The sequence below is a fragment of the Condylostylus longicornis genome, unplaced genomic scaffold (assembly GCF_029603195.1).
Source record: "Condylostylus longicornis isolate FDR11 unplaced genomic scaffold, ASM2960319v2 ptg000044l, whole genome shotgun sequence".
Lineage (NCBI taxonomy): Eukaryota > Metazoa > Arthropoda > Insecta > Diptera > Dolichopodidae > Condylostylus > Condylostylus longicornis.
In genome coordinates, this window is record NW_026578013.1 from 2,524,760 (window position 1) to 2,668,938 (window position 144,179).

Sequence of the window (144,179 nt, forward strand, 5' to 3'; positions counted from 1 at the left end):
TTCTCTTTTTTTCTTTTACTATTTATTTAAAATATTTTTTATTATTTTATTCAATATTAATTAACTTTCTTAAAATTTCTATTCTATCTTTGTGGCAAATTTAAAAGAATTTAAATATTTTACGTTTAATAAGATATTTTTTTTTTTTTAAATTAAATTATACTATAATCATATAATTTTTTTTGATAATAAAATGCGTGATTTTGAAATATAATAAAATAATGTTGTTAAAAAATTGTAATAATTCAAAAAAAAAAAAAATACAGAATTCAATTATTTATTGTTATATTATATAGTATAACATTTAAAGTGTAGTTTTCAAATTAAATAACAATATTAAAATAATGCGATTTTTATTTAGTTATTTTTTTTTTAATTTAAAGCGATATTCTTATAGTAAAATAATAAATTTATAATTTTTTTTTTATTGTATATAAAATTGTATAAAGATGGCATTATCTTGTTAACATTTAAAATTGTTTTATATCTCATTATAAAATTAATTATTATGTAATTATTTATTCATACAAGCAATTTGAAAAATAAAAAATATGTAAAATATTTAAAATATCTTTAGTAATCTGATGAAAATTTTATTAATTAAATAAAAATATGATTCCTTTAATTTAAGGGCGTTTTGTCAAAATGCATTAACTTTTGAAAAAACAAAATGTAGAAAATTATTTTGCAATTTTGCAATTTTGCATTATTTTTATTGAAAAACTAATGTTTAAGCAATTTTGTATTTATTTATTTATTCAGCCCGAAACGTTAGTAAATTTAAAAATGAAACATTTTACTTTTTTTATATCAATATTTAATTTACAGCTTAATTCCAACTAATAATCATTTTATTAACAGATAACTCTAGTATAATAATTATTAAACTTTTTCCAAAATGACGATATTTCTAATAATTTAATATTAATTTCATTAAATTGCAGTATGAATAAATAATTTTAAAATTTCTTATATAATTTTTAAATCTTTTTTTTTTTGTATACAAAAAAATAATATTAAAATAGGCAGTTAAAAGTTATTTGGCAATTTATTTTCTTTTTTTGTTCTTTTTCGCAATTACTTATCAAAAAATAAACTTTTTATGGCAAATATTAAAAAAAAAATAATAATTTTTTTTAAATTATTGTTTTGTACCTTATGAATTTTAAACAAACATTTTGAAATTCCTAAAATAACATTCTAAAATGAAATTCTTAAAAATTTTTTTTATGCATTTTCTTCTCTTATTACTTTTTTAACGAAAATTATTTAAATATAAAAAAAAAACCCGTATTTTTTAATTACGAATGATTAAATTTAACAGCAAATCTCATTTTCTTTTCTTTAATTTTTTTTCATTAAACTACATAATTATATAATTATAAACGAAAAAATAAGCAACTACATTTATATATATCATTTGCATCTACATATATATATATATAATATTGTATAAAATAAATTTAAAAATAATAAAAAAAAAAAAAATATTCGAAAATATATTCGTAAAATTTTCGAAATTCAAATGCTTAAGTAATTTTGGTTTTTAATTTAAAATTTTTTTCTCTTGTTTGGATTTCAAAGTTTTATAATTAATAAATTTTTCTTAATATTTTAATTTAATTCTTTATTTTATCATCTATGGTTCTAATTTATTATTTTTAAAACAATCATCTGGTAATGCTGCGGATATCGCCTCAATATTATTGACTTCAGCACGTAACTGATTTACTTCTCTTTCATATTTTGCAATCCATTTATTTTGTGAATTGCGGTTTTCTGTCAATTTATTAATACGTTCAGTTAAATTTGCTTTGTTAAGTTCACGTTCAGCGACATTTAAACGTTTTTCTAAAAATATAAATTTATTAAATAAAATATTTAAAAAATTAAGTATAATTGTTTATTTTATATTTAGAAACGCTTGCCTACCTAATGAGTCTAATTCATCAACATTAATATCCTTTAAATTATTTAAAATTTCCATTATAGAATTAATTTCTGTTACAGCTTTCAGTGCTTGATCTCTAGCTTCTAAAGTTCCTGTGTTAGCTTCTCCAACCTAAAAGTTAATTGTGTCAGTAAAGTAACATCATATATTTTATAATACAATTATACAGGGTATTATATACCTTTCGAGATGCATCAGCTAATAAATTGCTATCTTTTTTTGTACTTTCTTCAGATTGTCTGGCTTCTTGTTCAGTTATTAAAACACGATGATTTAATTGATCAGCTTCTTCACGTAATTGTTTAGCTTTTTGTTTAGTTTCAGTAGCTTTTTTACGAATATTTTCAGCATCCTATCAAAATACAAAATTTGGATTTTTTTTTGTTTTTAAAGGAAATCTCTTATCGTATATAAAAATACCTTGGAAGCTTGTTCAGCAAACTTTTCTTGTGCTTCTTGAGCATTCTTTCTGGCTTCATTTGCATTTCCTAAAGCACCAGAAAGAGCCTTTAAAAATAATAATTTTTAGTAATTAAAATATTTTCAGCTTCGATTCGTAATTTTCTTACCATTTCAGCATCACGAATCATACCTTCAGCGATTTTAATTTCATTTTCAATTCCGGGGACCGTTTTTAAAGCTAATTGTGCATTTTCAGACGATTTTTGAACATCAGCTTGGAAATCTATATTAATTATTTTCAATATTTTTAAGATTTTAGTTCATGGTTAGGTTAAAAAATAAAATTACCTGCAAGAGTATAATAAGTGGCATTTGCTTCTTTTAAAGTGCTATCGCCTTGTGCTACAGCTTTAACTGCATGATCATATGCACTCTTAGCTTCATTATATAAATCAATATCATCCTGTTTTTGTATTCGGCCTCTTCAAAATTAAATTTCAATCACATTGAGTTTATAATCTACTCTAATATTACCTTTCAATGAGCGTTCTAGCTAATGCATTTTCTTCATCAGCCTCAATTAGAATCAAATCATTTTCATTAGAAGCACCTTCAACTTTATTTTGTAACAAAATTGCCTTTATGTATAAAAATAATATTTAGATTGAAATATTATAATGCAAAAATATTTATTTTACTTGCTGATGTGCATCCGCAGCTAGATCTTTTAAATGTTGCGTATTTATTTCAGGAATTTCCATTCTGTTCACATTGGTAAACAATTCTAATGCAGCATCAAACGATTCACTTGCTTTTCGTAATGCTTCCTTCGTCAATTGTGAAGTTGAACCTAATGACGCTTTTAATGAATCGAGCTCTAAGCGCATGTCTGTTCTTAGTTCATCGCTAAAATAAGATTATTTCATGTTAAAGATGCACCTTGATTTTATTTTTCATTCTACCTAATATTTTTTTGCAAATTGATTGCATTTTTAGCCAAGTCGTAAGCTTTTTGTGCCGCTGCATGAGCATCTGTTGCATTCTTTAAATCTAATTCTGCCTGTGATTCCAACTCGTCAGCGATTGCTCTTGCTTCTCTTGATATTTCACTGATTTGTTCCGATTGTTCACCAAATTTATTCGCTTTGTCTCTAGCTTTTTGCAATGCCGTTTCACCTTCGTTGTTTAAAAGTTCAAGAGCAATCTGTAAATGTTATCAAAACAATACATCAAAAAAATAAAACGTCATAAAAATTTTTAAAATTACTTACAGCCAGCTCATTCTTAGCGTTTTGATAAATGTTATCGGCTAAAGTAATATTTTTCGCAACTTTTTCAATTTCTAAATTTGCTGACACTTGCAAAGGTTTGGAATTATCAAGCATTATTTGTATGTTATCCAATAGCTCGTGTAAATCATTTAATTTTTCAATGAGCGATTTATCACCTCCACCAGCTCCAGCTTTTGCGTCATCTAAGAGAATATTAACTTTTTGCTGGACATCTTTTAATTTCAATTCAAATTCATCGTCATTTGTTACAGGTGATTTTGCTATATTATCTAATGTTTCACTTAGACTTCTTAATTTCGCTCTATGGTCGTCCGCTGCATCTTTAACCAAATTGTAGCAAGCTGGACAATCTAAACAACCTTGGTGACGATCATATTTATTTTCTTTACATCTGTCACATCGACGGCCTTCAACATTGTCATTACAAGGACATTGGCCATATTGATCACACTGATATCCTTTAGAACCACTTTGGTCACAGTCACAAGCAAGACAACCTTCATTCGAAAATCCGTAGTAATATGTTGCGCACTGGTCACAATGTTCTCTAAAAATATTCAAAACATTAAAATAAACTTAAGAATAAGGTATTAATTTAATAATTAACTAACCCTGTAACTCCCGGTTTACAGAAGCATTGTCCTGAGAATAAATCACATGATGAATTATAACTGCCGATTGGATTACAATTACAACTTTCACAACCGTTGCCTGATACCAAATTGAAATATCCTGGCTCACATTCATTGCAATCACGTCCAAAAACATTTGGTTTACAACGACAATTTCCAGTTAATTGATCACATATTGATATGCCATCTTCAGTTTGTTCGGTTCCAGCTGGAACACAATTACATTGTTCACAGTGGCCATGCGGTAAATCAAGAGGATCTCCAAAATGCCCAGGTAAACATTGATCACAATGATCTCCATCTGTGTTATAAATACATTTCAAACATTGACCAGTTGTTCTGTTACAGTTTCCTACAGCATTTGGGTCAACGTTTCCATTACAATCGCATGACTTACAGTCTCTTACTTCTCCAATTAAACCATTTGGATCACCATAATAACCATCTGAACATAATTCACAACGGGCACCGAAATAACCCATTGGACATTCTAAACATATTACAGTGTCATCAGGCATTTGTAAACATGCTCCATCATTAGGACAAGGACATTTTTTACAATCCCATTGCGTTCCAACTAATGCATTACCATAATAACCGCGAGCACATTGATCGCAAGACTCTCCAGCTGTGTTATGTTGACATATACATCTTCCAGTTTCAGAATCACAAATTTCAGCATGTTTATGACAATCACATGGAATACAAGGACTAAAAGGACCACCTCTAGCAGGACTATGTCTATAACCAGGTGCACATGATTCACAGAAATTTCCTAAATAACCTTCAGGACAAGTACAATATTCAATCCAGGTAGCAGGTTTTCCAGCAACACCAAGATGTGCTGTTTCTAATTCAACATCATCCAAAATAGCTTCACCTTGAACAGAATAACTTGCTCTAATACGAATTGCAGTTAAATTACTCAAAATTGACATAAAACTACGTGCTGATTGACTTGGTTGCCATTGATAATCCGGATGCTCATGTAGTCTAAACTTATATTCACGTTTGTTTTGATCAGGTAATGGATTTCCTTGTGCAAAAATTGGTAATGCTATTTTTGAACCTGAACCTTCTAAAATTACATCATATGATGATGGATTTGGACTTATTTGACCTACTAGATGTAACTGGAATTTCAATAAATGATTATATGATGCTCTTTGATTGCCCAGGAATCGATCGGATGCATTGAAGTAAACATAATCATTACCATTAGCTATAGTAACAATACTATGACTATATTGATTATATTTTAAGTCAACCCGTCTATTATAATTATCTGTTGCTGTCCATCTTTCATTTCCTTTATTGAAGCTAGATATAATTGATATTGCTGAGTAGCCATGTGCACTATGACATTGTGATGTATGTCCATAACAGAAGCATGGTGTACATCCAAAACGATTATCAGAATTTAAATTGAAGTAACCAGGCTTGCATCTTAAAATAAGTTATAATTAATTTTTTGTCTAAATTTTCTTTTGACCAATTTTTTTATAGATTTTTTTTTTTTAACTTACTCTTTACATTGTTCTCCCTCAACATTTTCTTTACATAAACAATGTCCAGTATTTGGGTCACAGTATGGTTTATTATCTAATGAACCTCTTGGATCACAACCACATGGTTGACAACCGTGTATACTAAATTGATAATAATTGCTATCACAACGATCACATTTTTCACCAGTAACACCAGGTTTACATTGACATTTACCCTCTGTATTACATTGTAATGAGCGTGAACCTACAGTTAAAATATATTATAAATTTTATTCATATTTTTAATTAATTCGTTTTTTTTTTCTTACCAATTGGATCACAACCACAATGTATACAATAACCATCTTCTCTCATATAAAAATTTTCTTTACATCTTTCACAATGTGGACCATCACGATTATCTCTACAATCAATACAATGACCTCCATGCCCCGTTAAATTGAATAGAGCACGATCAAAGAAACATTTTTCGGATTTTCCATTGCAATTACAAGCTGTACATAAGAAAAAAATTAATAGAAATTAATAAAAAATATATTCAAAATACAGGAGAAATATTAAGGTGAAAAAATATTTACATATAATTGAATACCAAGATGAAAATTTTGGGATTTGATTCGTTTGATAGTACCAGTAATTACAGTTAATACTATTATACAATAATATATTTATTAATATTGTATTAAAAATTTTCATTTTTTTATTCTACGGTTTCGGTGAAATAATTTATTGCAGAACAGTAACAGAACTATTTTCTAGGACGTTCAAGAGTGCACTAAGTTAGTTCAATTGAATTTGTGGAAATGTTTAACAGGTAAGTGCAACAAGAATTTATATAATTATATAGAGCTGTATGATATAATTGAATGAAAATAATATTATAAAGAACTTTTCACCATAAATGGGAAAATACTTTTTGTACATATCTTCCTTGTTCTCTATATAAGGTTCAAAATATTCTTCAAGTTTATAATGCAAAGACTTTCTTTTCTAACATCATATTGTGTTTTTTTAAACAATCTACATAAAAATTTTAAAAGTTATAAAATATTCTAAATCTGGATATCGATTTCAATGCTGAAAAGTTTCTCTTGTGTACTTTTCCTATTTCTGTTCTTTTTTCCTAGTCACGCCGTTATGTTATCTAATAATCATAAAATTATTGTATACATTATTTCAATTGTATAAATTTTCTTCTTGTCTAGTAAATTTTCACTTTTGTGCTCAGAATTATGCTATTTTTTTTTTATACCTTTGAAGTTTTTCCTTATTAAACATTTACTGAAAAGTACTTACGTTTACATTCATTAACATTTTTAGATGTTGCACGTTTCCATTCTTGGTCATTAAATGCTGGAAGACATCTTTCACAATCAGGTCCATCTGTGTTATGTTTACATTCACATACTTTTGTATGTTCACCATTTAAACCGGTACTTACAACACAATTACTTGCATGTCCATTACATTTACAACGTGCACCAACAGCAATATCAGATATTGCATAAAAATATGATTTTAAAACTTGAGCATCAAAGAATACTTCATCTCCGAATGTATTCAAACGATCTAGAGTAATTTTGATATCTGTAGCTGTTACCCAATTCTAAAAAAAACAATGATAATGGTTATTATGTATACATAACTTTGAATTACTTAAAAAAATATCTAGTAAATGCTCAATATTGTTCTGCGCAAAATAGTGAGCTATTAAATTCAAAAAAACTTTAAATGTCTTGTAAATATAATTTTTTTTATTTACCTGTAATGTTAAACTATTTTCGAAATTTATTGCGCTTGGTCTACCTTCTAATGTTGAAAATGCAATATTACCATCCCTTAATGGTGAAATATCACTATATTCGCTTGTACATAATGCTCTTGATTCATCTTCACCACGTTGTATCGATGAACCATCTGGTAACCCATATGTATCACGACATGTAGCACTGTAGAATTGATATGGTATCCATGGTCCATTATGTGAAACACGTTTATATATTGCAAATGATTCCGGCCGAGGGGAACGGAAAACAATCCGAATGTAAGTGATATCATAAGTCTTACCTTAAATGGAAAAAGATGAGATATTGTACGGTTCCAATTATAAATAATAACAACTCGAGGTTTATTTTTTATTGTTTTTAAAGTAATGACAATATTAAAGTAATTGTATGTATGAAGGTATAATGTTGTTATTATGAAGACGATAAAGATAATAGTTACCATAATTTGTTAGCCGTAGGTAAAAAAAAAGAAAATAATAATGATGAAGAGTCATTCTTTTTGCGTGGATTAGGCGCCAATTTTTTTTTTAGTTAATATTCTGTTTGTGATAGTGTTGGCGACTATCACAACAGTAAGTTTATAAAAAAAAATAAAAACAAAATAAGAAATATTCTTTAACAGAAGCTTTTATGAAAACAAAAAAAAACATTGTGATGATATTGTGCAGATAAAGTGATGATGGCAGTATGTGGAGCATAAAATTTTCGGTTTAATGTTGGCTTCTTACACTACTTCTCTAATTTGTACAAGTCAAGTTCCACCACATTTATAATTTTAAGTTTTATGGTATATATGTGGTAGTGTAAGTTAAGAAGGAACATGGAATGTGATGCAAAAAAAAAACTGAAAAAAATAAACAGTATACAAACTTACCAAATCTCAATGTTAAATTCACTTGATTAGGATGTTGAACACCTTCAAACATTGTTTCTGATTGCCACCATGTTGGATTTTGTGGATCATGTATATCAGTTAAATAAATTGAGTCGTGATCACGGTATCGACAAATATCACAACTTTTTTTATTTGAATATCCTGTTTGTACACAAAATTCTCGTTCTCCATGCTCACCACATGTATTCGTTGATTCCATACGTATATTGTATGCAGCATTGACGAATTCTGGTATACATTTCTGCAAAAAATGCAAATGATTTCTGAGTTATTAAATTTTAAATTAATGTTTTATTATTTTAGAATAAGTTTTTTTTTTCTAAAAATTTTTGATTATAAATTCAAAGGCAAAAGGTAATATAAATCCTAAAAATTATAAACATTTTTTTACTTTGAGTAATAAATCCAAAAATAAATTATTCATGAACAAGTAAATACAAAAGTATACGGTGTGGATTTCCCTCGGCTAAATGACAACGAAATAAATTTGGTATTTATACTAATTGTAATCAATGAATAAAATCTATTTTGCTTTACTAATCTTGCACGTTCTGTATGTTAGGTAAGAGTAAATGATATTATGAAATGCGAGTAATACCAAATAAAATTGTCCAATCAATAATGGCAAAAAATGTGGCTTTAAAATATAAAATAAGCCCACAAAAAACTAGCAGTGAATTCTAATGCAGTGAATGCGAGTAATACCAAATAAAATTGTCCAATCAATAATGGCAAAAAATGTGGCTTTAAAATATAAAATAAGCCCACAAAAAACTAGCAGTGAATTCTAAAATAGTTGCGAAACTGAATACTTAAATGAAAGAAGTACATGCAAGTTTTTGCTAGAATGAGAGATAAACTGAAACGCGAAGGCATTGAGACTCATAATCGAGCAGTCACTGCAATGAAATGGTCTATGAATACAATGATGCGATTTGAATTAAATAGAAGATAGAATAGATTCTATGAGAGCAACATAAATATGATAATCTAACGCATGATAAAATGGTTGTATAGAATAATGGCAGACTCCAAATTTAAACTAAAAGAGTTTCACAAAGAGTCTCACAAAAGTCCGCGAATTACACATTTATATTAAGTTGCTAACTGTCCATGCAAACTAACTGTTTATGCAAGCATTATTCTATTTTATAGTTGCTAACCGATTGCCAATAATGCAAGAAAATTGGCATTTGTATCACGTTTCAAGGAAAAATGTGAGAAAATACCTAATATTTGTTAGATTAGCAAATGTATACTATCATGATAAGTCTTTAATATTAATTTTACATTAGTATACTTTTTTCCATTTAAACATAAAAATCAGAATAAAATATTATTAAAAATATTTTTGTTTTGGATTGAGCAATGAGATCCAAAAAATAAGTTAAACTCGAACTCAATCCAATTTTATAACTTTTTTCGCAGTCACGATATTTTTTAGCATAATGCTAAAAATACAAAAACCCTAGTTTTATAAAAATTAATAATACAATATAAATTCATGACTAAATTCTTTTTCTTCAAAAAAAAAAAGAACCCTTTCATCCAGAGAATATAAAATTTTTGATAAACTCTTCATTAAATAAAAATTTCGAAAATAAAATAAGCAGAAAAAACTAATTCTTAATTATACATCACATTTTATACATGAAAATAATCATACCGTCGACCGGAAGTACACAGTCATATTGGCGTAACAAAAAGTCGAAATTCAAAAAGAAATAACAAAACAAAAGAAAAAGGAAAAACAAGAAGTTGGTTAAATTTGATAAGAGATTTTGTTGAACTTTTGATATTATTTTCTGTTGTCCTATAACAAAAGAACTAATAAGAACAACTAGAAGATTAATATTTAGCATCGAGGCATTCTAAAAGATTATTTCAAAATTTATTGTAAAGAAAGACGAACCCTTAAGAAATTATTATGCTTATAGCATCGATTAATAGTAGTGTCTATTTTAAATATTCTTTTAGTAGGTTTTGAATGTTTCCCACTTAAATTAAGAAAATTTGTGAGCATTACACATTAAAATGATGTGATCATCGATACTAAAAGAAAATGACATTGTATTTGAGTTTAAAAAAGTTATTGTTTTAAATTATAGAGCGATTAAATTTGAAGAGCGATGAAATAATTTGCAATTATCTTTGTAATAATTTTATTGTTGTATGTTTTATCTCTCATGTACTTATATGAAATGATCTCATTTCACTGAATAAAAAATTAAAGGAAAAAAAAAATCTTTAATTTATGAAGTAATTAAAAATTATTTTTCAAAATTTTAAGTTGCTAAATAATATTGTAATACTTAAATTTTATTTTTGTTCAGAGAGAGGCAGATAAAGTTTTTGTTTATGTACAGTGTGATTCTGAAAGTTATACAACAACATATACCATTGGTTAGAGGGTCCAAAATCGGTGAAATTTTTGCCCTGGACTAGGTGTAAAATCTCAAAAGTTTCCTAGTTACAAGAATTTTAAAAACTTAATGAAATTTCTACTTTGGCCTTCGTTCCGAAAAAGAAAGGTGACTTCAAAAAAAGGGTTTTTAAAAGGCCTATAAGTGAAAGGCTTAAAATCAACATGGTATTTAATTTTACATTTTATGTACTTTCAAAATAACAAGCATTCGAATTTAGTAAAAATCAAATTTTACCCTTTTTTTTATTATTTTTTTGGTGTTTTCTAAAACCCGATAACTTCGTACCAAATTTTTTGAAATTTTTAAATTTTTTATTACAGAATTACAGAATTACCCCGGTTTTCGGCGCTTGACACAGAGCTTGATTGCAGAGGTATCAAAAAAACTTGAACAAGTAGAAATTTCTAAAAATTCGTTAAAATCCCTGTAACTCGGAAACCCTCAACATTTAGCATTTGGTTCAGAACAAAAGTTTTACCCACATTTGACCTTCCAGCCAATGGTATATATTTTGTTATATGCCGTTCTGAATCATCCTGTATATAAGTACGAGGTGTTATAAAAAAATTGTTCAATTTTTTTGGTAAATTGATAGATTATCTTCTTAAACCTAATAGCCAAAAAATTTTCCCATAAATTATTTGTAATGAATGTTTTTAATTGCTCTTTTCTTCAAAACTGAAATCTGCAGTTTTAATTGCTTTCATAATAGTAGATTTACTATATTAGTAGATCTGATAAGTACTGGTAATTTGAATGTGTTTGTTTTAGTTAAAATCTAGTTATTTAAATCTGTTTTCTGACACCACTTGTATATGCTTACTTTGCATATATATGGTAAATCCAGCGCTGTTGGCAATACAACTCGAATGGCAATTTTATTTTAAATATTTCAATTATTTTTCAAGATTTCAAAAACTAATAGAGATGTTAATTTAAAATATTGTAAGAGTGTGTTCAATTACATTCTACATATGTATATTCGTAAAGGTTTAATAGAATGGCGGCATTGGTTTCGGTAGCTGCAGGTAATTTTAAATATTTAGAAAAATAATAAAGTTAGATTTATGAAACTTGGCATTCTTCTGTACCAACTGAATAGTTATTACTTGTTGAATATTGTTTAGTCTATTGAAGTTTAATTTGTATGTGACTCTTTATTTCACAAATTTGTAAATGAAACACTTTGTTTCATTTCTTGAAAATAATATTTCTTGAATTGCATACATAATATTTTGCCATGAATTTTGAATTAAATAGATTGCATTTTATTTAATGAATTTACATGAGTTAGTTTCATTTTAATTATAAATGATATTTCATATATAAAAGATGAATGTGATCTTGAAAATCTCTAAATTTATATATATCACTTATTCAATTTAATTAGACAAAATTATTAAATAACAAGTTAGTACGAATTACTTAAGTTTGTTGGCTTACAACAAATTACAATAGTTAATTATTAGTTAAATTGCACTTTTATATTGCCATAAAAATTGTGATAATTTCAAAGATAAGCATGCGTCGAACAGATTTGTTGACAAAACTCTACCCTCCATTATTGTGATTTAGTTTGGCATAGCAAAATTATGTTTATTCATGTACTATAGTTATAATTGACTTTATATTTTAACTTGATTGAGTCTTAAGGCTTTTCGTAATTAAAAACCCTTACTTTTATTATTTAAAATTAGGAAACTAAACAAACAAGCAAGTAGTTGATGGTTGATGAGTATGTATGTATATGGATGTTCTATTTGCATATACTAAGTAATTATTTTTGCTTTTAAAATTAGTTAAGAAAAAAGTTAGTTAAGAAGATTTAGCACATTCGTTTCCTCTTACATTATGAACAGCGGCTCGCTTTAACATTTCTTAATTCAAGAGTAAATCAATGAGGTTATGCACGTATAATAATATGTAAAATAAAATTAAGAAATTCGAGTATGTTATATTCAGTATAAGTTTATATTGCTGTCAACATAAAAAAATTACCAATTAAACTCACGGTTTCTAAATAAGCACAATTCATTTAACAATTTTGTTCCTTTTGAGTTTTGTAAAAATTGTATTTATTCATTCATTTTCATATTTAGCTCTAGACCTCATGATGATAAAATAGAATAAATAATGGAAATGTTTTATTGAAATGAGATTTTTGTTACCACAATCCTACATAAATTTAGAAGAATTTAAAATAATTTTAAAAAATGTATACCATATTGAGTTCGATTGCCAAGTTCGAAAAGCAAGAAATTTTAACAAGAAATTTTGTTCTAGAACATTCAAATAGAGCATTTAACAAAAAATATCTCTTAAGTAACAGTTAACATTTGACAAAAAAACTAATTCGAAATGAGTATGAGAAATCATTAGTTGAGTTAACAGCTAATTAGAGGGTCATTGCCTTTCCGCGTGTACAAACTTTACAAATTTTATATATATCTACATAAATTTTATATTACTTATATCTTAATTAATTGCAAAAAATTTGGATTTTTACATTAAAAGTGTTATTCTATGAACTATAGAGAAATAAAAATTTTAACAAAATCACTTTATAATAAGATTTTAAATTTCTACTAGCAATAGAAGAAATTTTTTCTTGGAACTGAGCTAAATAGTAATACGAAAACCAATATTGTTTTAAACGAATAAGTAACCGCCTTTTAAAACTACATAAATCATTAAATTTTTCAATGAAATTTGAGTATTAAGTATAAGTATTTGTAATTTAAGATTGGTTAATGTTCATGCAACGTAACAGTTAGAAATTTTATATGAAAACATAAAATACACTTATAAGTACTTATATTTATATTTGAAATTTTAGCGGGCATTTTCATAAAACTTATATACTTAAGAAAAATTTTATAAAAGTTTACAAATTACCTGTGGGCGACCGTATGTATCATAGCATGCTAAAGCTGGTAAAAAATGTGTATTCTCATTTGCATTAATTCCATATTTATTTTGACATCCTAATATTACTAAAATACTTAATAGTATTTGCTGTGAATTTATCCACTTCAGTTTTTTCATTTTATTATACAACTATTTATTTTTCTATTATTTCTGTTTTTAAAATATATATATACTTATATGTATATATATATTTGTTCAAATTATATACTTATATAATTTTTTATTTAATTTTTTTTTTTGATTTTTATTAATTTAATTTTTTATATTATCATTCCGATATAATTTTTTTTTATTTAAATTTGTTAAAATTTTATTGTGTTATATATATTGTGAGTATTGCACATAAACAAATTAATTATCTGTAATATAAGAGGAATATTAGTATAAGAGGAATTTGAGTACATAATTTAGTAACTATATGAAATTCAATTCTTATCAAAAATATTGTAATATCAATAATACCAAAATTCTTGCAATTTTTATTTTTATTATAAAAATTTAATTTATTTTAAAAACATATTCTTATAAAGACATAAATATTAAGCATTTATTTAATATTTTGTTATATATATAAGTATTGCGAGTCAATCAATCAGTTGTAGATTTAATTTACCTAAGAATTATTGATAATTCACAATATAAATTTTGTTCTCGTAAATTAAATTATTACAACCTAATAGTAATCGAAGAGTATTATGAAAGCGATTGAAATAATTATAACCTTCTTGTAATTACTTAAGTATTTTTTGTATAACAGTTAATCTATCTCCTCTATGCATAAATTGGACATTAATGTAGGTAATGGTATTTTTTTTTTAATGCAAATTTAAAGCACGTGAAAGGATTTTTTGTAAAAGAAAAGACAGTAAAAAATTTAAGATAAATTCATACAATATAATTCGATACACTAAATCCTCGAGATATGACAGATAGATAGATCTTCAAATATGAGATTTCGAGTTACGAAATGGTATCTATAAATTTGAACTATTTTTATTTGACTTACAACATAGTTCCTGATACGACATTGAAATTTTTTACTTTTTTTTACAGATTTTATTGATTTTTGAATAAAAATCTATACCGAATTTAGTTATATGGCAAGTCTTTTTTTCTTCCAGCGACAATTCGACTTACAACCTAAATTTCTGGAACCAAAAATGTTGCATCATCTAGTACTTATGTGCATTACTTATACTTTATTAGTACTTAATGTACATTTTTTTTAATATATAATCTAAGATTTATCTTAGATAAGCTTGGCTAAGGCCGGTTGATCATTAAGATTAAGTTTCGCTAATATAGGCAAACCAATTCAGTTAACAAAATTCTTCTTTTAAGACTAACCTTATTTCTCTCCAATTCCTTCAAATTTTTTAACTAAATACTTATTCATGTAAAATATTCATTAAATTTTTTTAACATGAATGCATTGAACAAATTTAAAACACTAGACATTGACAACTTCTAAACTGCGCCACTTTTTTGTTATTCAAAAATCTTTTGTTAATTAAAACATAATGTACTCACTTTTATATATCAACATGCATATAATAGACACAAGATCAACATTGAAGTATTTATAACATATTTTGTATAACAACTATATTTTCTAATATTGTATAACAGCTAACAACTACATGCTCTAATTTCACCAAATAAACCCATAGTAATATTAAATATGAATAAAATCATCAAATTGAAAATGATTTGTGTGTGAGAAAATAAGTAATAATAAAAAAACGACTGACAATCGCAAAAAAAAAGGAAAACAAAAACAAAATAAAAATATTATGACAAGTTTAATTAATTGTCACTACCCAATTCAATTTATAAAATTATAAAAGAAGACAAATTTATTAAGCATAAGAAGAACAGAAAAAAAAGATCCTATATCAAATTAACTTGAAGTGCTTAGTTGAAGTCATCGCGCTTTTATTGGCTGGATATGCACATTCCACAATAAGTATTAAATTTTGGAACGAGAAAAAGCAAAAACAAAAAAGAAATTACCCAAAAAAAATTCTTATATTTCTTTTTATTTGATTGACCACATAACGGACAATAAGAGAGGTCTTGTTTTCACCTCAAATTTACCATGTTGTGTTTTCAAAGAGGATACTTATATCATTGTAGAGAATCGGAAATAAGCAATTTGCTATAAGTTAGCAATATATCGATCTGTTTGCTTGGCTGTGCTCTCTTCTTTTTCTTTTCATTTCTCTGAATCTTATACGCTTCGCTGAAACGCTTTTGATGAAACTTTACCGTTTTTAAAATTTGCTTGAAAATTTGTAATGTGTATTTTTTCTTTTGCAATACAACAAGTTAGTCGCCTTTAAATGCCTGCGCCAGTCACCTTAAAATACAAGTGCCTGTAACTGGATCTTAACTACAGACCAAATTTAAATTTTGAGTATTTGATAACCAAATGTTTTGAATTTAAATTTGAGAACATTGCAATATTTGAGAACGAAATTTACTTTTTTGGTGATATGTTAACTTGAAATTTGAAGTAAGTGTATAAGAGGCCATTATGCCATTTATACAATATATTCATACGATCGATTGTATGCTGACCCTACCAAATATTATTTTATCAAATTCAATTTTTATTAATTGAATTTTTTATGTTCGAAATGGAGTAATCTAGTTATACTAGTAGCGTTGTAATTTGAAATGAAATATTATACTAATTCTATATTTATATTTTACTTTTTATGATTATTTATTCAAGATTGCATTTTATATTATTGTGAATTCAAAACAAATTAAATCTGAATATGGGACAAATTTTTTTAAAAGATCAAATAATACTATTGATTTTGATATTTTACTTCTCTTTAAATTTGTAGACTTAATTCTAATTAAGTTTATAAATTGTGTTAATCAGTTATCAGTTAGCAGAGTAGAATTTTCTCTATTTATTCATTGGATGTTGAAACAACCAATATCTGTGTCAATTCCAAAGTAATAAGAAAACTTATGAAAAAAATTTAAATTTCTTATTGAGCTTTTTGTATTTTAACTACTTGCAGTACTTTTTAAAATTTTTTCAAAACAAAATTGGAAAAAATGTTTGAGACTATGACAATTCCTACAATTGAATTTTCGACACCTCATATTTTCGAAACTTGTCTTGATATGCTTCTTTCTCATATGTATATCTTTTCTCATCATTTAGATGATAGATTTTGGTGTATTGACGAAAGTAATTTAAGTAATCTGGTAACAATTAATTGGTTTTAAAGTAGCACTTTTCCAATGCCATGCAGTTTCATAAAGAAACAAATTTCTAATTTCCTGCATTTGTAAAATTTCAACAAATTTTGATGGCGTATAAAACTTTGATTCCCTTACTATAAAGATTGTAGAAATTTTGTAGACAAATGTACAGACGGACGAACAGAGAAAAACTAAATAGCACATTTTTAATTTTATTGGAAAATTACTCAAAATTTACTTTTTTGGTGTGAAAATTTTTTAAATTAAATTTTTTCTCTTAATAATATCACTGATGACCGTATTTATTTAAAAATACTTTTTAGTATAATTATTTGTTTTTAAGTGTCTGATAGACAATTATCACAGAGTGTCACACAGATTAAAGGTGTTGATTTTTTTTTAATTATTCGATTTAATTTAACAAAATATATTTTTATACAAAAATATTATAAAATTAAATATTAAAATTATACCCTTCCCGATTTCGAAATCTTGTTTGCACTTATTTAAGACTAATTTCCTATACTTAAAAAAGAACATAGACGCTTTGTAAATTTTTAAAAAATATAAGTACCTACAATATAATTAAAGGGCAAAAAAATTGTTATCACTTTACAAGTAAAGCAAATTTATTGGCAGAGTAATGTAAGCTCAATTTTTTTCTGGCTTTTTAAGTTTGAATTTAAAATTTCGGTGACGGATACACTCTATAATTGTATATTTTCTTTGACCCTTATTAGTACAGATATGCATTATATGCATGTGTAACATTTCCTATATTTTAATTTGCACCATTTGTGTGCATACGGCATAAAAAAAAACTCCCACATGGCTTAAATATTTTTGTGCCTTTTTCATATTACATTGTGTATATTAATTTCTGCTGAAAACGTATAAAATTAAACAGAACTTTAATATTTTGCTAAACTTTATGTTTAAAGCGGTCTTTTTTTTTCTCTGTTTTATGTGAAATCATGGAAATTATAAAAAAAGAAATAAAAACGCTGATATTAAGATTTTTTTTTTCCTCAATTTTTCTTTCATTTGGAAAAATAATTTCCGCCGTAAATATTTTTAATGCCCATATGTTTTGTTAAACTAATGAAAGGCATAGTATAGTGCAATTTATTTACATATATGTATACGTATATGTGTGTATATAACTAAAAATATTTGTTTAATGATGAATTTAAAAATATTTTTAGAATTCTTAGTAAAAAAAACTATTGAAGATTTTGTCATTTCCTTTAATATATTTAGATAGGAATATTTTTCTGTTTATACTTTGAAAAATAATTGATTTTTAAATTTGAGAGAGACTTTGGGGGTAATTTGGTGTTTATTCGATTTACAAAATATACAAAGGGATACTTATGTTTTGGAAAAATATTTAACAGTATTTATGTTATGGCAATTTTGTAATAAAAATTAATTAATTTAAATAATGCTTCTTTTGTTTAAAATTTCCCTAAATATCTGTAAATTCATTTAAGCAATTCATATAATTAAGTTTTCTGTTTTGTAATAAAAGCTATTAAATCCGAATTTGTTGAATGTTTGAATTCTAAAGCACTGCTGAATACTGATGAAATAGATTGAAATTTATCCTTCTTATTTTAATCAGGGAATTAATTTTCCAATTGAATGGAGGAGGCCTATATCTAGCAGTGAATGCAAGCGGCTCAACAATGATGATGATGATTTAATTTTTATTTACAACTTTTTATTTTTACACATTTATGGCAACACTTATTTGTACAATATTTTGTACCATAATTAAATGCACTACATTATTTATTATGTATGATAAAAATTCAGACCGTATCCGTATACATGTGTATGTATGTATGTACACATGTATTTACTAATTAAATTATTATATTCATTATTTTGCCATTTTTTATGTTAATTGATAATTTATTAAAAGAAATTTTTTTTTTTATTTTAAAAAGATAAGAAAAATTTTAAATGTTCTTTACTTGTATGTACACATTAAGTATCAAAATGTATGTAAATTTTTAGATTTATATTTTACTGTTATAATCATTAACATATTTTATATATTTTACAGTTAGATGTTGTATACAACATATACTTCAACACATCTATTTTTTTTTTTCTTTTCACTAAAATTGGACTAAAAATTTCCGAAAAGACAAAATTTATTGATCAAAAATTTTTTTAAATTAAAAACGAAAGGGTGTGGGGGGACAAGAAAAATTCACTCTCAAAAAAATTCTAAATTATTTTGATTTTATTTTAAATTTTTTGTTTTTGATTTCGCGTTTTTTATTTTTGTTTTCTTCTTAACTCATTTTCGGAGCAATGCACTTCCTTAGAGTTATCGCTTATATTCTTTGGTACATAAGTATGTACATACATAATATGTATATTATGTTGGTATATGATATTCCTTATACACATTCACAGGCCGTATAGTGTATTCCTATATCAACATACTTACATACATGTGGATGTATGTATGCTTATATAGAAAATATTTTTTTTTGTACTAAATAAACATTCACTTTATGTTTTTGTTTGTTTATAGAAAATTCCAAAAATATCTACACACTTTTCTTCAATTTTTCAAATTATATTTTTTATTTTATTAAATACTACATACAATTTTGAAAACATGTAATTTGAGTTAGATTAAAAATATTATACAATTTGAACTTTAATTTATAATTTTATCAGTGTTATACTATTTGTTTTTTTTCTTAAAAAAATAAATAAACACAATCTATACTTTTATATTTTTTGTTTTATTTATGTGTGTACAATTCAAATACATTTAAAGAAATCCACAACTACATGTACACATGCTGTACAATGGAATTATATTTCGTATATATAAGTATAGAATTATAGGTAGTTACTGAAATTTCAGTTCATATTTCTTTTAAAAATTTTTTAATTATAAATTAAAATTATTAAATTTTTTAATTAGTTTATAATTAAAAATTATTTTAATACTTTTTCTTTTCTTATAAAAACTCTATAATATTCCAAAATAGCTATCAAATGATAATCCAAATGAAAAAAAAAAATGTAAAGGCGTTCACAGTGTATGTCTCAACATAAAGTAGTTTTTTTTTCTTTTTCTTATTTTTTTTTTTGTTTTTATGAACTGCAAGATCCGCGCGATCTTACCGCACTACAAGATTTAAACTACAATTCGTTTTGAACGCTCCGAGAAGACTAAAATCTTTTGAATTCGTTTTATAAAACCAGACCAGACCCATACGACATAATTATGTATTGCATATGTACGTACTATGGAGAAAAGAAAAATAATAAAACCTTTTTTTTTTGTTTTTATTGTTTTTTCTTGAAATGTTTGCTTATTTTTTTGATTATACTCTTTTAGTACTAAAAACTCAATAATTTGACTCAAAGAGTTTTGTTTTAAATAATTATCAAAAAAAGAAATGAATGGAATGCATACATGTACACGATCCTCATGCATGTATGAGAGTATTTGTGGTATTTTATGTTTATTTTACAATACTCTTGATTGAATTTATATTTTTACTTCGGCCTCAACAATAATGTAGACTTTTGTGTTTTTGTTTGTTTTTTTTTTATTGTTGATTGATAATGCTGTGATTTGTAAATTTATTTATTGATTTGGAAACAAATACTATATTTTATATTTATATAATCAATGTTATGATAATAAAGAGAGTTTTACATACACGCGCAAGTAGGAAAATTTCATAAAAAGCGAACAGAGCACATGTGTAACAGGATCAGCTTGTATTTTCATAATTATTGACTTATTTGATACAAAATTGAAATTGATAAAATGGTAGAGTTGACAAAGTCCGTTCAGCAGAAAATGTTATAATTGATAATTTTAACCCTGTGAAATTTAATTTATTGTTGTATGCTTGGGAATTGTGCTTAGACGCGGCCCAAAAAAATTTCAATAAAATAATTTTTGCAAAAAATTGTTGCTAATTAATTACTATAACTATAAAAGTCGTGTCAATTAAAAAAGAACAAGTAAAAACGTTTCACTCACTATAAGCCGACTGAATAATACCCTGCACTTGACAATCTGAGTTTAAAAATTTGTTTTTGAAATATTTGAAAATAGCTTTGATTGCTAAAGGGCAATTACTTGAACGTGTCAAACCATTTGATAGAAACTTCACGAACATTATGTCTGACCTATAAGTGGGCACACGAAGGCCGAGTTTCATGAATTTAGCATTAATACTTTTCCAAATATTTAAAATTAAGTTTTGGAGTTGTAGGGATAAAGAATAAAATTGTCCTTACGAGTAACAGTGTAAACAGCTTGAACATAAAATTCTTTCCTTTTCTTAATTTCGGACAATTATTGCTAAATCCGAACTAATCGAAATTATTTTTTAATTTTTTCCCAATAATTAAAGTTTTTAAGTATTAAATTAAAAATTCATTTTTTAAAATTTACATAATATCTTTGTTAAAAGTTGTTTTAAAATAAGAAAGTTCTGGTAATGATAAAAAAAATTTTAAACTTCAAGAAATTTAATTTCGAGAAAAAGACTTGTACCCATACCCATAAGTCTTAATTTACCCTATGCTGATTCTTTCTGTTTCTTCTACAATATTGTTTTTAGAACTCTTTATCTTTTCCAAATTAAAATAGTTTATTTACTTTAGTCTTCATTAGTATATATCTTTGTTCATTGGTACATACTTATTATATGTATGTATGACATAATATATACACATTTACACATTTCACAGTTCAAAATCACTAACTCCGATCGAAACATAAATATAACGGAAAAAATATGCAATATCGTTCACAGACACATGACATATGTGAGATGTTAATATATAATTTATTTCTCGGTCTTTATTTGTAGTTGTAAGTATCTAAAACTTCATATTTCCCTTCATTCTAAACCGAAGTTAAAACACCCTCACCGTATGCTTGTATTATGTATGTTATTTATACCTACATACATTATGTATAGATGATCCATTCCAATTTCCAATACATTTTGAAAATTGAGAACACATTCGATTTGATGAGAGTGTTTGTGTACAATGCAATAAAATTTTCTCTTTAGTAGAAATTCCTCAAAAAAAAAATTTTAAAACAATTTTTTTGTTTGCTCCTGTCGCTCTGCTGTAATGACGGAGAAATATTTTTTTGTTTATATAGAGCGAAAGTTGCGATCATTCCGGTGAAGCGAAAAATTGTTTTCTTCATGATCTGTTTTTTATCTTTAATGGAAATATTTTCTTAGATTACGCACATGTACGCGTTTATCGTACTTATAATGTACATAAAAATGTATACATATATAAGAATTTATAAGCATAATTTTCTGATTTAATCTATTTTTATTGCCAAAAAAAAAAAAACAAATATTTGAATTTTAATTGAGAGATCTATTTTGTTTTGTGACTAAAAGCATTCACTAATTTCTTCCAATTTTAGGCTATAAGAATCTAATAATGTACGGATGTAGATATGTATGTGCACAAATTGAAAATAAAAATAATTTTTTTTTTAGTACATATTATAAAGAGTTGATTGACAAGGGAAGAGATAATCTTATTAAAAATTGTTGAATGACGTAATAGAGAAATTTATAGTGCTATTATTAAACGTACTTGAATATTAGGAAAATGCTGGAGAATTAAAAGCAAATTAAAAGTTCTTATGAAATAATTTGTGCAAGGATTTTTACTTGAAGCAAATTAATCTCTAATTCTAATTTCTAATATGAAAATTACTGCACAACAATATTGTTTAGATCAGTAGAGGAATAATGTATGATTGAATGAAATCACTTCAGTGTTAATTAATTGCAATATTTGGCAGTGGCAACGATTTGTTTCATGAATTTTAGTATTATATAGATTCTCTGATAACATTCGGTGATTTTTAAATTACAGCTATATTGGAATGATACGCATAGTTCAGCAATTACAAGTCGTAACTCGTAAATATATGAATTGTGTATTATTGGAGTGTCACTGCAATTTTGATGTATAGAGATCCTAATAACTAAATATAGTTTAAATATAAAAAATATTTTTAAAGAAAATTTTGGTAAAAAAAAATCGCTGTAAGAAATCGCTGTAGATAAATTTCCCATTAACAATTATAAATTTTCTAAAATATTTTTTTTAAATTACTACAGCACTTATAGAAGTAAAATGTTTAAATTGGTCATGATTCGAAGGATTTTCTGTTTTTCACATAAATTTATTCAAAGTATATGATCTGAAAGATTCAATTAAATTTTTAGAAACTCTTCTAATTAAATGATTTAAAACCGATAATTTTTTATACATTTCGAATATTTTTTATTTTAAAAATGTGACAGCAATAAAATTTTCGTTTCTATTACAAAAAATTTCAATTTTTATAAAAAAAAAGAAACGCGTATTAACAAAACGTTTTTAACTTAGGTACTTTTTTTTTCTAATTCTATTTTACTTGAATTCTTAAGAATGATAATTTCTTTTTTATTACAAAATTCTAAATTTATATTTGAATTTGCTATTTACATGAAAAATATCAAGTACTATGTGAAGAACATTATGTATCAAAAGTAAAAGTATGTGTTCTTTAAGGTCATCAGGGTTAAAATTATAGATTGATAAAATAATCAAATATTGATAGCAGTTCGTTCTACTTTTAAAAATTTTTTTAAAGAACACATAACACAAAATATTACAAAATTAAAGCAATTTTTTTGGTTCTTAATCTTCCTTTTTCTGAATTGTTATTTTGGTTCTTTTTATTTTTTAGAATTCAGTTTGCTCCGTAAGAAATTGAATCATGAAAATAATAGCTTCCATATATTGTTCCTTCGATTTAAAGTTACTCATTTCTTGTACTATGTTGGTCCATATGTTGAAGAAGTAATTGTGATAGAATAAAATTAATTTGAATTAAATTAATAGAAAAGTAAAAGTTACTCAGAATAAATATGTTTTAAACATGAAAAAACTTTCAAGTCACTTTGAAAATATCGAAAGCACTGAACCTAAACTCAAAAATCTAACTGGGATGCGCGATCGTATTTCTATTGCTTTCATTGTCTTTAACTTACTCTATTGTTTTCAATTAAATATATTTTCCATTACACATTCATGAATTTGCGTTTGCAGTTATAAGAAAAATTTGCAAAGGCAACATGTTTTTATAGCTTCCTGCATCCCAAAATGTATCCCGTTTTTGTTGGTGGAACTGTAAAAGATCTTCTGCCAAAACGACACAGCTTAAAATTTATTTCTGTTTTCCAGCCATAATAACCTCAATTAGTAAAGAATATAAATTTGACATTATAGAGTTTTTGTTGGCAGCGCTGCTTTAGTAGTTCTATTGCAGTTATTAACTATAGTAAGATCTCTCGCAGTCTACAAACGTGAATTCAATAGTATTTCATAGTACTTCCTTTGTTATTCTTTATGATTATCGTTACCTATGCTTTTAGAACCGACTTAATATTTTAAAATCCGCTTAATATTAATAACAAAATTTCTAAAGATCTTTTATATACATATGCATGATAGAAAAGTTTTGAGTTGTCACACAGAAATTTTGCTTCATATTTATGTTGTTTCAAGCCCATATATGAATTTTTTAATTTGAAGTTCAAATATAATGCATTTTTATGCATATTAACACTAAATTTGAGAAACCTTTAAAATTAGATTTCTGTAATTCGTAGTCTATAAACTTACTTTTAAAAATTGGAAATTTTCATTAGTGTTGCTACAAAAGTTATTTTAGACTTTATTTATTTTGTTAATTTCATTTCGTCAAATGTGTACAAAAAAACTTCAAAATTTATTTCAGACACAAACCATTATAATATGATACATGAAACTTTGATAATGTGATACATGAAAGCAAAAGTAGTACAAAATTGGTGATGTTGGTGGCAGAAGTGTAGTGGAACTTTTTTGTAATTGAAACAAAATATTTAGAACAATTTAATTTTTTCTTGTTTACTTTTTGTAAATATTTTTATTTAACATTTGGTTTACGTCTTTGATAAATTTTGAGCTACAGATTTAACAAAAAAATTATGCTAAAAATTTGAAAGTGATTTTATGTATAAGAAATATTTTTTTGTAAAGTACTGTTATGGAGGAAAAAGTACTAAATAGGTGATTACGCCTATATTCATGCTAAATAGTCTTATTAAATTTATTTTTAAAATTTATTATTATAAATATATTTTTAATAATTATAATTTTGGGTATAAACTATAATAAAATTTAAGTACTAGTACCAAGTATCACAATATTGGAGATATTTAGAAATTCTTGTTCGCATTCTAAATTCAAATATAGTATGTATTTATCCCTTGCAACTTTATGAAGGGTTATTAACTTTTCTTTGAGTACTGAGTTTGAAGCTACTTTAAAGAGTCGTCTGCGGTATTTGTTACAATTTTTAGACAAAATTTAATCGAGTTGTAGTAGGAGCATTTAAAATATTTAATTCCAGAAATAGCTGCTCGTTTTTTTGTAGGTTTAAATGAAAAATTAATTCAAGTAAATTAATAATTTAATTAATTATTATTATATCTTAAAAAGTACAATTATTATTTTGCGCTTTAATAGCTATAATACTAAAAAACTCATTTTTAAAATTATTTTATATAATTATAAATTTAAAAAATATTATTTAATAATTTTAATTTATTTAATAACGGGATCCTTATCACTGCATTCTAAAATGCATTCATCACTACCAGTTTTACTAATTGTAATAACTGGTATCGATGTTTGAGAATCTTGTCGTTTTGGTAATGTTGAAGACTCAGAATCAGTTTTGGATAATGGTTTTTCTTTTTTTGTAATTGTACCTTTGTCTTTACTTGTGGAACTTGTTGGAGCTACTGAAGTGCTCTCCAAACTTTGTTTGGATGAAGAAATTGATTTCTGTTGTGTAGTAGTTGTAGGTTTTGATGCAGAAGTAGTGGAAGGAGATTTAATAGATTTTTCTGGTATTATATTAACACCTTTAGCACTTGGAGCTTGAGGAGCTGATGGAGATTCTGGTGTATTACACTGACTTTCATCGCTACCGTCACTTTTTTTGTTAACTGCTTCTTTAACTAAGGCCAAAAATGAACCAATTCTTTTACGTCCACTTTTTGACATTGCAGCTAAACCAGTTGAGTGATGCTTTTCAACGGGTGCTGGAGCAGTTGAACTGGCAGTGGGCTTTTCTTGTTTAGGTTCAGAACTTGTGGGCTGTTGTTGAGTTTTTGTTTCACTGTGATGTTTAGCATGATGAGGCTTTGATGCATTTGATGATTTGTCTTGTTTTGGTTTATCAACAACATCTTTATGATGAGGTTTTTCTTGCTGTTGATTTTGTTCTAAAGTTTGCTTTTCCTGTTCCTCTTTTTGTTGTTGCTCAGCTTCAAGACGTTTTTCTTCGCGAGCTTTGGCCAATAGTGCTTGTAACAAAGGATTTTTAGCTGGAGCCTTTGTAGGTGGTGGAGCTTTCGGTTGATGATGTGTTTCATGTGAAGATTTATCATGTTTCATTTGTGGTAAAGGTGATTTTTCTGGTTGTTTATGCTCTGATTGTTGCTCTTGCTGTTGTTCGAGAGCTTTTTGTGCTCTAGCTTGAGCTAATATAGCTTGAAGTAATGTATTTTGCTGGGGTTTTTTTGCTGCCGGTTTTCCTTGCGATGAAACTGATTTACTGTCAAATTTGAAAACGTTTGGTTCCGTTTTTTTACCTTTTTCGTTTACAACTTCGAAGCTAGAATCCCCACCATTTTCATCATCTTCACCAAGCTTATGTTGCCGCTTTAATAAACTTTTTCTTCGTTCTGATACAATTCTTGAATTATCATCAGGGTCATTTTCATCGATTGGAGGTTCGGTTTTTCCCATTGGTGCATCTACTACATTACGATTAACTTTAAAACGATTTTTTGGATGATCTTCTTTTGATGCTTCTTTTTTCGCTAGAGCAACAATATCAATAATAGAAGGTTTTCGTGCTTTTCGACCTCCAATTCCAGGAAATCTGGATTTCGAACGCTTCTTATGTTCTTCATCATGTGGCAAATTTTCATGATGTTCATTATCTGTTTCATCATCTTCATTATAATGTGGTAAACTTTCATCTTCAGATGTAATTGAACTTTTTCTAAGAGCTTTTTTCATAATTCTGGACAGTAAATCTACAAAAAACAAGTCATAATAATGAACCCATCCTAGTTTTAAAAAAACTAAAAAAATTTATTTTTTAGGACATATTATAAATTTACCTTTTCTAGCTTGTATTTTAGCATCTTCAGGATCTTGTGATTGATTCTGTTGGGTAGGTGTTGGGGTTACTGGTGAAGCTGCTGTATCTAATACTTTACGCCAGCGTGCGGTTATTGAAGCAACAGTATTTTCTGCTGGTTTCTCATCTTCAACTTTAAATATTTTCTTTCTTTCTTCCATTCTCTCTTTTTGTAATTGCGTTCTTAAATCTTGATTTGCTTCTCTTAAAGCACCAGTTAATGACACCAAATAGTAAATTATTAAAATTAAGAGTAGGAGAAGTGGTATAACAGTACTTGAAGAAGTCATATATTCCAGTGGTTTATGAAATGAACTGTAAATTATAAAAAATTATGTTTTTTTTGCTTGAAAGAAAACTTTTTCATTCAGTAGATCTGGAATTTTCTTTAAGCAAGTACTATGCACTTTACTTAAATACATAAAAAGGATAATCTTAAAATTTTATGTTTTAATTTTTTCTTTTCTTTTGTATTTTATTTTATCACTTACTCTGGTAATGCATTTCGTGTTGTATTTGTAAAAAATTCTGAAATTCTGTTATAATCTGAAAATGGTCCACAATGCCATGATGGTCTTAACCATACAATCGCATATCCAACGGGTAATACACAAAGGAATAACATTGTTAACAATAGGGTTAGATAAAAATTATTAGATTTTGATGCTCTGTAAGTGAAGAAGAAAATAGAAGAATTAGTTAAAAATTATTTTAAGTGTATATAGCGAAATCAATGTCGCGTTAGTGTTTTACTCATAAATTGAATTCACGCAAAATTATACTTAGAATATGCTATCGCTTATGATCACCATAATTAATTCTATGGAAAATTCAATCATACTATTTTAATAAAATCATAACAAGGATTGTCTCAATGAAGCAATTGATGAAAATATTAAATTTTTATGTCAATTTAAATTGATAATTCACTTTACCGATCGTAAGGAACAATACAAAATGGCAATCCATTTGAATTATTTTTAAATCTTGCATTAAAATTCGCCGTGCAAACGAATAGATTTTAAGAATTTTTCAAAAATTCAGTTTTTCCTTAACTATAATTTAGAATTTTTTCCTCAATTTTTAAAATAACTAGTACGTTTTTTCCCAAGGCGCTGTCTTGTATCCAATTTACAGCATCCTGTCTTTGGATTCTTTTCAAAATTTTTAGTCGATCTCTGCCCTTTTGGATAAGATCTTGAATTGCTTCGTATTAAATTTATAAATCGTAATTATTAACCTTCAATTAAACGTAAAATAAAAAACATATTTTATTTACTTACTTAAATACGACTTCATGCGGTACGTTGCAAGTTAATACAATCCATGATCTTAAATACATTAATATGATTAATTTAACTAAATTTATGATAACAAGTCCTGGCGAAAAAAATATTCCCATCCATACTTGTCCTTGATTATATACTAAATTTAGAATACTTTCAGCAATCTTAAAATCACCATACTTTTTATAAAACGAAAAAACAAGCAAGAAGACCACAATAAATTAAATACGCTCGTGTATATTTTTACATTATTAAAATTATATAACATTGTTAAAAGGATAACATATAAAAATATGAACGTTATTTTTCAGTTCTACACTACTACATATACAAATCTTTAAAGAAATGTTGAAGGATCAAAATAATATGTAAGTAAATAACAAAGCAAATCATAAAAGCCTTTAAGGATTTTTTCTTATAAGACAAAAGAAAAAAAAATGCAAAAATAAAAATTATGAGCAACGAATATTTTCAATCAAAGACAAAACCAGTAAATTTAAGGAAAAAAATTATGCCATGTAGGCCTTATTACAAAAAAAAATAAAAAGAAAATAAGGAAGAATAAAGAGGAAAATAAAAATGAGCTGAGGGACTTAAAAAAAAATCTTATTACAAATTGTCATACCTGAGGGAATGTCTTTTCCATATCCCAACACCAATGATCATTCATATACCGAACAAATAATGCTCTTAAAAAGTCAATACATAATGGAGCAGCAATTGACATAAGCTGTAATAGAATGCATAATATATAAAATTTTATATAAAAAGGATATGAAAAATAATTCAGATAAAAAGAAACATGTAAATATAACAGAGTATTCCGAAAATGTGAAAAGAATAAGAAGAACGGTATTTGGATAATACAATGAGAGAACGGTCTATACTTTAAAATTACCGAGATTCTAAAATTTAAAAATAAAATTTAAATAATTTAGAATCAATTAATTTTTTTAAGCTTTAAGTATCTTTATTCACCAAAATCTGGTAATATCATTTTTCGGCACTTATCTCTTAACAGAAATAAGTGATAATTTTCGTAGTTTTCATTGTGTCACAACCAGATAGACTTATCTCCCAAATTTCCAAATGTTTCGAAATGACAAAATAAAATGAAAATATTGCTAAAAATTATTTGAGGAGTATAAGACTGGTGCATGATATCATAGGTAACCATGGACTATAGTTCCTCACGTCATTGAGTTCACTAAACAGGTGACGAATCTATCGTAGTTTCAACAATTTTTATGATTTAATTATTTTAGTTTGTCATAAAAATGTAATAAGCTATTACAGTGCACTTTGCAATCGACAAATTTTAATATGGAATACTTTGTATAGTATAAAATCTATTTAAATGTTATAAAAATGTGCGTGATCCGATATATCGAATTGAGATTTATAAGAATCGAAGAATTTTATTTGATAGACATTACATATGTAGGGGATATAGGTTAATATTATTAGAAGCTTAACTGGCAGACGTCTCATATACATAGCAGTTGTTTTTGGATTGTGTAAGATTTATGCTTTGATTTTTCAAAGCTAAAGAGTCAAAAGTTTTGTATGATATTTTTGATTCTTATCAAATATGATAAACTAATGCTTTCATTTTTAGTGTTTTGTTGATTGTGATTGAAAAGAAAATTTTCTGTTTTACAGAATTCTTTTTTAAGGAGATTAACATGAAAGTTGTAAATTTTTATAACTAAATAAAGTAATTCCAAATTATGGATCTAGAGTTTCAATCAATATTCACTATTAATATTATAATCGTAAGTAACTACATTATCGATCATAAATTAACTGATCCTTTGGTTTTAATGAAAAACTGTCCTTCGCAAAAAAAAATACTTCAAGTAATAAGAAAAAAGTCGGTTTTCACACAGTGAGTATGTAACGCAGGTTAAGTATCAGAAAGTGAGCATGTATCGCACGTAATATTTCAAGTTGAATATATTATAGCTTTCGAACTAAGAGAATTCCATGGACTTAATCTGGACAGTATATACTGGTAAAATACTATATAGAACTTAAATTTAAAAAAATTTTCAAAAAATTCATAATTCTGGCTTAGTGACTCAAGTTTGTTTTGTACTATTGTCCGTAACTTTGCAATTAACTAGGGTCTATGAACAAATATAGAAATTTCGAATTGTAAATTACAGTCAGAGCAAATTCAATTTATATGATTTTGCTTCCAAATACAGAACTACATGCACAAAAATTAATAATTATGGAAGTTTATGTAAGTTTAAAAATATATGGGAAAATTAGAAAGCATAAGTATGAAACTAAATTTAACATTAATTTTAAATAATTTTCTTAAAGAAATTATTTTTTTTTTCTCGGAAAACTTTGTTTTACCAAAATATATTTTATAAGTTGTTCATTAATTTTTAAATAAAATTATAAAATATTATTTAATAAAATTATTAATAAAATTTTTCTATACGCTATTTAAAGTGGTTTGGAAAAAATTTTAATTCATTTTCAAAGTGGCCTTCAGTATAAAAATAAAATTACATTTGGAAATAATTAGAACTCGAAGGTATTTAAACTTCTAAACAGTAAAGTTTTGTATAACAAAATAAAAACTTGTTAATTTTGTATTTCTCATATACAAATTAAATTTATTATAATCATAAAACTTTATCATTTTACATGTTACTATGCACGTTTTTATTTTTTATTTATTTGATAAGGACCTTAGGGAATTGAAGATTTTTTGAAACAAAATATTTGGAACATAATGGAAAGAAAAAAACTTAATTTTTTCCTAAAGTATTATATTGTTTTCAAAAATATAACAATTTTATTTTACGAGAACAACTAAAAAGTTTCCCTTTGCTAAGTTCCGAAATATAGAATGAAATTCAATCAGTTGGAATTATGAGTATGTAATTAACGTGTTGTCTTAAAATAAAATTACAAAATCATAAATGTGGTAAGACAGTTCAAACTTTTAGATAATAATCTAATTATATAATAAATAATTTTGTTTCTAAAGTGGTCTGGATTATTATTCAGCAGTATTGTATTTTAATTATAGTTTAATAATTTAAAAACAAAATTTCATGAGAATTTGAAATATCTGTATATATGATAAATTGCTAAGACTATGCGTTCATTTTATTTTGCACCAAGAATTCTAAAAAATTCCACGAAAATAGACAGCAATGAACAATGAGAAATATAGTGTTAAGAATTAGTTTGCTTACATAATTCTCTAATATTTAAATAATTCTAAATTTCGATAACAATTAAACTTACAGCATCAAAAACAATAACTTTAACCAATTCTTGACCTAAAGAAGTCTCCCAACACATTGATGTTAAATCTTTTCGAATTACTAATAAAGTTTTTGTAACATTTTTCAATTGATATTGATAAAATTCTAAAGTATCTGGAATTAAATATTTTTTCTTTTTTCGATCAACTCGTATTGAATCATTTCTTGTTTCAATTGGTGGTAATGGATGATATTCATCAATTGGTATACAAATTATTTTAATAGTACAATTTAAATAATCACTAAAATCCATAATTATATGATCATCGTGAATTGTGTAGATTTCATTTTTATTATCATAATCTGGTAATATTGTTGTTATTTTTGTTGTTTTCGCTGATACTGTTGTTGTTGTTGCTGATGTTGTATTATTATCTAATAAATCATTTATGGTACTTGAAGTAGTTTCATCATCTTCATCATTATCATCATAATCATCAAATTCTTTACTATCATTTTTTATTTTATTGGTAAATGTTGCAAAAGTTGTATTATCACTAATTTGTAGATTTGATAATGTTGTATAAAAGAGTGTACTTGAATTAATATTATTATTTTCAACATCAAAAAGTTCATTAAATGTTAATGAATCGTAAATGTCATCTGTTGTAAGAGAATTATTATTAGAATTTGATATAGTTGTTGATGTTGCAGTAGAATTTTCATTTTCTTGATTTGATAATTGGAATAAAGCATCTGTGAAATTTATTCCAAAGGGAAATAATGTTGACCTAAAAGAAAATTAAATGGAATTTATGTTAATTGCATTTATAATAAATATTATATTCATTATAACGGCGGTGTAATGTATTAAATTTTAGAATAATTTCATATTGAGCTCAATATTTAAATGTTACGGCTACACGTTGTTTAAAGCGCAAATAATAACTGTGATGAATAAATCGTTTTTTAAGTCAATACTTACGTCAGTTTGTAAATACTTACGTCAATGTTTCATTTTCGATTGTTTCATACATTGTAGTTAATGGTGATGTTTCACTAGTTGTAGTTATGTCACTGCTATTAAAATCATAACCGAATTCACTTAAAAGTTGACGTTTTCTTCTCTTCTTATATTTAATTTTCGAATCTTTTAAACTAGTATCAAATGGTATTTTTTTATCTTCTTCTTCTAAATTATCAAAATAATCATAATATTGAAAATAATTATCAGAATCATTTGTTTTTTTCGGATCATTTTCATCATAATTTGGTATTACGAATGTTGTAGTTGTAGGCACTGTTGTAGTTGTCATTTCTGTTGTAGTTGTCGGTTCTGTTGTTGTAGTTGGTGTTGTTGTTGGTGTAGTCGTTTCAATAGTTGTAGTCGTTGTTGTTGGTGGTTCAGTAGTAGTAGTTGTTGTTGTTGTTGTGGTAATAAGTGGTGTTGTTACAATATGTGGTAACATTGTTGTTGTTAAATTTAATAATAAAAATGTTGTCGCTATTATTCCGCTTCCATTATTTTTTGGATTTGAGCAAACTTCATAGCAATATGTTGAATTAAATACACCTAATGATACTGTTGTTGTTTGTAAAGCTGAATTAGGTGATTCCGTTTGTAATGTTGTTGATGGGAATATTGTTGATATTATATTACTGGTTAAATTATCAGTAAATGCTGATATTTCTGTTGTAGTTAAATCAAATGTATTTGCTATTGTTGTTGATAAATTTTCAATATTTTTTTGTTTAAATTTTGCTATAATCTTTAATAAATCTTCTTTTCTTTTTGTTGCATTTGCAAAGAGTTCTTTAAAATGTTGTAGATTTGCTTCTTTTTTTGTTATTTTATATATAAATGAAAACATTAGGGAATATAAATTTAATAAATTGAGGATCATAATTCTAAAAATATATTAAAAAAATATTGAGAAAAAATTTTTGTTGTTTATATCATTGTAAACGAATACCTTGCCAATTGTAATCTAAGTTGTTGCCTGGGATGCCAATTTTCAAATAAACCTAAAGCATCAAATATCATTGGAAGAAAGAATGATAACAATGTCATTATGATATTAACTTCATTGCGACGAAACCAAGAATCATAAGGAAGTGCAGTTTCTTGTCTAAAAATATTTATGAGGGAAATTGAAATATAATGAGAATCAATTTGTTTCTTTCTTCTCTGTGCAGTAATAATATTGTTGTTTCAACTTTAAAAATTTAAAATAAAGATACGATTACGTAGTCTAAAATGAAAAAAATTAAAAAATAATGAGAATTCGTAAAATATTTTGTATTGTAGTTCCTAGTATTAAAATATACTACAAATTACTGTTTCGTTATAATTGCAACATTAATAATTTTCATGTAGTATATAAACTGAAATTTTCAAGTTGCAATACTAAATTTTTAATTTCCTTACAATATTTTTTATCACTCAATATTGAAAATCAAAAATATTCTCATTATTCTTTTGATTCACCAGACTTCGTATAAATGTTATGTAAAAATTTAAATACATATACCTATCTACTGCGATATATACAGTCCAACCGGATGCGGCTAGTAAAGCTGTTACCAATATATTAATCAATATCCTTTGCAAAATAATACGCCAACTGTGAAAGCATGAAAAAGTGAATGAAATAAATAAATGAAATTGGTTATAAAGGATATTATTGGAGGGTTTACTGCAACGTTAAAGTAACCAAAACCATATACAGAGAAAGAGAGAGATTCAGATTGAAATTTTTATTTTTCTAATTTTATTTGGTTTTCTTTTATTGAAAATTTCTTACATTGAAAATATACAAGTGTTATATATATAATACTTTTATATATATAATATATTACACAAAAATCAAAAGCTTACTTCCGTTTATCCTTTTTCTTTTCAGCTTCTTCTAAAAGTGCTTCTTTAAATCCGACAACGACGGAAGCAATTCTATTATGGGCAGTTTCCGCATGACCTAAAATTAAATTCTTCCTTTATTTATGTTTTTCGTCTTTTTTATTAGAAAAAATCAATTCACGGTGTTTGAATAAAAAATTTAAAAATAAAAGAAATAATCATAGGAAAAAATATAATAAATTGTAAAGGAAATCATAATGGTATATTTATATAATATTGTTATTATTCTTGAAAATGAAAATGTTGTCTATATATTGACATTTATATTGAATTTTTAGTTTTAAAGAAAACATTTTAATTAAAAACTGTATTAAAGGAAGATTTACCGATCATAAAATCCCATCCAGTAAATAATTTCCATGAGAAAATGCATTCATCATCTTTTGAAGATAATTTTGAGAGACGAGAGTTTTCAGCCATTCTATAAAAAGAAAATTGAAAAAAAAAATAATTGAAGTAAGAGTTTGAATATAATGGAACTTAAATTTATTGAAGAGTTCTTCATTTAGTTTGCTATTTTGAGTTTTGCATTGAGTTGATTGATTCTTTATAAATCTAATTAAGAGGACCTAGTGATTTAATAGTTTAATATTGTTTTTTATAACAAAATAATTTGGTATATTGATTTGGTATATTCTTTTGAAAAGTTATAGCGTAGTATGGAAGTGAGTGCGTAATTACGCATTAAATTGAAGAAATTTGGCAATATTAGTATATTTACCGAACTAATTAAAAACTCGTTATGTAAATTCACTTTTCACTCATTTCAAATTTTAATTTTCAAATTCTTTTTTGCAATAAAATGAAAATTATACGGCAAACAGTCGGACAACTTTTGTGTGTAATGAGCAAATATATGTATACTATGTGAGTATGAGTATGGACTATTCAAGACGACTACTCGAGACGATGTGAGTATGGACTATATTTAAAACGAGAAAAAATAGAGTTGACCGTCTTAACTCTGTGATGTCCCTACGAATTTGTTATCCTATGTGCGAATAAATATGCAATAGCTGACTATGGGACTGACTATGACTTTAAGTTGCCATATTAGCATATTAGTTTATGCAAAATTTCAGTACTGTGTTTTCAATATTTTCTAAGATATGGCCAAACTACTATTGAAGTGGTATGGCAGCTACCAGAAGAAGCTAAGCAATTTCAACGAATTTAAGTAAACACATTGGTCCTACTAATATATTCGCTTGTGTGAAATTTTAATACCAAAGCTCTTATAGTTTCTAAAATATAGTCAAATAAATTTTGAAGTTGTATGGCAGTACGCCGATCATATGCAATTTAAATGGGGTTCTGGCATTTACTATAATTAACCATTTATAAAAATTTTTTGGTGAAATTATCTTAATTAGTTTTTGAGTTACCGTTGTGACGGACGGACGGACAGACAAAGCTTAATCGACTCAGAATTCGACGCTGATCAAAAACATACACTTGAATCTATATCTCAGACCATTATTTCTTAGCGTTACAAACTGCAAGGCAAACTTAGTATACGGGTATAAATATTCAAATATAACAATTAATTGACATTTTTATTGACATTCATAAAAATCTTACAAATTCTTTTAAATTTGTGTTTGTGTACCTGTTTTTTGCAATTATCTCAAAATTTTAGTTTTTGTTTTCTTATTGTTTCAAATTTCGGACATTATTGATTGCTTTGTTTTGGCAAATAACAGATTTGTATGGAATTTTATGTACCTATTTCTATTTAATCTATGATTGAGTTCTTAAAGTTTTTTTCAAAAGAGTTTTTTAAATTTTAAAAGTCGCAATCGAATATTTTTTTTTAGCAAGCAGAGTAATGGGCTCCAATGTGAAGTTGAATTGGCCGTATGCTACCTATGAGCCGGCAGCTATTACACGGGATTGTTCTAAAAAATGTCGCACATCTCTAACTAAAATTATACACCAATAACAAGATTGCTTACTGAATACTCATACGAAGATGCGATACTCATAGGTTATTTTAATTAATTTATCTATATACATGTATGTACACAACAATGCATAGTGAAATATTTTTAATAATGAGATTATATAATATCATGGATACAGTTCTCTAGCAATTTCATTTAATTCAAGTAATCTATTTCAGGACAAGGAGGGTTCTTTTTATGTTTCTCACTTTTATTCTGTAAATTTTCGTTGAAGGTGGGGTTTCCAATAACTTAATTCGATTTTGCCGATATGATATTCATTCTATTTTTTTTTCAAAATTCTATTACTCGCTGCAACAAATTTTGAAAAAATATCAATCAATATAATTTGTACACTGATATTGTCAAAATAATTTTTAAAAAATTCGATACAAATTTGTAAGAAATTTCATCTTTACAAGAAAACAAAACAAAATTTCAATTCAAAGCACATTTTTCGCTTATTATTTCCTTTATGTAAACTGCAAAAAAAAAAGGAAATCCATATGAACGTGATAAATTCAATAACGAGTTAATTTTTTTATCCTAATCCTTTCTGGCTTCTTCTATATTGTAACAAATTTGTATATGGAAATAAGAAATATTCAAAAATTATTCAACAATTTCCACTGAATCTTGTATCTTTTTTTCTCTCTCATAAAATTATTGATTTATTTTCGAATTTTGTATTTTGCGCTTCCTATACAGAATATTTCATTCATTCTTTCCCCTTATAACGAGTTTTTCCTTAAGTACAAATTGACAATGTATATTAGATTAGATTTTACCTATTTGCAACTTTAGTATAGTGATTTCACGTTTATATAATTTGCATTTACAGTTAGAATTTATAATATGTATACAATGTATGCAAATTTTAATATAATATTGATAAAATATTATAGCATATGTTGATCATATTCACATATGTACAAAGTTTTGTTAACATCGTTACATTAGTATGTATACCGAGTATGTTAGCATATAATGTTCACATTATGTTCACGTTCATATCAAAATTTGCATATAGTACTGGAAGTAATTTCAAATGAATTTTGTATACGTTTCCGGAATATGAGTTAAAAATATAATTTAAAAGCTTCTAAAAATAATTATAGAATTATGGAAGAAATTAGTGACTTTTACTAAAAGTTGTGATATTTATACCACATGTTTGTGCAGAGCTTGTTTATAACTTGCTATTGTTCCATCATTAAAACGCTATTAAATTTCAAGTATTTAGGATATGCGTTTTATAAAAAATATTAAGAAGAAAGTATCCCGTTATCACCAGGCCGTCATTGAGCGTACAGATGGCTTATAAAAGCCACCCGATTTCCTTGAAGAATCTATCTAAATCTTCGATGCTAATCTTGGATAATTCGTTCAGCTCCGCTACAAGTGATCAGAATGACCCCGCCCAGAGCTGAACGCTCTCAGAGTTAGTGCAAAATAGTATTCTTCTTGTCTATTTCCCGGCGTTTTGTGGGAATCGTCATATTGAAGGGCAATCCTAGCATAGCCGAATGTTTCCCCAACGGCCAGTGTTCTGTGTATATTACCGTCAGGCAAACAATGTTCGTGCGCATTGAGATCGCCAGGATCTCATCCAATTTCCTAAGGTCGTGCTTTAGCAAAATTTTTTTTACCGTCCGTATGTGGACAGCATGTGTTTCCCATCTGCGATCGACGTCAGTGATCATTATATGCAGATGGAGTAGATGACCTCAACATAAATGTAAAATTAATAACTTAACACTCAGTTCTCCTACTTTTGTATTATGATTAAATTTTACATTGCGTTTATCGTAACCAAACAAGTATCAAAACTTTATTGTCATTCGTAAATTTTGAATAATTAAAAGAGCAAAAAATTAAAATTTCTATCTCACATTACTTACTTTCTTAATGTTGCTACGAAACTGTATATATAAACGGCAACTGATGTTAAAAAATATGCTAATGGTAAATTATAACCCCATCGACTTGCTCCCGAAAAATTTGAGTAATAACTACAAAAAAAAAATTATATTAAATATTTTGAATTCCACTCCATAATTTTTGGTGAAAGAAAAACGTGATGATGATTAAAAATTGATAATGCAAATTGTTGATAAAATGAGTATTTTTTTTTGTTATGTCATTATAATATTTCACATTATTAAAGTGTGTTTTATACAATAAGTAGATGGCATTGCTCCAACAAAAAAGGAAGAAGAAAATTCAATCATTTGTGATTACGATAAAAAGATAAAAATGAATATTGCATTCGCAATGGTTATTAAAACAAAGTGTCTTATTGAATTGAAGTTTTGTAACTTTATGAAAAAAGGCACAAAATTTAAGGAAAATTTTGAACAAAAACAAACACAAAAAACAAAAAGGAAACCGTATAATTCAAAAAAAAAATAACAGAAACAAAAAAAAAAGGATATAAACGAGAAAGTTTTGAAATTGAAAAAGTTTTTCGTTCTCATTTTATTTATCGATTTTAATTTATGAATGTGATAAAAAAAAACAGAAGAATTAAGGAAAGCAAAATACACAAACATTTATTCTTATATATTAAAATAGAATACAAAAGAATCATGTGAAAAAGTTTACGCATTCAAACAAAAAAATTTGAAATTCAAAAAAAAAAGAAACCATTCTTTAAATTATCTTTTCCGTTATTTTTTTTTATCACACCCCAGAGTAATCAAAAATATCGAAAATCGAATATTCTGGAAGAAATTTAAGACTTTGTTTCCGACTACACATTTAAATTTAACTAAATTTTGAAAAATATTAAACCAAATAAGCCAAAATGACTTTGCCTTGGTTAAAGATTGAATCGGATTACAAAATTTATTAAATGGTTTCCATGTCTCGTGAATTTATATTTAAAAATGGCTAATGAATGCTAATTTAAATTCATGACATTTTGCCATATTAGTTGTGCCTCTTTCATCAAATGCAAAAAGTAAAATAAATTTTTTAAAATCTACCCATAAAATATAGGTGAATATTTTAGATATCCTTCGAATTCCCAAATTGTTACAATATTTCCAGCAATTTTTGCTTCACCAGGTGTCATTTGTTTTCTATTATCTTCAAGTGAATTATCAGTTGCAAGACTCTAAAATGAACAAAATAATTATTAATATAAATTTAATTAAAAATGTTTTGAAAATAAATTTAATATTTTTATAAAAGACAATTTTGAATTCAAAATTTGAAAACAAAGAGAAGATTTTCTTACCTCTGGAATAATTACAAATGCTAGTAATGGTATAGCTATCATTATATTAACCCATAAAAGCCAACGTAAAAATGTAAAATAAGATGCAACTCCAGATCCAAAATGTGATTCAATTTCTTTTATTCTTAATTCCCATGGTATTAAAATTGTAAAAAAGCTAGCCATTTCTCTTTTCCAATGTTTCCATCGCTACAAAACATATTGCAACACATTAATAATATGCAAAAAAAAAAATTCAGTAAATTGTTCAATTTGTTTAAATTTTACACTGAAAAAAATATTCTTCAAATTATTATTAATAGCACAATTTCTACGTAATTATTTTAGTTTACTGAGCTTAATTTGTAAAAATTTTTTATTTACTGTTCATTATCTGAAAGTCTAGAAATTTATTTGATCCTATTGTCTATTTCTCATTCCTTTGACTCTGTATAGATGCGTTTAAGAGATTTTATTGGAAAATTAACGTTTAATATTGGATTTTATTAAAAATAATATTTTTCTAATATTGAAATTAGCTTTTACATTTTAAATTTTGCAACTAAACTCTAGAGACTAAATCTAGAGTTTAATCATTTAATATTTTATCATTAACTAAAAATGAAGCATGAATAATTGTTGTAACTATACAAATCAAGTTTATCAAACATCAACATAAATTATGATTTCGTACATAATTAGGAAGAAAGTACATTAAAAAATTTTTATGTTGAGATAACATCAATTTTTTTTTCAGTGTTTATTGCGTTTGATACGATATTCGGACATAAAAGCCATCACTGTTTATTTACCAAATTCCAAAAATTATTTTGAGGGTTAAATAAAAAAAAAGAAAAACAAAAATAGAATAACAACAAACACTCACCGCTGCCATTACAATTTTAAATCGCGCCCATAAATCTTTAGTACTTCTTGACTTATTAAATCGTTCTTGTAATGCTCCTTCGTGTCTAGCAATATACGTTTTAGCCTGCAAATTACATTTAAATGAATTTTGATTTTCTTAAATGAAACATTTATTGAGAAATGGTGTCATGTTTACGATTGGTAAAAAAAATTAAAAAAATTAAATTGCTTTTAGGATAAGCAGGTTTCGTGTAAAATTATAAAAAACAAATTTTATAGTAAAATTACTGAGTATACACATACATACTTACATAATAAGAAAATTATTTTAAAATTTCATTTTATAAAAATTTTAAATTTAATTTAGTTATTATCGATAATTGACGGTTGTTTTTGATTGCAATCCTGATAATGTTCGCAAATTATATATTTTGTAGATATAGAAACTCACCTGTCTTACTAATTTTAATTTTCTTCTCATACTCCATGGCTGATATTTTACTGATTGTATAACTTCTTTATGTAAACGAATATTTTCAAAAATTTGTTCTTGTGTTGAGTCTTGATTTGTTCCATCATCTAATGAAATTGCAGTGCTGTTAAGAGATTAATTTCAATTTCAAATAATATCAATTATTGATTTTAATTAAATTTACTCTCCAGAGCTGGTTGTATATACACTTGAACGTCTTCTATCTCCTAAATGACCGCCCGTTTCAAAAACATGATCCATTGGACTAGATGTTCGTCTTGAACCGCGATGACTTTTTCGTCGTCCGACACGAATACTTGCCCGTCGTTGCATGATGGCGTTTACTGATAATGAATAATCTTCTTCACCTTCTTCGTCTGAATTATGTTCGTCTAATATACATAATTTATTTCTATATTAATTCAAATTAGATTTTTAACAATACATGGAAATTACCAGAAGCGTTTGTTGGACTTGTTATATCCGGTGATAACTCATTTGATCTTTCTTCCGATGAACTAATAAATTAGGTTTGTTGTACATTATTTTAAATGTAATTCTTATATTTTTGTTTAAATTTAATTTTAGTTTTTAGATTATGTATAAAATATTCCAAATTTCTTTAAATAATTTAAAATGAACAAATCGAATTTTATTACTAAAAACTCACCGCTTACTTCTTTCCGTTTGTGGTTGTTTTAATAAATTTTGCATTTGTTTTGAATTATTATCGGGTTCACTTACATCACAATTGGAAGCCCATGTTACTGATAATTGAGGTGGTGAGACTGGATAACTACCACCCTAAAATTCCGAAGATTCGTTTTAAAATTGGACACATTAGTTAAATTTGAAAAAAAGGTAATGATGTTTTGATAAGACTACAAATGTATTTTAGTTTATTTTATCAAAATGGAAGCTAATTTTGCATCATATTTTACACATCATATTTTAAGCATAAGCTCTTAAATAAATTTCAAGCATTTGTAAAAAATTATACTGAAGTGGAAGCAATTAAATTAAAAGCTACAAACATTTTACTAATTTAAATACGCGAATAGTCGCATTCACAAAAAGAATATGTTTAAGTTTTTTTTTGGGAGTCAACCATATTATTCGTATGAGCTGTATGAATTTTTTTAGTTTAATACTAATTTTTAAAATTATATTTAATTCATTTAAGGAAAAAAGAAATTACAGTACATGATTAAACCTCACTGTTGAGTTTTACTTTATTCTTAAAATTTTATATAGGTCGTTTTAAATCTTTCGACTTCATTTAATTCAGATTATTTCGCTATCTGTGTTACTTTTATTTGCATTTACTTTTATTTTTTAATTCAGATTATTTTTATCTGTGTTACTTTTTATAGGGTTACCTTTGTACCAAAGGTGAACCCTATTGTAATTAGACTAATTCAGACAAAGGGTTCGGGTAGTTGCCATACAACTCAAGGACTTTATTTTAAATATTTCAAGAACAAATAAAGGTATAAATATAAAATTTGTAATATATGTGACCAATTATATTCTACATATATTTTAAAAATTTTAATGGGATAGCTTCACTGGTTCAGGTGGCTATCATACAACTCCAAAAGGAAATTTTTTATATTCGGAAAAATAATAAAGTCAGATTCATGAAACTTGGCAGTTATGTGTCCAATTATAGGTCAGATATATCCGTGAAGTTTATATAGAATGGTTTCACAGGTTCGAGTAATTGCCATGCAACAACGAAAGGTGCAAGGTAAAATTCAATCGGTTTATACTGACTGAAACATTTTTACTTGTTTTTTCTTAATTTTTACTAATTGTCCTTAAGAGAACATGACATTTCGTCAAAAAAATAAAATGAAATCTGAAAATTGTTTATAAGCTCTAGATGTTTTGAGATTTGAATCTATTCAAATGGAAGGAAATATAATTTCTTTATAAATCTAATGTGATCGTTAGTTTGGTCAATAATAAAGTTTACATCTATTTTACATATTATTGTATTTCGGCATTGTTCTATTCAATGCAATTATAGTAAATTTTATATCTTTGTTTTTCAACTAATCTATTAAACATCTTCCGACAAGCTTCCATTTGAAAATAAAAGACTTTATTCCCATTTGAATTATCGGAACTTTACACCGATTGGAAATGATTGGAAATTATGAAAATAGAAAATCTCCGCGAGTCGCTAGTTGAGTATTGCATAACGTGTTCAAATCACGCCTACCGAGATTATCTTTTGACTCACATAATTAACTATATTTTAATTAAATATAGTAAACTAAATTCGTTTGAAAGTAATATTAATGTGTTATAATATTGGTATACTTGCCATTCAGCTTTATGTTTCAAACGAAACAAGCTATGAAATAGCTTATTAGCTGAAAATAGTTATTTTGCTTTAAAAGTTGTACTGATCAATACTTTTTAGAAAATTTTTTAAAAATTGTGCTTATTTAATTTTTTTTTATCTACGTGTATGTGTGTTCGTTTTTTAAACTTCTATATCTTTTGAGAAAAGATCCTAAAATGGCAAAAGTACTTTTCGTGGAAAAATAATTTTTTTAGAACGGCATTATTTATCGTCTCTTAAGACTCTTTTGAAACAGATTTCAAGACACCCTATGTACCCAGTTTTCTTTTGGGACCAAGCTGTAAGATACCGTTAAAATCTAAGATCAGATATATGATAAAGTTTGATGACTGTTTACATATGAGAATTTACATGTCTGAAATGGTCTGGTTGAGCTCGGATAATGTCAAAACTTAATAATTTTGCTACGAAAAAAATAACCAAAACAAAATCAGCTGATCGCCACTCCAAAGTTTTATAAAAAACTGGTTCTTGATATTTTACTTTGACTTAAAAGAGTCTTCACTAAATAAACGACTTTTATCAGCCCCGCATCAGGTTTTGGATTTTGGCACATATGTAAACAGTAACTAAGAGTATAATATTCTAATATCGTGAAGACAAATTTTTTTTACATTACCTTCACCTCTTCATCGAACTCACTTTAACTTTTGAAAGAATTTTTTGTATTTCAATAAAAATCTAAAAATTAATGAAAACCAAAAACCGTAATATTTTTTGAGTGAACATATACATCTTAGTACTGCCTTTAAAATCTTGTTTTTTTAGCTATATCTCCTTTTCGGTAATAGATTTTTCAACGTTTAATAACTTGAATCAAAGCTTAGTAAGTTGAGTCAAAACAGTATTTTCAACAATTGAGATTACTGCTTCCGAAAACAATCTACTACGTTATTTAAATTAGTTTCACTGACATACCGAATCATTTATAAAATTATTGCACACTTTTAGGATGAGCAAAAAAAAAAAAAACATTTTCACAATGCATTTCCGATGAATAATTGAACGATTATAAGCAAGTGTGTTAAGAAAAATAATAACATTTTTTGATGGTGGCGCAGTTTCTGTTAACTGAAATTTGGAAAAGCTTGCAGTTTCAAAAATATAAGGTGGAATTTTAACAATTTCGAGAGAAAATAACTTGAGAGGGAATCGGACGGACTGAAGGATAGATGACTGGACGCATCGACGAACAGAGTGAAACTAATATGCACTTTTTTTCAAAATTTTTTTGGAAAAGTGCTAAAAAGCTGGGGAATATTCTCCAAAAAAATATTTTAAAATATCAAAAAATTTCACACGAAAGCACATAAAGCACAAACTAAACCGTTCTTATAACCCGTTAATTAAGATTGAATTCTTAAACCTTTTTTAATATATTTTTCACATATATAGGATAAATCCCAATATCTCGGAAATTAATTTTAACACCTAGTTTAAAACAAAAATTTAACTGAATGCACTTATTATTGAATCACTTTGTATAAAAGCGAAAAAGTAACGGTAAATATCTTCTTGTCAAAAAATATAATCACGAATTTTAAAACTAATTCAATTTCATCATTAGACCAATGTCTATTTTAATTTTCTCAATGCTTATTACCGACCACAAGGGAGGTTATGTGATAAAACCAAATTTTGCATGTGGAGTTTTCGGTGGAAAAGCGTTTCTTTATGCTAGGCAAGCGCAAATAAACTATTTTTACAGAGGTGTATGTCGATCTATCTGTCTCTTGGTCTGTCTGCCAGTCTGTATTTGCAGATATTTGTATCTCAAGTTCAACAGAACCGGTTTCGACGAAATTTTATATATGGGCTTATTTTGAGGGTGAGATATTTTGACATTTTTTTGGGATATATTAGGCCTCGGGAATTGGGTTTTTTACGGCCCGATTTTGCATTTTTAATTATTTTCAAGAAGATCAATGAACTAAATAATGTCAAAGAACATTAGAAAAAATAATTTAGTCCAATTTTTCTAGTTTAATAACACCAAATGCAAAAATTAATATAAGTGCAATAAAATAACTACCACAAATCAAATCAAATTATCACAACAATTATTATTTGCAAAAAAAAAAAAATTAGAAATGCTAAAAATTTACAAATTTACAAATAAAATTAAAAAAATTTATAACTAACTTTTTTTTTTCAACTAATTTTTATTAATACTCTTTGTTACTTTCAACACACACTACACTAACACTACACTACTTTTGATCAAATTTATTTTTTTTCTGTTGTTGTTGTTTTTTCTTTAATTACATGTGTATTATATAATTTCTGTTAAGCATATTACAGGTATTATTTTACTTTTATGGTGAATTGTTTTTTTTTTATTATTTTTTTTCTTTTTATATTTAATCTACTATATTTTTTAATCTATATTAATAATACTTTTGATTTAAGCTACTTTTTGTTAACTACTCTATATTTTACTTTATTTTTTTTTTTTTAATTTTTCCAAATTTTCCAAAACAACTACTGTGATTACAAGTAAAAATATACACACAAATACACACTCAATATTGATACTGTAATTGTTCTAATAAGTTAACAATAAACTAAGAGAAATTCCACTAAGACCTACGGTATAAATGACAAAAAAAACAGTAAGAGAATTAAAAAAATAATAATTGAAAACTGTGGGTAGAGGCACAAAATATACACACACTCAAAAAAAAAAAAAAAAAGAATAATGTGTGACACGTGAAGATGAGGTGTGTTTTAAGTTTCAACAAATTTTGTTTTTTTGTGACTCTTTTAAAAAAATGAAAACGAATTTTAGAAGAAAGTAAAAATTTTTTTTTTTTTTGGTTTGTTTTTTTCTTTTTAGTTATAAAAGAATTTAAGAATTAAAATTTTTTATTTAAAAATTTATTATAATGGAAAATCCTGGATCAAGGACTTTAATTTTTCAATTTAAATGATTTTTTTAATTTTTTTTTTTTTTCTTTTACAAAGCACAAACCGTGCCCGATGTTGTTGTTGATGTTTGAGTTGTAGCTGTTGTAATTATAGTCGTGGGTAATTGATTTTCATTATTGTTATTATTATTGTTATTATTTCTGTTATTATTGTTGTTATTATTGTTATTATTTGTTGAAGTTGTAATCCCAAGAGCTTCCAATGTAATCCAAATGATTCGTAATATTGCCGTATTATTTCCAAAATATGAACGATATTCCATTTTTTTTTTTTTTGTAATCCACACAAAATTTTAATATTTTAATGCAATTTTTTTTTTTCATAAATTTTAAAAAATTATTGAAATTTCTAATTTAACATTTTTCTTGTTTCACTTAATTTTTCTTTAATAATTTTTTAATAAATTTTAATTTTTAAACTTTTGAATGACATTCACTAAGCTCAAATATTATATTTAATATTTTCAATATTCCAATATTAAAATTTTTATGTTATTAAAAGCTATTCTTTGTTTTCAAAAATTTCGCTAATTTGAAAAATTTTTCAACTTTTAAACAGTAACTCCAATAACGAACCATGAATTATGTAAGTTACAATCAGTATAACAATAACACCACCAAAACCATATGAAACCAAAAGCACAAAATTTTTTAATAATTATAATTTTTTGTAATTAAATTTAATAAATTATACACAGCTTTAACTTATTTTTAATATTTTCTTTAATACTTTTTTGTTTAGAGCATTAATTTTATTAAAATAAAAAAATAAATTCGACCCCATATAGTGATCATCAATATTTTATATTTGAAAGGTGAAATTAAATTCACAATATCATAATATATACCAATATAATATCAAAAGAATAGGTCGAAAATATCTAAAAATAAAAAAAATCTCAAGGACAAAACAATTAACATAGTACACACTTAATATTATTCATATCTTATATTATTACATTTTATATATCCAATAATCACATATGTAAGTAGTTCTAATCACACACACATACACGCTGTTATTCCAAAAGGCTTTTCCTCCCAAAAAATTTCACCACTCAATATTTTGTAATGGAAAATAATAGGAGGGATAGAGCGCGAATTTTTTTCCAATTATAAGAAGATGCGACTTCGAAGACCGTTTTTAAAAGACTGAATAGAATAAATATGATTCGCGAAAAAAATAGCCACTATAAAAGTGAATGGACACCTACAAATTCCAATTGATAGCCTTACTAGATATAAGTTTTACCACACATAAGTTCGTGTCTAATTTCGCTCTAATAGTTAAAATATTGTGGTTTTCTTGTTTTTTGTCTTTTTTTTTTTGCTCTTTTCAATAATCCTTTATTTTTTCCTTTTTATTTTATTCACATTCATATTTTTATATTTATTATAATTTTCATTTTTATAATATTATGTATTAGTTTTAATAAACAGAATATATAAGCATAAATAAAAGAAAAAATTAAAAATCTAATCAAAACGTAGCATGAATATAGGAAAATCATATCAAAAGTCTAAGTGGGTGGCAAAACAGAAAATTTAACTTTAGTACATTTGTACAATTCTATTCTATATTTAACTAACATTGTACATGTGGTTAGACTATTTTATAGTTTGGTGAGATTAACGCGATATTCCATGCTTGTATATCATATGGTGTTTTTGAGTAAACCGCTTTAAGCTAAAGTTAAAGTGATCGTCATAATAAAAAAGAAGAAAAGTAGAAAGAAAATTATTTTTGTATCCTTATTTTAAAGGATTGTATGAAAGTTAAAATTCATATTTCTTTCTTACTTTTGTAGATATATTTGAGTGTATAATAGATGGTCTATGTTAATAGTGTTAATAATAATAGATATACAAGAGAAAAACAGTTAAAAACAAAACGAAAATTAAAATAAAAAAAGAAAAGTGGTAAAGAAAAATTAACAACGTGAAGAACATTAAAAACATGTAAATTAATTTTAAACATGCGAAGGCGCCTCTTTAGTTTCAGTTAAGTTTTTAAATGCAATTGAGCTGGAAGCAATAGGTATTCCCTCTATGAATTTTAAAGTGTTCCGTATAAGCTGACGCTGAATTTATATCAGGCTGTTTACCATTTTACGAATTGCGTATAGCCATCATCAATATGACATACTGACCTGTATCTGCAAAAAAAATTTCTTCGGAATTACCATGTATGTGCAGAAAATATTGAATGGGAACGGTTTATTCAACAAACACCTTCATGCTATGGGAAAGTGTACAAAGTGGTACAAAAATTGCACTGGCTTTTCGGGGAAGTATTCTACACCGAGGCTGCGCTCATTTATACCCTCAGAATGTAGGGTCTAACACTTATGGTATCTTCATCTTCAGCTTCAAGTATATGCAACTTAATTGCAATATCTCTCTTCGTAAATATTTTTGTTCCCGAAACTTATCTATATTAGCTATAGAAAAATATTTCCTTTCCATATCGTCAAAAATTGATATTTTCCAAGCAACTTGCGACTGAGGGTTGAAATATTTTGTAATACTAATAACGAACTATGAAAATAATTCTTGCTAACGTGCTAGGACAAAATCTGCAATACACACAACATAAGTGATTTTCATTTTGTATATTCATACTTAAAAAATTCTTTCCTTTTTCTGAATCAGCACCCATTTTATTTTTATACTTTTTAATTTCTTTGGTGATATAGTCGACATACTAAAAGATGATAACTATGAATTAGACACAATGTTATTATTTAAATAATTTTAAGGCGAATTGGCGGCATTAACGAATAGTAAATATTAGAAAGCGACAAAACCACAAGACATAAGAGAAGAGAGCCTTAAGTAACAAACATTAAATCTATTAGTATATTTAAAGTAGATTTTGTCATCAAATAAATCTGTGCTCCAAAAAAAAAGTGATTTTTCCACAATACATTTGAAGTATGTATGTGCCTTACCCAGATTTTCGCCTTGAAAAATAATTTTTCATATTAAAAGATTTTGCGCCTCTATAATGAAAAGCGACGGCTTTTTTTTTTTTCAAATATATTTTTTTGAGCACAATAATAATTATAATGGGGTCATAAACTTATAAAAATTTGATTTCCTTTTATTTTATAATTTTGTTTTTGGTGATACGAGTATTATTTAGGATTTCGCCACTTTTCATTTAACATATTTAATTATGTACTTGTGTATGCTTCGTATATATACGAAGCATATATATGTATGCATATGTATGCAGGTATGAATATTTAAGCTTTATTTTTAGAGAAACTCTTTACATAAACTTATAAATGGCACACTCCTTAAATTATGGATTGTAATTCTTTTAATCCGTTACGTGTGATATTTTTAGTTTCTTTTTCTATTGTTTTACTTTTATTCTCTTTTAATTTTTATAAAATATTCTTTGAAAGAGAATAATGTGACTATTTGATTGGAATTGTGATTTCGTTTAGTATTTTATTTTGAATTGACTGTCCCGCGGGCTGTTGCTTAGATTTAATTTCAATACCTGAGAATTGTTTTCTATTTTGAAATTTTTTTCTTTATGAAATGAAACTTCGAAGCAGTGTGATCATTCTCATATTTTTAAAATTAATACGAGTACATAATTCACATTCACGCATAAATTTATGCACTTTTCATTTTAAAAGATTAAAACAAATAATGTCGCTTATATTGTATATTAATATAGTTAGGTGTTTAGTGCCTTGTCCGGAGTTCTTCGAAATCATAATTCCGATGACAAGTGTATAAGTAAAAACTTGGTTGTTCACTATTAATTTATTTTCGTTCATTAAATTAGGCCACTTGGTATTATGAGCAATGTATAACAGAAGTTTTAATGTATAACAGTTTCTTTAAACCCAATTAATATTTATGACTCAATTTAAAATTAACCTGCAATTGCATTCCTATTAACAATTACAATATTATAATTTTTGCATTTATATATGATGAGATATTAGACGTAAAGGAAGAGTAAAATAATTTTGTTTTATATAGAAAAGTAAAATAGAGGAAAAATAATAAGAATAATAAAAAATAAATGAAAATTTAAATATTCCTGGAATGCATTTTGTATATTTTTTTTTTCTTTCTTTTTTTATACCTTACATGTAATTATTTATTTATTATGAAAATGACTTTGGGTGCAGTTTTCACCTTTACAACAATAATTGTGAATAAAATCATCAGAAAGAAAATTATATGAAATTATTCTCCGAAAAAAATAAAACAAAAATGAAATGAACTTGACAGAATAAATTGTGACATGCAACTAGAGTTTAAGAACTTTTTGAAATTGTTGCGTTTAAAAATTTTAGTTTAACCCTCCACTTTATTTTATTTATTTTTACCGACCGTATTGTGTAAACAATAGGTAGGTTATGTGATGGCAACAAATTTTGCATATCGAGTTTTCGGTGGGAACGTACTTCTCCATAGTAGGAAAGTGTAAATAAACTATTTTTAGCAACCTGTCGGTCTGTCGGTCTGTGTGTGCACGCGTGTATCTCAAGTTCGGCTGAACCGATTTTGATGAAATTTTATATGTAAGTTTGTTTCCACCATGGCACGGATCGATCAAATTTTGGTATATATCAGGCCTCGGAAACTGCACTTTTTAGCGGGCCTGTTTTACATTTTTGAACATTTTGAAGAAAATATTCAACCGATTTACTTGAAATTTTATATATAAGCTCAGCTCGACCGTCCGCAAAAATTTGTATGTTTTGGAAGAAATCAGGCATCGGCAACTAGACGTTTACTACGGGCCAAATATACATTTTTGTGTATATAAAGAGAAATAATCAACCGATTTAATTGAAATTTAATATATGAATTCCTCATATTAAAGCAATGAACATATAACTTTATTGGAAAGATCAGGGCTCGAGAACTGATTTGCGGGCCGATTTTACATTTTTCACCATATCCACAGAACAAATTGATGGAATTTCTTGAAATTTGATATTTGAGTTCTGGTTGTTACCGAAACTAACTGGCGAGCATTTCAGGGAATTCGGGTAGCACAAAGCGAAACTCTACTAAGAGCCAAATTTACATTTTTCTAAGTATGTTAACTACAAGCTTACTAATGTCCTAAAAATTGGAAAGAAGTATTTAACAGACATTTTTATAATATTCTGTAACACTTTCATTTAACTAGACAATACACAATGCGGTCGGTTATGTGCTGACCACATCAGATTTTTTTTTTTAAAGACAGTGCCATTTTGCTTGCAAAAGAGAATACCCTACAGGCGTTATAGTTGAATAAGTGTGGAAAATTACAAATTTTACAAAATTTTATAAAAATTTTTGTGTCTCGGACAGTATTAAGCTTTGACATCTACTGCGGAAATCAAAAGTTTTAAGGTTAAAGACGTACAAATCAGTACACATACAAATATTTGAAATGAAAATTTAGGAATTTTCTGAATAATTCATTTTAATTAAACTAATCTTGATTATCATTCTGTTACAAATATTTTATAGTACTAATAATGCTCCACCTAGACTCCATGCGCTTAAAGTATAAGAGTTTTATAAAATTAATCATAGTCGCGAAATTTAATCTATAAAATGAGACAATAAAGAATATTTTGATATTAATCAAAATTTTTATAAATGCAATCTTATATTTAGTAATTAAATTAATTTTAATTATTTAAATTTTATGAACAGTTTCGAATTATAATATTTTTCATTATACGACAGTTAATTATCAAAATTAAAAAATCTTTTAACCATACCCTTTAATTTTTTTTTCCATTTATCAAAAACTGGTGACAAATAGTTTATATAACTGTTATTACACGTAGATGCTCTAAAAATTTTATTTTGCATGCACAAAAATATTAAAAATTGTACAAAAATGCAATTTTAAGTTAATTAGAAAACTATATAAAAAATATTACAAACACTAAATTAAATTTTTACTGAATTATTTCACCACTGACTGTGAATTGTATACAAAAAAAGAGAAAAAACAACATTAAGGCAAATAAAGATAGGGAGTACATCGCATATAGCTCTATTTATACATTTTCTGGGAGAAAGTTATTATACACCAATTTGGAAAAACCATACAAAACTGAATTGGAAAAGAAAGAAAAAGAGAAAAATTAAAAATAAAATAGAAAAAATTTATTATCATATACTCGTATGCAATTCTCGAAAATGAAACTGACATGATGGTGTGAAATTGAAATATGAGGTGCTGTCAAGAAACACGAATGCTTGCATTAAAACATATAACAAATATTTTTTTCTCATTTAAGTATGTAAGTAGGGCAATGGAGTCAGTTGAAAATTTTGAACGGTTTTAATGTTTTTAAGTTCTTCTTTAAGGAAATTCGTTTCGAAAATAATAAAACAAAAATTTTTGTTGTTGTAGTCAAGGTACTTAAACTAATGCTTGTCTAAGGTCTGCTTGTGTAAGGTCTGTAGATTAAGGAAGCACTGAATAAGAATTTGGGTTATATAATGGAATATCTTCGACGTTGGGTTTCTGCAATGTCAAATCTGAACTGGTGGAGTAGTGTAGGGCAACCATTAAGCTGTAGCATGTCCCTATTTTGGTTTTTTCGGCCACAATAAGATTAGAGGAAATGAGATGATCGACAAACTCGAGGGTGGCGCCAGAATAGCGAACTTCTATTCTTAGAGTTGAAAAACATTATAGACCCAAGAAAGCTAAAAAGAAGAGGAACTTGTTTCGGGATGGCGAACTTCTGGAACAATTACGGCTCTGCAGACAAACAGCGATGGGCCAAGAAAGAATGTTGTGGGCGTTCCGCTAAATATCTTGAACGTGCTTGGATAGATCTAGCAGGGACCCTTTGTGTGATCGAAAATGCCGTATACTATTTAATATACGATTAATTGGTTAAAAAAAATTAATAAAAGGTGATGCAAACATTTAACCGTTATCAAATTCTTCGCTCCTTTGTATGTCAAGTGTATGAAAGAGAAGTGAATGTGTTGCAACAAAACAAAAATTGCAATCCACATCTGTGGAATGTTTTTTCTTACATTTTCTTTTTTAACCATTAACACTTTAATTATTTATATAAGAACGGTTAGTTATTCGTTTTCTCAATAATAAAGTATGGGGGTACAGAAAAATTATAAATTTCAACGCGCTTAATGGTTTTGAAAACAGCACATTAGGTCTTTTCATTGCATAATGTTAGGGGAAGAACAAAAAATAAGAAAACATTACTGCAATGATTCATTTAGCTGCGTTAGTCCACTTGAATCAATTAATAAAATTATATTTGCTAATATAGGAAGACATTTGTTATGTTTTTGGAAACACTTGACAAATCATGCAATATTATTTTCAGATAAAACAATATGGCGGAAATTTAAAATTCTTATGATTTTGAGAATCAATAACATTGGGAGAGGAAGTAAATCGAAAACAAATCAGTTGTAGTGAAATAAACCCTTTAAAAAACTGTTACAGGTGTATTATTCAGATATGTACAACAAGTTGCCAATAAAAGAAAAGGTTCCAAAATAACTATTCATTTCAATGGTTAGATCAGTAGGATCAAAATAATAAGTAAATTTTTTTCAAATTTTATTAAATTGTTCTAGAAACAATAAAGTTTAACAACAAACCATTTATTTTTTAAGGAATAAGGATACAAAGATATCTTTAATATACATCGGTTTCGAAAAGAATATTATTATTTATGTACATTAAATGTGTGTGATGATGTGGTAATGGGTTTTTTCAAGTGTTAAAATAAAGTAAGTATAAAGACGCATTCACATATTGTTTTGTCATATTCTATTTTTAATAATATTATAATATGTATATTGGGTACATCAAATTTAAGACGTGACGTTTATATGATACGATCCTTTACAACGATTATTAACATTTTCCTTCGCCAGAATTTAAATTGTTCTTTATCGTTTTGATTAACTTCTAAGGAATATTTGGTATAGTAAGCATAAGGCTATAAATGATGTAAATTTAAAAAATAGTTATAGTTATTTCATAATAAGAAGATAAAGGTCGCAGATATTGTAATATTTGAAGGTGTCTGTAAAAAGATTCAAGAGCTTAAGTATCACACATATCAACACATATTACATAAGGATTGAGTAATATTAAAATTTCATTTATTTTAAGAATTTTGAAATCATATTTAATTCAGAAGTTTTATCGTTTCCCTGCAATTATAATATGTGGGAATTAAAGAAACTTATTGGATTAAGAAAATTATAATACGAAGTACTAGTCACAAAATATAAGAAAAGAATTAGTTTAAAAATCACTCTCACTGACACAATATTTTTAAACCTATTTTGTAAAGGTTTTTGTCAGTCAAAAATAAAGTACAAAAATTGTTTTGGAAGACGCTTTGATCTGACAAAGAGCTATTTAAGAATTGACTCGTCAGTCACTATTGGTGGAATATATTTTTATTATTTCGAGACTGACGGTCTTTATAGATAAATCAAGAAAAATTTTGACACCGGAATGGGACTTCTAAATTTAGGTACTTGTTAAATTGATACTTATAAATTTTTTTATCGTACGATATTGGCAACGACAAAATATCGTCACAGTAACGGGAACCATTTTAATAATTTTGTTTGTAATCGTTGTTGATATTAATTTGTCAAGCCTTTGTGATAGACCTGGCAGTGATAGGAACGATCCATTTGATATAGTGTATATCAATTAGTTATGTCAGAGAAATATTTCGCATTATTTGCAGAATTCAATTTGAAAATATCTTGGACCCGTATATGAGCGATTCGCATAAAAGCAGAACTCCTTTATCAGTAAATCAGAATAGGTTTATATACGGTTTTTTACTTTTCGTAATTTACACGCATATAAACGCATCTGCCACATATATAATACTTTACTTCAATAAGCTTTAACAAAAATTATATAACTAAAATTTAATTTGTATACATCTCTTTAAAATTTTTGTCAAGCTATACGTCCATGAGCAGAAAACTCGTTTAGAAAAAATATTTGGGTTTATAGGACTGAATCCATTATAAAAATAAGGAATAAAAATTGCATAATTTTCGATTGGCCTATATATATGGATTCGATGGTATGTAAGTGTTAAAAATCATCAACTGTTCAAGAATTTAAACTGTGAATTAGATTATATAATTTCAGTTCAAAATGTTGAAAATCTTATTGTTGACAGTAATACTTTTATTTGTTTCTATTTTTAATAACTTTTTTATAAATTGCATGTGCTTTTTATTATTTAATTAGTGTTTTTGTGTATTTATTAAAATTTAATTTATTAAATGGTGAATAATTATTTAATTATTGAAGGGAAAAGTAAAACAATTTCTCCTTCTTTTTGAACAAAAAAAAAAAATTAATTTATAAGTGAAATAAAATAATTGGAAAGTTTTTTCTGTTTTCATTTATTTTTCGTTTTATTCCCAGTGAACATGAAGTCATTTGCAGTTATTTATTTTTGGCAAAATTCCTTTTAGTCCAAATATAATTGGATTGAAAAAAGAATCTTGTTGCATAATTGAATTACATACAAATATTATTTTTAATACCAAGATTCATAACGTACGTAAGATATCATAGAATTGAAGGAATGTGTTTTTCTTATTAAGGAGTCACTTCAAAGTAGTAAGGCAAAGTAGGTACTTATTTTTGTTAAGAAAATTGTAATTAAATGGAAATGCTTTTAACTCACTTCCATATACTTTAAGAAAAATTTTGCTTGTGTTTTAACTTTTTTTTTCTTTATACGAGTCCAATTTCAGAGCAGAAGGAACTTCCAATTGTCTTTAAAGCCAAGCATCAGTTTTTTACAGGTGATTGAATGAACTAGGCGGTGGCCAACATGCCCTAGTTAAACTGAGTGGAAATAGGAAACTGAAATTTGGATTAACTTTTAAAAAGTTCTTAAAATTTGTTTACAATTGGAAAAATTTAAAAAAATTTTGGCTAGACTCTAATTTTTAAATTTTTGTTAAAAATTTGACCAATTCTTGTATTCAAATCTTATTGCAAATTTTATTTGTTTTGCATTTTGTTGTCAAAATAAAGTAATCTTATCTTATGCTGGACCAAAAATAATAACCTCAAGACTCATAATAAAAATTAAAAAAAATCTGATGTGGCCAGCACATAAACAACGGAAAAGTTTACTTTCTAATATGACGAGTGTTGCATAAGATTATAGAATGAATTCCCTTGAAATGTCACTTCTTTTAAATTTTAAAGGCGCTACTATGCTTTTAGTTAACTCACCTAGAAAAATGGCAAATGATATCACGCTCATAAATATTTTATTGTTTTAGCACCTTTAGTTAAAATATTAAATATCAAAAAATCCGTTAATTATTTCTCTTTATGCGCGCAAAATTGTAACTTAGAACCGTAGTCAAAGACCAGTTCGCAGAACTTGATTTCTTTGCCTTGAAAAAAAAAGCCTTGTCACATTATCAACCGAAGCTTATATAAAAAATTTCAAACGGTTCTAAGTTAAAGTTTCTCTTGAATAGTTTTTGTTTTTTTTTTTAAATAATCAAAAATGTACAATCGGCCCGTAGTAAAGATGCAGTTTTCGATACCTGACATATTCCACAAGTCGCTTCCTTATCACAGAGAAATGCATTTTCGTCGAAAATTTGACATGCTAAATTGGGTGCCATCGCATAACGCCTCTTATGTGTTCTGTAAAAATACACTTCTTCGCAAATGGTGTAAATCAATTATTAAAAATTCACTATAAAATGAAAATTTGTTTAACATTTTGTTTCTACAAATTTAAAATGAAAAAAAAAATGTAATAGTAAAAAAGGCGGTAGTAAAAAATTTTTTTTTAATCAAAGGCATATGTTTTTTTTACAGGTCGTAAAAAACGTTAAAAGAAAAACCAACAAAAATTACACCTGAATGCTAATTTTAAAGAGGAAATATTTTTAAAATTAGAACAAACAAAAAAATTATATAACTGTAACGCGTCACATAAATTTCACAACTTTCAAGGATATTTTTTGAATAAATTTTCTTTTAAAGAGAAAAAAACCTCTTTTTCGCACTTCTTTTTACTTTAAGGTCTAATATAACTTTATCTCGTAAATTCTATGATTTTACTTAAATTTTAACAATAAAATTTTAAATGTTTCCCTCTCTTTTCCTTAAGGTGCTCGTATACCTACTTGCTACTACTTTCATTCATTTTTAACACGAGTAATTACTTTTTTTTTGACGAAAATAATAATAAGGTATTTTTTAAGAAAAAATCCTTTTATCCTTTTATTACTGTTGCGCTAATAATAAAAAAAGATCCATAAACAAAGTAAAAATCTCATTATCGTAAAAAATAGAAGGAAAATAAAAAAAAAATCCTCCTTTCTTTTGTAACTTTTGCAAATAAGTGTGTATAAAGTGTAAGTGTATGGGCCCTTAGAAATAAAGTAGAAATTCGCTTGTTGATACACGGAGAATTTTTTACAATAAAAAGCGGAATAATTTCTTTAACAAATAAAATAATGGTGAAAAGTTGGAACTGCCTTAACAAAATATTTGTAAATCTTTAAATTTGTGTTGAGAGCAAAAAAAAAGCAACAAAACAAGAAGCCAGAACGTCTCATTCTATTTCATTAAATAAATTTACTGTTTTTTATTTGGTCTTTTTTTGCTGCGACGTTCTTTCTTGCTATATAATTTTTTCATTGTCTTGTATTTTATGACTTTTACCTATATAAAGTTTCTGTCTAGAGAATGTGCAATATTAAAAGTAGATCATAAATTTTTGGAAATTTATATAAAATTAAAAATAGAAGATTATTTTCAAACATTAATGTGAATATTTTGACCGTTTAGAGACCTACTAGTACGAGTATTTTAAGTTTTTATATCACGAAATAATGGATGTAGTTTTGAATCCACTTTTGAGAAAGCTGCTCTACTTTTGCTCCGATAATTTAATTTATTGTCTTAAATGGTTTGTATTTTATAGGGATTCAGGTCGTTAAATTGAAATAAAACACAGATGGAGAAATTATGTGCGGGAAAACTTGTGCAAAGGCAAGGGCCCTGTGGCCGAAGAGGACGAGTGCAACAACGAGAGAGCTGATGGCATCCTAAACGCTGCTGGGAGGATATCAGTATTGTTGTTTGCATTTTGACGATACATTCTTTATTGGGAATGATGGCTAGAAGGCTGTCCATTTCTTTATCGAATACCTGCTGGGGATGGCATGCCATCGCCGTGGCATAGGATGTGCGTCACGTTCTTTGCGAGTGCCCACCCTGATGCGGAAGAGGAGATGCTTTTTTTTAGGAGGACATCGGTTCGATTCATTCCAGGAGATCTCGGAGGCGCTCCTGTGGTTTATCCGCTAAACTTTTTGAACGGATTTCAATTGATTTAGCGAGGAGAGTTGTGTTGTAAAGAAATGCCGATGGGCATTCCACTGTCCTAGTGCTGGATGGCAGCGTTTAAAGTGCCATCATCCTCTCTAACTAACTAACCAAACCTTTTTTTGCGAAGGAATTTGATGTCACAAATATTTATTGCATTGAATAACGTGTATTCTCTCAGTCTCAGAACTAATACTGTAGATTGCAAAAAGAGAAAATAGGCGACTCAATTAACGAATAATATTTTTCCAAGAAAACGAACAATTAAAAGGAGAATTCATAAAAATGAATTCTCAATTCTCTTTTTATTATTGAAATTTATTATATCGGGAAGAACAGTCTATTATTACCTATGCGTAATGTACTTAAAATCTCATTAATTGATTTTTTTTTTAGATTTTTAATTTTAAATTTCATACTAATTCCATGGGATCTGTAAAATAGAAAAATTGCAAGAAGAAAAGATTTTATTTCTTTTAACTCATATTAAAAGAACATAAAATTACAATCGTAATGTTATTTAATTTGAGGAAATTATTTAAAATAAAAAATATCCTTTGTTTTTAGAGCTATAAAAAGTTGATAAAACATTTTCAGTTTTTTTTATCATTTCCAAAGAGACTTACAAATAAATTTGTAACTTAGTGACAAAACAAAATGCGCTATAAGTACCATATACCAGAGGTGAACAAGCTCTTTGATAATCCGGGCCGAGTCATTTTTAATAATTTTTAGGGCCGCAATTAAAACTATATTAAAAAGTTATAAAACACGTTGGGTAACAAATTGCATCCGCAGCAAGAGTGATACAAATTGTTTGTTTTAAAGCTACTGCCGATTGCAATAGAAGTTTAGGAATTCAAAAATGTTCTGAAGTCACTTGAGTGAAAACGATTATGCCACCGTTTCTTCATTCGAGCACTTTTGATGAGAATTATTATTGGACGGAAAAGAAATTTGTTATAAAGTTACACTTTTTTTTTTTTTTTTTTTTTTTTTTCTTTGTTTCCTTCTTCACTCCTAGTAGGAGTATAGGGCTAGTGCATGATATCTATGATGCTCTAGTTTCTAAAGTCATAGAGAGTTAGCTAGGTAGGTGACTAGTCTACCGTAAAAGTTACACTTACTATTTCATATTTTTTTCCATGAATTCAAAAGACATTTTGAAACACATATATGGAAACTCGGGGACATTAACAGAAAAATTTTCAAAGAGTCGCATATGGCTCGTTAGCCGCAATTGGAACACCACTGTTATACACAATGTATAAAATATTTTAAAAATAATATTTTTTTTTCGTCTTTTCAAAAAACAATAAAAAAGTCAACATTAAAATCCTCAAAAGAAATTGCCTAATTTGCATAGCAACAGTTCTTTTGCTCTTTAAAATCTACTTTAGTGCCTGCCGCCAGTTCATAGAAATAATAAAAAAAAAATTCTGTAAAAGCAAAATAATTGCATTTAAAAAAATGTTAAAACAAAGTCTTAAATTAAAAAAATAAAAAATTTTATATAAGGTAAAAGATTTATTTTGGGAATTCGCTTATTAAAAGAGTGAAATATTTTTATTCTGTGCGTACTGTTCCTATTTTTCAAGTAGAAAGCTATACGTTCTTGAAAGTATTTATAATTTGTTTGAGAGTGTATACATAGATTTTAATATCAATATAATTTTTTTGTTTAAGAATAATTTACAGACTTGTTTATGCGGTAGATAAAATATATTTAAAGAAATAAATTGTCTTTAAAGTGAGTACCTATACGTATAGGTTGTGTGTGGTATAGTGTGCTGTGTACGCAAGAGGATAACAGGAATGTATTTTAGATGATTTTTTACTTTTATTATTTTTAATATAAAAACAGAATATTAAATTAGTGATAAAAGATAAAAAATGTGTTTTCTTTCTTTTTTTTATTATTCAAGTAGGAATTTAAATTTTAGGAAGTAAAAAAATGTTTACTAAATAAAATTTTAGAAGATATTTTTCTAAGAAAAAAGAATTTTTTTCATCTATTGGGTAGAGTGAAAAATTTTATATAGAATAGGCTTTGAATTGTCAAAAGATTTTTAAATATGATTGAGTACATTAAAAGAGCAAGATGTTAAATTCAAATTTATAGCTGTATACTGTAGATTGTTGATTGAAGCGAGATATAGGCATAGGAATTCCTCTGACCACTGGAGCCAACCATATCTTATCGTAATCCTTCCATATCGCACTTAAACTATTTCGGTTTCAGGAAAATATTCGGAGATATCGCTCAGGAGACTGAGGGACTGACTGTACCTCATAACAACCGGAGCAGAACACTACACAGAATATGTATGGCCGCCTTTTCGTCCTCCTGACATAATATACACAAAAGGAAGTTCGATTTTCTCAGTTTGTGCAAGTGATATTTCACCGGACGATGTCTAGTGAAGAAACCAGTAACAGTACGAACCTAATTACAAAAGTGAGTTGCAATTAGAGTCAGTTGGCTTTACGATCTAAAGTGTTGTACATATATTTTGTGTGCAAATTAATTTAGATTACAAGAAAAAAAAATTAAATTTGAAGAAAAGAATTCAGAAGTTGCTTTACGAAAAAAAAATTACCTGCAATTTTTTCATAAATTAAATTTAATTACTTTGGATATGAACGCAATCAAACAAGGCAGGGTTGGCATCTAAAATTACAAAAAGTGAATTTGCATCCGCAATTCAGAATGCAGTTTACAATACAAGAGCATTTTGAAAAATGCTCACTACATGATAATTGTCCGGTTCTGAACAAAAAAACGAAACTAAAATTGTTCGGCGCTTACAGAAAATCGATTCTGCTGTATTAAAGCAAAACCTGGTAAACAAATAAAAAAGTATTTTACAAGTGGATTAGGAGAATGTGGCAGATCTTCTGGCCAAATATAATAACTAATCTATAACAGTTGAAAGGCTCATAGCCCATGTAGCCATATAACAAGAACCAATAAGTTGGTTTTGGTGCACATTGAACATAAGGCGAAAGTACAATTTCACAGAACACACTAGAAATCAGCAAGAGGCACGCAGGTAGGAAAGTCGAAAATTACATGGCATGGAACAATAAATCTATAAATAATTAAATCACTGAAGGCGAAAAAACGTGGCCACAGGTTAAAGCACTATTAAGTAACAGATTGAGAGTTCACACCTCATTCACTCGCGTATCGCTTGTGCAAGATTCACTATTTAATCAAAATTTCAATTTAATTATATTTAATGTAGTTCATATTTCATAATATTGTCAAATTTCTGTGAATTCTTTTTGATTAAACAATTCCACTCGTTCTTATTTATAAATGATCATTCAATTGGTGGCTTTGATGAATTTCTCCAAAAGTTTTCTTGTATCACAAAGAAAACAAAACGGCTTTAGAAAAATAAAATCATTTTCTGAAAGTTTTTTCATAAAAGAAGACGAAAAAGAAAAAAACTAAAACAAAAATTGTTTATCTTTGTTCATTTGGAAGTTTGTTTCAAAAAGTCATTCTCCTTTTGGAATTCAATTTTTAAAATACATACAGAATAATTTTTTAATTAAAGTTAAAATATTTAAAAATAAAAAAAACATGAATTTTTTAAAAACATGAATATCAAACAAAGTCAGAGAATTTAATCGGACTATCTGACATGTTGGGAATTTGGTGAAAAAAAAAGCTTTTTCTTAACCCCTATATGAGTTCTCCGTTCTGCAGAGATCTTAAAAGAACCGGGTGGCTCTGATCGGCTACTTGCAGTTGAATGTACATTGACACACATAAAAATAACCAACCAACCAACCAACCAACGTGGTAATACTGTTAACAGACTTATACGAGTAAAAATAAGAAATATTTATAGCTGACTTGTAATTTTGTAGCCTAGAATTTGTAAGATTAAAATTTTAAGATTGCAACTATTGAATTATAATAACAAACATCTTTTTTGAAATGTTAAACGTCTTATAAGTTAATTTTGTAAACACTATAATTTAAGGTAAAAATAGACTGAGTCGTGTTCCTAAAAGTATGCAATTTTTCTTTTAGTTCCTTTAATTTGAAATTTGAGGACCACGTTTTTTCAATGGTTCTTTGGAGATTTTATATTCAGAAATTATAAAATCTGATTTCCAGAATTTCAATAGTTAAGTCAAAATGTTAAGCTTCATAACAAATGGCTACAAATGTCTAAACAAATTCATTGTACAGCAATTTTTTTATAAAGACTATCAAATTAACTTAATTTACTTAAAGTTTTGTGGAGTAGACTTTTAAATAAATTATTAAGAGGGTATACGTACCATATAATCAAATTTCAGACAATTTTCAAATAAGGGTACCAAAAAAGATCCCACATACGTGCATATATTCGACTATAACACTCATATAAATTTCAAAGTAAAGGATTAAAATAATCCTTCTCGTTTTTTTTTTTTTGGGTTTTATTTTTGTTGTCTTTAACTATACAAATATTTTGTTAGTTAAAAAAGAGGCAAAAAGTTTTTCGTTTTTCACAAAAAAACAATGAATCCCTCAAGAAATCCTCAAAAGACTTGTTAAACATATATGACCTCAAATCAAAATAAATAAATTCATCAAAAATACAACAATAATAAAAAAAAAAGACTGACTGGAAAAACTGATTGACTTGTGGTTTTGTTTCCGAAAAGCCTCCAGTAAAGATAAGCAAAGCAAAAAAAGAGCATGAACCAGAAAAATAAAACTAAAATCGAAAATAAAAGAGAGTAAAAACAGAGTGAAATTTAAATCAAGGACAAAAGAAGTGTAGAGAAGCGGGAAGGGGAAAGGTTTTCTTTTATTTTTGTGGTATTTCAAAGCTTGTTGGAAAACTTCTTGAGTTTTTTTTATTTTTCTAAATTTTTTTTCTAAATTTCGTTTTTGTATGAAATGTTAAAAAAGTGAAAAACTTTAGACAATATTCGAACAGAAATGAAAAAAGAAAAACAAAAAACAAAAACATGGACGACGGAATTAAAAACCTGAAAGAAAATCGTAAAAAAAAAAGAAAAAAACCAGAGAAAAAGAAAGAAAAATTTTCTTTTACGTGTTCATTTTTATTTTGACCTCAATTCGAATTATTTTATGATTTTTGTTTTCTTTTGAAGGCGAGTATTGAACCCAACCCAAACTGTTGTGCTCCTGCTAACCTTTTATTGATGTTTTGTCAGAAAAAAAAACTGTGAAAATTTTAAAGATTATTAAAAAAAAAGAGAAGAAAACTTTTTTGGTATTTTTTTTTTTGGTTTGTCATAAGAAAATGAAAAACAAGAAAAATCGGACTTTTTTTTCGATTCTCCCACTTCCACCCTCCGTGTATCCATACAGTAATCTCTTATTTTAAAACTTAAGGGCAGATTTTGTTATTTTTTTTTTCTTTAATCTTGTCTTTTATTAAATTTTTAAGGTTTTTCCTTGTATTTGTTATTTGGGAGAAAATTAAATGTAATTTATCAGATTTTGTGGGCGAATAGCCTACTAATAGCCGATTATTTCATTTAACATTAGAATGAAGAAAAACTAAAATGAACAAAAAAAAATTTAAAAGGTTGAGATTTTGTTAAGAATAGAATAAACTTCAGAATTTTAACAAAAAAAAAAAAGTTTTTAATAAAATGAGAATGAAATTATATGTAAAATTTCTTAAATTTAATATACAGAGGATTTTTTAAACAAAAAAAAAGGAACAAACAAATTGAAAAAGATAAGCCAAGTGGTAATTGAATTGTTCGGTTTGCTTTTTTTGTTGTAAAACCTTTGTTATTGAGAAAATGTGATTTTGGTTGATATTAGAATTTGAAAATGGTGGTATTCGAATATGGTACATAATAATTTTTATATAAAAGTGGAAATCTTTATTAAATTTAGTTTCTTCATTTAGAATCCGTATAAGTTTTCATTTGTTTGTTGAACTAAACTCTTTTCAAAACTCAATAAAATGTGGACAAAGATTTTGACCAAACTGTATATTTTTATAGAAATTTTAATTTTTCTCTATTTAGCCTATAGATGATCGCAGTTCAGATGAAGAATTCGGCTATATTATGATTATTGTAATTGTAATATATGCGTTTAGTTAACATAGACGTCTGATTTAAATTCGTTTTTTGAAAATATTCCAAAATAAGTCTCACACAAGTTAGTACACACAAGTTAGTGGTCGCTTAATACTCTTAATGTACTATATTGTTGGGAAAAATTTTCTTATGCATATTATGCTTACAAAATAAAAGTATTTACTTTGGCTAGAAACTATCTAAATCATAGGTATATTATTATAATTTCTTTCACATAGCTTATTCGCCCCTCTTTTTCCGAAAAATTTAATTTTCGGGAGTTGCTCTCCATAATTATTTCAAAATTTAATATAGACATTTATTGACAAAATATTCGTCTTTCGTGTGAACTAGATTAAAATAAAATTTTTTTATTAGTTTAATAATCCTGGCAACATTAAATATTTAAGCTCTTTATATACTTATACTTTTGTATCATTGTTATTTGCATTTTCACATTTAGTTTTTCTCAGAATATTGAAATTAATGATAAACGAGAAAAAATAGAGTTGAATTGTCAACTCTGTGATACCCGTACGAATTTGTTATCCTACGTGCGAATAAATAAGCCATTACTGACTATGGGACAGACTATGACTTTAAGTTGTCGTTTTACCATATTAATTTGTGCAAAATTTCAGTACTGTGATTTTTCAAAATACTGTGTGTGCCAAACTACTATTGAAGTTGTATGGCAGCTACCAAAAAGAGCCAAGAAATTTTAACGAATTTTATCAAGCACATCCCTATTACTACCATATTCGCTCGTGTGAAATATCAATATTACAACTTTTATAGTTTCTGAGATATAGTCAAATGAATTTTGAAGTTGTATGGCAGCTACCCGAACCGGTACCCCGATCATGTCCAATTTAAATAGGGTACTGACACTTACTACAATAAATCATTTGTGAAAATTTGGTGAGCTTAGCTGAATTAGTTTTTGAGTTATCGTTGGGACGGACGAACGGACGGACGGAGAGACGGACGGACGGACAAAGCTAAATCAACTCAGAATGAGTGAATGACGAATGATGAATGACGCTGATCAAAAACATACACTTAAGTCTATATCTAAGGCCGTTATTTCTTAGCGTTACAAACGGTAAGGCAAATTTAGTATACTCTTCGAAAATACGTTCGTACGGGTATAAAAACGTTCTAATTTGCAGAGGAGAAGAATTTTATACTAGTAGAAGATGATATAACATTCATGAAAGTGTTAAATTGTATATGTAAATGTTCATTACATTCTGAATTAAAATTATAATTCAAAATTTTTAATATTAATATAAAAATACGATTTTTAATTAAAAGCATTTAAAGAAATTCCTAATGAAAAAAATCTATTAATAAAGTATTTTCATGTAGTCTCGCCTGAATATATGCAATTTATTTTATGAAAATTTCTTGTATGCATTTGCATTATTTTTTGTTAGCATTTCAAAATTTTGTATGGCCCAGATCACATAAATAATTTTTATTTAACTGTATTGGTCCTCTTTAATTGAAAATAAAATTTCTATATAGAAAATTTTACAATCTTACTTCCATTCTGTTACAGTTTATATGTTTATACAAGGACTTTATGTATCCTTGTATGTGAAAATTAAAACAAATAAAAAAAAAACGTAACAGAATATTGTCCTGTCAAAAATTTTCAAGGTTATAATATGAAAATTACATGAAAATAAAATTAAATTTTTCTTTAAAAAAATTTAATGGTGTCATTACAAGTTCCATTTGCGACGCCGCATCACATGCTTAGGGCTTGAATGTTGCGGTGTATAATTTAACAAATTACAGAAATCCTATAGTTGTCTTTTTTTTTTTAGAAATGTTTCTTCCAAATAATTTGGAAAAATATTGAAATGTGATTGAAAAGAACGAAAAATTTCAATTGAAGCCAGCGATCCTTCTGTCGCTAAATGTATTTCTCGCTGCAATACAGAAGTTTTCAATTAAAATTTCTTAAATGCAATTTTTGCAACCTGAATAATTTCACTTAATTTTTTTCTTAAATTTACGTTACATATGCAGCCACATCAGTTGCATCAAAAGTAATTTTATATGTAGGGTAAATGGCTTGATTATAAATGGAAAATTCATTACATAACAACAACTTGTAATTTACTATAAAATAAAAGAAGGGATGAAAAGAAAAATATCGTGACCAACATTTTAAATTATTAAAAATATTTCTATTTTACAAGATTTTCTTATTTCTTGCACATAAATTTTCAAAATTATTATAAATATTTGGGAGCGGCATTTTTACACATAAAATAAAAAATAAAAAAAATAGAATACAAAAAAAAAAAAAATTATGAAAAAAAAATTTCTTCTTTTTGTTTTTCATATTTTTTTAATCAGTCCGTTTCATCCTTCTCTCTTAACTATTCAAATTCACAGCAAAATCGTGCACGTGCCAAAGCTTAAAACTTTCATTCGTTGTTGGATTTAGTTTTGTTTTAGTTTTATTTTTTTCTTTTTTGTTTTGTTTTCTTTTTCTATCCAAGTGAGCGAATAAAGCTCCTACTGAGTACGTGATGGGATGAACGAATATTGGACGAAACATAGGAAGCATATAGAAGAGTTAAGGTTTAATTACAATATTAGGAAATTATTTTGATGTCGCGAAGAAAAAATTATTTTTTTTTCTTATTTCTTTCTGTCTTGTTTATGAGTTCAAAGACTATGATAGATCTCTTTCCTTTCTTTCTGTTCTTTTTTGAAACAAGTTGTTGCTAAGAAGGTTTCTATAATAAATATAGGCATTTGTCATTTCTTTTCATATATTTTTTATTGATTTTTTTTTTTTGTCTTCTAATAATTTTGGAATATTTTTAAAAAAAAACATGATGTTGCGTCACTGTAGAAGACAAAGACAAGTTTTGTGTTTCTTGCATTGAAGTTTTAAAAATATCACACAGGAAAATTTTTGGAATTTATTTCAATGTGATGGAATTGGAAAATGAAATTTATTTTTAAAATTAAAAAAAATTTTTGCATAATTTCGTGGTCCTAAATGCTAAGAACATTAAACTGAATCGCGACTACCATTAAATTGAATGAACCCTAATTCAATGGCGCATTACTCGTGATAATTTTGACATTTAAAACTTCATTTGGTGTTTTTATTTTTATTTAATTTTTAAAATGCTTTCAATGATATTGTTAAAATGAACTTATTAAATTTTCTTTTTAAGCTCTATAGCACTTCATTTTTCGATTTATTGAATAATATAGGTTTAATAATGAGATAAAATCTAGTATACGAGAGATTTAATTATCTTGTTTCTTAGAATCTTGTTTTGTAGTTGAAATTTCGTCAAATTTTATAAAATTTTACAGTTTCCTAAGATAGAATCCAAGGGAATAATTATGATAAGAAAAAATTCCAAACTTTCGTACCAAGTTGATTACTTTAATCTTTATTAGTTTGCAAGATTTAGAAATTATACTAAATTTATCCGAATCATGAAGCTTTCCGCGTAGAATAAACACAAATTGTTTTTATCTGAGTTCTCAAAATAAAATACTAGTTCAATATCTTAAGTGCTTGATTGGAACACAATAGATCTATATACGCAGTCTCATTTCACTGTTACCATGGCTAGAATTGAGAAATGCTAGCATGAAATTTCAAATATCGAGGGAATTTTTGGAGAATTTGCTTTAATTAATTTTAAATGTTTTATAGTTAAGCAGACCAACTTCAAATATTCGCTCTTAAAAATTCAGTATTTCATTTCAGTATTAAATTGATTTCCATTTCATTTTACCGTTATACCTATACCTATTTTTAGAGGGTAATCTTTTCCTTTTATTCAATTAATTTTATATTTAGGTTAATTCCCTACAACTTATCTATTTTGTCTATCTATTATGATGGTTTCTTTATATACAAAATCGTTAAATATGTGATTATTTAAAAAGGATTCTTAAAGAAGAATAAAATATCAAAAAAAATGAAAAGATATAAAAGGATAAAATATGCAAAAAAAATAAAATTAAAAAAAATCAAAATGAATAATGTAAAAACTATAAAACTCATAAAAGAGGTCAACGGATTTTGGAAAACAACGTAAGAGATACTCTTGAACTTTATTTAAATATTTTTTTTTAGAATTTAATTTTATTTGTTGAATTTAAATGGTAGAAAGGCAAAACTGGGAACTTTATTCATGATGACTCTATCAGTGCTAAAAGGAAAGAATTTTTTTTTGCTTGTTCTTTTCTTTGGTATGTAGGAGTTTTCATTGGAATATAAAATTCTACCTAATAATTTAAATATTTTTAATATTTAAGGGTGACATTTGAATTTTCCTAGTATAATGACGGTAACGTGAAATATTTTAGTCACACTATTGTTTGTGTTCTAGGAACTCAGCTGCAAATTTTTAAAGTAATGATAATTTAATAATTTTTAAAGGTAATATTTTGTTAGAAATTATTATGGTGTCACATTGTAATAATTTAATCGCTCTCTACAATAGAAAGTTTAACAAAATTTTCTTGCAAAATTAGTATGAACTTTTAGCGTGTATAATTTTTAATACCCTAGAGATATTCTCAGTAAATCGTATTCATTATTCACATTCTTTTTTATTGATTACCTGCTGAACAAACCTCGTAGTTTTTTTGAATTGCATACTTTATAATTGAATTTTGAGTTTCGGATAGATGTAAAATTTTAACACAATAATTTTTAAATTGTAATACACGTGGTATAACTCAAAAACCACAAACTATAAAATTTTGTTTTTTTAATATGATGTTAAATTAAAAATTTTTTCTTTTATATCACTAAAAAATTTATTTGCAACTAATATAAAACATAAGCAATTTCTGTTAAAATACCAACATTTTACGAATTGTAAAAATATTCAAACAAAATATTTAAGATATACAAGATTTAAGCGTTATATTGTCCTCTCTAAAAATTTTTTTAGTCCTTTTTTGTGAGAATTATATTTTTTCTTTTAATATAGCTAATAATTATGTTTAGAAACTGAAATTTTTAGTTGTTTGCAGAATCCGAGCTTTTGAGCTCAAAAATTTGCATTTTTATAAACAAGTCAATCTAATGACTCTGTTAACGGCTTGAAATAAATAAAAATTTCCTCTTATTCTGATTATATTGTTACCATATATTTCGATAAATAGCTTTACTTATATCAGACGATTGCTCAGTACAAGCATTTTTGTAATAAAAACATGATCATAATTAAGCCAACGCTAACTATCACTCAAATATCGTCATTATTTATAGGTAGAAATGAAAGTGAAATTGAAAGTACGAAAAAAAAATAATTTTAATAGTATTAATTTAATATTAATAAGTAAATTAAAAATTTAAACAGCTAACACGAAAAGCATCTGACTACTGTACGGCCAGTTAATAGAAACAGTCACATGAATTAAGAATAAGTTAAAGAAAATCAATGCTACCTGTAGTCTGATCTGAAGCACTCTCTTATGTTCGTACCAAAAATAGACGAAAACAAGTTAACTTTGTACAATATACGCGTCATCAGACTCATAGTCCGTACTATGACGTGTAACATTGAAAAGCTTGATCCAATTACACCAATGAGTATATTATTACAAAGAATAAATAAGTATATCATAATATAAATTTGTATATTATGATATACTCAGTCTTTCATTTATGTGATATAAGTATAGAAAGCATTTTTGCAACAGATTCTTCCTAACAAAGCACATTAAATATTGCTTTGTAATTTCAATAAAGCAATTCCTTTTCAACTTTTCAATTCAAAAGCTCAAAATTTTCAAAAGGAATTTTTTTATTAAAATTACAAGTACATACGAGTATAATATTTCCAAAAAAAATGTTACTCTCTCAACTTTTAAAATGTAAAAATTATTTTTTCTATTAAACCCACAAAATTTTCTTTTACAATCAAACAATATTTTTTTCCTCGTACTATTGCAGCTATATCAAAGGAATTATGTACACTAAACTGATTCACCTTTAAAATGCGCATTAAAGTTTAATGTAATCGTTCAAAAATGAGGGAGCAAAAAAAAATATCCTTGAATAAAATTTTCTTATTTTTATACACAAAGCAAAGTAAATTACTTTAAAACGAACGTGAAAATCAAGTCAAAGACTTTGAAAATAAACTTTTAAATTTTAAAATTGCCCAAAAAAAAAAAATTAATTCATAAAAAGGAATGGTGAATAAATTTAATGAAAATGAAAAATAACACCAGTAATTATTTTAGTCCAGACAAGTGAAAAATTTTCACTAATAACTTGAATTAAGGTCGAAAAAAGAGCAAAAACAAAAACAATGATAAAATAAAAGAGATAAAATGAGTGAGCAAAAAAAAAAAAATATAAACACAATTAAATAAAAAATATGTTATACATATAACAATATCATCACTTTTACACTATAAACACGCTATAATGATTATCTGGTATACACAAGGATAATGAAGAAGAAGAAAAATAAAAAAAAATTCGTGTTTTCATCATTAAAGCAGATTATTTTTTTGGTATATTTAATAAAAAAAACAAACCAAATTGGGTTTAATTCTATAAAACTTACCTCACCAATAACATCTGGTTGTGAACGAAATTCAACTGAACCACCTGATGAACGTCTCGGTTTTGTTATATCTAATCTAAGTATGCCAGGTTTTGATCTTTTCTTATTAATTACATTATTAGATTTCTCATTATTTGTTATTGTTGTTGAAATTGGTGCTGTACTTGTTATACTGCCACTACCACTTCCACCACTTGAATATATAATTGTATTATTACCAATATTTTGTTGTTGACTTGTCATTGAACCATCATCACTTGTTGTTGTAGTTGTTGTTATTGTTGTTGCTGCTCCAATACTACTATTATTACCAATATCAATACTACTATTACTATAAATAGAACTTTCACGTAAAGGTGGTGCAGGTGGTGGTAGTGGAGGTGGTAAAGGTGGTGGAGGTGGTGGCGGCGGTGGCGGTGGTGGTAGTGATGAAGTAGATTGGGTTGAATCTTGTGATAATTGAATTTTATTTTTTGATATTTTACTCATATTTTACTCAATTACCTACACTATATATATATATTGAGTTTATATCATACAATTTTTTATTTTTTATTTAAATTTAATGTGCAAACATTCTTATAAAATTTTATTTTTATTAAATTTTTTGTATCATGCAATTTTATTGGAAAAAAAAACGTTTATAACTTTAATAAATATTCAACTGAAAAATTTTTGTGTCATGCGATATTGTATCATGCGATAAATTTTGTGGCTTACGGAATAATTTTTATGACATTTATGTTTCCGTTTTTAATGAAAATATTTTCCTGATTTGGGTTGTTTAGTTCTATCCGTTTGCATGTATGTATGTAACGTAAGTACACAACACATGAAAATGGAGTAGTATGTTGAGAATTCAGAGTATTTACTCAATTTCTAATCTTTATTCTTCTTTACTTAAAAGTTTTTTTTTAACACTCACTAGATTTTCCCGTATTCTAATTTTCTTTCTATTTTTATTTATTTAAAATTAAGTACTCTTTAGTTAATCACTCTCTTCAGTTATCACTTTAATTTAATATAAACGATATTAAATATGGAAAATTTTAATTATTCCCCCCATATGCATGTAATTTATATCAGGAAAAAAAATAATAAATTCTAGAAAAATTTTCGGAGATCCGCCGGAAATAATTTTTGTTTTTTGTTATTCATATTCCAATCTCTTACAATTCCCATTTTCATTGTATCCGGTCATCTGATTTAATATTATATCGGAAATTTTGTGTAAGGAAATGAGAATTGCTTATTTAAAAAATATGTGTTAAAAGTTAAGCACAACAACAAATTCAATTATTTCACCCATAATTCAAGTTTACGCTCTTATCCTTACAACTCGACTAATTTATTTTTTCATCCATGAATAACTATTTACTTAAAAAAAATATATATATAAAATAATAATCATAATAAAAATAATAAAGAAAAAAACAAATTAAATAAAAAATTAACGGTTAAGAATAGCATTACTGACCCATGTAATCCGCATAAAGTCATGTTATTAGTTTAACAGGTATTGTGTACAATCACCTAGCTTTACATACCTACACATTTTGTTTTTTTTTGTGTTTTTTATCCTTTTTCAAATGAAACTTGAAATTAAAAAGGCAAAAATTAAAAAATATAAAAAATGGATAAATTACTGTATAAAGTAGGTGTAATAATGTTTACACACATTAATATACCTTTAGGTACATATTCACACATTCATACACATGTGAGTGTACGTAATTTGCGAAAATATGTACGCATATGTGTATATGACCGAGCATTGAGTACTTTATTTTTTTTTATTTTCCTTAAATGAATCTTCTTTAGGACAATTTTTTTTAATTTAGAATAATGAGCGCACTTCCAATATTATAGGGTAACTAAGCTATTAAATGGCGCTATATTTTGGAAATAGTGTATTTACCTTGATTTAGTATTTGCATATAATAATAGGAGAGTAAAAATATGTTATGATTAAAAATTAAAGGAGAGTAATTAAAAAAAATTTAAACTATTGGCATTGTTACGGCTGCATTCTGATATGAAGATAGAAATAATATGAGGTGAATGTCAAAGCAAGGCTGTAGCAAATTGTCATCAAACGTTTCGTTAAAGAAATGGCCAAAGTTTATTTAAGACACGGTTATTTACAGCCGAATTCTAGACTACGCCTCCCTCTTTTGTGAGCAAAAACATTTAATTCTGCAAGGAACCAAAAAATAATTTGAAACTGAGAAACTGATTGGTTTTATAGAAGTCCGCAGAGCTCGTTTCAGAAATCCATAAGCGATTGTACAGTACAGCGTACGTTGTCGGTATTTTCAAATCACTATTATTCGTTTAATGGTAAGATAACATCGTTTTCGGTCATATATGAGAACCGGCCTATTAAGCAAAGAAACTCAGGGTCACACAATTTGAGTATCAATTAAAAGACTAATATTATAGTAATATTATACATTATTAATTTGTTAGAAAGGTAATTCTAGAGATTCCGAAATGGGGAGGATGCCTTGTAACTCGGTTCTAAAGCTTATTCTCTACATTTATGGGGCTAAAATTGGAAAACGGAAGTGGTCGGATCGTAGTGTACATAATGGGGGCATAAACTATAAAAGGTACATTTGGACACTGCCATCAGGAAACGTTTTTGGCAGAGGCACATGGAGTTGTGCTTATGAAGTTATTAAAAGCAATTTCTTGCAGAGGCATTTGAAGTTGTGCTTATGAAGTTATTAAAAGCAATTTCAAAAGAAAATTTATTTATGTGAAAGCCCGAGAATATTTTAAAATAAAACATTGTAAAACTATTTTTAATTTTTCATAATTTATTTATGCGACCATTAACATAACTACTTCACCTATTTATTGTAAATTGTATGGTCCTAAAAGCACTTTTCATTAATTGTAATAACAAACACTATTACAATCACCATGTTATTATCATTAAAAATCATAATGATTATCATCATCATTTTCATCATGAATGCTAAGTTTTGGTATGAGGAATGGTTTTTGTATTCCTCATTTAATCTTCAATTGTTTTGTTTTACCCATTCCCTATGACTATATTACAGAGAATAAGATGACTTCAATGGCATTTTCACGCAGTTTTAACTTTAAAAATGGTAATTCATATTTTTACATATTCACGTCTATGTTAACATGTATGTTTTATTGAAAAACAAATTCTAGATTCACTGTATATTTACTATATTAATATATGTACATATCATATGAGTCGCCTAATGCTAATATTTTGAAGGTTGACTGCTCCCACAGGTGTGTACTGGTATATGAAAAAAAAAAGAATACAAAATTGATAGAAAAGAGCCGACAAAATTATATATTTGTAGTAAAGGAAACGTAACTGTAAATGTCTATTGTTGTAAGTGCGTTGCGTGTATGGAACAAAAAAAAATTTAAAGAATTTAAGGATAAAATTAAAAAAAAATTAGTTTTGCAGCTATTTTATTATTGTAAACTGTGTGTTTCTGTTATCTTTTTATTATATTGGAAGCTAGAATAGAATAAAGGAAAAGGAAAAGCACATTCAAATTTTGGTACTTACAAAGGATTTAGTTTTATTTGCTTAGTTCTTGTTTTGTTTATTATTATATGTAGGTGAATTAGCTGCGAAATTTAACGTACTAACTGTTTGAAGTGAAAATTTTTTGCTAGTAGAATTTGCTATTTAAGTTCAACTTAATTCGGATCTTATCTCGGATGAAAAATTTTGACTTTCTTAGAAATATGCAGCATTACTTTCGCATAACTTTTTCACTTTTACTGCTTTCATCTTTATGTTTTGAATTTGAATGAATGAAAGAAATTAATTGCACTTTAAATGAAATTTGAAATGAGTTGAGTGACAAACACAATTTTGCTCCAACTGCAACAATTTTTTTTTTACATTTTTACAAAATCGGATTATTTTAATTTTCTTAGATTTACAAAAAATAAACTTCTGGGTAATTTTTTGTTTTGACAATACAGACTAATCACAATTAAATTTGAATATCAAATACAAAACACAAAACAATACCTCGGAAAAAGTAGAAAAAGAAAACGAACATAGAGAAAACGACTATGGCTTCTAGATCGTGGGTCTGAATTGAAAACATACCTTTCTTGGCGGAATGTAGAAATAAAAACATATAATAAAGCAAAAGTAATGGTTAACTAGTTTGACTCATTTCAGGAGCTTATGAGCATTCAGGTGGGCTTTAGGTTGGATTAAAATCTCCCACTATTGATTGGGCTAATTACAGTTTAAGACTGTTCGTCTTTATTTCTTGATGATTTTTAGCAAAAAAAAAAAATATTACCTGGCATCCCAAAGTAAGTTTCCTCTCCCCCCAGTTTCCTCATCTATAATGTTCTTCAACTCTCCCAAGGGAGAAAGCATCGACCACTCCATTGCCACAGTATAGGCCTTCGCCCGCAATGAGGCCCGTTCCAATGAGGTCCTCTCGTTCCCTTAGACATTGATGTGTCCCTAAACCCAGCAGAAGTCACTCTACATAACCCAAGAAAAAGTCCTCAAGACCGCCCTCAACCGCCTCACCAAACTAGATTTGATAGTGGAGGATCCTGGCGCACCAGCAGCCGCCCTGCTGATGGTTGCAACCGACATATTGGACGCCACCTCAGGCGCATCAGTCTAGCGCTACTGTTGTCCGGCAGCCTAACAGATAATTTATGTCCAATTTCCTCGCAAATATTATGCCATACCCCCACTGGGTGTCCTAGAACCAACTGTGTGGATATAGAAACTCAAACCTCGAGAACGAAAACCTCGACTACTATTACAAATAATTTTAAATTTTTAAACACCTGTAGGAACTTGTGTGCAATTACATGTATTTATCATTTTTACATTATCAAAGACAATATAAATATTCGTAAAATAAATTTGAAGTTGGCAATCCCAATGATTGTGATTCATGAAATAAAAGAAAAAACAAATATTCCTACTCACACTTTGCATGAATGTACAAATGTATATAAGTCTCATAAGTGGAAAATTAAATTACTCTCATTGTAAAATTATATAACTGTAATGTTAAATATGTTATTTAATTAACGCTTGTAAATATATTTTCTGTTTTTCGCTTGTAATTGTAGAATAAATGTATTTTTGTTTTAAAGTTTTGCTCACATCGATGTTAAATGTTTTGCTCGCAATTAATATGAGATTAAATTCTACGTATTAAGAAATCTATGTACAAAACATTTTTACCAAAAAAAATTTTTTTTTTTTAAAATAATGTTGTCATGATTGCCTACACCTAAGGGAATATAGTTGTCACTTTTATGAGATTTGTATAGGATTTTATGATGTTTAAACATTAATCAGCAAATTCAATTAACTATGTAGTGAATTCTTATAGCAAAATCTAATTGAATGGGTAAGAATAAAGTTAAAATATTGGTTTGGTTAAAATATTTTTTTGTTTATATTGGGAATAATTGATGTAATACAATTATGCTGATTATTGGCAGCATATCAATAAAATAATATCATTTAATATATAAGTTCACTATAATAGATCATAGACTAAATTGTTACAGAATAAGGATTTGAAATTTTTGATAGAACAAGAGGGTTATTAATTTTTTTCAATGTTTCGAGGAATGTGTAATACTATTTGCTGGATAGTAAGTAACCAATAAACTAGTTTTTACCAGGGTAATTTGTAGTAGTAAACTAGATGTAGTTGTGTTATATTACAGGGTTAAAATAATCTTACCATTGCTGCAGTAGTTAAGGCACATGTCTTCATGGATTTAAATCCTGGTCAGGTCTATTTAATGTTGATTATTATGGATATGCAGTTTTCATATATCCATAATACACGACATTAAACTAAGAAAATAAACAATCTTTAATAATAATATTACTACAGTAGGTTAGTCACCCACCTGATTAAAACATCTATGACGCAATGAAACTGGGGTATGACTCTCTATGATAGCATGCACTAGCCGACAAAATAAGTAAAGTAATGTAAATTATCAAGTGATTTGAAATTCATTCTCAATTTTTATATGTAAATCTAAAGCTTCACTCCTATTATTTTAAGATAAAATATTTAGTTTTTTCAGGATACTATATTATGGCCACATAGTTAATGGATTTTAAGTTGAGATTATATTTTCATGATATTCTTCAATATTAAAATAACCAGTCTATAAGTGATTTCCTATAATTTGCTTTTCTCTAAAATCTAGTGTACCATTATCAAAAGTGCTGTACTACTGAATATTTATAAAACTCAAATTGTATAAATTAATTGTTTGATTGGGGTAGTAATACCCGACCATCGGAATCTCAAAGTCCATGTCTACTTCAATTATTTCAATCTGATTATAAAAAATTTTGGATAATTAGTAACAATTTTATTAATTTTTGCAAAATGAACTATGTACCAAACATAACCAGGACTAAAATGCAAAATGATTTAATAAAAATAATTACCACATTTGCAAATGGTAAATGAATCAATTATTAATAGACCCATCACTAATTACAATCCATTGGGGCTATACTATATTCTAAATAACTTTATTGATGTCAATAAATCATTTTGATCTTATATGCTCATAACTACTTTATTTAACTTTGAAAATTTTATGACTAAGTTTTGCTTGACATTATTTCATAAAATTAACAATTTGAGGTTGTATAAAAGGATGTATGTATGTTTTTTAGGTGTTTTTCTTTTTTAATTATGTAGGATGAATATTAAATAAACTCATATTATAAAAAACGAATAGGCATGTAACATCTTATTTAAAATAAAATGGGGTCGGGGCCATGACTACCATATTATATTTATAAATTTTTTTTTACATACATACATATATATATTTCTGTAGTTGGAGGATTTTGTTTGTTTTTTTTTTTCAATTAATAAAATGAATGCTCCTTATTTAGAAAATGAAAGGATCAAATTAATGTGTTTATATATATATATAGAAATTCTCCTACATACATGGTATCTTATAGAAAAAAGGATGAAATAATAAAATGTTCTTGCTGCTTATCGAGGCTATATAGCAAAAAAAAAACTAAAATAAAAAAAAAATTGAAGCAACAATTCCATTATAATTAGTAAAATGGTTTTTTTTTTTTGTTCAAAAGAAATTCTACATAAAACTTGAGGTTAGGCATAAAAACTTAGTAATATTATGAAAAAAAAAAAAAAAATTTAGAAAAGGGTTGATAAATTTTCACAAATTTAATTTTTATAATAACGATGACGACATTATGAATATAGTGCAACATATATGTATGTATGTATATGTATAAGTAAATATTATTTTATATTTTTTTTATCTATAATAAAGAATGAGATGTAGGTCATAAAAGGATTATTGTTTTTAAAGAGTATATACATAATTTAAAGTACGATGACAGAAGGTTTACATTTTATAAGAGATATTGATGTAGAAAAAGGACAATGTGAGGACAATGTGGTCATCAATATGTTTGTATATAATAATGTAGTTATTTTGTTAATATATAAAGTAATTTTGGGTCCTTAAAAATATGTAAATTTTTTTTCCTTGTTTAAGAATTGTTATAGGAAAAAAAAATAAAAAATTTGGATAATAATCTTAAATAGTTTCGAAACTTAAAAAGTAGTTTTCAAAATTTTGTGGTATTTAGAATAAAACTTTAATTTTAAATTTTTTCCTTATACTGAAAATATGGTAAAAGTATCAAAGATTTTTTTAAATTTTGGTATAGGGTGAATTATACAGTATTTTTTTCCTCAAAAATAACATTTATTGTGTTGGAAATATAAAAGTCAAACAACTTGAACTCAAATATTAAATTCCAAGAAATTCATTTAGTTAGCTGAATTACACACTAAACTTATGCGTTCGATTTTTGTAACACCCCTTTAATTTAAAAATTATAGATTAAAAATATTAAATTTTTTTTTGATTTTGAAAAATGTAAAATCGGAGCTCATAAAAAGGTTCAGTTCCCGAAGGCTGAAATATCCCAAAAGTTTATTATTCTGTAACATTGTCGAAATAAATTCAAATAGATATAAAATTTCATTGAAATAGTTTCGGCCGATTTTATGTCATCATATAATCGCCTTTAAAGTATGCAATGCGGTAGATAACAATGGGGATTCAATATAATATGGCAATTCACTTACACTCCCATAAAAATTAAAGTTATTTCTGTAATTCTTGTAGAAAATTTTGGAAATTGGTGAAATATGAATAGAAGTAGACAGTTTAGGTTAAACTGGTGCAAAAGCTACAAAAAATTGCAAAAAAAAATTTTTTTTTTTTTGCATACTTTTAATACTGGGTTGGGTGTTGAACTCCTTCTTACTATTACTGTTATTTCCAGAGCGTCTCTCAATAGTTTTTTTATCCTTACCTTTGTTTTGATTTTTCTTGAAATTTTCTTACGTCTCGTAGGACCAATATTCGAAAAAGTTGCCGAAAAAATTTCAGAGAAACTTCATAACAGATTTAAGTCGTGAAACAAAAGGAAAAAGCTCAAGATAATAGACTTGTATTACGTCAAAAATTTAAAAATATTTAAGTGCAATTTCCAGATAAACTAGATAGAAAAATGGCGTTTTGAATTTAAGGTTGACAATTCTAAATTTAATAATGAAGCTCATTTCAATGGCATGGGCTCGAAAAATACAGCAATATCTGAAATAATTATTTTTGTTTTTTTAATAAATTAAATAAAAAAACATTTAAAATTTTTTTATATTTATTTTTCCAAAAAAAAAAAAAGAGAAAAACTTAAAAATTGTAATATGGAATGAAAAATGATTTGAAAATTTTCCTTTTTTTTTTTGTTTTTTACAATAATCACTTAAAAAACTAAAAAAAAAAATTAATGTTATTTTTTTTTTAACTAAAGATTAAATTTAGTTTTTAAAATTAAAAATTAATTTTGTAATTTTATATTTTGCTTTTTCTTTCCTAAAAAATTTGTTACATTCGAATCAGTCTTGAAGGTGAACAATATTTTTGAAATGAAAATTTTCAAAATAATTTCTTTTTTCTTTTTGTAAATTTTTTTCATTTTTTATTCAATATTTTGGATTTTTTTTTGTCTAGAACTAAATGTTTTTTAAATAAAAAAGAAAAACACAATAATTTTGACTAAAATTCGTAATATAACTAAAAAATTTTCATTGAGTTTCACATGATTTTTAAATTCGATTCAATTGAGAACCGTTTATTTCTGCATTCTGAAACTCAAAACTTATTTTGTCCTTACATGAGACATTAAATTACAAAAATATTATGAAATGTGGTAAATTAAATTACATAATCGTTAAATTAAAATTTATTTAGTTTTTTTTTTTTTAATTTTTTTTTTGTTACTTTTTCTCTAAAATTATGCTAGCGAATTAACTAGTTGTTTTGAATATTTTTTAATTATTGTTTACACTTAATACTTTTTTTTTATCTTATTAAAATTTCAATTAATTCGAATTATAAAATATACAATGAAAATATAATTTATTTTGTATATTGTTAATGAAAAATATGAAAACATACTCGTTATTATAATAAATTAGTATTTATGTATAATGTAAAAGAATTTCATGTACAATTGCATATTTATAGGGGAAAATAAAATAAAATAAAGAATATCGGAGATTCTAAAAAAATTTCGTGATTTTGATTATTTTCGTATTAGCTCATATGTATACGTATGTGCCATTTGAATGGAATGTTAAACTCCAGTCCCACATCCACCATACAAAAATGCTGAAACATTTAAACCTGTTCCATCTACTGGTCATTATGGAAAGTAGTATAAAAAATTTTTGTTTAAAAATAAGTTTTATTTAAAATGTACCCCCAAAGTACTTAAAGAAGACTGGGTAATTCGGCATAGTTTGAGTGCGCTTTAAGATACATTAAAGTTTTTAGAAATTTCTTATTCTTGAAAAATTTCACTTTGTTTCAATAATTTTAATAAAATTTGAATTAATTAACCACACAATACTGTGTCTATCGTTAAAACAGATACAAAATGTAAAGAAAGTCTTTTCAAAATAACGAATTATCTAAGTTAGCTTTGGAAGTAGAAATAAATTGCATAGAAACAGTTTATCGTTTTATAATAAATAATCTTATTAAACTATTTTTCTTCTATTTTAATTAATTTTAAAACTGTTTGCTTGGTAAAAATTAACAAACAACAATTCCCGGTAAAAGAATTAGTTTCGAGACAATTCAGTTGGATTACTACAACTACATAACGGTAAAAGTGTAAAAGAATTAGCTGACACGTTTAATTTAAATATTCGAACCGTATATAATATTATTAATCGCGCTGAAAAAGAAGTAAAAATGGAGTATAAGGAAGTGAATGGTAGGCCAAAAAAATTATCTCAAAGAAATGAGAGATTATTACTAAAAAAAATTGAAAAAGAACCAAGAAAATCCACAAGACGGCTTGCAGCAAAGATGCGAGAGGAATGTGGGGTGAGTGTTAGTCACACAACAATACGAAAACTTTTGAAAAACAACAATTATTCATCGTGAGTATGCAGGAAAAAACCATTATTATCGACTCAAAATATTCAAAAAAGACATTTGTTTGCTAAAGTTTATAAAAATCAACCAGAAGATTATTGGGACGATGTAATATTCTGCGATGAGACTAACATAATGCTGTATTACAATGAAGGACCAACTAAAGTGTGGAGAAAACCATTACAGGCTTTAAAAAACAAAAATATTATACCAACCGTTAAATTTGGCAAATTGTCTGTAATGGTTTGGGGTTGTATATCTAGTCACGGGGTGGGAGACCTAGTTTTTATAGATGGTCATATGGATAGGTATCAATATCTGGATATTTTAAAAACTAATCTAATAAATAGTGTCGAAAAATTTGATCTTGTTGGTCATTATAAATTTTATCAAGATAACGACCCAAAACATAAATCCTACTTGGTATGAAGCTGGTTGCTGTATAACTGCCCAAAAGTACTCGATACACCTCCTCAGAGTCCAGACCTAAATCCAATCGAGAATTTGTGGGCCCTTTTAAAGAAGAATGTAGCGAAAAAGCTACCGAAATCTAGAAGTGACCTTATACAGTATGTAACTGAAGAATGGACAAAAATTCCAGAGCAAATTAATATTCAAAAATTGATAAATTCTATGAAACGAAGACTCTTGGCAGTTTCCAAATCTAAGGACTACCATACAAAATATTAAATTTTTTTATTGTTTTCGCATTTCATTTCTTTGTATAATAGTAAATTTAAAAAAATAAGTTTTGAAAAGACTTTATTTACATTTTGTATATACAAAAGTACATTGTCGGAGAAAAAGGGCTTACTGTCTCAATTTTATGAGAGTTAATGTCTCAAATTTTGAAGCTGGCGTTGTTTTGGAATACTATATATTTATATTTCGTCTATAATAGAATAATATTATTATCATTTCGGATTTGATCTTGGTCGTAATCATACCGAATTTTAATTTTTAAGTTAAAAAATTTCAAAATTTAACCTAGATAGTGGAATTCGTTTTATTAATATTTTCACTTATACAAAATTTACTATTGTGAATTGCGTTATTTTTATTTTTTGATTTTATGTCTTCTTATACTTTAAAATTTTATGTAATGAAAACCTTTTTTTTTTAAATTTTTAATTATTCCTTAAAATTATAAATTATTTTCTAAATATTGTGATTTATTAAATAAAATTTTTGGGAAACAATTACATTGAATATTTTCGAAATGCATAGAGCAACATTTAAATCGTCTCAAAACGAAATTTTCAGTTAACAATTTGAGTAATAAAACTTTGCAAAGTTTGCATTTTCTTGCAAATTTGAATGTCACAAGTTTAGTATACGATTTGGAATTTCGGTATAATTTGTACAATAATAGCAAATTTATGCATTATTTCTGATTGAATTTGAAATGCAATCAAATTTTAATAATATGTTTAAATTCATGTTGGTATATTTTGCTTAAATCTGAAAACATACCGAGTTTTTGTGATAACACTGTAAAAAGCAGATCGTTTTCGTGTAAAATATTTTGAAAAATCTATTCTCATATTTTCAGCATGAAAATTAATGCTGCCAATAATCGGAAACTGACATAACGTAAAAATACAAATCAAAAGCTACAATTATGAAGTGAAGTTGAAGGAATCAATGATAATTAATAGTTTAATTATTTTAAATAAATTTTAAAGGGATTATTTTATGTTCAAAAATTTATTGTCATTTATGCAGTGCTATCAACTGTTTTTAAAAGTAGAGCTGATTTTTGAATTAAGTTTTAAGATCTGCCATCAATTTAAACTAATACCAAATACAGATTACAAACTTTCAAACAATTTTCAACCTAAAATTATATTTTGGAGTAAATTGTTTTTGAAAATGCCCGTGTAGTGTAAAAAAAGCGTAACTTTCTAAGTAAATTGCAATTATTAATTTCTTTTTTGGAATAATAAAATTAATAATAAAATCAATAATTTTCAATAATGGCACGAAGTTTCTAAAAAAAAAATCACTTATACAATTTTTTAAATACATAATAAATCTATTTAAAGAATTTAATTTAAATATTTGTAACATTTTAATCCAATATATTATTAAAAAAAAAAAATAAAAAAAAAAATTTAATAAAATCAAAAAATAAATGAGAATTTAATCGTTTCAAATACCATTTTTTCTGTTGTTGTTGTTCTTTTTATATTCTTTTCTTATACACAATAATATTATCCTTGAATAAAATCCTTATTTTTCATTTAGTCTATATATTCTAAGAATAATTCACTTGTATAATGCATTAAAGAATGTTTTTCTTTTTACACTTATTTTATTTTTTCTATACCTTTTATTTATAGTCAATATGTACCTAGAATGTTGATGATTTTTCGCGTCTTAAGATTTTATACAATTTGATCCATTTAGAGAGTATATAATATATTTATTATTATTTATTTTAAATTATTGTATAAGTATAAGTGTATTTTCTTTATGGTATTCAAGGATTATTCACTTTAATTTCATATTATTCGTTTTCGTTTTTTTTTTTTTTTGTAAAATTTTTTTTTCCTCGTTTAATTTTTTTTTAAAGATTTTCTCTTGATTTATCAATCTCATGTTTCATTCAATTACATATAAATCATCCTTTTGTTCCGAAGCAAAAGAGGATCAATGGTTTGAATAAAACATTTTTTGTTTTTATTTTATTATTATTATTATTATTATTATTTTGTATTTTTACTTTATAAAATTTTCTTATTTTCGTTTTTTATTTTTCATTTTTATTTTCCATCCTAAAGCTTTCATTTCTCGAACTCCGTCTGCATAACATTGTAGAATATAATGTTATAAAAAAAAATATTGTTGTCAAATAGGAGAGGATTTACTGTCTATACTCGTATATACATATATACATACATATGTACATAGTCTGATCTCATTTTTCTCTTTTTCTTATTTCTCTCATTTTTCTAATTTTCGTGTTTGTATATTTTAGTCTCATATGTTGTTTTGCTTACAGGATATTCCAGATTTACAGTTTAATCGTATATCTCGTTTTTTTTCTCATACAAATGAGAATGATTCTCATACAAATCAGAATTCGCCATTTTTACTCATTTCCATAATTACTCATTTTTTCAATTGGATTTTTGTATTTGCTCTCAAATTATCGACTGAGCGTCTCACTTTCAAAAACAAAGTGAATAAATTTTGCATATAATTAAGAAAGAAAGGGGATACGCAATATGCATCATTCATTTTACTCGAAAATTACATTATAAATAAAAATATATGGTAGTTACTCGCACTTGACGAGTAAAATTGCGAGATAGACGATCAAGCTCTTAGTATTATTGAAATATGTTAGAAAATTTTCAGAAATTTACAGTGATTGTTTCAAAAATATAGAAATATAAGTGATTGAACTATGCATTTTGATTTTTAATTTAGTCATCCATTTTGCTTTTACAAATTTTTGATTTCCTAAAGAATATTACATTTTAAATTCCATTTTAGTCTATTGGTTTTTTGCGGCCTGTTTTTCTGTTTAAGTTTTCAACTCAATTTTGTAAAACTCAGTTTTAGATAGAGTGGAGAGCAGACATTTGATTTAATTTCATTTGAAATTTTTTGCAAAGCTTTAATTTGGCTGCAATTTAATTAAAAATAAAAATTTTGAAAATTTAAATTGATTCAAAAATTGTTCAAATAAAATCTGAGAGAGTCTAATATTAGCAACGCCAGTCAAAATTAAGACCTAATGGCCCCTTGATTAATTTCATAAATCTGAAATACCCAGCAAATTTATAATATTACAGATAAATCTCTATATCATTTGCCTTGCCGAGAATAATGAGGTCCAACTAACGTTTTGAGTAATTGCGCTTTAAAGATTTTCCATTTTATATATTTTTCAATGTGTCAAATTACTAAAAAACTTTTTTTTGTCTATTAAAATTGGTAATTTAAACAGAACCTTTAAAATTAAGTAGCAGTTTTTTTTACATAAATAGGTTCTATGTGATAATTTGTAAATAGAAATATGTATTTAATTTTGCCAATTTTAGAAAAATCATAAGATCATAGTACATCATTCCGTTTTTACAGCTTCTTATAGACTCATTGAATCCTTCAATTTTAATAACTGAATTTTTCCATTTTCGGCTGATAGAACGTTATAATTCTAGACAAGCGGTATGTATGATTTTTTGTATAATATGTTAATGTTTATAGTGTGTATGTATATGATTATGTTAATATATATATATATATTTCCACTATGCTGTAGGCTAAACAATTTCTTACCTTGACAGATTTTCTAAATTATTATTCATTTCGTTTTTTTATATATAAAGAGAAAGAAAAGAAAAAAACAAAAATGTTCTCGTCACTTTTTCTTTTAATTTTTTTTTCCCTTTTGTTCGTATTTGTTTCTCTTAAAAAAATGCCTTAAACACCTTCTTCAGCAGGTATCATGCAAAAGCCATGAAAAACTTTTTTATATATATATATATATGTACATATATATATATATATGTAAATGTGTGGGTGGTTAATATTTGTATAATTTTTTTTTCCTTTCTTAGATTTTACTCAAAATTTTTGTTGTTTTTTTTCAAAAATATTTTCTTAATAACGTCTAAGGATAATACAAATAATAAATAACAAAAAAAATAAAAAACATACATACATATTATATGTATATGTATGCGTAATTTGTGTGTTGAAGATCAATTTTTTTTTTCTTTTTAATTTTTATGGCATGTACTTAATTTGGGTATTAAATAATGAGAATTTAGATTTAACGACTTTATAAATATATAATATGTATATATATATATATATATATATATATATATATATATATATAGGGATAATGAGAAAATATCAAATAAATTTGATAAGTTCTCATAAGCTGGGATTTTACCATACAAGTATAACAATAAAAAAATATTATATAAAAGATTCTGTCAATTAATTTATTTGAATCTTTTGTATACAAGTATTAGAATAATATGTTTATTAAAAATTTATAAGGATTTAAAATGTTATATAAATAAAAGTGTTTGATTTACATAAAAATGAAAATATTCCTGGAAATTCCCTGATAGAAAAATCTTATAAAAAGATATAGAAGCAATTATTTTTTTTTGGAATTTGGAACGCGAATTATTTAAATATTATTCAAAATTATTTTAATTAAGTAACAATTTAAATATAATTTGAATTTAAATTTAATAAGACTTTGTGAAAATCATATGAATAATCTTTATTATTGTTAACCAATTAGTGAGTAAAATTTTCCATTTAATCCTATTCAGACTACAAGAGAATAACATGTTCACTAATTCACACTACATAAACTAAAAAAATCTCAAAAATAAATCATTCACAATAGGAAAATATGTTTTACTTTGAAAAATTTTTTCCATATGAAATTTATTGTTAAACACTATACATAAAATGTCATTCGAGAATAACATGTTATAATTGGTTGTAGTGTGAATAGGGAATAAACTCTCAAATATCCTATTATTGTCTATTACTAATTATTATAAATGTGTTTGTTAATAATAGTAATACTACATTTTTATCAAAATTATCAATTTATAAATTAAAATTGAAATAATTCAGTTAATATGGCAAATAAACATTCAATTTTAAACTTTTGAAAATTTCTTTTCAAAATAATTTTGAGTATGAACGTATATATTTAATTATATTGTATATACATACATATACAAAAAATATTCTTATATAATGGAATGCAAATAAATTCAATAAAATTTTAATATTATTCAAAATATTAATAAAAATTTCCTACATATGACAATATTTATATAAGAAAATTAAATAAAAATCATTGAATGTTAAAGAAATACTTGGAATACTTGAAACTCAAAGACAATATTTCTGCGATATTTGAAAATATTTAATGGAAAAATTACCATATTTTTCAGTTTAGTTATTTACTTGTGTATAAATATTAACATTTAATAGAAAAAATCCCATATATTATATAAATAAAATATGACACTCTAGGTCTGTTTTAAAATACAATTCTCCTGTAAAGTCTTTAAATGGTATATTTTTCCCCTACAAAAAAAATTATTAATAACTCACATACTTCTCTTAATTTTATTCTGTCACATTTCTATCTTGAACAGGTTTCATTCCAATTTTATATATTGGACAGAACTTCTATTTCTTATTAGAAATAAAAATTTTTTCAAATTTTTGAAATGTAAAACAGATTTTCTCTCTGATATCATAATATTGCGGAAACTTATTCAAATATTATTAATGAGAGATAAATGTCGCATATTTTTAAGTGAATAGTAGTTCTCATTGGCATCATTATTTACTCTATTGTAATAGTTTCAATAATTTTCAATAATTTAATTTTGTCATAAACCAAAATTATAATTATTACGACCTTTTCTAATTTACATTGCTCAAAATATCAAAATTTACTCTTTTATCCTTTAATTTTTTGAATTTGTTTTAATCTAGATTCTCATTATTTTCCCATAATTTCATTATTCAATTTTTAATAGAATCTAAAATTGCAAAAAATTAATTACATATCGTCGGAAGAGTCACGAAACTGCTCTTTTTATGTTTCGAAAAAAATGCATTTGAAAATTTATACAATAATGTCAATTAACAGAGACGTACAAAATTTACAACGTTATTTTTCCGAAAATACTAACGTTAGAGTTACGAGGGTTTTTTTATAAGTATAGTTTAGAAATTTCCTAATTTTTCTGTATACATAACTCAAAACTCTTAAAAAAGCAGTTTCGAAACTCTTCCGTAATACTGACGATATTGTATAAGAATTATAAAAGTATTTTTTTGCTTATTTCTTACAATTTTTAAAAGTATAACATTTCTAAAGTAAAATTTATATGCATATGCATAATTTATATATATATATATATTAAATTCAATATTATATAATATATATATGTATGTACATTCAGTCAGGATCTTAATATTTATAAGAAAATTTGGTTTCATATTTTGTACATATACAAAATAATATAAAAATATAATTTTCATTTCAATTTTCATTATTCGCATGTATTCCTGCTTAATTTCATAAATTTTCATTATTAATTTCATTAAAACTACATCATAATTATTATTATTGCTTTTTTTTTTTTTAATTTCAATTTCACAAATTGTTAATGTGAAAATTGTCTTTAGATTATAATATAATTTTGTATATATATATATATATATGTCTATGTGTATTTATAATAATGACTACTATTTATGAAAAAAACAAAAAAATTGAATATTTTTCTTAAATCTCTTTAATATTTTTAAAATACTCTTGGAATAGAATAATCTTCCTCTGTTTTTTTTGTCCTTGCTTGTCGTTTTACAAAATTTATAAAATTAATTTTCAAATTTTATTTTAAAAAACTTTATTTTTTAGTTTCTGTTTTTCTTGTTTCTCCTTTCTATTAAAAGTTTTATTGGTCTTTTCTTATAGTGTCTTGTAAAATTAATTTTGCACTTTTAAACATTATTATTTTAAAAACTATTTAATTGCTTTTTAATTTTGATAAAAACTTTGGCCATTAATAATGCATGGTTTTTGCAGGACTCAAAAAAACAAAAATGGATTTTATTTACTTGAATAATTATTGTAAAGTAGGAGAAAATTATTAAAATGGAAAATCATAAAATTCAAATTGTCATTTTTTCCTTGAATTCGAATTTTATTGCAATTATCCTGGCGTTCATTTATTAGTTTTTAAAGGAAGCAAAATGACCATTAAAATACAAAAGCAAATTAATTTTTTCTGCATGTAAGATAAACAAAACCTAAGAAAAAAAGGATATTCTCTCTTTTTCTGTTATATATTTTGCGTTTTTAAATAAGAGAGGGAGAAGAAAAGAAAATGAGTAGAATAGGGAGGGCAAATAAACTAAAAATTAAAGAAATTGCAGAAGTTGAATAAAAAGTAAAAAATTTAATCCTTTAAAAGCATTTAAAAGGCGAAACGAAACGAGGAGATCAAAAGCATAACAGCTGATACGGTTATCTTTTAATAAATCTTAATTACGCGATTTTGATCCCCATTTTAAATTGCATTCGTCTAAATATAACAATGTACATAAAATTAAATTTTACATATTTACATATTATTACATGTGTATATGAAAAATATGAAATGATGTAAAAAAAAAAAGAGTTGACAATTCGTTTGAATTCGTTTTTCTTTGTTTTTGTTGTTTAAAATGTAGTCACTTTACCTAATCGTAGTCCTAATAATTTTCTACGTTTTTTTGCACTCAATTTTGTCCATAATGTACTATGACCCTCAACAATAAGAAATTCATCGCATAAATCATCAGGCACATCTTTGGCACAATAATTATTATCATCTTGATTATTACGATCTGAACGTGAATCACCAGATACGAAACCACTTTCTGGTCTTGATAATGATTGTGTATTCCATGGTAATTGTTGAAACCATCTAGCAACTTTTGCTGTTGATGATAACTATTTAAAAGAAAATAAAAAATTATTATTATAAGATATTTTATGTTTGTATGTATGTTTGTACATATAAAGTTGATTATTCCATTACAAAATTTAATGTGGAAAAGAAAAAACAAAAATATTTTGTGCGCTTTTTGCGACATAAATGGTGTTTAACATGGCTAAATACAAAGGACAATTTAGTAGAAAAATTCTGTGAATTATGGAAAACTATAAGGATATTGTTGATTCAATATCCTTGAAAACTTGATGACATTATGTATTTGCAATTTAAAAATTTTAGATATTGTAATTTCAGTATGCCACTGGGTTCTTAAATATATTTAGCCATTTTTTAAATCTAATACATACACTAAAAAAAAATATGTAAAAATGACAAAATGTTTGAAAGAGTGGATTATAATCTATACACAAAAACATGGCCCTAACGAAATAAATTTGAGAGAATATTATTGTAACACCAATATTATTTCACAATGACAATGCCCGAAGAAGTTCTTTGTTCAAATTTTATCTTGCCCATTTCTTTCAATTGTTTTCAATAGCATTCGCTTTCTCAATGGCATCTTTCTTCATCTGCCACGAATTTCAACATGTTGCTATATTTCGTTTTGCTTGAATATTTCTAGCTCTTTACCAGAATGTCTTATTATTTCCTTGAATTTTCCCAAAAGACTGATTTTTAAAGTTGAAAATGGACAATTTGGGAAAGCAATAAAGTTTATCTCGATTCCTATGCTAAATATAACAGAATCCTGAAACCATATTCACAATACCTACTCCAATTTTCACTTCGCTATCAATTCATTCTAAAAGGACTTCTATACTAAAATTAGCAATCATATAAAGGAGCAAACAACAATAAAAAAGAAAAGGGAATATAAATCATATTTTTTCTTGATTTATAAAAATCTATAAAACTTAAATAAAATAAAATAGAAATTTTAGAATGGGAAAGAGAAGAGCAGTGTGGCGTAAAAATTGGTTAATTTGTGATATCAAGTGTGGTTTTTAGAGAAGCTTTCTTTTAAAAGGAGATAACAAATAATTTTTAAGCTGACAAAAAATAACGAAAACAAAAAAACCAAATAAATTTTTTGACAATAAAACACAACGATTTATGGCATTAATGAAATTGTTTATTATAGATTTTGCCAATTATTTCTTCATTTACCAGCAATTTTTGCTATAGAAAACCGAAACAGACAATTATATATACATACGTCTAGTATTTGTGTGCATATGCGGTTGAGTACCCACAGTATTGTGGTTGATTTTTGGTGGAAACGATTAAATTTTATTATTATACGCTATAAATTCAATAAGTATTAAGAAATGAATTGTATTTGATTTATGGAAAATTTTTTTTGTACACATAGAAAAAAAAATTCAATATTACCACAAAAATTCCTTTTAAATGCTTGAAAAATCAATGCTTTAATTGGATGCCTTAAATAACATTAAACACTAAAGAACTTTCATACTATTATCGATCGTATATTTTTAAATGTTCCGGTGAAATAAAAGGTGATTTGAGAGCAATGAACTAGAATTTAATATGGCATTGATATTTTCACATTTTAAAATTGATATTTTAAATTTTAATGAAATCCTTGAACGTTAGTAATTTTCCATGAGATATTGATTTTCTAAGGGAAAAATATTACAAAAATTAAATTATAAAACTAGTTATATGAAATTGAAATTATTTAATGTGTGTTTGAATTTGAAAATTAAGAGAAAGAATCAGGAAATCTTTACTAACGAAATTCTTAGAGGTTCACTTAGTTGTCTTGCATTATTCTGTAAACTTATTATTATTAATAATATAATATAAGCCTTGATATCGGAAGCTTTATATATCAAAAGCCAATTCCTAGCAAATTTGAATCTAGTTTATTCTAGTGGCATAAATAAGAATGCAAGTCATAATAAATGAAAAAGTATAAAAATTTTACCCAAATGTACAAATCAAAATTTAATGTGACAAACATATACCGTTTAACTTAAGCTTATAGGCTACATTGAAAAACGCATTGAATGCCATTGAATACCAAATTATAACAAAAAAATTTAATAAAGTCAAAAGTTTTCAAAAGTTTTCCAGATTTAAATACTTCAATATTTTCCTATTATATTTAAGAAAGCTTGTTTTATAAGTAACAGTTCAAGAATTTCCCAAATATTATGAGTTTAATGCTACAACTAGATAAATACGAGTACTAAAAATATACAATTTTCGAGTTATCTAGTTGTAGTAGCATCAACCTGACGATGAATTAAAATTTTTATTTGAACCCTCTATGATTTTATGGCTTTTAGGACTTTATTAAGAAAATCTTTTTGATTTTATTCGGCAATAAAATGTTGAAATTCCATTAAAAGTTATTTAGGAATTGTGATTAAGTTTTTTAATTAATTTCAGTTTGATGCCTTCTATAATACCAGAATTATGGAAAGGAACACGTCATTATTGAAGTTTTTTGCTTATATAAACAATTAAAACTGTTGAAATTCGATGCTAAGAAAGTGTTATTTTAACAATTTCCGGAAGTTTTAAGAAAAAAATTTATTGAAGAAAAATAAAATCAAAAAAGAATGTTCTTAATCCTTAATTTCCAAATTTAGTTCTTAAAGGATAATAATATCCTGAAAAAAATATTTAAATAAAAATTAAGAAAATTTTCTTCACCAACTTTTCTGCACTGCAATTTTTATACTTTTCTAAGATTAAATTGGTCCCCATTTAATAACTAATTATCTTTTCATTTTAGATAAAGACGAGGAAAACTTTTTAAAATTAAAATTGTGAATAATTGCACTAAAGTTTTCTTTGTTTTTAATTTTAAAGGAAAAAAATTGGATGGCGCCAAGAAATTATTAAAGAACAAGAATTTTTGCAGTTTCTATTTCTTTTCTTTTCATCTTTTGCTCTCGTTTAAAACTCAAAGTTTTCTTTAAAATCAACTAAGTTAATAAATTTTATATTTTGACATGTAAATATTTTTTAATTACTTTCAGTTTTTTTTTATTTTCAAGGATAAAATAAATTTATAAGATAATTAACAAAAATCTTGCAAAATTATAACACTTATCGGGCTTGGGTAACCAGTCTGTTGCTTATTGCATTCATTTAGAAAATTTTTAATTCTATATGTGAAAATATTTAAATGTTGTAAGGATAAAACTTTAAAATCTTAATAATTTTCAAAAAATTTTCAGTTTGTGCGGACAATTCAACTTTGAAAAGGCAGGCAAGAGGAAAAATAAATATTGCAAAATTTTTTATTACATCAACTTCATTATTTTAATGCTTGTAGATTTGTATAACGGGTGGAATAGTGCACCGCGACCACGTAAAAGGAGCTATTGTGCGCCTCCATCCGAGTGCGGGGCATGCCTTTCAACACACGCTCGAGACCCACTCACCTGATGAACTCAAGCAACTTGTGAGGACCGGAAGACCGTAACTCCGCCTTAGATAATTTTACGGGTTAGATTATACATTCTTGCCTAGGGAGGCACATGATATATTTTAGAAATTGCTGTAAGTCCTTTACGAATTAGTACAAAATATGACTAAAATATTTTATAGCTTCTTGTCACTCACAGTCACAGCCAAATTTTGTCTGTAATGATTTGCAGATTTTACTGCTTTAAAGTTATTTATTCTATTACAGTTCTAATTTGTCAATATTAGATTTCAAGTGTAAGTTAAGCCTTGAAATGTGCAATTCGTATTGGTTTAGATGACACCGCAAAAGTAAAACTAAAATTTATACAACGGTCACATTATTTGGCTTTAAAGTCTTTTTCCTTTTTCATATTTTCTGTATAACAGCACTGATTTTATAAAGCAGAGTGCGTATTTCAAAGTCCTGTGGTTTTAAAACAAAAATTCTAAATATTTTTATTAAAAGTTTTTAAGAGTTTTTTTCATATCTAATTTTGATTTTTTTGATTTCTTTTACAATAAAACTTTTACAAAAGTTTTTTTTTATGACGTAAAAGTTTTAGCAAAAGATTTGCACTTAAACCAAAATTATGGCTATTAAAAAAAAACGTCCCTCAAGTCATGAACTTATTTTTGGAAGTAAATTATATTTTTTATGCATGTTTTATCCTTTTTTGAAATTACTTTCTGTGACTGTGTTATTTACACCATGTTTTTAATAATTTTTTATTTAGAAAATAATAAAATAACTATAAAGTTTAAAATCGTACAAAATTGTCAAGTCTCAAATGTGATTTAATAAAAGTGAAAGTAAGTAAATTAACCAAAAACTCCAAAAAACTATAATCTAAACCATGATCGGGAAAAGGAACTTTTGAAATGAGTTTGTAAGAAAATAATTCTTGTACGAGGTAAGAATTGAATTGAGTCCAAAATTTTGTCTTTTTATGAGTTTTGAAAAGAAACTTGTGTACAATTTAAAATTTTCGTCTTCTATTCTTTAAGAAATAAAAAAAAAATACCTAAACTTTTACTTTTATGCATTAAGTTAAGTAAATTAGTTATTTTAATGTTGCTAGACAGCTTGGAATACAAATTATAATTTTTATAATTAATAAAAATTTTTAACTTTTAATAAAACTTTAATTACAAACTGCTATTGTATAACACTCTGGATCGAAACTGTATCCAAATTTTTCATAAATTTATTTTCGTTCCGGCTATTGTAGTGAAATGCGTCTCGTACCTTTGAAATTCACTTTCAAATTGAACAAAAATCGTAATTTTTGTTATTTCCCAATTAGTCAGGTTTGTAATTTTCTGTACCAACTATTTTTTCTAGAGTTTTCAATAAGCTTGTGGAAAAATGTATACTTGCTTCAAAAACTTCAAAGAATTAGCATCAAAATTTCCTTTACATTATTAGGGAATTTTTTGATTCCCTATTCAAATTGAAAACGTTAAGGTTGTTAAACAATTCCAGTACGAAATCCTATGAAATCCTCGTAGATTTTTGTTTCAACATTTTATCCATAGAATATTCCAGATTGGTCTATTTTTACCAAGTTTATATAGAAAAAATGTTTGGTACTCCGTTCATATTCACATTGTTCATATTCATGAAATTTTCCACGGAATCCAATTGAAAATGCTATAAATTTCTACAAGTTAGAGTATAGCATTTTCAAATATTTGACGATGCAAATATTTTTTTTTTGAGATTCTGATTTGTAATCTTCCAAAATCTTTTTCGGAATTTTCAAATTTCTTCTATATTTCTTATAATTTCACTATTTGTAGCTAAAATTTGAGGTTCAAATTGAATACAGTTGTTTAAAATCGAAAAAATGTGCACTTGTCTATAATATTAGTATTAAAAATTTAAACGCAATTCATTAGTTTACTTAAAATAAACAAAATTAGTAAGCGTTCATTTGACTTTTTTCTAAGTGAAAAGTTAAACTGAAAATCTTCACGTAATATGCGAACGAGTACTCGTACCATACATTATATTCTAATTAAAAATTCTGCCTTATTCTACTAGAACAAAATATATTAAATGTGACAGAAAATGTATGACTTCTAGTAGAATAGCACACATTTTTACATGCGACGCGTCTATTAGAATAGGGCTGATTAATACTCGCTATTATCAGGTGTTCTTGAAAATCTTCTTGTGGACGTTGTTGTGTTAAAGCTTTGTCTGTACGGTGACATAACGACGAATTTAATAATTAATCCAAAGTAATTAAAACTACAAAAATTGGCAAGATTATAATAAATTTTATTTACTAAATGATTTCGTTTTTTTTTGTTCCTTTCTCTAGAAAAAAGTCATTTTAATTTTTTTTATTTTCTACAATATTAATTTTAATAACATATTTTACATAATTTATTTAATAAATAACTGAATTTTTTTTATATTATTGATTTCATTTAAATTTTTTCCTTTTATAAATTCCAAATTTTTATATAATTAAATTCTATATTAATATTTTTAATTATTAATTATAATAAGGGTATGTGATTAAAAATGATCCTACTGTAATATTTCTGATTTATTTAATAATCGTACTCTTTGGTTCAATTGTTTTAAATAATTTGTTCTTCGATATTCTTTTTAATTATTTAGTATTAATTACTTAATAATTAATTTATAATTTTAGGTTTATATAGGTGTTAAGTATATAAAATAATCAAAAAATTCTAATATAGATTTTATAATTTTATTCTTGGGTTTCTAATATGAGTACCTATCCCTCATATCGACTTTAATTTGTTTTTTTTCAAATTTAATTAGAATATTATTGGAAATTTTGTAAATATATAAATAGATTTGTAAAGTATATGAATATTTTTTTCTTATATTTTTATATTTAACTATTTTTCTAGTATGATATGTAAAAAAATTTGAATTTGATATAATTTTTTTTTTCTAAAATTTTCTACTATTTATATTGGATTTGATAATTATTTTTTCAACTTTATGATATTGTAAATATATAAAATGTAATATGTATAAATTATTTTTCATTTATTTATAATTAATAAAATGATTTATTCATCGAAATTTATGAAATTTGCTCTGGAAAAGGTTGGAATTAACAGTTTTTGAACTTAAGTTGAAATTAAACAGTTTTATTGTTTTGTTCACTGATTATACAGGCAATATACTGATATTTAAAATGGGTGAAAATTAAAATTTATTGCATATATTCAGGATGAGTAAAAAGAAAAAAATTGATCGATGCTTGAAATAATCGATGAACTGAAGGCGATTTACCATCCGTTTTCTGCTTTTATAGAAATTCTGAAAAGCTTTCAATTTCGGTAATAATATAAAGTACGAAAAATTCAAATTTGGCAAATTTCGAGAGGCGAGGACTTGGAAAGAGGTGGAAGTAGAAAAAAGTATTTCTCTTCTAACGAAATTAACTAATTATCATTGTCAAAGAGCTACTAAAATTTCAGTTTTCTACAAGTTAGTGTCTAGCAAAAAAATTAAGTCAAAAATTTGAAGAAAAAAAATGTTTTCAAAAAGGTAACTGTTAATTTCATCAGCCATTTTGTAATGAAATATGCTATATGCTATGGAGTATACTGTTTTGCTGTAAAAGAAATCAAGAAAACAACTTTTTTACGATTGCAGAATTTAATAAAGAAATGTTTGTCGTTTCGACACAATAAATAGTCAATAAATAGTTACAAAATAAATAGTCATTGAATGGCATAGGTGTTATTGGTAACTTTCATTTTATTTATTAATTGTATTTTTAACGTTTCATACTCAAACGAGTTTTATTTACATTCGGTATCTTTATTTACATTTAAATTGCATATTAAGAAATTTGACGCGTCTCATCCTTTGTTCATAAGTTGTTGTTTCATTTCAAGAATAAGCAATCAGAAATAACTATTTAGATAAACGAAAATTTGAATTTAAAAGCAAGAAGTGAAAAATCAATTAATCGTTGCGGAGTAAGCAAATGTCATTATCCTTTTTGATAGAAAAATTTGATTTTTGTAAATGTTAGCAATTAAATTGTTTAAAGTGAGCGTATAGTGGGTACGTTATATTTTTATTTTTTAAAATTAATTAAAATTTATAAATTTATTTTGCTAAATTATTATTATTATTCGAACTTGTAGAAATGTTAATTCAAGTACGAGCAAAAAAAAGAATTTACAATTCGTGTTTCTAAAAATCCTAAGGAGATTTTCTTAAAAAAGGATCAAATCTAAAATCTGTAGTGTTCTATAAACTTTTTTTCATCTTGGTAAAAATTTACTTGTCAGAGTGATTTAATAGGTCAATTTAATTAAAAAATAATTCAAAACCGATTTTAACTTGGCTAAGATAGAAAAAAATTGATTAGTTTCAGTATAGATGTACTTTAATTCCAATAAATGACACTATTAATTAATTCATACGTGAAATTTAACTGGAAAAATTTGAAATTAAAATTTAAATATGCAAATAAATTTCTAGAAGTCATGCATCTCGAAATATTGTAATGACCAACAAACAATTTTATTAACTGATTCCTTTATAAATTCAATATTACTTCAGAGCTCAATTTTCTACCTTGTTTGAGAGAGAAAGTGAGTGTTTCCCAATCCCCGATTGATTCACTTTATAAGAGAAGAAAGCATTTACCATATTTATTATTCAATTATTTCCCATATAATGTTTTTTTTTTTTGAAATTGAAGTTGATTTCAGAAAAGTTTTATTTAATTGAGAAAAATACACAATTTTTGTGTTAAAATAAATTTTATGTCTATTACACGTATACAGAGCGCGCGATGTAAAAAAGCCTACATGTTACTTGTTCAAAACTCTTTGATTGTATATTATTAAAATTACACTCGTTATAACTCTTATGTATGCTGGTGTACATACAAATGTATAGTTATAGCACTCTCCATTTACGATGAATATATGAATCTAAATTGAATAATAAGAAAGTAAACACCAAAAAAAATATTAAATAAATTCTTATATAAAGCTTAATGGAAAGAAAACATATTTTTGTTGCGTTCTATGTACTACGTATACATAAATTTATATACATATGCATTTATATATGATTAGCTTATGTATGTAGTGAACAAATAAAATTTGAAAAAGGGAAAAACTTTTCCATTCTATCTCATAAATTTTAAATGGAAAAGTAACCCGCAACAAAAAAATATTAACAGAAAAGAAAAGAGAAAAAAACGAGTACAAAGTTAAAGATCAAATGAAAGAGGGTGAGAAAATCAAGTAAAAATATAAGATGGAGGTTATAACCGAATTTCAGAATAAAAAAAAAATCTAATAAAAGCTATGGGAAAATATAATTTAATACACTTTGTAATCCAAAACAATGAACTCTGAACGAAAAAAAAAAATAAATAAACTTTCTTTTCAAAATAATCAAATTTTTTTGCCTTCTTAGTTTTTGTTATCCATGATTTGCACGCATACAATTTCATAAAAAGCAAAAGGATTTAAAGCGAGTTGAAATACTCATTTTTCGTATTTTGCTTAAAATTTTTACTTTAAAAAATTTTCCTTTAGATTTATGAGTTGCAGGATTGAAGAGGTTTTGAAAAAAAATTTGCATTCGAAAGAAAAAGTTTTTTAAAAAATCTTTCTTTTCTACTTCACCCACTTTATATTTAAAAAAAAAAATTTTATTTTTAGTTTAGAATTTTTTCAAAAAAAAATTTTTGATAAAGATCTTATGGTTTTGCCACATAAAATGTTAAAATTTAATCAGTCAAAAACAATAAAAACTTGGTATAGATTGTGAATTTCATTGAAAAAAATCAAACCTCAAAAAAAAAAAATAAATTTGAATCAATACCATGGTTTTTAAAATAGCACATTTCCTTTGAAGAATTGAGGAAATTTTTCTTAAAAATAATTTTAAATATTTCAATTATTAAAATTCAAATTTAAATTCAAAATTAAATTTAAAATATTTCAATTAATAAAATATTGCGATTAAAACTATTTAAAAAATTGCATACTTTTAGGATAAAAACAAGAACAATAAAGAGAAGCAGTAATGGTGAAATTCGGCGGCTAATTAGGTGAGTAAAATTAAATTCATTCGACATGTAAATTAATATTGCATAAAAGAGCCAAAACAATCATCATTTGGACTCACAAAAGTGCGACTATCAGATTGCTTAGCAAAATCTTCATTATATGATGAGATAGAAAAAGGAAATAGTGAAAAGTTAGCAAGAGTAAAGTTTATTAGTATGAGAGACACAATAATTTTTATTTGATTAAGTTTGAAAAGAAAAACAAAAATTAGGTAAAACAAAAAAAAAAGAATTAAGCCACAAGACCACTGCTATATAATTCCTAGTCCAATTCCAAATTCCTACAAAGAACAGACCTCAGAGCAACCTTAATAACACCAAGATCAAAACAGAAGGATTTACAATTGACAGCACGAAACATCCTAGTCAATGTCTCATTCGTATCATAATCTGTATCTTGATCCCTTGATCTCTCAAATTCCCTATGCTCGAACAAAATAGGCGAAAAAGCATTCCGCGAAAAAAGTTGATGAATAAATAATAGTCTATCTTCATACGGGGGCAACCTAAGAGGACCAAATGAACTTAAACCATGCAATGCGTAAAGGAGAAATTTGCTCTGATAAGGGACCCAAACCTGACACGTGCTTTCCAACATGCACTTTTACACGAGGGGATTTAGGTACAAATTATCTTGAAGAAAAATTTCATTCTCACAAAGAATTTCCATTTGTGCATAAAATTTCAGTTTTCTATTTTAGAGTGCATAAAAAATTGGCAGAGAAGAACAGAATTAACCTTATTATAAGCACATTTTTACTCAATTTTTTTACAAATGTGCTAAAAAGTTTACAATTTTGTTAATTTTTATTTTTTTGTTAAGCTTCGTATTTGTTTTCTGAATGTACATTGAAAAAATTATAAAAAAAAAAAATATTAACTTATGTTTTGTGTGTTGTTTTCAATTTACTGAATTTGATTAAGAAAAACTTTTCTCAAAAATTGTTTGACTGAAGAAAGTTTTTTTACCATAAATGTATGTATTCGGATCAAGAGGACATAAGAGCACACAATATTATTAAAGTATATATGTAAATGTAATTGTCACAAAAAATATACACTCATACTGGTTTTTGAATCTTTTTTTTCATTTTGAAAGAGAAAGTTGATGAAATTTCGACTGTTTTTTTTAAAATAAACTTCATAAAGGCTTTTACAACAATTAAAATCATTGAAAAACTTTTGAGTTTGTTTTACAATTTTAGAAACAGATCAGATTGAATGAGAATTAGAAAAAATTTAATTTTTCTAATTAATTCGTATTGGCCTGTATATTTTTTTTTATACAAATTTAATGGAAATTTGTTCGTTTAAAAACTTACTTTACCAGATTAAGTTTATGACTTCGAATAAATCAGTTTATTCATTATTATTTCTAAATATACATATCAAAGGGGTTCTTGTAAATTAAAAATAATTAAAATTTCTTAAATTAGATTCCAATATTTATGGAAATCTTTAATTATTGGGTTTCTAAACTTTTTTAATCAAAGAAATATTTCAATTTTGAATAATGATTTAAAAATATTTTCTAAAGTAAAAAAAATCCCTGTTAATTCTTATGAATCTCGTCCATCTCATTTTAACTAAAAAAAATTACAGAGAATTTTCTAAATTAATTAAAATGAGAAAAAAATTTACCAAATTTTCAAAATTACAAATATTTCCTTTAATCTAAAAACAAATTTTGTTAAATCTAAAAATAAATTTCCATCATTAATTTTCTTCCAAATTTTGTTTTTGTAATAAGATTTAAAAGCAAACGAAAAATTTCAAGTATTTCTGATGATAATTTTTTCAATTATAAATTCAATTAAAACTGAAGAAAATTAGAAAAATTTTTATTGAAAGGATGAAAATTTTTTTTTATAAAAGTATGTATTTTGATTTTATTAGGAAAATTCATCATTTTACTGCTCTATTTAACGAAAATAAATTGTTTTACTCAAAGTGATTAATTATGTATTAAAATTTAAATATTTGATTGCTTTACACAAATAATTCTCACCTTATCGTCGAAAAAACAAGGTATAAAATTTTAAAGTAAAATACCACGGGACAAAATATTAAAAGGATAAAATTAATTTTAAAGGTGTATACGAGTATAGGCAAAATTTTTAACACAAAAAAATTATTACTGGCAATTTGTAAAACCTTGAGGATTTGAAATTTTAAATTAATTTCATCGCCGGTCTTTTAAACCGTGTCATTAATATAAGAAATTGTGCATTTATTATAGAGGAATATATAGAGAAACATTGAAAAATGATAGATTTTTTGAATATTTTTGTGTTTTGAATACAAAATAAAATTTTGGAAAAATTCTTGCAAGAAATACGAGTGCAAGTAAAATATAGTCCAGATTTTTGACGGAAAATATTGGAAAATTTTCAAGAAAATTAACAGAAATTTCTTACTGTAACATAGATATAAATACCAGTATTATAAGACGGTTATTTAGATATACCGTTATGTATTTTACTCTACTTTGGGCAGAACTTTTTTCTTTACTTTCAAATCACAGAAACCTGAAATTCTAATCGGTGTTGCATAATTAATAATTACATACTTCATAGTTATGTTCACGAAAACCAAAATTTTTATATTTAGGTTAATATCTCTAAAAATTTATATTTTTAGAAATTTGTTTCTTTTGAAAGCCTTATTAAATTTCAATGAAAGTGAATAACATCCTAATTTTTTATATTTTCCCCTAAAAGTATGCAATTGATGAAATTACAAAATTATGCGGTACAATCGAATACGCTTAATATCACATGAAAAAAACGACCAATAATTTGTGATTTTAAGGGAATTGGGAATTTAAGCGATGCTGGAATAAATTTACGCAATTTGAATGGGCGAGGTTGAAATAAACGAAAATAATTTAGAAATATCGGGGCATAGATAGTTTCAATAGAAATCTCGAACAATGACAAATATAAATCGTAATTAACAGCTATTTCAACGGGTATATTCGAAAAAAATGCTCTAACTGTAAATGTCGTAAATAAGAAATTGCCAACAGTAAATGTCGTAAAGAAAAAGAATTACACTTTTTGTTTAAAAAAAAGTAAAAATTATTCCTCTTTATTTTTTTTTGTAATTTTTTTTTTCCAAATTTTCATTTAAGTAATTTAAATGAGCGAAATTGAGCGAAACTAGGACATTCTGATGTCGAGATTTACGTGATTTTAAGAGAGTAAAATCTATTACCGAATTCAAATATGTGTTTGTAAAAAAGTATTATGAAGATTTTTCTCGTCAAAAATATTATTGTGAATTTAACCGAATTGTGGTATATGAAAGAGGTTTGGTATTGGGCGTGTTTGACTGTACGAGATACGAGTTAAGACTGTACGAATAAAAGATTTCTGCCAAAACATTTTTGCCTTAAAATATTTCAGGGAAATGAGCAACTTTGCAAAGGTTTGGTTTATTTCGAGTTTATAATTTATTACCGAATTTGAATTACAAAATATGAAGAAAATTTATTGAATTCATGGATATTACGACAAATGCTTAAAATTAATCAAAGAATGGGTCGAAATTATTGTTGAACCTTAGTAAATTAAAAATTCAAATTATATCTAGGTTGCCAGACAAGTAAGTTTTTAAGTTAATTACAAAATTAATGAGCTTTCATTAAATCTACATACGTTCCACTAATTTACAAATTTTTCATAAATTCAATTGAAGATTCGTGCGGTTTAGGCTTTCCCTAAAATTTTTTAGTAAAAAAAACTACAATTGTTTTTTTTTTTTTTTGGGTAAACAAATTTGATTTTTGAATATTTTTATAAATAACAATTTATATACCTTAACAATAATTATTCTATTTTAATCAAAAACAAAACTTTTCAAATTATTACCTTAATCCTATTTAAGTGTATATTAAGTAAATTTTTTATAATATAATTTATATAATTAATATAAATAGTAAAAATAAATAAAAATAATTTTTTAATTGAAATTTCAATCAAAATTGCAAAAAGAAATCATCCTTAAACTTAATTTACTAATAATACTCCCAATAAATAAAGATGGCAAGAAACAAAACAAAATGAAAAAAATACAAAATAATAACGATTAAAAAATGATTATAAAACCCAACTCTTATATTTAAATAATTTTTTTTATAACCTAAAAATAAAATTTATATAATAAAATTTTATGCAATTTCCTATTTTATTATGTAGAAATTTACGTAATTAAAGGATGTAAAAATAATAAAAAAAAATTTATGTAAAAACCTAAATAAATGTGCATGTGTGTGTTGATATATATAAAATATGTATATATATATATTTTACGTAAAAAAAAAAAATTAAAAATAATTATGATTATTCATTCATCATTATTATTATTATTATTATTATTTAGTTGTATGTCTTTGCCAGCCAGCTCTTTGAACTTGATTCATCATTTGGCTACGATTTGGTACTTTCTCACTAGTACTCCTTTGTATAAAACTAGGTGTCGCTGACAAACGTTGTTTCGGATTCATTATATTACCAGCCTCATCTGTTACTTTTAACATAACTGTACTATTATTATTACTATTTGGCATACTAAGTCTTTGATCATTATTATTACCACATATATTTATAGCAATATTACTACAACCACCACCACCACTGCTACTACCACCGCCACTAATGCTACCAAGACTTCTTCTTATATTTGGTGAAGATGATGAATCAGATCTACTACAACTTTCATTACTACCAGTTGCATTTGTATTATTTCCAGGACCAACACTAATACAACCACCACCACCACCACCACCTCCATTTGATATTGGTACAATTACTTTAACTTTACCATCAGAATCTAATGTTGTTAGTGTACCAACTTGTGATAATGGTTTTATAAAATGTGTATCATCAAGTATATTTAAATTTTTATCTAAACTCAATCCAATATCATTATTATCTAGTGGACTATTTGAATATGAATTTCTTGATAATGTTCCAATTGGTGATGGTGTTAAATTACCACCTAAACTATTTATTGATGGACAATTTAAAAAATTAAAATTTCCTTGATTATTATTATTATTTTGTGGTGTTGTAGCTGTAGTTGCTAATGGATTTGCAAATAAATATGAATTATGTGGTGAACTATTATTATTATTATTATTGAAATTTTGTTGTTGTATTGTAGCAGCAGCAGCAAATGCAGCTGCAGCAGCTGTATTATTATCTAAATTTAATAATTGTAAACGATTTAATAAATCATGATTCATTTGAAATAGATCTTTTTGTTGTAATGTAGTACCAAGAAGTTGCTGTTGTTGCTGTTGATTTGCTTGTGTTGATATGTCATTTAATTTATTACTAATATTTTGTATTTGACCTAATGTTGGAAATTGAGTTTGTGTTGGTGTTAATGCATTTGAACCAATTTGTTGTTGTTGCTGTTGTGCTTGTGGTGATTGCTGTTGTTGCTGTTGTTGTTGTGCATTTAAATTTTCAAAATTTTGTAAATTTTGTTTTTGTTGATTTAAGCCACTCAATTGAAAACCTAAATTATTTATTTGTTGATTAATTGTGGCTAAATTATTACTAGTGGTTGGTGATAAGAATGCTTGTTGAATTGCTGCTAAAGTGGATGCTTGAGTCTATAAAAATAATTGCAATAAAAAATGAAAAGAAATTTATAAAATTTGAATTTAAAGAATTGCTAAAGTTTTTAAAGCTTTAAAAATTAATTTTAAATTTACAACAAATAGAAAAATTAAAAAAAAAACACTTACCTTAAAAATTAAAAGCAAAAAATCAAAAATATTTTTTTTTTTTATTTTGTTAACACTTATATCATGCGATAAAAACTGAAATTTTTTAAGGACTTCTTGTAAGGATAAAACTTTCTCTTTTTATTTCTTTTTTAATAAATAAAATATTTGCATATTTTTTTATTTTAGAAATGAAAACTAAAACAAAAACAATTTTAAACTTTTTTATTAAATTCTAGTAATTTTCATGCATCTAAAGCGGGACGCTAAGGAACAGCAAACCTTTTTTATTTTGATTGCTTAAAAATTGCAATGGAACTTTGCGTTTTCTAATTTGACAAAAAATTATTTATTGAGGCAATTCCATTTAAATTGTTGGTTGTTAGAGCATTACAATTTATATACTGTTGCAGATGACATACACCGCTGCAAGCAATATTTTATATATTCCTAGATTATTCGGTTTTCAAACGCAAAAATTAACTATTACGATTTTACTTTAATTAATTGATCAGCGTTGAATTCTAAGTCGATTTAATAATGCCTGTCTGTCCGTCCGTTCCAACGATAACTCAAAAACTAATTTAACTAAGATTATTGAATTTTCACAAATGTTTTAAAATAGTAACTGAGTTCCATAACTCAATTTAAAATGAATATGTTCGAGGTACAGGTAGTAGTACTGGTTCGGGTAGCTGCTATACAACTTCAAAATTTACCTGGCTATATCTCAGAAATTATAGGAGCTATAGTAATGAAATTTCGTACAAGCGAATATATTATTAAGGCTGTTATGTTTCATAAAATTTATTGATATTTCTTGACTGTTTGTGTTAGCTGTCATAAGACATTATAAGCTGTTTGTTCATAGCCCAGAAGCTATTAAAGCTACAAAGCTGAAATTTTGAACAAACAAATTTAATGGTGTGTGGCCATCATTTTCGGTAAAACTCTTTTAGATTGTCTGGGTTTATTTGGTAACTACCATATATGTCGAAAATTGTACTAGATGTAAAAAGTAGGAGGTTGTAAAAACTGTATGTCAATTATCTTTGACATTTAAACCATTCATTCGTACGGGTATCACAGACTTGACACGGTCAAGAATATCTATTCTCCTTTTCTTTAATATTAATCAGAAAAGAAAAATTCAACAATGAATTTTGGAATATTTTGGAAAATTAAACGATATAACTTGGAATGAAATTTAACCGCTAAGACTTTCCATATCGAATAATTTTCACTTTAATAAACCCAAGTGGAGCTTTTAATTAAATTCGGTCACGAACATCCTAATGTCAAATTAACACACAAACTCCATTTATTTCGGTAGCTTACCATTATTATTCATTTTAGTTTATTAGACATCATTCAGTATAATTCTTTAATTAAATTGTTTTGAACTTTAAAAATGAAATACCGAACGTCTAACTCTAATTTTTAAAACGAATAAAAATTCTTTAAAAAAGCATTTATAAAATAATTAAAAGTTATTTAATTAAATTTTAAAATAAAAAATCAAATAATTTAAAAGCTAATTTATGTTATAAAAAACAAACAACTTTTTCTTAGAACAATAAAACAAATCATGCAGCAAGGAACAGCATAACCAAAAAATAACAAAAATCAAAACAGCAACAACAATATGGGGAAAACGCGAAAATATAATTGTACGAGTATATAGAGAAAAAAATAAAAACAATAAAACATCAAAAGAACAAGAAAAAACTTTAAGATAGAAGAAAAAAAATTTTTTTTTCGTATTTTTACTCTCTTTAAGACTAACCTGTGGTGCTAAAGCTATATTAGCGGACGTTAAACCAGGTGGATTCTGTTCTGAATAACCACCCATTGAAGCTAAATGTTCAAGAAGTTCACGATTCTGTTGTAAAAGTTGTTGTGTACGTGCCTAAAATAAACAGAAGATTTTAATGTAATTTAAGATAATTAAGTGGTATATAAGGAAAATGGTATAGAAAATTCAAGATGAAAGAGGAAAATGAAAAAAACGTTCTTTGTTACTCTTGTTCGTTACTTATTTTTTATAGAAAAAGTTACCAAAAAATATGTAAACTAAATTTAAAGCGTTTTATTTAATATACCTGTGCTTCAATTCTGGCATTAGTTTCTGACACTAATTGTTCTCTGACTAACATTAATTGAGCTAAAGCTTGTCTTGTTTGCATTGTTTGCTGTTCTAATTGTTCTTTTAATTTCTGTATTTCTTGTGATGTTGGCAGCGGTGATGGCGGCGATTTATCAGTATCATTCTAAAAATATATAACAAGAGTGAAAAATTATTATAAGAAAAATTCATTTTAAATTTTTAAATAAAATAAGAGATTTTTTATTTTGTATAGTATTTTGGTCTTTTATGTTTAATTTATTAAAAAATTTTGTGATTTTGAGGCATACAACTTTTAAGAATTTGCTTTTGTATTAAAAATGATTATAGCTGGTGAATAGTTAGCAAATTGAAAAAAAGCTCAAACGTCATCCTTTTAAAATCAGCTTATTCTTATGGTTCTGTTTTTTTTGCTTAAAATTTTATGAAAGTCTTATAGTAGTCATTCGGAATCTATATAGAGAAGTTCGGTATCTAATATCTTAAATTTTCAAAATTATATGCAAATCCCAACTCCTGATTTATCAACTGTGTTTAAATAATACATTTCGAAGACTAAAATCTAAATTATACAATAATTTTTGAAAATTAATAAAATTTTTCAGTTCGAGTATTTCAAATTCGTGTATCTTATTCTTATTTCTAATTAAAAATTACTCTAATTACTATATTTAAAACGGAGTATTACAATTAAAGTATTTAGAATGAAAGAATCATTTTCATTTAACTGTAGATGTGCGATTGCTTGTTTCAATAGCAAATCACAATAATGCACAATAACAAATATTCAAATAGAATTTTATAATTCAAAAATATTGTAAAAACTTTTCTCGAACACTCTATTTATCTATTTTGTATCGCATTCTATACACAATAAAGAAAATTCGAGAGTAATTATGAATCACGAATTTGAATAAAAATTTAGATATTCTTATTTAACATTAGTTTATATTAAAAAAGAAATTCTTGACATTTTATTGAAAATTGTTTTATGATTGACTATTTGTTTATATTTTTTTCTTTGCTTCATAGACAATTGTAGCAGGCACAGAGTTGACCGTGTCAACTCTGTGATACTCTTTTAATTTTTTAAAATATGATCATATCGTAAATGCTCATAAAATTGAGATTTTCAAGAGTGAGGGTGTAACAAATACCTAGTTTGTGCACAATTTCAGTATCGTAATCCGATTAATTTCTTAGGTAGAAAAAAAATTACTTTTAAAGTTATTTTGTCTTTACCCTCATGCAATTACCCATTGATGAAAGTCATGATTTTATTACAAAATTTTAGCCTATTTTTTTAATCTGAGCGATAGCTTTGATTAGCATTCATATATTATGAAGAAAACATAATTATAAACAACTGGTGAATTGCTTTTGAAAACATTTTATGAATGTAGAGTTTCTTAATTTTTTAAAATAACGAGTCATCCACCGTGTAGTAATATGGCTTAATCAACTCTGAATTCAACGCTGACGGAAAATATACTCACAAAATGTCTATATCTCAGACCACTACTGAATAGCGTTAGCAACAGCATATTAAATTTATAATACCTTATGAACATAAAGTTGGTATGGGTATAAAAATTTGTTAAATATCGAAAATTATATTAGATCTAGTTATGGAAAAAAACTCGAATGTGGGTGTATACGGAAATAAATTTCTGAACCTTTAACGATATGGGAATTCGACATGAATGCAAATATATAATAGGTTATTATTTTAAGTCGACTTTTCTTATTTAAAATTTTGAATTTAGCTGAAGCACATAATACTGAACCTGATATATTCAATATTTCTTTAATTCAATAACAACATACACATGAACTTTGAAAGGATTTAAAATATAAGGAACCCAATGTTTTTGCATTCTATGTAAAAGTGTTGTTTAAATCCAAATATAAAATAATATTTTTTTTATACTTTATTTCTTGTCAATGTTATGGAGTAATGAAAATTGTACCCTCTAATAGTCTAATATTTTCCATTCAATAAGTTCGTATCGATTCTTAACCGAAAATTTTTTGTTAATTTCATTTGAAAATTTTTTAATGTTAATTGCTCTTTAAATTTATTTTTCCTAGAGTTTAATACGGTAAAATTTATTAAAAATGAATGTATTGCAATAATTTCGCAAAAAATGAATTCTTAATATGATTCAATTGCAAAATAATTACTTTGCATACATAAGTATAAATTTATATACAATACATAAGTATACAAATATTACGCGATCTCCCCGATTCGTACATAAATACATGCATATTAAATTTAAATTTAAATTCAATTAATCCAATATTTTCACATCCTCATTATTGTAATTTTATTTTTTAAGAATTTCTTGCGAAAATCCCAGACCTCATTTTTGGGCAAAGTTGTATTTTTTTGCTTACTATTCTGAGAACATGACCTTTTTACCGACCACATTACATACAATAAGGGAGATTATGTAATGGCACCGAATTTCGGATGTCGAGTTTTCGGTGGGAATGCACCTCATAATAGGGAAGCATAAATAAACTATTATTAGAGAGGTATCTGTCTCTGTGTGTGTGTCTGTCTGTCTGTGAGTCAATTTGTCTGACTGTCTGTTTACGCGTGTATTTCAATTTCGGCTGAAACAATTTTGATGAAATTTGATATGTGAGTTTATCTTGGCTATGTCAGACCAGCTTTTGAGAAAAATCAGAGCTCGTGAGTCGGACTTTTTTGCAGGTCGATTTTACAATTACAATCTTGAAATTTAAAATTTATATTCAAGATATTAAAACAATGAACCTATAAGATCGAGAAAGATCAGGGCTCTGAAACCGAAGTGAGAGCCGATTTTATACTTTTTACCATACCTGCGGAAGAAATATTTATGAAGTTATTTGAAAAATAATATTTGATTCTGGTTGTTACCGAAACTAACTGATGAACTGTTCAGGAAATTTGGATTGCATAAAGCGAAAATCTACTAAGGGCCAAATTAACATTTTTCTAGGTACGTTAACTAAAAGCTTACTAGCGTCCTCAAAATTGAAAAGAAGTTTTTAAAAGGCATTTTCGTATTTGTTTTTGTTTTTACGTAATTTATTTGAGTACTCAATAAAATTTTTAATAAAATCAGAGAAATTAAGTGAATTATTCATGTAAATGAAAAGTCATTGCACTTTAATTAAAATTTATATCTTTAATTGAGTCTGCTTTCTTTGTGTGGTTTTCCGTAAATCTGTATAGTCAGAGTAAAGCTAACTCTAGGATACAAGAACGAAAAAAAAAATGTTTTTTTGCTTAACAAATTGTTTTTAATTTTAATTAAAAAAAATTTATTTTAAAGCATTTGTGTCATTTGAAATTATGCAGGCAATTATAATAAGTAACAGGGTATAACAACATGGTAGATATTTTAAAATTTTGATGTATTGAGAAATAATTCAAAATCCAATAAATTAATGATTAATTCATTCTTTCACCTTATAATTTTACTTTTCAGTATTCAAAACTTTAACATAAAAATTTATTCATTCATAAAACATTCCAAGTGAAATGAAATCCGCATTTTATTATACAGTCATAAATTAAAATAAAGTTAAAAAATATTTTCATATAATTTATTATGAAGTTCAATTATTATGAACCCCTTAAATTGAATCATTACCAATTTACGATAAACATGAAATACGATTAAGACATGAAATTTAATTTAAATCATCGAAATGGGTTTGCTTTTCATGGGTTTTGTTTTCCACGGAACGAATACTTAATATCAAAATTTGTTTATTATGATATTAATTTTAAATGTTTTAAAATCAATAAACAAGAAATGAGAACTATATTCATATTTATGAGCTTGTAATGCAACAAAATATTCAGCAAATAAATTTTAAATAAAATATTCCTTGTTTTTGTTTTATTGGAGATTTTACACTTATGCAAATTCATTACACAATATTTTAAAATAAGTTCAAAAACGTACAATTGTAAACAATGATTTTGTTTCTAAAAGAAAAAAGATTATTCGCTTTATAAGCGGAATTACGAATAACAATAAAAATTTTAATGTTAAATTGTTTAAAAGTTAATAAATTTTTCAGAATATTAAGAAATCTGCAATTCATTCGGAATACAATTGAATTCGTGAAATTGGTCATAATCAGAATTTCCACAAAAATTGTTCCATTTGAATTTTTAATTTTTCTCGTAATCGCTTGGAAAAACTAAGGTGATGAATTAATCAGAATAATTTGGAATTATTGTAGATAACTCTATATTTTGTTGAAATTAATAAAATCTAAATAACAGATTTTATAAATTCTACAATATTTTATTGATAGATTCAAGCAATTTTTTTAATAAAATCAGAAGAGGCCCAAAGTCATGATATTCAATATTCAAAGTATAATATTATTTGAAATAAAAATTGTATAATTGATTGGATACCACAAATTTGTAATTTTTTCATATGGTAGCAATGAACGGGAAATATTGGAATCTAATACAATTTCTTATCTACATATAATATTTATACATATAGGCAACGCATACATATACAATATTAAATTTCATCATTTTAATAATAAAAAATCAACTTACACATGGTGATGATTTTCTCGGACTACTATCAGTTCCTGACATTAAATCTAAATGATTTGGTCTTTGTGGGACATTTGATTCTGATTTTCCAGGTCCTTGTTCTAAAAATATAAAAAAAAATTAAAAATATTTGAAATTTTTATGTTTTATTTTATATAAAAATTAAAATTTAAAAGAAAAAAATTAAATTGCAATAAATCGTATAGCGAATATTAAAAGGCAAATATATTAGAAATTCTGAACACGATTCCAAAAATAATTATGATTATTTTAAAATAATTTTCTAAGAGTATAATAATATTATAATTTATAATGTAATAAATTCATAAAACTTAAGTATATTTTGAAAAATTTCTTTTAAAATTTTTATTCCTTAAATTTTTTAGTGATTGTTTTTCATTTGTGTTTCTTACATATTTTTAGTTATTAAATTTGTTTTATTACGAGTATTTTGTTATTAAAATGAATTAAAATTAATTATTGTTGCCAAAAATACAAAAAAAAAAAAGAAATATTACAATCATTTTGGAGATTTTTGTAAAACATTATTATTAGACTTTGCCAAAGCAGACTTGGGAATTGTACGTTTCGCCGCAAATATTTCATTAATTTCAGGACTCCGAATGTAGATGTTTATTAAGTGTTTGCAGGGGAAAATTGTTTTTTGCAACCAGTATTTGAAACAGGGGCAATATATGAATACAGTCATATGAATTAAAACATGCAAACGACTGTTATGAGAAAGTGAACAGCTTTTGTGTATAGTTTCTTATTCCTTGTACATTCTATGTAGTATACTCAAATTTCGGATAAAAAGTTAATTTTTGGTTTTTCATAATTTTCAACAACACAATTTTAAATTTAAATCCTTTAATTTTATAAGATATCAGAATACAACCGAAAATACAAATTAGAATTGCTTCAGAATACAACCGAAATTTATCAAATTTCACTTTCGCTTGGAAGGAAAATCATCAAACCATTTCAATAAGAACACTAGAATTGATTTTTCCAAATTTCAACAATGTAAAAATTATATAAAAAAAAAAAATTATAATAATTGTTTAGTAGTGCTTACATAATTTATGGAATTGAGGAGAAAAACACTTAATTATTTCGAAGTAAATATAAATTAGCTTCTTCGGTCTATAAAATCGGTCGTGTAATTAAGACAATATTATATAAGGTAAATAATTGTGTTGTCGCGTAATATTATTTAAGATCGTATAAAATTTGTATATAAAATCTATAGTAAAGTATATGTAGAATGAAATAGAAAATAAATTGATGACGTACAATTTTTTTTTTACTATAAATTTTGTATACAAATTTAATTTTAAAATTTTTTACAAATTTGACCTCATCATGCAAAATAAATAGCTCACTCCTGGAGCTCGTTTATCGCATAAAAAAAAAATTTTTTTTTTCTTGTTTTGCTTTTCAAAATTTAAGAAAAACGAGAAAAATCATAAAATTTTTCTTTTTTTTTGCTTGTATTTTGCTTTGATTTTCTTGCCGTGCTGGTTACGATGCCATTCTAAATATTGTCTACTATATGACAAAATATTTTTATTTTATATGAAAAAAAAAGAAATATTTCAATTCACATAAAATTAATTTTATTATCATTTTTAGTGGTTTAATTTTTTTGTTGAGGTTTTATTACTTTAAATTACAATTTAATATTATGGTTTTTCATTGAACCAAAAGTTTTTCCTTCTTTCCTTAGTTTTCCTTTTATTGTATAATACATTGTACTATTATGAACATCGTATATGGTTAAATAATAAATGACGCACGTAAATATACCTTAAATACATATACATACATACAGATACATTTTGTATTCGTTTCTATATAATATTGATATATGTATATGAGTTGTATAATGTTCTGTGTTTAATATAAATAGAAATATAGTTAATGACCCATAAATCTTTATTGTGTCATTAAGCTATGCTGTATCATCCATATAGACCCATTTTGTGGGTAATTTATATTATGCATATTGTAATTTAAATATTTTTAATATTATAAACGTTTAAATCTTAAACACAAATTACAACAAATTTGTAAAAATATTATTGTAATTAAATTTTAAAAGATTTAAAAATGAAATCATTTGTTTTAAATATAATTGGTTTCATAAGGATTGTCGAGGAAAAATTAAAAATATCAATTATGTGGAAAATATTATTGTGTAGTTCAGAACAAAAAACAAACTATTTTTTAATGATCTTCGTAAAATGTGCCACAAAATGGCTATACAACATGTGCTTATCTGTAAAAAAACGTGGTAAGTTCTACAATACGACATTTTTATTTAAAAAATCAATTTTCACAAACAACTTAACTTTTGTATTGGAAAATTCCATTGACGTTGAAAATTAGTTCCACGGAAGAAAGAAAATTTTATACCTTTTCCAATTTTTTTTTTATTTATTAGGTTTTGGTTAGGTTTAAATAATTTAAGCACTCATTCTAAATATAATTTAAATATCCATTCCCTTCTAGAAAACAGAATACTTTTTAGGAATTTTCCAAAAGAAAATATTTGAAGAAAAGCCCTTATTCATCCTGTCCGCCCGTCAAACCTTTTAGACACTAATAAATAATTAATTTCGATTAGGCAGTATTTTTTTTCTACCTCAACTTACTCTCAAGTTATCGCCTCTCAAAATTTGTAAAATTCGAATTTTTGGCATCTTATAATTCCGAAACTGTAAGTTTTTCCAAATTTCAATAAATGCAGAAAAATAATGGTAAATGCTGTTGCAATAAAATATATAATTATTTTTCTTAACTCACGCGATTAACATTTAAATACGAGCATTATGTTAACGGCTCTTTCTGATTGAATATATTGCTCATCCTCAACATAAGCAAATTTTTGAAATATATTCGTATATGAATTAAAATAATTTTAATAATGTAGTACATGACTAGATTGCTTTTAAAAGCAGATTTTTCACTTGTTCAACGGAAAAGTGCTACATTACAAACCACTGGCTTGGCCATTTACTCATTATTCATTATATTACGTTACTCAAATTCATATTCATGATTAATTTAGTTTCTGACAATTCTACGAGCTATTAAGATGGAACCAAATAAAAATTTTGGTTTTATTTTAAAAATTACCAAACAAAGATGGTCTAGCTGGTCAGTCCTTTTATATTAATTAAAACGAATTTGGTAAAATTGGCGATTCAAATCTTTAAAGAATTATCCGATTTCCTCACATCGAAAAAGCTTAAATTTGATTTTGAAAAAATTAAATTAATTTTGGCTAGAACTAAGTTAAATTGAGTAAGAGAACCATTTTTGATTTTAAAAACACATTCGTTTCTTACGTAATTAAATTTGAATTTTGTTCTCTAATAATATTTAAAATTTAAAAATATATTTATAAATATTTTTGTTTACTTAAACGATAATAAAAAGGGCAATGGTTTATTTTATTTTCGGAAAACTATACATTTTATACCACATAAAATACATTATAATACACAAACATACACACTTAATGTATTTCCCAATAGAATGATTTATACATTTTCATGTTTATAAGTGTGTCTTATATGTTAAAATTATACCTGTTTGTATGTATATTACATTAATTATTTCTATATGTATTTAAATGTCTAGAAAAATGACGGACAGGGACATCATAAATCATCATAAAAGTGACGGTGATTTTTGCCAATAATTTCATCAGTGAAGACAATTTAACAACTAAAATACAAGAAAAAAAAGCAAAAACTCAAACAATCAAAACCAAATGAAAAAAAAACATGAAAATTTTAATTTTCCAAAATAACAGCAACAAAACACTAAAAAAAAATTTTTTTTTTCCATAATTTCAGAGTGAATAAAATGTTTACATTAATCAATTTGAATAAGAAAATGAAAATTTAACAATCTACAAATAAACTATGCGACTAACAAATAAAAGCAGAGGTGCAGATGGAAAAGTAAAAACACCGGTTAGAAATGGGAAAATTCATCAAAAATTTATTAATGGTTACAATGCTGCGGCTTTCATTAAGAAGAATGTATTAAATTTTAGAATGTTAGGGGCAAAATTTTTATTTCATCGATTCCTTTACTACATGTGCCCTAAAGGTTTTAAAATTACAATAACGCCTTTAATAAATAATTCCAAAAAAGTTGACAATTTCATAGTTTTATACAGTTTCTATAAAAAATATATTAACTGAAACCGTTATATTTATAAACGAAGTGATGTGAAATAAATTTGCATAAGAAGAATTGCAAGAAACAGGAATTTCTTACAGCATCCTTTCTTAATAGTCTAGTTCTACTGTAGTTTTTCCTCAAAATTTTTCTTTAGTAAATTTGCTCATATCAAAGAAATTTCCGACCGAGATTTTTGCTTTAAATGTTCAGTAATGCGTTTACTATCTTAGAAAATTTTCAAATTATGTGACTAAATCTCAATTTCATGATTAACTTGTTATAAGATGAAAGCTGTATAGAGTAATTCAAAATTGGGCAATATTATTTTGACAAATTTTCAATTATTAATTAACAATAATAAATTAAATATTATGAATTCAAAGGTAGTACTTTCACCGCCTCATCTTTTTTCAGGCAGAAAACCTATATTGGAGTTCTTTCCCATTTTAAAAATTTTGGAGATCTCTGATGTAATAGCATTTTATGGTACCCCTTTAAAGAACATTTATGAAGAATTAACATTTCAATATTACACTTAAATTTGTATAACAATAAATTATTATGTATTTGAAACCACCTGCAATATACAAAATATTGTAATATTCAAAGAGTCATGTATTCTTCTCTTTTTGTAATTATAATCCCAATTATAAAACAATCTAAAATTAACAAGACTATTGAAAAATCATTTTTTTGAAAATCATATCAACAAGAATTATTAAAATGTTATCAAAAATATTATAATTGAGAAGATCATTACAAAGAATCGCGATATTTCTCTCTCTTACCATATCAAGGTGTGCATTGACGCAATAAAATTTCGGATTTTATTTTTCTTTTTGTTTCTTTCCTTCGGTCTTTCTCTCTCAATGTATATACACTCCAAAGACACAATTTTTCATGTACATTCATACATACATACACATAATATGAAAATTTTCTTGAACTTTTTTTTTTTTAATTCTCCTACTAGCTATTTTTAAATTTCAAGAATACAAAATTCACGTACGAGAAGAAGAAAAATTATTTTTGTTAAACAGTAATATGGAAAATTATGAAAAAGAAAAATCATAATGATTTTTTTTTTTAAAGTGGAGATTTTTATTTTCCGTAAACATTTAATTATTGTATATAATCGTGGAGAAAATCTTCTATATGAGTAAGTATGTATAGTTGTACGACTGTATGTTTTTATTGCTATTTTTAATGGAAAAATAAACGGTCAATATGTCCGCTACTACTGCAATGCAGACAAAAAAATATCATTTTCTTTTCTTGTTATGATTTTTTTTTTTGTTATTTTTCCTAAAATAATTTTATTAAATATTTATATATATATATATGTATATATATGTATATAATATGTTTATACAAATAATATGTATGTTGTGGGTACATTATGTGCAATATTTATTTATATAAAAGTATACGTAATTACTTTTAAAAGAAATTTTAAAAATATTTACATATTTTAATAAACTCTATAGAGGCACATATATACACTTATGTATAGATATCTAAAATAATAATTAATTCGATTTTCGGGGGTATATATCCTTATTACAGCTTATTATTTTCTAGTTTTAAAAAAAATTAATAGATCGCCTTTATAAATGAATGATGGCATGTGCCGAATTCTGACTTTCCTGCACTATGTAAATTTAATATAACATAAAGCAACAACGATATATAGTATAATGCAACTAAATCACTTAGAAATATTTACAAATTGTTCACATTAATTTGCAAAATTTATGCCCAATAATATAATCATTTCATAACGATTAACCTCTTTGTACTCTTATGAAACCTATAAATTTTGTCAATTTTAAATTTATTACTGATTCTATAATATAGTTCAGGCGTTATACAGTGTTATACGTTATTTTGCCAATAATTTTTTAAAATTTTGTTTTTGGCTTTATTTCCAATACAATAAATTATTTTAATTATTATAATTTTAAATTTATTAACATCAAATCAATAAAATTTTAGTATTTCTTATAATTCTGTTAATTGTGATTTAACAGTTTCAAAATTTGATATTATTCACGTCATTCCGAATAATTATTTATAAATGGTTAAGGTGAGCCGAAAAATCCATGAAAAAATATTATTTAATTTATACTTATAAATTAATTTTATTGGTTGGCCATACACCAATTATTGATTAAAACTCTTAAATTTTCTAATATTCTGCTTGATTGCAAGTTATTGTATTTTTGTTACAGGCCTTTCATATAGTGATTTGATAGATATTCAGTAACTTGTCTAATATTACACATCATTGTAAATGCACATGCGAATAAGATATTTATTCATTTTAAATAGCTAATAAGAATTATTAATAATAACCTGGTGAAATATGCCTTAATTATTTACTTATCGTAAAACAACCAAAAATAATTTTTCTTACTTGCGCTAGAATAATAATGAAAAGTTAAAGACCACTAAATTTATTAAAGATTAATTAAGCGTATAGGAAATAGGCTAGTTTCCCGATTGATTATTTAATACTAATTTTTGCTATTAATAAATTTTTATTCAATATGGGAGGCCAAAACTATTTTCTTGAATAGGATATTTTGTGAAACATTATTCATATGTAACGAATATTGCTGGTTTTCACACAATAATAATGACATTTTTGTAGATTGCGTAATTGCTATTTGAATTTAATACTAATTGAATGGGGTATTACTTCACAAGAACATCTTTCACCACAAAAATAATGCAAAATTAAGGTGAAAAAAAGCATTTAAGTTTGAAATCTCTTCAAAATTAAAAAATATCTACGCAATAACTTTTGAATTTTCATCATTTGCAGGCATATCAATTAATTAACATAGAGTATGGAAAATTTCACAAATTAAGGGCGAATATAAAATATTTAATTTCATGCATAATCAAAGTTAAAACATAAAATTTTTCAATAAAATGGACACTAACTAAAAAAAAACACAAAAAGAACCCAAATTAACATTTACATGGCAACAAATGAATTTTTATTAATTTGATTATTCATTAAGGTCGATCATCCGACCCATTGTATTTCTATCCTTTCAATTATTTAATATCCCTTAGGATTTAAGGTATTTATTCATTATTTTGAATTATAAAAGGTTTTTCTGATTAATTAAATCTTTTTCCCTCTCTTGTTTTGATTTCTTAAAAATTATTTACTTTCCTGTCAGAAAAAAAAAACTCAAATAAACTTCAAGTTAACTTTGATATCAAGTTCATCATTTTACGTTTTTTTTAATTTTTATTTTAAATTCTTTGTTTTTTAATGGTCCAAAGTCGATTATTAAAAAAAATTATTTTGGTGAAGTTTTCAAACAAAGTTTATTGAAAATTAACGAGATGAGGCAAGGTTTTTACCGTGACTTAGGCAAATTAAAAATTTTATTTTTGTGTTTTTTTATTCCTGACGGAGATGAATCGATTATAAAACGAGAAAAACAAAAAGAAAAGGATTTTCTTAAGAATTTAGATAAAGGAGTTTTTGGTTGTTTTGTTCAATTTTCCTCTGGCTTTACACAATTTTTTTCCAAAATTAATTTAACTTTTAAAAAAAAAAATCTTTATTTCAAATTTTTCCGATCAATATAAATTGAAGGACATAAAAGCAAAAACAAAAAAACTTTGATTATTCCATGATGAGTAGAAATCTTAGAAAACTCTGGAAGAATAATGAAGATTTTGTATGGTTTTGGGTTTATTTTAATTTGGCGAGTAAAATAAAAAAAGGTTGCTATTATTCAAAATTGAATACTTTGTCTATTAATTTACAAAGGACCATGTTATTTACCGGTATTTGCATTTTTTTTTCGTTTACTTGTTTTTTATTTTTTCTAAAAATTTTGCTCCCTCACCAGTTAAAGAAATTGAGATACAAGAAAAAACAAAAGTAGTCTGAAAGTTTTGTTTAAAACGAAAACAATATCCCTGGGGACGACTAGGAGGAGAAGGAGGAGACGACTATGAGAAGGATAAGGGTGATAAGGGTGACTATGAGAAGGATAAGGGTGTGATTTTATTTTGAATTGATGAACAATTTTAAAACACACTGAATTATTTTAAGTGAGCATAAGATATTTCAAGGTCTTCTTAGAAATTGTTCTTTTAATTTAATTAACCCAGGATTCGTTTTAATTTTCTTTATTTATTGGATTTAGAAACCATTATAATGTACGGTTTGTGTGGTCTTTATATTTAAGCAATTTCAATTTCAGTTGATCCTTAGTAAGGATCCCTCGTATCTAGAGGTAGATCCGTTGCAATGCCATTTTATTTTATTAATACAAAAAATACTTAAAGACTAACATGTAAGATGCCTTATAAAAATTTACTTTCCCATATGAAATTTTTTCTTTTTTCAAAGTTAAATTTCAGCTGGTTAAAAGATTCCTTTTTCCTATTTACTGCCTTTGCATCGTATGCCAATGACATTAATCAAAATTTCAATAAAGGAAATTGAAAAAAAATGTTAATATTTTCACGTTTTTAATTTGAGAAATTAAAATTGAAAATTATATGAAAATAAAAAAATTCTGTAACTTTAGCTAATAACATCATTGTAAAGCATAATTGGAATGATAAGCTTTGGGGTTAAGTACACACTTTAATAAAAAGGTAAAAATATCATTTTGCATTCTGAAATTTTTGGCAAATAAAAACATAAAACACTTTCTCTTAAAAAATAATATAAAAAAAATTTTCAAATTTTTTTGTATCTCTTAAGCATTATTCTGTGTCCTAAATTGATGGCAAAGGATAATGTAAAAATACTCGTAAAATAAATATTTTGATTTTCATTTTTATACTCGTACGAACGTTCGTTCGATGGGTATACTAAATTTACATTACCGTTTGTAACGCTAAGAAATAATGCTCTGAGATATAGACTCAAGTATATGTTTTTGATCAGCGTCGAATTCTGAGTTGATTAAGCTTTGTCTGTTCGTCCGTCCGTCTCAACGATAACTCAAAAACGAATTGAACTAAGTTCACAAAAATTTTCACAAATGATTTCTTGTAGTAAGTGCCAGTACCCTATTTAAACTAGACAAGATCGGAGTACTGGTTCGGGTAGCTGCCATACAACTTCAAAAGTTATTTGGCTATATCTCAGAAACTATAAAAGCTCTAATAGTGAAATTTCACACAAGCGAATATATTGATAGGCCCGATGTGCTTGATGAAATTCGTTAAAATTGCTTGGCTCTTTCTGGTAGCTGCCATACAACTTCAATAGAAATCTGGCACACACAGTATTTTGAAAAACACATTACTGAAATTTTTCATAGTCAGTCATTGTCTCATAGTCAGTCATTGCATATTTATTCGCACACAGGATAACAAATTCGTACGGGTATCACAGAGATGACAAGGTCAACTCTATTTTTTCTCGTTTTTTTTTTTGTTTTTAAGGATTAAATAATCAAATACGTCATGAAAACGTAATATAAGTAAAAATAATAAATAAAATTATACATTTATTCGTGTATGAGCGAATGTACAGACACAAATACAATTAGAATGTGGGAGCCTGTTACAAGCACAAAACCAAGTCCAAACAAAACGAAAAATTATTTTAACTGATAAGATGTGGTTTTCCAGAGAAAAAATTAAATTTTATAATGACAAACAAGCGAACAAATACAAAAAAAAAAAAATAAAGAAACCATAAAAACCATAAAACAAATAAATGAAAGGATAACTTAACCTTGGTATTAAAATTAAAAACCAAAAAACAAAAAAATTTTTTTTTGAATTATGTAAGTATAACAAAAAGTTAAAATTAAATTGCTTTTAGCAAATAATAAAATTGAAAAGGAAGTAAAGGAAAAGAATTTTAACTTTTGAAATAATTTTTAAAGTTATTGTGGTCATTTTCTTTTGGAATTTAATTTACTTTACATTACTTACGTATTTACTTTATATAGGGTAATTTTCTAGTTTCCGGACACTCACCGGTTTTCGGACACTTTAGTGGTTTTTTTTAAATAATAAGAAAATTTCAAAAGCTCCACCAAAAAGCCAATAACATTTTTGTTTCGTCTCATTATTTTCCGCCATTTTGTAAAATAATATTTTAATAAACTGTACATTATTAGTCTGAAAGTTGTCTTGAAAGTGAGAAGGTTGAGTAGTAAGTGATAAAAGTGCAAATTTTCTAAAAAAAAAATAACAAACAAGTTGACGGAAAAAGTAAGTTTTTAAGTTATTTTTTATAAAATTGTGTGATATTATTATATATTTGTGTTGGAAAAACATTCAATTAACTTTTAAAAGGTTTGTTTTTTTTAAAATGTTAAATATTATTTTTATTATTAATAGTCCGCTTTCTAAAACTAAAAAATTACATGAATTTTAGTTCCCGGACACGATTGTCCGAATACTGAAAAATTACGAAATTTACAATTTGACAAATCTTTATGCATGATAACTTAAATTTGCATATTTTAAAGTTACTTTCAAATTTTTAGCCTTTAAATTCGTAAAAATTCAGTTTTCGGACGCGAAAAAAACAAATATGGCTACTTGTCCGAAAATTAGTATATATGTAACATAGCACTGTTTATTTTCCGGACAACCTCTTTTTACTATGCTAAAGAAACCTATCTACATTAAATTTTTTCGCCGTCTTACCAATTCGTTTTCAACTTCCTCAGCAAAATGAACGAGGACAAAATTAATCAAAAAAATTCAACAAATAGTCAATCGAATTGTGCGAAAGATACCGGAAATAAAACAGGAGCTGCATTTAAAGATATCCGAAATAATAAAATAAGTATTAGAGCCGCAGCAGAAAAATATGGGATACCCCGCTCAACACTGCATGACAAATTGTCCAGATCCTGTTCTCACTAAAGACGAAGAATTACAAATAGCTGAATGGTGTGGAAAACTAAGCAAATGTGGATTCCCACTTAAAGTTGATGATTTGCTTAATACAGTGGAACAAATTTTGAAGCACACTGGACGAGCAAATCCATTCAAAAATGGACGTCCTGGTAGAACATGGCTTCGTGGTTTTTTCAGACGAAATCCAGGGTTATCGTTGAAGGAAGCAGAAAATATCACCAAGGGTCGTGCTGTTGTTACAGAGGAGTATATCAAAAAATGGTTTCAAGATCTTTCAATTTTTCTTGAGAGTATAAGTCAAACTACTTTACTAAATGACCCTAGGCCGATCATAAATGGTGATGAAACGAGCTTCAGCTTGTGCCCAAAAACAGGCAAAGTCATTGCTCCCAAATCATATAAAAATGTATACCAAATACAAACGGGGAACGAAAAGGAAACTTTGACAGTGCTTTTCGTTTGCACAGCTGATGGCAAAGTTCTACCCCCAATGGTAATATTCCCGTACATTAGACCACCAAAAGAAGTTGTTGACAGTGTACCTCAAAACTGGTTTTTGGGACGTACAGGAAGCGGTTGGATGCGTAATGAAACTTTCTTTGAATATGTGGCAAACTGCGTAAATGTTTGGATTGAAAAACAAAATATTCCACGTCCGGTATTGTTTTTTGTTGATGGTCATAAATCTCACTTAACCATGGAGCTTAGCACTTTTTGTGACGAAAATGGTGAATGAAGTAACCAAAGAAACGAGTTAAGGCAGAAAAGATAAAAAATTCTTCTTCTCGAATTGGACTCGAACCAGAAATAATATAGCAAGAAGAAATCAATAATAAAGATAACCAACTTCACTTTGTATTCTTAATTTGTAATAACATTAGTGTATGTATAATAGGCAAAAAGCCATTTATATGTTCTTGTGATTGTGTGTTTCAAATGGACGATTGTATGTGTAGCGATCACATGTAAATAATACTTAGTAATCATGATGATTACTGAATAAAACAATGTGGAGAACAATTTGCCGAAAATTTCTTAATACTTCTGTAGCTCAGTTGCTAAAGTGTCCGTCTCTGACCTCCATCTGCTTAGCATTTGTGTGAAGGATTTTCCATTGTTTTGTTCTAATAAGAAATTAATAAGAATTCATATTGTATTGTTAATTTGTAATAATGTTATGTTTTTTTACTTTTACCTATTTGGCATACTATGTACGAATATTAAATTTTTAAATCGTTTTAATTTTTAAGGCAGCCAATAAAATTTAAATAGCTATTCAATTCAGAAAACTTACATTTTCAAAAATACAAATCCTTTTCGAAAAAAATTCCATTTAAAAAGCACTACAATGTAAAAAAATTTTTCATTTCTAGATTTTTCAAAAATTTTAATTTTTATTTTAATTCAATGAACTTTGTTATTTCCCACTATAGACACAACAACTTTTTGAATTATACTTATAATTTTTTATTTTGTAAAATGTACAAATATCCTATGAAGTTACTTTTAGTTATGAAAATATCCAATTTGCAAATGGCTATAGTCAAAAACCAAAAAGAAACTGGAGATTAAGTTATGAAAACAGAATTGAAATTATAAGATCAAACATAAGTCTTCAAATTTCGGCATAATTTCAAAATAAGATTAAAACAAATTTATACAAAAAAAAAAAGTAAAATATAAAATTAACAACCACTACAATCCTTTAAGAGAATAAATTTGAATTGCTATCTTCTACTACTGAATCACTACTAAGTTATCATAAGTTTGTTCCAAAAGTTTGATATTCAATGGAAATCGTTTTTTTTTTTACAAAATTTCCACCGCTTTTATATCTATACTTTAATTCTGTAAATACTTTAGTCCTCTTGTCTTTCATCTTTAATCTTATTTTATCTCTTATTTGTCTGTTAAATAATATTAAAATAAAATACTTTTGACTTTAAATTACTTTGTTTTAACCAAAAAATTTTGAACTATTGTAACCTCAAAAAAATTTATCTAAAATTGCACACCATTTCATAAAAAAGACCCTCTATATTTATAACATTTTTTATAGATTATGTATACGGTGTTTTAAATGTACGCATAGCTATCTACATTATTTGTTCGGAGTACATAAAATTTAATAGTAAATTTTGTAAAAAAAAAAAAAAAAATACAAAAGTGAAGAAAATTCCCAAATCCCTAGAGAAAATTTAATCTTTAAAAAGTCAGAAAATTTTCATGATAATTTAAGTGCTCTCAGTAGAATATAGAATTAGAAAGAAATTTACCCAGTTATGTAGTTCAACAATGTTAATCACTCTTGCAAAATATTTTATACAATTATGTAAAAAGTCACTTTTTATTTAAAGATAACGTTTAAGCATATTGGTTCATCCATTCTAACATTTTAGCATATATATATATAATTCATAATAGAGCATAATGAACATATATATCTGTGCGAATTTATTAAAGAGAGTTTTCTGTTTTATACAATTACATAAAATGTCAACAAATTTCAGTCTATTTCTTAAAGGCTTTCAGATTTATATGTATACAATGTCCTTGCAATATTTTTATTTATATTTTAAATTCTATATAAAATAAATTTTTTTTTATTCTCTATTTCAAAACTATTGTATAATATACGAGTATGTATATTTATAAAGCATTATTTCTAGTAACAAAATATATAAAAGGATCACAGTAAATGGAACATAATACATTCTTTTCTTTCAAGGTTTACAAATGAATACAATGTATTGAATAGAACGCAGTGTTGCTCTATCTACAATGAATGATAGTGTAAAAGGATATGTTGAATTCAATATTATCATTTTTCTTTCTTTCTTTTTGTTTTGTGAAAAATTCCTCTTTAACATGTTCTAATATCATAAATTTTAATTAAAACATCATCATATGAATAACATTGTAATTATACTTTATGTATATAGAATAAATGAAGAATTGAGGGAGTGAATGTGGACAGAAAAAATATCATATGTAAAAGAAGTCATTAGATTTTTTAAATTATATAATTATTATGTTAGAATATAATTTCGTTCAATATATAAGATATTTATAAGCTTTACAAACTTAAGTAGATGACTGCATTTTAGAAAATGTATATTAAGTCATTTATAATAAAAATGTGGTTGACAACAAGAGGGCAACTCTTCTTGACATATTATAGTTGAAAAATGTAAGGTACAAAAAGAAATTAAATTAAAATATTTATAGATTTTTTTTTTTATAAACAAAAAAATTTGATCAATTTAATATTATAGTGATTAGCTGGAAAACAGGAAAAGAAAACTTGAAGTTTTATCAATTATTTACTGATCAGGCAATATAGAACGAAAGCAAAAATGATTGCGGTGAGTTTAAATGGGAGAAACAACTATCAAATTCGACAATTTAATATTTATTCATGGTCGAGATGTTTAAAGTTCAATTCATAAATTGTTTAAAATTTTCTTAATGGAAGAAAATATTTCGCACATTTGTGAAGAAAATGACATTGGTCAAAATATAGAGTCGCAAATTTGCTCTTATCACTATTACATTTTCATATATAAAGCTTGACTGTAACAAAATAATACAGAAAATTTGTTCATATACTTGTGGAATTGTGTTCGTTATTCTTTCCCAATGTGTGATTTGAGAAAATTTCAGATTAAAAGTAAAAAATTTTTGGGAATATTGATATAAGACCTAAATGATGAATATCGTATGGTTTTAAGGGGTTAAAAATGGCTTTCAATTTGCTTCTTAGTGATCATCGTGTTGACGTGAAGCAGGAGCTCGTCTCTTACTACTATTGCAAACTACTGCTAGTTTACATAGCAAATGAGCATAAAACTATAAATTAGTAAATCAAAATTAAAATAAATGTTTTCTATCTCACAATAAATGTCATTTTTAGTGCTATATGATTTCTCAATATTATGACGAAATATTTATATTTTTAATAATAATATTCCATAGACCCTTTAAACTTGGATATGATATGGAAATATATTATATAAAAAATATTTGTGAAAAATACTTGTCCACTCTCATAATACTTAAATTGTACAAGAAAAACTTCTTACATAGGTACACTTAAACAAAACTATAAATAAAGATAAAATATTTTTATTAAAATGTCCTTTGAAACCATACAAATAAGAATGTGCCAAAATAATTTCATACGTATATTATTAGAGTGTAAGAATATATTCTCAGATTAAATGTCCTTATATATCGTAAAATAAAGTTAAAGATTTTTTTTTTTAATATGAAAATATTAAAATCATTGACTATATAAAAATGCCTATGCCCAAAATAAATGTTATGACCAAAAACAAAATATTTATATTGAAATTTTATACACGTGCGCGTGTGAATGTGAATACTATATGTATATTAAAACCAAAAAGAAATGTAAGAGACAGATTTATTGGATAAATATGGCCTATATTTCAAAAAAAAAAAAAAAAATTTTTATTAAAGAGTAAGTAAACGAAAATTTTTCTTCTTTTCATTTAGAAAGTATTCTAGGAATTTAGGTCAACATTGAATATTGTAAAGGTCAGCTAAGAAACAGAAAAAAATAAAACATAAAAAAATTGGGTTGCGAAAAAAAAAAAATTTCATACAAAAAAAAAATAGCAAAAATCGTTCTATTGAATAAAGGATAATATTAATAATAAGAAGAGAATAAGAATGAAAAAAATTTTTGTTACAGTAATATGATAGCAATCCAAGAAATGGAAATGCAAAATTATTTGGCAATCTTCTTGATTTTTTCAGTATTTAAAAAAACATTAGTGATTTTAAAGAACAGAAAAATCTTGTATTGTTTTGAAGGGAAATATTAGAAAGGTAATTGGTGTCGTAAAGGTAATTTACATGGCAACAGATTTGAGACTTAATTTAAAAAAAACTTTCAAGGCAGTTCACAAAACTGTGAAATGAAAAAGCAATTTCGAATTCTGATATTGGAGATTTATTCAATTATCCTACTTTTGATTTTTGCTAAATTTTTAAATTTAATCAGTCGGCTAACTTGGAACACATTATTAAATCCGAGAAACTATACATGCAATGCCCTGTCTATGCTTATCGAAATATATAAAATTGTAATTATCCAGAAATCCGTATTGCTGTATCTTTCAGTGTCTCACTTGTTTTTACAAAAAATATTGTAAATTTTTAGTGACAGCATTGTTTTGTGTTTTGTAGTTTTGTGTACCGTTACGGTAAAATCAGTTTCTAATAAAGAAGACTTTCTTGCCATACAAAAATTCTGTTTAAAAGAATTTTATGTAAGCATTTTTTTTATTATAAAATTTATATTCTTTTCAAAAATCGAAATTCCGTGTATTGGGGAACGCTATGCTTCGGGAATTTTGTTTGACATTGTTACATTCATTTTAGTTTTGTAGAATAAAATTTAATTTTCGGTAAATTATATTTCCTAAATTTTTTTATCGCGGTTAAAAGTTCGTTTTAAAACACTTCTTACCCAGAAACCGGTTTTACCGGAACGGTATAGATAGGGCATTGCATACATAGTTTCTCGGTAATAAGGGTTATCCTGGTTCACCATAATTCAAATTGTTCAAAAAAGAAGGCTCAAATTTTGGTATGTGCAATTTGGTAATAAAATAGTCTTTGGTTCCAGCTCTTGTCCAGGTTAAACAAATTTAAGATAACGGAGAAAAATGGAAAAACAAAATAGGTGGTACACGATCACCGCACTCACTTTACTAAGTGCACTTGAAAAATATTCCAAAACTACAATTTCAATAAGAAAACTAAAGTCCATTTTGATAATACTATGAAAATAAGAGAACAGAATAAATGTTATGTTATGTCTGCTTTTTGAAAAACACATTATTTTTAAATAATGTACGTATGTAGCCATATTGTATTCAAATTTTCCAAGTTTATTATTGTCAAGTGAAACTACAACAAAATTTATTTAAAATAACTTTATTATATCTCTAATCTCCTATATAAATGACGTTTAATTGAAAAATACCGTTATTTTGTTTATGACATTTGAAATCATAATTTTTATTATATTTGTTATTTATTGTTCATTTGTGCTATAAACATATTTCTTTTTTTTTTTGTACATAAATTACGGGGTACTAAAATAATAAGGGATTAATATTTTTAAATTATGATTTGACCGAGTTTTCTAATTTTTTTGTGTCTCCCCTGAATATGAAAATATAATAATAAATTAGACCTTCAAATGCGATTACGGAAAATATCAAGAACTTTCCAATGAAACCTACTTATTAAGTTAAAAGAAAAAATTTTTTTTCCTAATAAATTTTATTTATTTTTATTTAATAAGCGTTCTAAATTCGATAATTAAATTAAATTTCATTTGATGTCTTGAAATTTTATTACTTTGAAAATATGAAAGATTTTTTTTCAAATTTAAATCGTTATTGAATGTAATTCAATAATTTTTAATAATATAAGAAAATATTGAAAATTGTTATATGTATAAGTATTTTATCATGTTATTTTCATTATATCAGTTTTCATATGGTAATTTCTTAAGGTGAATTCATTTATTTTTTTAATTATTACAATTTAAAGCTGTAATTGATGTTCGAATATTGTAAAATACAAAATATTTATATTCAATTATTTCGAATAAAGCCCATTACTTTGATAATAATTTTTTCTTCTTAACAATATTGGTCTTATGAATTCTTATTAATTTTTTTATTTAAACAAAGTATACGATACAATTTATTCAAAGCACCATTCTACCACAAGATAAATTACCAAATTGTTAAGAATTTTTGTTTTCTACGTCATTCATATAGGGGCCAATTAAATTTTATCGTAAATCATTAACGCGATAATTAAAGATGAAAATCGGTATTCATTATTTTCATTATGGAATTTTATTTGAAATTGAACTTTAATTTATTATTTATTTTATATCTTGGAATCAACATTAGATTTTTCTAAGAAAATATTCGCTATAATACTTAAAATATTCCAAATATTTCAAAATTAATCAAAATAATTTCACTTTGAATCATTTGTCATTAACATATGGTTTCATCTTTAAAATCATCATGGGGTGATAAAAAAAATAAATTTGTAATACCCAAAATGAAAGTAATTTAATCAAATTAAATTTAATTAATAAATTATTGTTAATGTTTTTAAAATATTAAATAAAATTTGAATAATGAAAATTCAAATATTTGAAAAAAAAATTTACTTTAATGGCAAAGTTCTAATTTCAATTGCGAGAAATTTTTTTAAATTCTTGGTAATATTTTAATGTTCAATAAAAACTTTAATAAAATTTTTATTCTTTTGAATCCTTGTATTTAAAGTACTACTCATTTATGTGTTGTATCTTTTTTGAAAGTAATATTTAAATTATAATTTTATTAATTATATTACATGTGCATACAGACGCTATAAATTTCAAAAAAAAAAAAATGGGTATAAAAATAGTAATTTTATGGCAGCGCGGCGCGAGGTTGTTAAATACAAAAAAAAAAAATATTCAATTTAAGAAATTAAAAATTAAAATGAATTTAATATAAAAAAAAAAATTTTAATGTGTATTTATTAAGGTAATTTTGAAAAAGAATCCTCTAAAAATAATCTTAATTTCATGGATCATCATAAAATTTATATAACATACATGTATACAAGCACAATAATAAATATAAATAAACAAGTAAACACAAATACGGAGATTTAAAAAAAAGAATATTATTAATTATTGTGAATTATTCATACTCTTATTATTTCTAAAAATTATTAAATATAAAATTTTAAATTGGTGTTCTATACCAGCACATATTGTAGATCTACAATCTACCAGCACATTTAGGGTTGCCATCATTTTCATTAAATATTTTTTTTTTAGAAATTGTGTTATTAATTGAATTTCTTTGCTTCTGCTTTAGTAAAAGATTTAGCAATTATTTGTCAGTTTTAGTATAAATGGACTCTTAAAAGACAATATTTTAATACCAAAGTATTTCACTACGAAAATTTAAGTTTATTGTTTATTACAATTAATTTCATTCTTGCTCTAACGCAACAGTTGGCAAATAGTTGTGGATTTTGGGAAGATATGTACTATATGAGTATGATTTTGGGGTACTCGATTATCTTAAATTATCTACTTACAAGAAGAAATGACATTTTGAACTAATTTTATTGATTATTTTCTTTTGACAAATGATAAATTTGTATGAGATTTTTTTGTACCTATATACTCGTATCTTGTATGTGATGTCTAACTCAATCTATGATTGAGTTCTTAAAATTTTTTGATTTTCGAAATCGATTATTTTTCTATCTTGCAAACAGAATGATTGGTCGCACTTTTCCGATGGCTGCTCTAACGCATATTACATACGGTAAAATAAAAATAATTGTATATTTCCTAACTGCTGTGGGAATAGTCTGGATTCTATTTACTGACAGCTTTTAAATAATATTTACTTCCAATATATAATCTCCCTATTTTTTGCAGCTTTTGGGCATTAAGCATTTTATTCATTATAAATTGTAGCTACCGCTGTTCAAAGTAATCATAGGAATTTTTGATTTAATTTTTTCAAAAATCTTTTTTACCATTTTTTTTTTTTTGCAAAATAAAATTAAACTAAAATTTTAAATTGACAAAAATCCTTAATCTTAGTCACAAAATTTATTATAGTACTAAATTTTATAATTTTTCAAAAAATAATTTTTCATAATATTTTATGATTTTCATTTATTAATTATAACATATGTCAAAATTTTTTATATAGTTAATAAAACTAAAATATTGTTAAATAATATGATTTTAAAAATAAAAGTAAAAATTACGATTTGAATTTTAGAAAAATTTATTTGTGCGACAATTATTGTAATAAATTCTTATGGGAACAAAATTAAAACGAGAAAATTTAAGAAATTAAAAATTAAAATTTGTGTCGACTTTTAAAATTTGAAATAAGTATCTATAGTGGCTAATTTTGAAATCAACAAAAATGGATGCAGCTGCTGAATTTTACTGGTCAAAAGAACAATAACAATAATAAAAAAAAAACATATCCAATTCTTAAGAAGAATAAATTTTTTTTTTTTTGTGAAATTTTCTTATTTAATTTTTTTGTTTTGCTTTTTTCTACTCAAATTATTTTATGATATTTTAGAATTAGCCAAAACGCAAAAAATATTTTAATTATTGGGAGAAAAACACATAATTTTCCCGTCAAGTAAATTTTTTTCTTATTGTTTTTATTTATTTTTCGCTATCGTACAAGCATAGGTTGTGTGACAGACACTAAAATTTACTTTTGAACCAAAAAACAAAAACAAAAGCAAAATAACAAAAAATCATTACAAAATTTCATTATACGTGAAAAAAAAAATTGAATTTTGTTAGACGTGAAAATTTCATATTAGAAAATTTTTTTAAAAATGGAATTTTCACTGTTTTTTTCCTTGCTTTTTCATAAATATTTACAAAAAAAATAATTTAAATTTAAAAAAAAAATTTTTTTTGTGTTTTTTGAAATTACCACAGAAAGAAAAAAAATATTTAAAAATTTTTTTTTCTTAAATTTTTGTGGTGACATTTTTTGTTATTTTTTTTTTCTTTTTTTTTGCTTGCAATCAAAAATAGCATATGAGGTAGCGAAGGTGTAGAGAAAAATGTTGCGAAACGCACTTTAACGCCTCGCCTCAATACAATTCGATTAGACATCATCATTATTGTCATTTTTTATTTTAGTTGTTTTTTGTTTTTCCTTATATTATTTGTGGATTTTTCTATTTTCTTTAAAAACTATTTTGAAGAATAAAAATTTTTAAATGAAAAATTTTTTAATATTATATTTTAAAAATGAAAAAAAAAAAATTACTTTAACATAAATTTATTGAAATAGCCTTCGATTTTGAAATTTTTAAAATTAAAAAGAAAAAAAATTGTTGTTTTAATTAGGTAGGTATAATTGATTGTTGAAATTTGAGGTTACATAAAATGTTTTAGAAATTTTTCTAGCACAAATTTAAAAAAAATTATTTTTGCTTAATTTTTTTAATTCATTGGTATTTCTAATCATTAATATTAATTTTATAATAGAGGAATAGAGGAGCCTTTTATGTAATTTATGATCACATTCTTATTTTCACTTAAGAGTCGTGCCATAACATTACTGACAAACAGTTAAAATTGAAATTTATTGAATTATCGGTTGATGGCAGTGCACAAGAAGAAAATTTGCAAATAATTTCTAACATTTGCCGTATACATTTAATATTTTTATAAAATTTTTAAAAATTAAATAATAATAATATTGCATTTGAATTTAAAAACTTACCTTTTCTAATTATTTCATCCTCACTTAATTGTTCTGATATTCTATCGGCATCAATTAATTCTGATGATAGATCAGACCTTTCATCATTTGTTTCTAAGGAATTTTTCTGAAGATTAAATTTGTGACATACTTCAAATGCTTGTCCTACAGTCCTAACAATTCTCATTGCTTGTGACTAAAAGAATAAATGAAAAATAATAATTTTGTCATTTTCTAATATTAAAAATTTTTAATTGGAAAATAGTAGATATTATAAAAATAATAGATATTTAACTTTTTACATTTATTTTCTTGTTCTTTTTAAAACTAATTCGATATTCACTGACTTAGCTCTTATAAAAATTCTATAGAATTTCAGAATATTAAATTCAAATACAAGTAAAGCACGATAAAATAATAAGCTTACAATTCATTTTTAAAAAATTAAAAAGAGTAGTTTTTTTACCTCAAGATCTGATTCAGACTCACTATATTGCTTGGTCAGGACACCACGACCGCCACTACTTATATTGCTAGAATTATTTAAGTTTAATTTATTGTTGCTATTCCATCTTCGATCATCAATTTGTTGCTGAAAAGATGGGTAACTTTGTTGTAGTTGCTGTTGTTGTTGTTGCTGTTGTTGTTGCTGTTGTTGTTGCAGTCGTTGTTGCTGAAGTAACAATTGTTGTTGTAACTGTTGCTGATTAATCATATTAATATTGAATTGTGGTATCTGATTATTGTAGATAACATTTTGTTGTTGTTGTTGTTGTTGTAATTGTAATTGTTGTTGCAATTGTTGTTGTAACTGTAATTGTTGCTGTTGTTGTTGCTCTAATTGTTGCTGATATAATATGTCTGGATTTCGTTTTTGAGTTGGAGATGCTGGTGATGTTGAAGCTGGAGAAGATTTTTGTTGCTCCTGTTGTTGTTCCTGCTGCTGTTGCTGTGATTGTGTTGAATATTTTTCTTGTAATTCAGTCTTACGTTGTGATACAATTGGATCACGAAAGGATAATTTTTTTCTGGGGCGATTTGATGATTTTGGAGTACCCATTGCTGATGTTGGTGAAGTACTTGGATTACAAACAACACTACCACCACTACCAGCACTCATTGATGATGTATTTGTCGCACTTGAAGAATGACTACCACTGCTACTACCGCTACCCATACGATCTGGATTAATTTGACTTTTGTTGGATTTCGGACTGCTGGTATTTGCAATAACTGTACTTTTATCAGAAGAATTTTTCATATCACGTGAATAAATTATTTCAGATCGTCGATTAGAAATGTTAATTGGGCTTGTCGTACCCGATGATTTTTCTTTTTGTGCTTTAGTTTGATTATACGATGGTGTATCAAGTGAATTGTGACGATAAAGAATGCCACGTTTTTGTGTTGATGTATTAGTTGGAGAGTTCGTATTTAATTGCGTATTATTGCTATTATTTTGAATATTATCAACCGATTGATGTCTTTTAGATGAATTCACCTTATTATTATCTACATCCGTAGAATTTTTGTTTACAATAGTATTTGAATTTCGCATTTTTGGACTAGTATTATTGCTATTACTATAATTTTTACCATTAACATTTGTCTTTTCTTGACCTGAACTTACAGTATAATCAATATTGCAGCGTTTAATAACTGGTTTCTCCTTACGTATAAAATAAATTGTATTTTCATCTTTAAATAAAATATGTTTTTTCAAATGTTGTCCAATTTTATTTGGCATTACATTTTCAACATTGTATATGTAATTGTCTTCATTATTAGGATCATTGTAAACTTCATATTGTGTGATACTTGTATTATTTCCATTGCTGTTATTTTCATTATTCTCTTCATTTTTAAGGATATTTTCAATGAATGTATCGTCTAAGAAACATGTTTGACGTGATCTTTTATAAATGCTATCAGTATCGGAATCATCATCAATTTGACTCTCTATTTCTTCAATAATTTCATCAATATCTAAACTTTTATTACGTACTAATTTACGTCCTTTACGCTGACTGGCAACTGTATTTTGTTTATGTATTAAATCACTTTTTGGATTTTTACGATTTGAACGATCTGATAAAATTTCACGTATTATATTACTTGAACAGAATAAGCCTTTATGATGAACATGATTATTAGGAGATGTTGGTGTTCCAGTGGTTGCTATAACATCTGTTGTTGAACCTTTTTCCCGTTCAATTGATTTTTTACTACGTTGACGTGGCCACGGTAAAAATTCAAATGCTCTACTTATTGTATTTTTAGGTGAACTTGTTGGTGATCCAATATGAATATTCTTGTGACGCCATACTTCATTTAAACTACGAATTACTTCAACCGGTTTACGGAAATGGCTAAGTGGAGGTGTTCCACCACTGACTGCAATATCAATGGGAACTGGTGATGTTGGTCTTTGTTCTTGACGCATCATTCTTAATTAATTTTAATTTTTTTTTATTTTCTAAATAAAATTATTTTAATTGAAGTTTTGTAACAATTTTAAGTTCTAAAATTTAGTACAAACTTTTAGTACAAAATTTTTCAAAATTTTACAAAACACCATTTGTTTATTTAAATTATTGAATTTATTTTATTTTGAAGTTATTTGCACATATCTAAAAAAATAAAAGTTTTAGAACTAATTTAAATTTTGTTGTTCTTTTTTTGTATTGTTCTAAAAATATACCATCATCTGATAGGATATTGTTTTTGTTATTTTTTCTTTTTTATTTTAGACCAGTATTTTATTGATTTTTTTTATTTTTTTTAAGTTTACCATTTAACCTAATTTCAGGAGGGAAACGAAAATATTCAGGGGGTGTTATACACATCAATTATCTGCTATCTTTTTCTAGCTTATTACAAATATTTTATTATTAAGTTTTAAATATAAAATATATAAATTAAGATTTAAAATTTTTTTTCTTTTTTTGTAAAATAATTTGAGAAATTATGAAAAAATAAAAATTCAGGTTGAAAATCAATGTAGAGAAAGTGGTTTTATTTTTGCAAAATTTAACAGAATAAATCCTATGTGTCACTTCTTAATCACTTTCCCTTCCCACTTCCTCTTTCACTCACAGTGTTTTTTCGGTGTTAGTATAGAAGAATCCAAAAATATATAAATTGTAGTTAGTATTATTTTTGTTTTGGTTGTTCTTAATTTTTTAATGGATTTTTCTAGTTTTTTTGTTTAAAAATTTTGAATTTATTTCTTCTCTTTTAAAATTTAAGCAACAAAAAAATTATTTTTTTTTTTTAAATAAAATTTATCTAAAAATAACCCAAGAGAAAATTATTTTCTTTTTGAATATTACTGTGCAAAATTAAAAAAAAAATTTACACATATACTTAATATACATACATAATAATTTTGTACATACATAGTACTTACAAGTGTACATGTAGTAGAATTAATCTCAATTCCATATAGATTTTATATTTTTATAAATGTATTTGCAATTTGAAAACACTCATAAAATATATTCCCAGACAATAATAGAATATCAATGTCCCGAGAGATGGACATTTTATTATAATTATTGCACATACATATATATATACATACATATACACTAGCACACAAAATAAATTGATTATAATACAGGATGTTACGAAAATTTTTAAATTTAATATTCAATTTATATAATAAGAAAATAAATTTTATGTGTTTCGTAGTAGGAAGTAATCTTTTGCTTTTAAGTGCTTTCAAAATTAATAAATACACAAAAAGTAGAGAAGAGCAATATTCGCGTTATTTAATTGTTGATTCAATTGTTTTGGATTTAATATTTAAAAAATTTGCATTCTCTTTTAAAATAAATAAACATTGAAATTACTTATAACAAAATGAAAATGAAAAAATAATTTTGACAGTAAAATTGTGCAAAATTTAATGTTATTGGTCGCGAATTTTTGTAAGATTTGAAATTATATTTTTAAAGTATTCATATCGTGTTTATAAAACGAATATTTTAAATTTTATTTGTTACATTACTTGTTTCGTTACCATAGTTTATGAAGAATAGAAAAATTGTTTTACAAATTAATTTACTACGATAAAAACCAATTTTTAATAATTCAAGGCAAATTTTATTCTGTAATTTTTTTGCCACTTTAACAGGCAATTCATTCAAACCCATTCGTCGACTTTTATTTCATACGCCGACCTGTTTAATGGCCGAGAGTCCCGAATAGATCACTTTCACCATAATTCTGACACAACAACACTCAGGTCTTTTCTTAAGGTAAGGACCGAATTATAAATTTTTTTTGCAACACTACTTGCAGTTTACTCTTTAAAACCATGTCACCGATTCTCCATAAAATTATTCCTAATAAGGGATTGCGTCATTGTGATATTAATGACTTAGGCTATTCAAAAATCCTGTTGAGATGTGTGGTTGGGACCTGATTCAGTTTTATCGAATACTCTTGCACCAAGTCTTTAGTTTATCTAAAACTATATTTAGAACAGAATTTTTAATACAGGAATAAAAAGAAAAGGATAATACTATTATTGTCATGTTTCTCAATAAATTCGATCTTGCTCACAATAATGACATATTTTGGGCAATAAAACTTTCTCTTAATGAAAAATTAATAACAAATTGTTGGTTTATTGAAAGAGTGTTTACTATTTCATTTTCCCAACTTTACAACAAACCTTTATCGTGTATAACTTATAATTTTCCAGTTTTATTTACTTATACTCATTTATTTATTAACATTTTTTTCTTTTTTAACATTGGCCTCAATTTTACCTCAACTAATAAATTAAATGTTGAAATTATTTTGATATGTAGTTGTTCCATGAGTACTTAACATAAATAACAATAAGAAACTCACGTTTCCTTGTTTTCTTATAATTTTTTTTTATGTTGAACCATTATGTACCATAAAAAATATTATGGGCTTTCCTACCCAATTAATTATTTATAAATGATTAAGAATAAACTTCTATTAAATTTTAAGAAACTTTATTTTCTAAATAATATTATTACTTGAACATAAATTAATGTTGAATGAAAATCAAAATAGAAATTAGTAAAACTAGTTCTTCTTCTTGTTATTAAGTTTTGATAAATTGTACAATTATAAAAGTTTACGAATACATAATGGAAAACCTCAATAAGTCAATAATAAATTAGCAAATAAGAATTAATAATAAAACCCATGAAGTAAGTAATAAACTTTTACAAAACGTGTGAGTATGCAAATATATAATTTATAAAAATATATATTATTATCCTAAACATGTCGATATAGAAATAGAAGAGGATATAGGCAATTTACTCAAAAGCACTTGCTGGTATCGAAAGGGCGATTCTTGGTATCATTTTATTCGGGTAATTTTAATAAGTCTATAATCATTAATTACACTCTTGCAATTTGTGGTGTATATGCGACTTTATGAAAACAAAAAAGGTTTCATAAAAATGTTTAATGAAAAAATTCTGTATATAAGAAAAATTTCCAATTTACTTTTACAAATTTTAACACTTAAAGTCTTAACCATTAAAAATTTTCTTCTCTTATGAAAAAAAAATTTTTCAAAATTCTTTAATTCTGTTTTACAATAATCACCATGAATTGTTTACACAGCTGTTAAACTACATTTTTACAATAATAAAAATAATGTTTCGAAAAATTTTCATTGCGGCGAATTTCTAAATTATCCATACAATTTATTCTAATTATTCAATTAGCCAAAATAAATTCATATTAATAAAAACGAACAAAATGAAAAAAAAAAACATTTTCCTATAAGATTATTTTACTCATTTTCCGATTTGTAATATTATTATTATTATTTTTTTCTTTTGCCTCACTTATAATAATATGCTAATTAGAATTTTATACAAAAGAAGAAGAAAAAAAAAAACATTATAAATATAAATGTAATCAATTTGCGGTTAAATAGCATTTTACGCCGATTATAGTATAAGAGAAAAATGAAATAATCCGAAAATCTTTACATTACATAACAGTATTAGAATTAAAGACGGCCATTAGCAGCCAGATGTTAATTAATAATTTTTGTTGAACAAAATTTGTTTTCTTTTATACACAAAGTAATTTTAATATTAAGAATAGTGAACTTGAGTGAGTACATACATACTTACATTGCGTTTCTATCAAGTCTATACAGAATTTACATTTGAATTATTTTTTTTTTTCACTTTAGAATAATTTGGAATGAAATTTCAACAATAATTTTTAATGTATCGTTACTTTGTGCTGGAAACTTTAATTTCATATACAAAATACTGTACGATATGTAGTAAATGATGTGTAATATTTATATACATACTTATATAGGTTTTTTGATTTCAACTTTTTAATTATATGGTAATCAATTTGAATTTAAAATTTTATTATTAGTAATAAAGTGTTCACAAAATGAATTTTGATTATTGCTTATTTTAAATAAAATTCTTTATTTTATTTGTATATGAGTATAAAATTTAACATTTCACTCATTTTGTATAATAATTATATTGTACAATAATTAAAGAACAAAAACTTAATTAAGAAAATTGTAATTAAAAATTGATTTTCAATAATTTTTCAACTTATAAAATAAGTTATAAAATTAAATTTAGTTTTATAGCTCAAAATATTTTGAAATTGGTTTGGTTTTATGATCTTTTTTTTTTACAATATTTATGTAAAATTTATGTAAAATTAAAAAAAAAATTCAATAGGATACGGGAGCAGTCATTTAAATAAATTAGTATGAGGAAAATTGTATTAGTACAATCTATATATCGTCGGCAGAGTGCTATTTTGACTTAAGACCACTTTCATACATTTTCGAGAATGATCTTTAATTACATGTAATCAGTTTTTCTCTATCTCATTTATTTTCCTAGATACGTAGATGTCGTTTTGGCCCACCTCCACTTATAATTCGATATGATCCATATCCAAAATCGTTGACATATGGGTGAAATTGTCATATATGTAAATGTTTCAAAAAATTTTGAGTTTTATAATGGTACACATATTCTGGTACACATCCATAAAATAATATTTACATAAAAACCAATTACGCAAAAAATACTTCAAATTATTATAAAAATAAAATTAACTATCAACAATGTTCATAAATATAAAAAAAAACAGTGCGGTACTTATTTGACTTTACTTAAAAAATTATTTCAAAATCCTATGCACATGCAGAAATCAGGTAGTTTTACATAATCACCTATCCTTTTAACTTTTTTTTTACTTAACTTGCTATAACTCCCGATCCTTTTTTGAAATTGAATTAAATTTTAAAGTCAAACCCTTAAAACTACCATAAACCTACTGACAAATAAATCCCATCACGCAGTTTTGAATTAAATTATTTCTAAACCTCTAACGTGATTTTCTCGTTTCAAAAATTATGTCGTATGGATGAAAATAGCACTCAGCCGACAATATCTTAAAATTTCTGCTGGGAAATTAAGAAAAAGCAATGGTTTAACAACACTAAAAAAATTTATTCTAACGTTATAAATGGGCCCATATTCTTCATAGTTTAACTTCAAGTATTCAAAGTGTTAAAAATTTTTAACATTAACAAGACAAACAAATTAAATTTAGTTTTAATATTCTGATTAATATAGTCAAATGTCCATTTTTCCATATGACATTTCTATAAATGTTAAAAACAACAAAAACTTATTGTAATTTATCATGTTTGTATGAGAAAATATTTAAATATTTGGAATATACAAAATGTGTAGATGTATGTATACAAGTTTAATAAATAAATACATCATCAACATCAATGACAACTTAAATATGTTTTTTTTTTGTGTATATTTTAAATAACAATAATCAGCAAGTTGGTGCCTTGCAAAATATAATAAAAATGGCCATAGCGAAACAAGACATTATCTTTAAGATATCTGCCCACGGAGTGATGTTCAAGCACGTGAAAAACTTTTGAAACAAATAATTTTTTAATTTTGATTCCATTATTCACATATCATTTAAGTGTACAAGATGAAATACGCGCGGCGTAGACAACACAAAAGTAATCTTTTCAAAAAAAAAAAAAAAATGAAAAATAAAAAGAACCGAAATCGAAAAGAAAATTAGAAGAGACATTTTTCTTTTTCTATTTTATAAATTTTCATAATTTTTATCTACAATCAAAATATTTTTCATCTTCATTGAATTTAGTACAGTCAATTTTATTGTATTGTTCTTGCTTAGAAACAAGTTGATATTAAAAATAATATTTTCCATTGCTTTCACTCTAATATTTTGAAAATAACAAAATTTTTTTAATTATTTATTCTAATTTTTAGAACCGAATAACGTTAGGAATTAGAAAAAAATATTATTTGATTCGAATTAAATTTTATTTTTAATTTAATTAAGATTTTGTAATTTTGTTAAATTTTCTGCACAATATTGTTTAATATCAAAAAAAATAGAAAGGGTAAAGAACAAGAACTAGTTTTAATTTGTTAATAAAAAAAAATATCGAAACCTGAAAACAAAATCCTTCTATTTAATTGTAGAGGGCTTATATATAACTGTTATCCAAGATAGGGTAGTTGCATAGAAAAACTTGAAATGTTTTAAAGTGAAAATTGCTACAGGAGATGCAGTTCTATTTCTAATTCCATAATCGGTTCGAAGAGAATAAATATTTAATATGAAGGCAAAAAGCTGATTTGTCATTCCTCAATTTAATCGAATATTTATATTTTTCATTCAAATTTTTAAATTTTTACAAATAATTAAATAAACCCATTAATTATTATGAAAAAACCGTTCACCAGTTATAAATTTTCATTATAAAATAATTTTCTAATCTGATCATAAATTCTGGAAGATTAATTTAATGATTTTGAATTAGAAAAATTTTCCTTTAGCGCATAAACTATCCAATTTGAAATAAATTATGTATAGTGTTTTCTAAAAATTTAATATTAATCAATTACTCATACTACATATTTTGCTATTTGAATATTTGGTAATAAAATTTATTATAATTGATTTTGAATATAAATAATACGATAAATCAGAATTAATGTCGTCATCAATTGGATTTTTTCATTACAGAATTATGAGTTTATCTTATACAATTATAACAACACGCGTGCGAAAGATAATTCAAATAGCAATGAAATATTTGCCATAACTTACAATAATTTATATGACTCATAAATTTATCAAATACAATAATATCATGCTGTTAAACATTGAATTCGGTTTATTTTTGTGTTTTCTTTCTTGTAATATTGAAAAATATTTAATTATTTGTATTTTATTAGTGCTACAAAATTTACGATAAAAATACGGTCAAAATACGATAAAAATTTTTAATTTAAATAAATACTATTTTACTTCATTTTGACAACCTTTATTAAATATTTTTCAATTTACGTCAAAGATCGTTTTTGAAAAACAATATTTTCTAAATTATTCGGTTTAATGATCGCATTTCATTTTAATTATTTGTTTTTTGTTTTCTCGGTTTCCTTAATAATATTAATAATAATTATATTATTAAATAAAATGTCAAAGGAATAAATATGTACGTGTGTTTATGTAAAAAAGAAAAACAAGAGTAATTTTTACTTGAAGCGTTTTGTTACCTAATGGCGTTAAAATATTTTTTAAAAATATTTTTTTTTAATTAAAAAATGAATTTCATTTTTTTTCTTCTTACTTTGTATGATCTTTTTACGTTTTCACTTTTTTTTTATTTTTGTATTTTCTTGCTGTGTACATGAATGTTATATATACAAGAATTGCCAAGGTCAAGTACCCAATTATAACAATATATTGAAAAGGTAAAATAAAATAAATATATATGTATACATACGTACATACATAAGTATATATAATTGAAATTTGGTTAAATTAAAACTGAAAATGATTTTGTTTTCTGGCTGTTTTTTTTTTTTTAAGTAGTATGTAAAAATAAAAAACAAAGAAAATTATGTTTTTACGATAATATTTTTAGCTCTGCATGTCGTAAGTATTTTAAGGTACTTGTAAAAATATGAAATATTAAGCATTTTATTTACATTACAAGTATGTACTACCTTTATGTTGATAAATTTATAAATTTATATTTGTTTTTATG

The 144,179-nt window shown here is 25.5% G+C and overlaps 3 protein-coding genes across 3 annotated transcripts; all 3 read right to left on the reverse strand.

Moving 5' to 3' along the window:
- Nucleotides 1–1,357: 1,357 nt before the first annotated feature.
- On the reverse strand, nucleotides 1,358–20,230 carry LOC129610100 (laminin subunit gamma-1). The gene is made up of 18 exons (XM_055522461.1): nucleotides 20,026–20,230; nucleotides 13,789–14,180; nucleotides 8,447–8,708; nucleotides 7,548–7,852; nucleotides 7,082–7,391; nucleotides 6,094–6,279; nucleotides 5,804–6,029; nucleotides 4,257–5,723; nucleotides 3,625–4,192; nucleotides 3,316–3,557; nucleotides 3,052–3,259; nucleotides 2,888–2,991; nucleotides 2,702–2,835; nucleotides 2,521–2,636; nucleotides 2,372–2,458; nucleotides 2,133–2,303; nucleotides 1,933–2,062; nucleotides 1,358–1,851 (listed from the first exon to the last, which is right to left on the reverse strand). The coding sequence occupies exons 2-18, from the start codon at nucleotides 13,936–13,938 to the stop codon at nucleotides 1,640–1,642; spliced, it is 4,878 nt and encodes a 1,625-aa protein (XP_055378436.1). The 5' UTR covers nucleotides 13,939–14,180; nucleotides 20,026–20,230; the 3' UTR covers nucleotides 1,358–1,639.
- A 5,492-nt stretch (nucleotides 20,231–25,722) lies between these two features.
- On the reverse strand, nucleotides 25,723–75,416 carry LOC129610384 (transmembrane channel-like protein). Its single transcript, XM_055522951.1, has 24 exons — nucleotides 75,383–75,416; nucleotides 71,783–72,072; nucleotides 71,624–71,725; nucleotides 46,683–46,707; nucleotides 41,457–41,658; nucleotides 41,252–41,396; nucleotides 40,820–40,924; nucleotides 39,955–40,143; nucleotides 39,701–39,831; nucleotides 38,615–38,725; nucleotides 35,097–35,191; nucleotides 34,732–34,828; nucleotides 34,385–34,477; nucleotides 33,827–33,982; nucleotides 33,653–33,761; nucleotides 33,437–33,453; nucleotides 33,134–33,368; nucleotides 32,859–32,983; nucleotides 31,894–32,644; nucleotides 29,246–29,350; nucleotides 28,618–28,799; nucleotides 27,826–28,002; nucleotides 27,315–27,649; nucleotides 25,723–27,227 (listed from the first exon to the last, which is right to left on the reverse strand). The coding sequence occupies exons 1-24, from the start codon at nucleotides 75,414–75,416 to the stop codon at nucleotides 25,723–25,725; spliced, it is 5,316 nt and encodes a 1,771-aa protein (XP_055378926.1).
- Nucleotides 75,417–104,358: 28,942 nt separating this feature from the next.
- LOC129610473 (putative uncharacterized protein DDB_G0271606) lies at nucleotides 104,359–136,570 on the reverse strand. Its single transcript, XM_055523079.1, has 6 exons — nucleotides 134,532–136,570; nucleotides 134,087–134,261; nucleotides 112,671–112,771; nucleotides 108,063–108,230; nucleotides 107,747–107,869; nucleotides 104,359–105,846 (listed from the first exon to the last, which is right to left on the reverse strand). Exons 1-6 carry the CDS (start codon nucleotides 136,509–136,511, stop codon nucleotides 104,599–104,601), a joined length of 3,795 nt encoding a protein of 1,264 aa, XP_055379054.1. The 5' UTR covers nucleotides 136,512–136,570; the 3' UTR covers nucleotides 104,359–104,598.
- Between the last annotated feature and the right edge of the window lie 7,609 nt (nucleotides 136,571–144,179).

What these genes read in the sequence shown, in the direction of transcription:
- LOC129610100 (XM_055522461.1), bottom strand. Translation starts at nt 13,938, where the DNA reads ATGAAAAAACTGAAGTGGATAAATTCACAGCAAATACTATTAAGTATT. An exon ending in AAAATAGTTTAACATTACAG is followed by an intron (nt 7,392 to 7,547) that starts GTAAATAAAAAA and finishes TGTTTTTTTTAG; the next exon opens with AATTGGGTAACAGCTACAGA. An exon ending in GAGGGAGAACAATGTAAAGA is followed by an intron (nt 5,724 to 5,803) that starts GTAAGTTAAAAA and finishes ACTTATTTTAAG; the next exon opens with ATGCAAGCCTGGTTACTTCA.
- LOC129610384 (XM_055522951.1), bottom strand. Translation starts at nt 75,416, where the DNA reads ATGAAAGCAGTAAAAGTGAAAAAGTTATGCGAAA. An exon ending in GTGGCAGTATAACAAGTACA is followed by an intron (nt 71,726 to 71,782) that starts GCACCAATTTCA and finishes GTAATTAATAAG; the next exon opens with AAAAGATCAAAACCTGGCAT. An exon ending in ATCGAAAATGAAACATTGAC is followed by an intron (nt 32,645 to 32,858) that starts GTAAGTATTTAC and finishes ATTTTCTTTTAG; the next exon opens with GTCAACATTATTTCCCTTTG.
- LOC129610473 (XM_055523079.1), bottom strand. Translation starts at nt 136,511, where the DNA reads ATGATGCGTCAAGAACAAAGACCAACATCACCAGTTCCCATTGATATT. An exon ending in GGATGAAATAATTAGAAAAG is followed by an intron (nt 112,772 to 134,086) that starts GTAAGTTTTTAA and finishes TTATATTTTTAG; the next exon opens with AACAAGGACCTGGAAAATCA. An exon ending in ATGCCAGAATTGAAGCACAG is followed by an intron (nt 107,870 to 108,062) that starts GTATATTAAATA and finishes TGTTTATTTTAG; the next exon opens with GCACGTACACAACAACTTTT.